Source organism: Schistocerca nitens, chromosome 8 (assembly GCF_023898315.1).
Source record: "Schistocerca nitens isolate TAMUIC-IGC-003100 chromosome 8, iqSchNite1.1, whole genome shotgun sequence".
Classification (NCBI taxonomy): Eukaryota; Metazoa; Arthropoda; class Insecta; order Orthoptera; family Acrididae; genus Schistocerca; species Schistocerca nitens.
The window spans coordinates 476118141-476262319 of NC_064621.1; positions in this window are offsets into that span (position 1 = coordinate 476118141).

Genomic DNA, 144179 nt, shown 5'->3' on the forward strand with positions numbered 1-144179 from the left:
TATGATGTATCTATCACTGCTCGGTTTTATCAATCTGAGTACAGAAATACATATTGCTGAAACTAGTAATCCACTAATTGTGCCAACATAGTGATCTTGGCAAATAAACTGGTTTTCAAAAGAGGACTACAGTGCAAAATTAGAGATTGCCTCCTGCACTGAATAATCAAGGCAGGTAACGGTAAATTGTCGGTTTGGCCCACGAGGTTTCTCAGTCAAACACTGCACTTAATCCACATTTTGCTATACTGTTGCTGTCGGCTGAAGACCATCGTTACTGTTTTCATCTGACGCGTGCACGGTATAGCAAAATTTCCAACTCCGTGCCTGGTGACTGTTACAGGGGAGCGCCACTGTTTGAATTAGAAAGTTGGAATCTTCCACTAGCACTGAATGGTCGTATACATTTCGATCTAGCAATGTCGACGGTCAGTCTCGTATTAAACCAGCATATTCTCACCACCTGGACGATATCTGCAGTTTGGAGTAGCAGCATGAGCTTCTCCGGGTAGCGCTTATACGGAGGGTGCATTTGTGTTTAAGTGGAAAGTGGTACAAAATCCAACTCGTTTTGGAGTGGAGTTCACTGAAATACGAAGAAAATGTGTTAGTTGAACAAATAGTGAATAAACATGTTTGGCAGAGGCGTGCAAATACCATTTATTTAACCGCTGCTAATGAGTGACTGTAATACTAGCCTTGATGTTGCTGTAGAATATCATACGCAGAACGTTACTTACACATTTACACATGGCAGTCAGCATTACGGTTCACTAGCGTAGTTAGAGTATTTATTATGCCTTTCCCAACTTAACTGCAATAATGTACTAATTCACTCTTGAATGAATTTTGTACTGTACTGGGTGACTGTGGACATAAAAAACTGGAAACTAAAACAAGAATATTATGAATGTTTGCGGAATTAAGTGCAGGACTTTTCCTAACAAAAAAGTCTTAAAGATTCTGTGAAAATTATTATTATTATTATTATTATTATTATTATTGTATCTCCAGCAATAGAGGTTTGCTGGAGGAAGAATTCTTCTGGATTTCGGCGATGTCGATCCCGGGACTCCACAGCTGCAGCGATCGACGATTTAGTACTGATGGCTCTGATCAATTTCAAAGAAAAACGGGAGGGGAATGAAAATGTCAGCACATCCTTAATCGTTGTAGCGAGAATAAATCCGCGTCAGGGCTATTGAATGTTAATTATGAGAAAAGGTGGCAATGTCGCTCGTCGCTGTTTTTGATCCGTGTTAATAGAAGTTCGATGCTGACTTGAAATTATTTTCGCCACAGGGTGAAAATCTTGCCAGTAAAACTTAATCATATATAATGTCCAATAAATTACCTTTTCCTGTTTTGTTGTCTTTGACGATGATTATATTCGCCGTTTATCAAGATGAGCTCTTTCGAATTACAATGGTCTTTTATCCTTCCACCTTTTCTGTATAGACGCCAAACATTAATGTCACAATTCTGATTGCAATGGCGGACTACCACTTTCATGCAACCACGTATATACCACTCTCTACTCCCACTAGGAAAACAACACAAGACAAAAAAAAAATTAGAAATTACCTCCAAGTCCTAACAAAGCCAGAGATACGTACGATGTACAACAGTCTCCTTTTAGTGTTGCTGCTGCCACTCGCAGCCTCTGTATCTTCGAGTGTCAATATTACCGACGTAGATTTTTATATAATATTCTATTGTATTAATTCCTTCATCTATCTAGATCGGACGTGTAAATTTAACAATATTTATCTTGAGAGCTCTGAAGAAAGTATCTAGCCACCTTCAGCAGTTAACAAAATTGCAACCACACAATCGCGCTGACACTCCCACCACTATCGCACACGCGTCGCAAGACAGAGAATACAATGAAATACCAAATTATCTCGACGTGATTCTACAAGTACCACTATCAATTCCCTGCGTTCCTGCTCCATTTACGATATAGTGCTCAGGAAGAACCAGTCATCAAGAGTTCGAATGAGCGAAGGTTTAGCTAACTTACTCGTCACGCTCTATTCGAGAGTTGCGCATTGGAATGTCCGTACTCGGCATTTTGAGATATCTCCCCACGGTCCACAACGTCTCTCAGCATCTACCACTGGAGTTTGGTGGGCTAATTAACTCCCTGTTAAACGCCTCATTTATCCTAGAATCGCTTCTATTAAATCCCACCTCTAGCAGGACAAGACAGATGGGAACTCAAGAATCGATCTAACGTGGGTTTGGTGGGCTACCTCTTTCATGGGAGAATTACGTTTCCTTAGAATTTCTTCGACAACTTTGATCTATCGTCTCATTTTCCAAAAACGTATTATATTTAGTCCTTTCACTTTAGATCATTTCATACGCACACTCCTTAATATTATACGATTCTATTTACAGTGATTAGTCACGAATAGTGTAACTGAATGAGAGTAAACATTTTACCTATGTTTGGCGGTACGTTAAATTTATTATGTTTCGTGTAGCAATTAGTTACATTCTCCCTTAATTTTGCTGTTATTCATACACGAATCGTGAAAAGTAGAGGTGCATAATGTGTCCTTTGCCTGCGTCTGAAGCTACTTTTATCTATGACGATTTCGCCCCATTGAACGAAATACGTTGCATTCTATCCGCTGGTAAATACCGAATCCAGGCCTACACGTCTTCCGATATTTTGCTCACACATTGGACTCGTAACCGAAAAGACAGCAGTTCAAACCTCTATCCTAGCAAATAGATTCAGATTTTCTGCGATTTCCCTAAATCATTTCCTCTTCCCTCATCCGCGCTCGTGCTGATCTAGTCGTCAATGGGACGTTTCAGCCTAAACTTACCTGTTCACTTCAGGAGGATGCGAAACTGTGTCGAGTGCCTTCCGCAAGTCACAGAAAACCGCTAACACTTTGAGAAAACAGTGATGTCCATCCTATAACATTACGGAGAGAAATGACATTTATTAGCGATTGTTAAAGCTTTCAGTGACTCAAAAAGGAATTCGAAACGCAGCATCAGAAATCTGTGAACATTTGATCCGATAATATGAAAATCTGACAGGTAGTGAAGCAAATTTTAAATCTAATTTAAAATCATCTCTCCTGGGCAACTCCCTCTACTCCACTGGCGAATTTCTGCCTAAGAACATGTATCCAAAAAAAATAAATAATCGTTCAAATAATCTATGGAGAATGAACTAATTAACTTACTAATTTGAATACGCTTATGTACTGCTGCCGGGACCTTCTGAGAGCACAGTCAACAGCATTTCATAAGGGCGCTGTGTGCGAAATCAATGCTAACTCTGCTGAATGGAACAGTCTCCAAAGGCTCATAATGTGTGTGCGCAGTAATTTTTTATTCTGTTATAGCAGACAGTCCATAATGCTACAGCCCAATAGTTATTTGCATCTTCCTGACGGCCGTTTATGGAGGAGAGGTTTACTTGAGCCGTTTCCTCAATTCCTTGGAATGTTTCGTTGTTCCTGTGTTCTGGTGCATACTGCTTCTAGAACGGGTGCAAGTTAATTTGCGTTGTTTATATACGGTTGTATATGACATCAAATCCAGTGTTCTTTCCTTTGACTTGTAGCCGAAGTTCTATTGTACGATCAATTGTCTCAGTGCCTGTCATTAAATCGTTCATATCAATAGGAAGAGGTACACATTATTAAGTTAGTCAGTTGCTTTCCCAGAATCAGTCTCACGCTGTGTGGTGCCCGTTCCATCGTAGCTACCTGATGAAATGAAACAACGAACTGAACGATAAAAGAAACCCTACTGGATCGCAGAAGTTGCAGCGTCCGAGTTGTCATGAAGAACTATGCGACAGGCACTGTGCCGATTACAGCCGTTATGAACTACATGAAATGTATTCGCCAGCGACTTTCAATTAACATGTCCTCCCCTGTAATGAGTGTACGAGTAAAAGCTGTGACGCAGGAAGGGTGTGCAAGTTTGGGACTGGCCGTGGATCATATCGTATAGCCAAAGCGTTTATGGTGACCGCTCGCGTAAATTAGGAAATGGGAAGGGTAGGTCTTCAGTTTATTGTACAGATGTTACGAAACGAATTCGCAAATTGCCAATACGGTTGACGTGTGATATACATTTTATTACTGACACATGGAAATTTGTACCTTTTTCTCTCTTATTGTGAGCCGTCGCCTTAACTGCTTCGGTTATTCGCGCACGCCTCCCACAGACCAGAACTTTCGTATGTCATACGAGGGTTGGTTGGAACTCTAATAGTGGTAACTATTTATTTACAGCTCGTACAAAATAGATACGTGTTTGATGGTTTTACTGACCGTCAAAGTAGTCACCAACATTGTGTTTAACCCGCTGCTAGCTATAGAAGACGTAGGATACTGTTAGCAGTGCCAGTCGTGTTGACAGTTCGAGCGGCACGGTCTGTTGCCCGACGAATTTGTAGCAGTTCTGAAGCCCATGCCGTGAAGTGTTTCCTTCAGTTTAGAAACAGTCCTCACTGTAGCGAGATAGATGTGCAACTCCACCAGACAATGCGACTTATCACAGGCTACATGGCTACCAGTTTTAAGTAACATCCAACATCCAGCTCAACGAAGTTCAGATGCTCTTCTGAAGGTCTGGAGAAACATTCAGAAGAACTCCCCGCTACCCGTACACAGCGATACATTAATAGCAGAAAATCAGTGTCTGAAGTGAAGAAAACCACTTTGGCGAACTGCACAACATCTTGAAGCCTCCGACTTTAACATCAACGAAGTATGGAGAAGTCAATGAGAAGAATCGTGAGTGTTTGACGGTAATTCTGGTTGAAAAACCTTCCATGTGAGTTCCAGGATTCACACTCCCCAGACGCCAGTGGAGAACCATCAACTGCATTCTAACAGGACAAGGGAACCCCGGATATCTAAAGCATAAATGGGGCTGAGGAACATCTCCAGATCGTGACTGTGGAGCTGCCCTGCAAACAATAAATCACATTGTTCGTGAATGCCCGAAGCGAGCCTTCGGAGGATCAATAAATGATATACACCATGCCTCACCTGAAAGGCTCAAGTGGATCAACAGATTGGACCTAGAAATCTAAGAACTTGTGTAATGTGTACATAATTTAATATAATACTTTGGACATTTGATTCTGTACCTGCACTTTTCTTGTCATTTCTCATACTGTACACTCTTAACATTATGTATTTGATCCAAGCTCTGTATCATCATACGATAAATAAATGGTTTAGAAATCGAGTTGAACACACGAGGCCTTAAAACAGAGGAATGCAGTAGGTGGTATAGCACTTAGCAGCCCCATCAGTCCAACAAATCAGTAACAGCTTCCACTGTAGGTGCTTGAGCATTGTCCTGTAAAATGATGGTCAGGTCCTGCAGAGAGTGTCATCACTTCTGTCTCTAAGCTGGCCGTAGGTTGGGTTCCAAAAGTGAACAGCATAGAGAAATAAGTGATGACACTTTCTGCAAGACCTGACCTCCACTTTGCAGGGCAAGCTCAAGCACGTACAGTGCAAGCTGTTACTGATTTGTTTGACTGATGGGGCTGCTAAGTGCTGCTATACTCCCCAGACTCAAGCCATCGTAAGTTCAACTCGATTTCTAAATTGAAGGAAACACTTCACGGTATTCGCTTCAGAACTGCTACAAATTCGCCGGGCAATAGACCGCACCGCTCGAACTGTCGACACAGCTGGCACTGCTAAGTGTATCCTACGACTTGCATATCGTTGGCAGTGAGTTATATACAGTGCTGGTGACTACTTTGAAGGTAGGTAAAACTTTGAAACACGTATCTACTTTGTACGAGCTGTAAATAAATAGCTACCACTATTTAAGTTCCAGCCCTCGTGTATTATCCTTATCCCCCCGATGCACACACTTGGTAATTCCCGTACAGAAAGGGACAGTCATAGCTTGTCGAGGAATATACGAGTATACCAATGATTTACACAATCTCTGTCTTTACACAGTGTCTGAAGGACCACGTAATGTATCATACACAAACTGTGTAAATACAGACATTGTGTAAATCATTGATCGTACAGCATCACACCTAACACGCTGAGGGAAGGCCCGTACAAGAATGTTACCGGCTTGCCGGACTGTATATCATGCAACTGTCAGCTGAGTGTAGTTTCGGGTCGTTTCCCATTTGAATCTGCTGTGGACCTTGTTTCCGATAGTAAACATTTAAAACCCGAAATCAAGAGTAATAAATTCTATACGTGAATGGCACATTAGTGGCAATAGCGACTTTTGTCTGACATCTTAAGGTATATGACGTTCTAACCATAAGGCGCTGAATGACGCAACAGAAATACGTCTTTGCTGAGTCTTGGTATGTGAGTGCGGATTATGAGTGGAGTGCCGAAAAGGATATCATCATCAGGAAGAGGAAGGCATACAGTTAACACTTGCCTGGAAATGATCAAAGTTCCACGTCTTCACTGAGTAATATGAAACTCATATTTGGAGAGGAGGTGGAAATGTTCGATGACGAGATAATACAAGGAATTGGAGTCAACATGGAAAAGATAGTGGATCCATTATTAGAATCAGAACTTAAAAGGTTCTGGAAAACTTGACATCATATGAGGCAGAAGGAATAGGTAACATTCCGCCGGAATCATCTAAAATCACATGTGGAAGTGGCAGCCAAACGAATATTCTATTTGATGTGTCAAATCTATGAGACAGGCGACATACCATAAGCCTTTCGATAAAATATCATCCACACCATTTCGGAGATAGCTAGACCATACACGTGCTCATGAATCGAACCTGCTGACCAGGATAACGTACAGCTCAATGGAAAAATTGAGGTCCCGTTAGATAACGATCAGTTTGGCTTTAGGGTAGATAAATCACCAGAGACGCTGTTCTGTAGCAGTTGATACTGGAAGTAAGACTGAAGAAAAATCAAGACACCATTCATAGGATTCGTCGATCCAGCAAAAGCGATCGACAATGCAAACTGGTGCAAGATGTTCGAAATTATGAGGAAAATACGAATAAGCTATAGGGAAATGTGGGTAATATACAACATGTACAAGAACCAAGAAAGAAAAATACGACTGGAATACCAAGAACGAAGAGCTCGGATTAGAAAAGGTGTAAGACAGGGATGCGGTCTTTGACCTCTACGTTCGATCTAGACATCGAAGATGCAACGATGGAATTAAAATAAATGTTCAAGAGTGGGATTAAAATTTCGGGTGAAAGGCTGTCAGTGATAAGATTCGTCGATGACATTGCATCGTAAGTGAAAGCGAAGATGAACTGCACGTCCTGCTGACGAGGATGAACAATCTAGGATTGAGAAAAGCCGGAAAAAGAATTAATTAATGAAGCAAAAATGAGAATAGCGAAAAACCGATCATTAAAAATTTGGAAATTAGTGGTGAGGACTCTGAGGTAATCGGTCCCTAGACTACGCACTACTTGATCTAACTTAAACTAACTAACGCTACGGCAACACACACATCCACGCCCGAGGGAGGACTCGAACCTCCGACAACCGTGACAAGTTGCCCTAGACCGCACGGCTACCCCACTGATCATTAAAGTTCATCACGAAGTAGACGAAGTTGAAAGCAGAATAACCCATGACGGACGAATCAAGAAATTAGCAACTGCATTTCGTCATGGTGGTAGAGGCATTCCAGGGTCAACTGTAGTCATCAACGTTTCGCTCTGGGATTAGTTACTATTTTTTACACAGGTCATGTGCTGCATTTAACGTATGGTTCATAACACATTTCCCCATTATAGCCTTTCTTCCAGGAGTCCCAGTCCGACAGGATATAAAGGAGAGCTTCTATGAAGCTTGGAAAATTTTTCAGAGGCATTGAAACAACCATAAGGTACGAGGGAAGTTCGTGAATCATGTCTGGATAACATGGCCAGGAAGAGTCTTGTCCGCATAGGGCAAGGGTCCAGATTTGAATCCGGCCTAGTACAAAGTTTTAAACTTTCAGGGAGTGGGGTGTACTACCATACCTGGGAAGCATGAGTGAGGTGTAGTGCTCAATAATCAGTCTATTCTACATTGCACAACACGATTACAGGGTCACTTTCTTGAAACCACATAGTTGTCTCCTATTGCGACAGAAAAGTTGAGTGCTGGGCGTCACTGTTCTGACCATCATCGCAGAGGCGTCAAAGAAGGAGTGAAAGGCGAGAAATAGGGGCAGTGAAAACCTGCGAATCGCGTAACACGTCCACGGTGGAGCTGGGCAAAACTGTGGTGGAATTTGGTACCAGTGAGTCACCAGTAATCCACCTTACGTCCCACATGAACTTATAAGATCTGGCCTTTCTTTTTCACGTCTTGCACCTAGTTATTAGCGTCACCGATCTCGAGGGTTACGTCGCAGGCGCCACGCGCTTGCACCGTTACGGGTGAAGGTTGGAGGCACTTTTGAGCCAAATTTATTTAGATTTCTGCGTTTCAGTGGGAGACCATTACTGGGTGTCAACAGCAACCTAATCAGGCAATATGTTATTCAAGGAACTGTGGAACATTTAAATACCATTAAAAGACGTATTTATCAACAGTAATGCCCTAGATTCTGATCTGTGCACACACACATGCTAATTACGCAGTCAACATTTCAAACATCCAAGAATAAATTTAGGTATCCATACATGATACGGAAGCTCAAATGGCTCTGAGCACTATGGGACTTCACTTCTGAGGTCATCAGTCCCCTAGAACTTAGAACTACTTAAACTTAAGTAACCTAAGGACGTCACACACACATCCATGTCCGAGGCAGGACTCGAACCTGAGACCGTAGCGGTCGCGCGGTTCCGGACTTAAGCGCATAGAACCGTTCGGCAACACCAGCCGGCGATACGGAAGCATCAGATCACTGTGTCATAACTGGTAAATTAAGCATTTTCACACTAATGTTGACGCAGATATGTATTCTTCCTTTTAAGGGAGTAATTTGATCATGAAGAATTGAACAAAATTTAGATAATTGTAGTACAAAAGTAAATGTGACTCCACGTGTATCAAAGACACTTTCCATACATCCATTTTATCCCTCTACACCTCCGTGGCTGGGAAGTAAAGTGCATGATTACGAATCCAAATGTCTCGTCTGCTATCCCCATTCAGTCCTAGGTACTTTCACCTATGGCAGTGTTTGGGTCTACATTATGCTGTGTGACCCTTCTAACCGGTTGGGGGATCCAGTTCGAAGGTCGGAGGTTTAAATGGTTCAAATGGCTCTAAACATTATGGGATTTGACATCTGAAGTCTACTAAACTTAGAACTACTTAAACCTAACTAACCGCCGGCCAGGGTGGCCAAGCGGTTCTAGGCGCTACAGTCGAATCGAGCGTCCACTACGGTCGCAGGTTCGAATCCTGCCTCGGGCATGGATATGCGTGAAGTCCTTAGGTTAGTTATGTTTAAGTAGTTCTAAGTTCTAGGGGACTGATGACCTCAGAAGTTAAGTCCCATACTGCTCAGAGCCATTTGAACCATTTTTGAACCTAACTAACCTAAGGATATCACACACATCCATGCCCGAGGCAGGATTCGAACCTGAGACCGTAGCAGCAGCGCGCTTCCGGACTGAAGCGCCTAGAGCCTCTCGGCCACAGCGGTCGGCGAATGTCGGAGGAAGGCTACAGCACGCCAATTGGACCACGCCTAGAAAAACAGTGCGGCATTCAGATCAATCATCGGGTTGATGATACCTTCATCTTTAAAACTGCGACAGGGGAGTAATGGGCCTGTCTTGGTTGCTGTAGTCGATTCCTAATGGTCCAGCGTTCCTTCGACAGCGCTGCGTCGTGCACCAGTACGTACGTCTTCAAGTAGATGAGGTCTCCTGCAGTATACGACCGCGGCCAGCGGCCGTCTCATGAATGGCAACTGCCACTCCGTGCCATGCATCTTGCAACTTCCATGCATTTCGGAGGACGACTCCGGCGGGTCTCACACGGCCTTCTCCCTCCATTGGAGTCTACGTTAATTCCTTGATGTGTCTATCTGTGGCGTACTGGTGAAAACAATTCCTTCCGCACTTTACTGAAACTGAGTAGTTTGTTTCCGGTACTAGCACAGCGATTCAGGACAGGTAAAACAAAAAAACATAATTTTTTTCAAAGCATTTATAGTCGGTATAAAAAGGATCTAAGAAGCGGAATCACAGCTAAGAAAATAAATACGGAGAATGCAATGCCGGTGGTTGAACAAGTGATAGTTGTTACAAGCGGCGTGGGAACAGTAAAGATATTGAGAATGGTGGTGCTTAACACGTCATCTGAATGGCTCACATTCTTCACGGCAAAAAACTGGCAGAAAATTGTGTATGTTATCTTTGTACCAGTGTTCAATTTATGCTTTTACCAGTGGGGGGGGGGGGGGGGGGATGTCTTAGGGGGTTAGTATAATTATACATGTTACTAGCTTGGACCGTGGCGTTACCCATGGTTAAACAGTTATTTATAAATAGATGTTAATGCCGAAACTCACTATTCACGCTTAAGCACTATCAGAAAAGCCATCCCTTGTTATATCTTTAAAAGTATGTTATAGGTAAAGCTTATTTAAAAAATCATCTACATATAGGTATACGAGGGGAATTCAAAAAGTAAAGGGATATTTGTGAAAAGCTGTACTTATTCTGATGATAGAAAACTGAAACATGCGTTATTTTTCTACGTAACCTCCCTGGACTTCAATGCAGTTTTCCCGACGTTTGACGAGTTTTTTTATTTCATCAGAAAATACGTTTATTGGTTGCACCGCACCGCACCGCAGCAATAACGTCTTCATCACTTCATCGCTTTCAAATCTTCTTCCCTGTAGTGCTTCCGTTAAGGGTCCAAACATGTGAAAATCGCTTGCAGCTAGGTCTGGACTGTATGGTGGATGTTCCAGCACCTCGAATCTCAACTCCTTTATTGCGTCGTCTGTCCGTTTGGCAGAATGTGGGCGAGCGTTATCTTGCTGTAGGATGACACCTCTTCACAGTTTTCCACGACGTTTGGATCTGATCGCAGGTTTCAGTTTCGTACGCAACACATCACATCCACCATACAATACAGACCTGACTCTAAAGCCTCGTTTACGCTGGGGCGACGTCTTGTTGTTTTGTTCTAAATGTTTTGAAATGCTTACCTACTTCATAACACTTTTTCAAAATTAATAAGCAAACATATTAATAGTATTAATAGTAAGACCGTATTAAAAACTTTCAGTGTTCGGCTCCACAAATTTAAATTATATGTAAAGTTTTACTCCAGTGCGTGGAAATAAACATCCCAGGTTGGGACGCATAAACTAAAACCAGAGGAGTGGATGGTCTGATGCAGAGGGGGGGAAATCCCCCCCATCCCTCCCTGCAAATCGCACACTGCTTTGTGCACAAGGTGAATGCTCACACATTCAGCGAATCGTATGATTCGATTTGCTGGCCCTTCAGCCGTTCATGATTTGTCTACCTTTAATCCTTCAGTACTCAAGCATTTTATCATATCTGATAAGTAGGCCATGTTTTTCTCTTCAGGCACCGAAATCAAGCTATGCCGAAAAGTGTTTGGCAAAGGAGCTGCGATACAAAAGTTCACCAGATCACCGAATGTTTATGGTATATTGATAAAATGTTTACTACAGATTGGACGAGTTTCGTAACTGGTTACCGCAGAGACTAGTAGTAATAAATCAGTGTCCAGGCGTGATATGGAACATTTTGCCGAACGAAATATGACGCTCGTATCAGCTTATCAACTAGCGGCACGTCTCCTTGCGTGACGGCTGTCCGTGACTAGACCGCAGACGAAGCAAAAGAGCACAACATGAAGCAATGTTTTTAAATGTCTCGTAAACATCGCGCTCATTAGATTGCTACCTGTGATTAATAAGGACCGGAAAGGAGCTATCCCTTAATTTTTTTAAAGGGTACCTGCATATTAGTCAGTTAGACTATGTGATCAAAAGTATCCTGACACCTGGCTGAAAATGACTTACAAGTTCGTAGACACCTCCATCGATAATGCAGCAATTCAGTATGGTGTTTCCCCACGCTTAGCCTTGACGACAGCTTCCACTCTCGCAGGCATACGTTCAGTCAGGTACTGGAAGGTTTCTTGAGGAATGGCAGCCCATTTTTCACGGAGTGCTGCGCTCGACGTCGGTAGGTGAGGCCACACACGAAGCCGGCGTTCCGAAACTTCCCAAAGGTGTTCTATATAATTCAAGTCAGGACTCTGTGCAGTCCAGTCCATTACAGGGATGTTATTGTCGTGTAACTATTCCGCCACAGGCCGTGTATTATGAACAGGTGCTCGATCGCGTTGAAAGATGCAATCGCCATCCCTGAATTTCTCTTCAACAGAGGGCAACAAGAAGGCGCTTAAAACGTGAATGCAGGCCTGTGCTGTAATAGCGCCATGCAAAACAACAGGAGGTGCAAGCTCTCTTCATGAAAAGCACGGCACACCATAACACCACCGCCTCCGATTTTACTGTTGGCACTACACACGCTGGCAGATGACGTTCACAGGGCATTCGCCATAGCCACACCCTACCATCTGATCGACACATTGCGTACCGTGATTCGTCACTCCAAACAACGTTTCCCCAGTGTTCAATCGTCCAATGTTTACGCTCCTTACACCAAGCGAGGCGTCGATTGGCATTTACCGGCGTGATGTGTGACTTATGAGCAGCCACTCGACCGTGAAATCCAAGTTTTCTCATCTCCCGCCTAGTTGTCATAGTAATTGCAGTGTATCCTGATGCAGTTTGTAATTCCTGTGTGATGGTCTGGATAGATGTCTGCCTATTACACATTACGATCCTCTTCAACGGTCGGCGGTCTATGTCAGTCAACAGAAGAGGTCGACCTGTACGCCTTTGTGCTGTACGTGTCCCTTCACGTGTCCACTTCAACATCACATCTGAGGCAGTAGACCTAGGGATGTTTAGGAGTGTGGAAATCTTGCGTACAAACGTATGACACAAGTGACACCCACTCACCTAACCACGTTCGAAGTTCGTGAGTTCCGCGGAGCGCCCCATTCTGCTCTCTCACGATGTCTAGTGAGGTCGCTTATATGGATTACCTGGCAGCAGGTGGCAGCACAATGCCCCTAATATGAAAAACGTATGTTTTTGGCGTGTCCGGATAGTTTTGATCACATAGTGTATATGTTCTGTTTAATATTTAAACAATTTTTAATCAAAATTTTTAGTAACGAGACAGTTTACAGGATACGTGCCTATGATTAGTGTGAGTGAATGGGTATACAACATCCTAAATGGCACACTGGACTAAATTTGACATTAATTAACATGACATCTATGTAAGTAGGACACCATACCAAGCCTCTGCAGACAGTGTTTTTAACTTTTTATGAAGATAGCCGAGAAACTATCGAAAGCTCAAGTGCTTTAAGTCACGCAGCTTGTAAACCGAGATAATTTTGGTAGAGTCATTCATGCTAGATCACTGCTTCGGCTCAGGAGCAGAATTTTTAGAAAATGTGAAATATAGGATCTGAAATAAGAACGTACAAAATATTCTCCTCCTAACCGTGCAAGCTCTCTTGTGCAGTAGATAAAGTAAAAAAAAAGGAAAGTATTTGCTTTAATATTGTGTTATAGGTTTTGTACTTTATATAAATGTGCGTGTGGATTCGTGTGTGTGTGTGTGTGTGTGTGTGTGTGTGTGTGTAGGCACGCTTGATTGTGCACACAGTCATAAACAATAGTTATAAAGAAATCACGTATCCCGGCGTTATTTGGGTGAATGTGACCGAATCAGGCAGTAACGTTGTCTGCGTCCTTGCATCTCATTGCCACATGCCTCTCAACGAAGCAAAATCCTGACTTTTCTTACTCAGTCTTTTGCGCTGCGGAATGCCGTGGAACATGAAATTCCCCGCTTTGGTGCCAAAAAAAAAGTGGACCAGCGCCTCGTCCACGAAGGTGTTCTCGTTCCGTGTGCGGACGATTTATGTTGTATCAGTACAATCTTTAAAACAGATTTAATATCCATCTTGACTGCACTAATTTTTAAATGACTGCTGTCCGTTCCATATGAACCATCTACAAATCTAACTCTATGGTTACAACTATTAGTAAATTTGATGGACAGCGCTGCAGTCGCAAATCATGATGATTAGCACGTTCCGTGTGATGCGCCTCATTGTTTCTAAGAATGCACCAACTAAACGATGTCTGCCATGGTTAACGTGAGATCCCCTGCGGTGCTACGTCATATAATGAAGACAGTTCATTATTTCACGAAGCTTGTAAATTTACTGAACTTTGGACGGATTACTCTTGTAACCGATAGACTGAGAACCGTGAAGTTTCAAATAGAGCCGAAATCGACGTTTAATAAATTAATGCAGTCAAGACGGATAATAAATATCTTTTAAAACCAGTGGATACAAATTTGTTTTCCAAGGACAGTATCTATATCTGTATTCACTACGGTGCGTGGTGGAGGGTACTTTGTGTTCCAGAGTCCCCAACTCCTCTTCCTGTTCCAGTCGGGAATGGTTCACGGGAAGGTAGATTGCTGGTAAGCCCCTTTGCGAGCTCGAATCTCTCTGCCTTTATATTCACGGTCTTTTTGCGAGATTTGTGCTAGGAAACAATATGTTAGACGAGTCTCCTAGGAACGTGCGCTCTCGGAAATTTAACAGTACAGCACATTCTGACGCAGATCACCTTTCTTGCAATGTTTGCCACTGGAGTTGACTGGGCAGCTCCGTGACGTTTCTGTGATTGCTAAATGAATCTGCAACACATGTGCTACCCTTCCTTGTATCATCTCTATTTCTTCTTCCAATCCTGTCTGATACGGTTCCAAGATCTGCCAGCAATATTCAACTATTGGGAGAACGTCTGTTTTGTAAGCTACTTCCTTTGCTGATGGACTGTTTCCCAAGGATTCTTCGATGAATCTCAGTGTAGCATCCGCGCCACCCGCAATAAATTTTATTTTTATGTTCCACTTCAACTCGCTCCACCCGCGTTCTCCGAGACACATTGTTTAAGTAACTGCTTTCAGTGAGAGTTCTCCAATCACGTTACCATACGGTAATATGTCTTTCTGTTTATGTATACGCAGTACGTTGCATTTTTTTTATTTTTTTTATTTTGAGGGTCATTTGCCACTCTCTGCAAAAGTATCGGTCCTCTGCGGGTCTTCCTGCATTTTGCTAAAATTGCTATTTACCAAGGAAAAACGCCAAAACAACCATTTTGAGAAGTTACTTTATTATGGACGCTCACTTTGGCACCTCAATAACGTCATCTTCTGGCCCCTATGCATTCTATATATAGACAGTCAGGTATATCGATACTTGCATAACTAGAGCCCTCCGTGTCTGGATTCCGTGAATTCGGTTTAGGTGTGCTTACTTCGAAGATTTGACATCAATTCCTGCCCGTCACTATAGACTACCTTTGGCCTCGAGGCATTCACACTGCAATACATGACTTGCTGCCCAGGGAAGAATAAACTTTAATGACTTACTTGTGCAATGTATACTTACCAACCCTAAAACATACGACTCATAGCAGCTACAAGTGTTAGTCTGCAGATGAAGTAAATACTGATGTAATTCTGTTCCATACAGCCCTCAGTCATCACTAGAAATATGTGCACATTTATCCTTAATTTTTGTCTAAAGCAAGAGTCCTACAACACATCCTTGGGTCACGCCCCCAGTTACTTTTACGTCTGAAGACTTCTCTCCGTTAACAACGACATGCTGTGTTCTATTAGCTAGAGACTCTTCAATCGAGTCACTCAGTTGGTTTGATATTCTTTATGGTCGTATTTTGCTCATTTGGAGACAGTCCACGATTCTATACAATGTCTTCCAAAACTCAAGGAATGTCGTACCAACCTGTTTTCTGGACGAAAGAGAGAGCGAGCTAGGCTTCAAGCGATGGTTGCCAGTATTTATAGAAAAACAACTTTTATTAGGTAGAATTTTAGGTTATACTTTACAATGTAAAGTAACTTAAGTGGAATATACCGAGTGGCAGCTATCGGTCTCAGATTTATGACATCAGCAGTAAGTTCAATAGAATTGCATCAAGCAGTTCAACCCATAGAATGAAATTACTGTATTTTATCTAAAACCTCTTCCCAACTCTTTTAATCGTTCACGAAAAAGGGCATTACAAATAATTGAAGAAATTTCATAGTTTTTCTGTAGCTATGTTATTTTACATATTGTAACAGGGCTTTCTACACTGATAGAAATAGCCAAAAAAATTTTCACAGATCACAAGTAGTCCATATGTGTATTACGCCCCCCCCCCCCCCCTTTCTCCACCTACTGATGCTGCAAATATCAAGACGAAAGTCAGTATCTTCCCATGCTTGTTGCAGTTTGTCCTTATCAATTTGTTCAAAAGCACTGTTAATGCGAGCTCGTAGTTTTTGTAAGTTTATTGGCAGAGGATGCGTAAATATTGAATCTATCGCCTTACTTGACACGAAAGAATCGTATGGGTTTTGATCGGGAGACCAATGAGTTCTCACCCCAACGATGCATAGGTTTCTCATTATCGTGTCTGAGAATTCCGGAACATCATGGTGGAGGTGGGGTGGTGATCTATCCTGTTGACAGGTGAAGTCCACGCTGTTGGTGTCCAGTTGTCCAGTTGTGGCATGTACAGATAATAGTGTCCTATAGTGGTCAAAGGGACCGTAAACATTGAACGGTCAGGCCACAAAGAACATATTATTTTTAGGCAAATCTCGAATGAGCTGTACGATAGCGCGGTGATTCACTGTCCAGCACATTCATCCAGTTCACTGTTCCATTCACGAAAAACGTCGCTTCATAACTGAAGATGAGTTACTCTCAAAACCACCCTGTTTCACAGACTGTGCAACTGAGCCTAAATTTCAAAGTGTCATCGGCAGTAGGTCTTGTGACACTTGCAAGAAGTAAGGTTTCAGCTTCAGTCGTCTCCTTAAAATCTTTGGAACGGTCAATTGCGGTGTGCTCAGCTCTCTGCTTCATCTGTTCGTCTTCTTGTGTGGGTAATTCGCCGACTTGTGTGGGCTACTTGCGAAACTCGCCCGCACGCGGTCAGCCGTTTCTTCGCTCTCGAAGGCAACACGGCCATAGTCTGATTTCTCAGCATCGTCGCTCAGTGGAAGAGGAGTCAACCTAAACGAGAACGTGTTTCAGCTCCCATAGTTACTCGACCGCTTCTGAGAAAATGACCCTCATTTAGATGTGATATGGATGTCTTTTAGTAGTTGATAAGTTCAGCTCAACTGGTAGCACAGTGGCTACCGTCGTAGCATCTCAGTTTTACGTCCTGTGTTCGAACCCCAATTACTGTTTATTTTATTTCATTTTGTTTCTTTCGTTTACCTACTCATGTCTGCAGAAGATTACTACACGAATGTTTGTTATCACGTCAGGTGATAAAAGAGCATTATATTAATGTCATACACTTATTACATAATATAAATGTGTGTAGTATTTACAGAGGTTAAAATCTTTTCAAATTCTCGGATTCTCGTATTCCAATCTTATAGCAATTCTAGATCCTTGTATTATATTCTTATGTTTATTGTTCAGGAATATTTTGTGCTTACCCTAGGATTATACCAGTTGCAGAAACTTTTGAAATGTAGAAATTCCGTACACATCGAGCTTCGTCCGAAGGCGGGTTTGCCACAGCGACTTTTCTTCCTATAAATGTCACACGTGAAAGAAACGTCGTCAACGTTGCTGAAGATTATGGAACCTGCCATGTTCTCCTCGTCAGTGCAGGCCGACCGGTTAATTTCCCTTTTCCGAGCCATCCTGAAGCTTTAAACGGCGCATACCATCGGCGAATGGTGTTGTCAAGGCGAATCTTTGTTGAACTTCGTTCTGAAGTGTCGTTATACCGTTACGGCAGACTGACGTGAATGCGTTTGAAGACAACATAAGCTTTCTCGGCGTCGGTCGCCATCTTGCCTAACTACTTACCGCTGCAGTCTCGTGGCTGAAATATGAACCGCAGCTGCACCAACACTGAACTTTTTTGTTTTCCCATACGAGCATTCAGTTTTGTGTCAATACATCAGTTGACGTAGCTACAGTGAATTTATAGCATAGCTTCACTTATTTATATAAGATTGGTGCATAAGTTCGTAGCGTTCGTTTTGCATGTTGGTAATCCCGTTTCTATGGGTTTACTTATCGACTGTCATTTTTCATTTCTAGTTCAGTGTTGTTGTTTGACTTTGCTTATTGTCATTTTGTCATTTAGAGGTAGTGAGTGGAGTGTGAAAGCTAGAAAATGGAGTGGCATGTGGAGAGATAGGAACATTTCTGTTGTTCAACAGAAAGGTGACAGCAGCGGAGGCAGCCAGAAATATTTGCTCCGTGTATGGGGATAACGCCACTGGACAGAGCAGGGCAAGAAAATGGTCTTTTCGTTTTAACGAGGATCGTTTTGATGTTAGGGATTCTCCGCATTTAGGAAGAACAACAGGCTTTGTTGAAGACCGTTTAAACGCATTAATGCACAATAATCCGCGTTAGTGAACTCTAGAACTGTCAAATGTGACGAACTGTGATCATTCCACCATTGCGCGACATTTTCGTGGAATGGGGAAAGTTCAAGAATCGAGTGTATAAGTACCGCATGCTCCAGGTCAAAATTAAAAAATCATCAGGTGACCATATTTTCATCTCTGCTGGTTGTCGTCAATTGGCTCGTGAAAAACCCGGACCATTCTCGTCCTGCATTGTTATGGGTTACGAGAAATGGCGTCTTTATATTATCGTAAGAAAAAGAGAAGAATGTTTGTGCCCAAACAAAGCAGCAGTTTCCCGTAAAAAGACCTGCGCGCATCCACAAAAAATGATATAATGCTTCTGGTGGAACAGCGAGGTATGGTGTACTACGTATTGCTTCCCCGAGGTGTAAGCATCACTGCTGTAATCTATCGTCAACAACTGAGACGTCCTGCAGATACAGTCCAAGACGAACTAACAGGAAGACTTCGTGAAGTGGTTCTGCCCTACGATAACGCACACCCGCATTCTGCTAGACTGACAATAAACACTGTACATGAGTCGGATAGGGAAGTCATTCCGCACCCACCTTACCAACCAGATCTTGCGCCCTAATATCTTCAGTTTTTTCTCTCTCTGTCGAACAACCTTCAAGGCACTTCCGTTCTGGATGAAAATACGCTCTGAACTTGGTTTGACGAGTTCCTCATCTCAAAAGTACTTGACTTCTACAGTTGTGAAAACGAAAATCTATCCCAGCATTGGCAGACTGTTGTGAATAGTGAAGGAGTATATATTATTTAAGAGTGCAGTATCTGTTGTTGAAACTGTTTCTTTTTTTTTTTTTTTTTCACTTGTGGATAAACGCTACGAACCTATGCACAAGCCCTGTAAAACTAATGTAGGCTACCGCAGACTACGATAAATGTAGCCATTGTTGTTTAATGAATTTCACAAAAATGCTTACTGAAGAGTCACTGTGAACGTGGAACTCATATCGTGTAACTATCCTGCCGCCTAGTGTGAAGTACACTTAAGTGAAAATGACACATGAGAGTGACACTTTACTAACGAAAGATGTTATATGGGAAGCATTATTAGAAGGCCTCGATCGTGAAAGAGACGTAAGTGACTTTCGAGACGAAAGTGATTCTGAAGTTGATGATCCTACAGCAGTTGTGGACGATGGGGAAATTGATCAGGCTGCCGAATTTCAGACAGCGATGATGAAAATACAGTCGCCTGCGGTAAGAATAGTCTTTATTGGAACACAGCTGCCCCTAACAAAAGAGACCAGCCTAGTTGCCTACAACACTGCAGTCCACACAGGTAGAGTGTGACGAGAATGAATAAATCGATTTAGTAATAACTGGGAACACTTCGAAATATTTGAGTAATATGTGTGGTTTTTAAATAAGTAGCTTCTTCATCTAATTAAACTGCATTTAGTATCATTAGTTCCAGATCACTTTCAAGTTTCGTTATTGAACAGCTTTCATGGCAGATTTACTTCGTTTAGGATTAGGGATGTATTAATACTAATATTGTTGGAAAAAGTACACGACAGAGGCGAAATAAAGTGCGTTTAGTATATGAGAGTCCAATTTCATTATAAAATATTCTATATTCAGGCACTTTCTTCAGCAAATAACAAATTGAGGGTCCCAGTGATCCTAGTGTCCAGTTCGAATGACAATTTCAGAGAAGGAAAGAGAACCACTTGTATGAATATCAAGTTCTAAGCAAAGGAGGGAAAGCGTAAATGTGGAAGGAGTATAGAAAGGGTCTATACAAGGGCGATGTACTTGAGGACAATTTTATGGAAATGGAAGAGGATGTAGATGAAGATTAAATGGGAGATAAGATACTGCGTGAAGAGTTTGACAGAGCACTGAAAGACCTGAGTCGAAACAAGGCACCGGGAGAAGAAAACATTCCATTAGAACTACTGATAGCCTTGGGAGAGCCATTCTTGACAAAACTCTACCATCTGCTTAGCAAGATGTATGAGACAGGCGAAATACCCTCAGACTTCAAGAAGAATATAGTAATTCCAATCAAAAGATAGGAGGTGTTGACAGATGTGAAAATTACTGAACTATCAGTTTAATAAGTCACGGCTGCAAAATACTAACGTGAATTCTTTACAGAAGAATGGAAAAACTAGTAGAAGCCGAACTCGGGGAAGATCGGTTTGGATTCCGTAGAAATATTGGAACACGTGAGGCAATACTTACCCTACGACTTATCTTAGAAGAAAGATTAAGGATAGGCAAACATACGTTCCTAGCATTTGTAGAGAAAGCTTTTGACTGAAATACACTCTTTCAAATTCTAAAGGTGGCAGGGGTAAAATACAGGGAGCAAAAGGCTATTTACAATTTTTACAGGAACCAGATGGCGGTTATAAGAGTAGAAGGATATGAAAGGGAAGCAGTGGTTGGGAAGGGAGTGAGACAGTGTTGTAGCCTCTCCCCGATGTTATTAAATTTGTATATTGAGCAAGCAGTAAAGGAAACTAAAGAAAAATTCGGAGTAGGTATTAAAATCCATGGAGAAGAAATAAAAACCTTGAGGTTCGCCGATGACAATGTAATTTTGTCAGAGACAGCAAATGACTTGGAAGATTAGTTGAACGAAATGGACAGTGTCTTTAAAAGGAGGATATAAGATGAGCACCAACAAAAGCAAAACTAGGATAATCGAATGTAGTCGAATTAAGTCGGGTGATGCTGACGGAATTAGATTAGGAAATGAGACACTTAAAGTAGTAAAGGAGTTTTGCTATTTGGGGAGCAAAATAGCTGATGATGGTCGAAGTAGAGAGGATATAAAATGTAGACAGGCAATGGCACTGAAAGCGATTCTGAAGAAGAGAAATTTGTTAACATCGAGTATAGATTTAGGTATCTGGAAGTCGTTTCAGAAACTATTTGTATGGAGTGTAGCCATGTATGGAAATGAAACATGGACGATAAATAGTTTGGACAAGAAGAGAGTAGAAGCTTTTGAAATGTGGCGCTAGAGAAGAATACTGAAGATTAGATGGGTAGATCACATAACTTATGAGGAATTATTGAATAGAATTGGGGAGAAGAGGAGTTTGTGGTAGAACTTGACAAGAACTAGGGATCGGTTGGTAGGACATGTTCTGAGGCATCAAGGGAGCACCAATTTAGTACTGGAGGGTAGCGTGGAGGGTAAAAATGGTAGAGGGAGACCAAGAGATTAATACACTAAGCAGATTCAGAATGATGTAGGTTGCAGTAGGTACTGGGAGATGAAGAAGATTGCACAGGAGAGAGTAGCGTGGAGAGCCGCATCAAACCAGTCCCAGGACTGAAGACCACAACAACAACAACTAGCTACGTTTCTGAATATATCTTTAGTCCTTGTTTCTGCTGAAGATATCCTATTAGATAAAGATATCTCTATTTCATCTATTTTTTATTTACATTGGTGATCGTCGCTTCACTTTTATTCTGACTCCTTATCAAAATTGTAATCTAACATTTTAAAGTTCTATTGTAATTCTTTAATAAATTTACTGTGATTTACTACGGCTACATCCCCAACGGTGACTTTTTTTCAAATTTTGTTTCACTGGCCACTGTTTCTTCATTATATTCTCAATTGATTCATCTACCACTTTGAAATTGTGGTTAGTATCCATTTAATAAGCTGTGTTCTTGTTAATTTCTTTCATAATTTCTGTCAAATGTTCTTTAGTGTCACTAGCACTCTCCTCTATTCTCTTATTAGTAGCTTCGAGTTTCTGACTATTTTCTTCTAGTTTCCGTAGCAGTTTCTTCTATTTTTTCCTTAGTCACTTCCAGTTTTTTATTTCCCTAGCATTTTCCTCTAGTTTACTCGTCATAGCTGAAAACATGGCTTGCATATTAAATTATGAATCCTGTCGTCATACTTGCATCAACCACTGTCTGAGTGTCCAACTCAGCAGTATTTTCTGTGGTATCTAAAGTATTTAATGGGACTTCCTGCCCCTCATTACCTGTAATATCATTGATCGTGACTACGAAGAAATACATCATGCGTCTCTGATGTCTCCTGAACCTTATTCCCGCTATTATTTAATTAGCTCATTTTACTTTTGGTTGTCCTGCAGCTTCTAAATAACATTAAATATATACAGCTTAGTTTGAAAACTGTATATTTTACAGGTTTCGGTAACGCTCCTCTGCCTCGCAGTCTGTCGAACTCCGGACCTCAGCTAGAGCGCACCCCTTCTCTGGTGACGAGCTGCGCTGACTTGCAATCCACGCGATGCCGTAGAAGCTTGCAGAGGATAGAGTAGCATGGAGAGCTGCATCAGATCAGTCTCAGGACTGAAGACCACAGCAACAACAAACATTACAAGAGCTAAGATCGTAACCGCGTTACCTCTAAGTTATGTGTGTTGCATACGTATTGGGCGTTACCTCATTTCGATCGCTAATGTAGTAAAGTTAATTTCTAAAATCGCTCCAGTCGTTTGTAATAACGCTGCACAAAGGACGGGACACTCAGGTGATTGGCCGTGTTTGTGCTGCTACTGTGACTTGGGTAGGGACGGACGGCGCCTCAGTGCTTTGCATAGCGGCGGCGGCGGCGGCGCGCGCTGTGTCAGCCCTGTGTACCCCGGGCTGTGCGCCGCGCTGTCCCTCTGTGCCAGCCACTTGACCTCGGCCCTTCCATTAGGCGCGCGCGCTGCCGGCTCTCCCACGCCAACACTCGAGCCGCGGCGCGGCGTACGCCCGGAAGCGGCCCGACCCAGCCGGCCTCCCCCGCCTATTGTTTGCGCTGCTGCTGCTGCTGCACTCCCCCTCCCCCACACCATCTCCTCCATCAACCCGCGCCACCATCCTTATCTCTGGCATTTCTTCAAGTGAGCGCTCGGAATACGTCAGTAATCTTGTTTTCCTTAACTTTCCCCCCACAGTGCTGCTGCGAAAGCAGATTTCATATTTCGATAAAGTTTCGCACTCCAGACGGCAGTCGTTAAGTGCTCCGTAGTAAATTTCCCTAGCAGACGTTTCCCAGGGCCTCATATGGAGCGCTTCACGAGCAAACGGAAAGCGTCGGCATCAGTGTTCTGCAAGTTTCCACACTTTGCGCAGCACTAGGGACATCTGGTACAATACCACTAGTCTAACTGCCATTTAACCAATACAACGTTCCTCCAAACTGTCCATTTCTTCTAGTCTCAAACTACTTGCAAAACCCGTTCGCATAGCAGCTTGCGTTGGCATGCCGCTTCCGGGATTTCGGCAACCCCAGATCGAATCCCCGCCATCGGGAAATTAAACACGAGGGCCCTTGTGTTTTCAGGTGGTTTCCCACATCGGACTAGGTGAACATCGGGTTACATCTCTCGTTCCGCCTCAGTTACACGATTTGCAGCTATTTAGGAAAGCCAGCCGCTGTGGCCGAGACGGTAGCTCAGCGTGTTCGGTCAGAGGATTAGCTGCCCTCTGTAATAAAAAAAAAACTGAGTTAATCGATCAACAACGAACTTAAACAGACGTCTTACGACGTCCGCTCCGAGCAGATGCAACGAACAAAAGTGAACAAAAAAGAGAAAAAAAGACAAAGTGAGATGAGGCAGTCAGAGGTTTATCTGCCGGCATGGTATCTCAGCGCGTTCGGTCAGAGAGATGGGAGATGGTTGGCCTCTGTAATAAAAAACCGAGTGAAAGGATCAACAAACGAACTTGAACAGATGTCAGGTGACGAGCCGGCACGGTAGCTCAGCGTGTTCGGTGAGAGAGGGTTTGCTGTCCTCTGAAAAAAAAAAAAAAAAAAAAAAAAAAAAAAAAAAAAAAAAAAAAACACCTGAGTTAATCGATCAACAACGAACTTAAACGGATGTCTTACGACGTCCGCCCCGAGCAGATGCAACGAACAAAAGCGAAAGAAATGAAATTTAAAAAAAAAGCGGTTCTAGGCACTTCAGTCCATAACCGCGCTGCTGCTACGGTCGAAGGTTCGAATCCTGCCTCGGGCACGGATGTGTGTAATGTCGTTAGCTTTAAGTAGCTCTAAGTATAGGGGACTGATGACCTCAGATATTAAGTCCCATAGTGCTTAGAGTAATTTGAACCATTATTTAGGGAAGTTTCAGACATTTTCACATGTATGACCCTAAACGCAGACAGATGGGGTAAACACGAGCGGCGTTCAATAAGTAATGCAACACAATTTTTTTCGCTAATTTCAGTTGAAAAAATGCGGAATTTGTTGTGTTACATCGTGGAACATGCCGTCTTCAACGTTTAGAGTTTCGTAATCACGACAGGTGGGGGAGCTATACGTAGCCTTCAAAATGGCGTCTCTAACGAAAGTGAATTCCCAGTAGAGAGCTGTCATTGAGTTATTGATTTTTTTTTTTTTTTTTTTTTGCCGAAAACCGGAGCATCGTAGATATGCATAGTCGCTTGCAGAATGTCTACAGAGACCTGGCAGCGAACAGAATCACAATGAGTGGTTACCAGACAGATGTGTCATCATCGGAATAAGGCTACTCAAACTTGTCCGATCTCCTGCGTGCTGACCGGCTGCACAAACCTGTGGCTGCAGCAACGTTGCAACGTGTGGACACACTCGTTCGAGGTGATGAACGGATCACAATCAAACACTTCTGAGCCGTAGTAAAATTTGCTGTTTTGAAGAGCGCGCCGTAGCGCGTTGTGTGAAGCAGTTGCCTTCCGTTTCTGGCGGTGGCGCCGGTGTGGCTATCGCAGCGTTGGTGTCTCCCTCTGGTGTGAAAGGGGAAAAGTTGCCTGTTCACGTGCATTTAAGAGGCGCTATGAGCTCGGCATTCGGGCCGTCAGTCAGTCTGAGTCAGTTAGTCTGAGAAGTGTCGGTCTGTCAGTCTCGACGAGTCTGGTTAGTTGGTCAGCCGGATCAGTGTGGGATAGTTAGTGTCTGTCTGTTGTCCGGAGTGCTAGTATGTGTTGGGCCGCCAACCTGCTCGAGTTGTTCAGGGCAATGGTCATTGGCGCTCGGATGACTTGTCCGTCTAGAGCGTCGGCGCATGTGAGGTCGCCATCAGTCCAGTGGGCCTCGCCGTATACCAAGGGGAGTGGCTTCGCGGCCGACACGAGAGCAACAGGGGTCAACCCACGACATCGGGCTGGCCGGGGCGAGCTGCGACGCCTTGAGACGGGAGATCGGCGCGCCTTCCTGCGTCCGTTGAAGCGGCCTGCAGCGGCCGGTTCGGGAGAGCGTTTTGGGAGTGCTGCGCCAGCTCTTCGCCAGAAATCGCAGTTATTAGAAGCTGAGTGATTAGTGATATGTTGTTTCAGTTACTTGTTAAATTTTACGTGTATTGTTTGTCAGTCTCTCGTCCCCAGCTTGCTCGTTTGTCTCTCGTCCGCATTTGTTGGGCAGTTAGTGTCGGCCTGTCTGTCTGTCGGTCTGCCATACGTTAATAGCAGCCTCTGTCATGTTTGTCGGATTCGGTGTTAACGAATTTATAGAATTGAGGAAGGGCCGAATTCCTGAAATATGTTTTTATCTTGCCTATCATCTTGCGAGGCGGTATATGTGTGATGTAGAGCATGTTGTACACTTTATGTAAGTTTCAATTTCATGGGTTTTATTTAATAGTAATTTTTATAAAGTTGCCACCCTCCCACCGCAAGAGCGCTTTTAAAAACAAATTGCACTTTGGTGGAAAATAAGTTCTTAGTGTGAGTGTTTGTATCATTTCCATCCCTCTTACGGGGTGCATAGTTAATGTGTTTGTCTGAGTTGTTAAAAATTTTAGTTTAAAGTAATCTGGTGTGTTGCAGATTGGCACCAGTGTAGTTTTTCAGAGGTCGTTGTGAGCGGCCGTGACTACGGCTGAGTGGAAAGGGGGCGGAAGCTTCTTAGACCGAAGGCTACTACTGTAACAAAAATTTCTTTTATTCTGCCTCTGAATAATTGTAACTTGCTATTTCTAGAGTGATTTTCTGCTTATAATTTTAAAACTGTTTTGAAAAAGCTTTTAGGAATAAAATTCACATTTGTTAAATAATAACTTGATATTTCGAGTGTGCTTTTCTGCTTATAAATTTTAGATCTGTTTTGAAAAGGCTTTGTGAATAAAATTTTCATTGGTCGAAATTTAATCTGTTTCCATCAGTTACTCCTTGGCAACTACTTCCACGCTCACATAGTGTGTTAATGTTCTTGATGAATCGCTAGTAAATAAAGTAATTTCTTTAAGAAAAGATTTTGAAATTTTAAATTCACGGTTCAAATTGGCTGCACAACCCGACATCTCTGTTGGTAGAGCTGACACACTCGTCCACTAGCTGGAGCACTCAAAGGTGTGCGCCGCCTAACAGAATACCAATAGAGCGGTACCGTGCAGGCATCCAGACACTCCCAGTAAGGTGGCGTAAGGATTTCGCACTGAACGGACATTATGTTGAAGAACGGGCTTTGCAGCAGAAGGAGTGGGGAATAAAATGGTGTGTTAGAATAATGAATAAAACCAACATCCTTTCAGAAAAACGTTTTGCATTATTTATTTAATGCCCCTTGTACATTCTGTAATGGGGGGGGGGCGGGGGGGGGGGGGGGGTAAGGACTAATGGGGTAAAGGGTTTGCGACAGCAAGGGCATCCGGCCACTATCTAATATTAACATCGCCCAATCTGAGAGTAACCATGACGACTCCCATGTAGGTGCGAGATAAAGGCAGAAGAAGCAGAAGAAGAAGACAAGCTACTTACCGTGATAGATGTTCAGAATAGCCTTTAAGAGTTAATTGGTCCGAAAACTTACAGGGTGTAGAAACATAGGGAGACTCAACATCAGGAGGATAAATTTAAACTTTAAGTAGGCATAGCAGTCAAAGTTTTAAAGTGATAGCGGTTATTTTTTCTCTATTAACAGATACACTGAAAGTCTTTCTTCACATTCTACTGAGTTTAGCCGTTATGGAAATTTGCAAATTGAGAGACGTGGTGTGATTTATAAATAAAATAGAGCGAAAATGTGGTGAAAATACAGAAAAGAATTCCCGAAAAAAGGATGGAGACATTGCTTTATTCGACATCTTAGACGCTTGACTGTTCGTATTAGCCACTTAACCATTAAGAGGCGATTAGCTTTCAATACTTGCAAAAGTCAAGACATCGTCATCAGCCCACTGAGCATACAGAGGGTTTACTTTCGTGGAAAACCAGCGCAGAATGTCAGGACTGCACGATAATTCGTGTTCCCATTATGCACTTCATAAAAATGGCGCCAACACTTCACAATAACTGGAAGCGAGAGCTCCAGGAGGTTCTAACGGATCTATCGTTTACCAATTCCGTCATCGTTACCAAAACAACTCGGCAGCATACCATAGAAGTTAATGTCCCGGTAGATAGGGTCAACCAGCAGCGTTTCGTCGAGAAGTCAAGGCAGTCTCGGCTTTTCCTCATCCTGGCACTTACCCACAAAATTCATCCGAGTACCAATAACTACGTTTAGTGGGTAACCAGATAGGCTAACTTTATATTCAGTATGTCATGAATGAAGGAGTTAAAGGAATTATAAGGAATCTAATGCATAAATCGTCCACTAAACAGCACGGAAGGATAAACCAGAAGCGTTCGATCGTCAACACAACCACTGTTTCGTCAGAAGAGCCCACAAGCATTCCACTGCCCGTCATCACATTAAGCGACGCATTTGTCCTCCCAGTCGTTTCTAAAACAATCCCCTCTAAACTGTACCAAGTTATATTTGGTCTCATCAATAACTCCGTGTGCAGTAAACTTTGGGTTGTCGCCGGTATCAGTGTCATAGGCTAATTTGCGGCAATTACGTGTTTCTACATTTACAAACATACTCGTTAGGCAACTGTATAACGCACGGCTGAGGGTACACAGTACCAATACTATCGATTTTCCTTACTATTCCATTAACGTATTGAGTGGTGGCAAGTGCTATTACGATAAGGCGGACATCCTATTCTTTAGTCGGCCGCGAGACACATCGTTTCTAGATCTGTACCGTGCAGGTTTAAAAATAATTATCCTGACTTTTAGCATTTAGGAGAATCAAAATAATTCCAAAAATGTGTGGCCGCAGGCAGTTTTGAAACGTCGTCCTCCCGAATGCAAATCCACTCACCATCGCGCCATCTCGCTCGGATACTTACATGACGTAAGCAGGATTTGTATGAAGCAGAATATTCGAATAATATACGACCTACCTTAACAAATAATGGAAATCTTAAGTAAGCAGCTTCTAGCTTACGAAATATAGCTGTTTAACTGAAAGACATCGATCAAGGTAATGTAACATTTATGTATGGAAGATGTCGATCTAGCAAGTTGCATGTTCATTCATACTGTGAGTTCTGCTTGCTAGTATGACTAGCCGAACCAAACTTGGACCAAAAGAAGCAATGGGGTCACTCTCTGTCCGTAACTATTGTGTTTTTATGTACTTAGTACGTTTGCAGTTTCATAACGGCAGTCTACAATACACTTGTCAGTTGAACATAGCCTAGTATTTTTGAGCTAATGGAGTTTTTCCAGTCTGGCGGACAGCTTTTAATCTCTCAGGAGGTTTCACTGCAGCGCACGCTCCGTGGCAGAATGCTAGTTTCATATGCTAGAGAAAGAGTTTTTCTCCAGCCAGTAGACAAGGGGAAAGAAACAAGTTGTTGAAACGCTAATTCCTCTAGAGACTGAAAGCTGAAGTGGTATTTTAAATGCATCTAAAAGACTAGAAACTACTGGTCGTAATTTTACGAGCTGTGTGTCTGAGAACAGAATAAACACAGAAGCGAAGGAAACAATGTCCATCATGTACCTAGGAAAACGACAAGAGAAATTAAATGCTATCACTGTGATGTTATTTGTTATAATTATATGTACACTTTATGCAGTACCGTATGGTCCTGACATGTGAACATAATTTAATGATAAAAATTACCTAATGTCTACACCGATACAATTATCATATGGCCGGTGATGGATTCGGTTAATGCACGTATGATTATAAGTACGGATTTTCATGTAAAAATAGATTTCAACTTCGTTAGAGCCTACGTTTCCGTAACGCTTTCTTTTTTTTCCCTTTGCGGAATGAGAAAAAGTATGAATACGTAACCTTGAATAGTTACTGCGTTCTTAATAGTTCAGAAGAGGGAGGAGACCCTAATTAATAAATCTGTTCTGATTGCGCATGTGTCTAATGACACTTTGGTCCATCCATTATTTAGAAATTTCAATAAGAAGCTAGTTCGGGTCAAGTATGTCATCTCCATTGGAGGACAGTTTCCCACCGCTAAGAAAACGCTTCTCTGCGTTATTGGAAACTATCATGTTGGCGCTGTTATAAAGACACAGTGAAGGGCGACGGTCGATCCACATTTTATATAATTTGGTGATTCTGTCAATTAGTGCAATGCCTTTTCTCTGCCTGTTTTCTTTTATTTTTTCCGTGTCAGGCTGGATCATCACGATGGAAACAGAAATTTTATGTATTTTACATTAACTTTTTATTAAATTTTATTATAGAGCATACCATGAATGTGTAACCATCACCCCCAAACACTGGCAGTCACTATACTGACTGAATGTATCTGTAATCGCAAACACATGCAATTATCTGCCCAGATTTTCATAATGGGCGACCTCGCGATTGGCTCTTTCAGGGTCACGCGCGAGAGACTCTTTCATTCAGATTTTACAGGTTGAAAAAATGGAAAATTTTGAGAAACAGTAAACAGGTGTCGTCCCACCTGTCTTTATGTTGGAGGATATACGAGGTACTCCTAAAAAACTGGTCTTGTCCATATGTCAGTTCGCCACGTCCAGATGTTTTCTGCGTCTGTGCATGGAGGCGATACAGATTGATTCTAAGTAGCCACGGAAGAGACAACTCGTACACGAGTCGCTGTGCTGCCGTATGGTGAGTATAATATGTCTTTTCTGTGCTTGATAAAGTGATGACTTTGGGGTGATAATTAGTCCAGATTTTATGAGTTAGTACCTTTCCGTAACTTTAAAGTCATTAGATGCAAGCGTATGGAGTTCTCCAGAGTGATAATATTGCTGTCATTTAGCTAAATTCAAGTGTGACCAAACTTGTTCACGCTTCATTTCATGCTTACCGCTGCGAGGCACCAGCCAGTTTTGTCTACTCAACTTCGTCTATAAAATGGTGAATATTAACTTCGGTAATTCTGCGAATGTACGGAACTTTGCATGTGAGTATGGTGCGTGCATGTTGCGCCCCTGACGTGACCTAATCCTCACTTAATAATAATAATTAGTACAGTTACACTTTTCGGAACCATAGTGTTAGGAATATACACGCGTTCTACGCTAATTGCTGTTCAGCAGTACTCTCTACCTTGTGAATAGACTTTCCCTCAGTTTCAGTTTAGTTCATTAAACTTTCACGATTGTGCATACCAGAACACCGTTGTTCCTTCTGTGATCACTGACCTCATGTACCCTGTAAGGGAAAGTTACTAGAAAACAGTTAGTAAAGTTCCATCCAAGATACGTCGATCTCAAGTCCAGTAGCTAGATTTCCGATGTGCGTTTTCTTTGTGACACCAACTAGGGCTAAGTTGAATTAGCTTTCCTAGGTCTTCAGACAACGAGGCATTCAGGGATAGGTAGAGAACGTTAAGCATTCTTTTGTTGAACAGTAATCTCGCAAATACGAAAAATGCCTGTTATGCGGCAAAGGATCATCCCACCAAACAATGTAATACTAATATTTAGACGTTGCGGATAATGGATAAACAGTGGGATTCTTTTAAGGGGTATTTGCATTTCGGAAGAAGGAGGTGGTATACAAACCTTTCCGGCCACTCAGCGTTAGATTTGCCTTGCTTTCCCTAAATCGTTTTGGGCAAATGCAGAGTTGGCTGTTCTGAAAACGAGATGGCCGATTTGCTTACCCTATTGTAATTTGTGCCCCATTTCTAATTATGTTGTCTTTCGCATACCTAACTTCCTTCCTTACCTTGTTTTCGGAGACAAGTAAAACTAGACAAGAGGATATTACTCGTATTATGTATAGAGGCTGGCGCAAGTATTAGCACAGCTTTTCCGCTCAGGACTGTTCGATTATGGTTCACAGGAAAAGAGAGAGAGAGAGAGAGAGAGAGAGAGAGAGAGGAAGATAGATGGACGTAGGAAGGGAGAGCGGGAGAAGGGGAGAGAGGGGAAGGGGAGCGATTACCTTTTCGTACTTTCTTCCATTTTCCACTAATATCACGGAGTATTCAGGAGAGCAATCTTATGACGTGTATGAAAAAGTAATCTAGCTTGAATTATGGGCAATACTGTTAACTCTTGTATAATCGAGGTACGGAACCAAGTATTTTTAAATGAAACTATGTACTTTTTAAAGAGTTCGAAAGCTTTTGAAAATACGAGTAAAGCGATATAATGTTTGTCCTCAGGAATAATGAATGTAGTAAGAACTGGAATACTGAAGTACTACGAAATGATGATGTTCGTCTGAAATCCTCAAATGCTACAGATACTGAGATGGCACATATCACAATAAGCAGTTCAGTTGAAGAGGAACAGACATCTCTAAAAGGGCAATGAAAGTCGGACAGACAAACACAGATATTTCTGATGCTTCAATTTTTAAGAAAACTCAAACCATGTTCATAGGGTTTTTCGACCTAGAAAAAGAGTTTCACAATATAAAATGGTACAATATGTCGAAATTCTGGGAAGAATACAAGTGAGCTATAAGGAAAGACAAATAATGTACAATATTTTCAAGAAACAAGAAGAAAAAATAAGAATGAAAGTACAAGACGAAGTGCTCGGATTAGAAACCTAAGACAAGGATGTAGCTTTTCGAGGCCTACTGTTCAGTTTCAATATCGGAGAAGCTGTGACGGAAATATCACGTTCTAGACGAAGGAAGAAAATTAAAAGCTTACTAACACCAATAATGAGAGCATTCCAGAAGGAAAGATGTCTATTAGTATCAAACATCAGCATTGTTTTGAGGAAGATAATCTGGTACTGTAAGATTGGAGCACAAATTTGTATGGAAGTGAATCGTGGTTTGTGGGAGGAACCGGAAAAGAAGAGAAATGAAGTGTTTGAGGTGTGGTGCTATAGAGGAATATGGAAGATTAGATATCTATTAGTATGAAACATCAGCATCGTTTTGAGGAAGATATGTCTGTTAGTATCAACCATCAGCATCGTTTTGAGGAAGATAATCTGGTACTGTAAAACTGGAGCACAGATTTGTATGGAAGTGAATCGTGGTTTGTGGGAGGAACCAGGAAGATTAGGTGGATGGACAAAATGAGGAAGTGGGTTCCCCGAAGAATCTGTGAGGAGAGAAACGTACGAAAAGAATTGACAAGAAGAGCGTATGCCATGTGTTCAGAAATCAAGGAATAACTTCTGTGGTACTTGAGAAGCAGCTGTAGACGCTAGAAACTTTAGGGTACTTCGGATGCGAGTGCTACTCTGAGATGAAGATGGTTGCACAGGGGACGAATTCGAGGCGGGCCGCATCTGGTCTCCCACCCTCCGCCCCTGCCAGACAGAAAAAAAAAAAGAAAGACGCAAGTAGGGCTCTCATGCCAGACGGCACCTTTGTTATCAAGCCTTACAGGTTTTTACTACAGCTGTTCACGTAAATACAAGTACAATCACTCCATCTGAAACAGTTTTCCTGCGACTTACCTCATACGCTAGACCTGTAGTTCAATTTACAAAAATGGCTAACGATCCTGTGTATGTGGTATAAACTTGGTTAAGAGGCAATATTTATTTATATTTTAGTAACGAAGGCGCAACATCGTTCTGCATGTTACTACGCTGTCTGGGTTGATCCCCGCCTTGCCTTTCAGCTTTAGCACATTTCTCGAATACCTTGACAAAAGTTCCTCATCAGCATGAAGGAGAGGTGCTTACGTGAGCTTACGAATATCAATCACAACACACATCGTTCTATTAAAAACTATCTGGGCTAATACAACAGCAAAGAGAACAATCAACTGAACAAAATTACGTCCCCTTTACGTGCCCCTTTGCCTATTATCAGTTGCCGAAACTGTCGTTGAGCCTTAGGGGACTTTAGTGTAAAAGTGATTTAATTACTTGAGGGTTTAGATTTCATACGGCGACCGATATAAGCTCATTTCTGAACGCTGTGAAGACAAATTGTTCTTCGAAAGAGAGGTTCTTCCTCAAACGTTTCATCGGAGTGAAAACAATACACCGTAGATAGTACATAGTTGGATTTTTCTTCTAATTTTCATCAACCGGCCGTTGTGGCCGAGCGATTCTAGGCGCTTGAGTCCGGAACCGTGCTGCTGCTGCGGTCGCAGGTGCGAATCCTGCCTCGGGCATGGATATGTGTAATTTCCTTACGTTAGTTAGGTTTAAGTAGTACTAAGTCTACGGGACTGACGATCTCAGATGTTAAGTCTTATAGTACTAACAGCCATTTGAACCATTTTTCTAATTTTCATAGCTAAACGAAGAATTGGGAACGGCCGAATGGAGTATCAAACTGACCAGCGTTAACTCTAGATTTGCAAAGAAAGATTTAATTCCTTGAAAGTGATATGATTAATTAAGAAAAACGTAATTAGTGATTTGAGGGTAATTTAAACATTTCACCTACAGGTGTTGCTCGCTGTGTAAATGAAGTGTCAAAAAATATCAAAATCTCAATTTGAACTGAAACTTGTCTGCTTTCTCTTGGTCTACAGACCCCACTCTTGATAATGATAATAATAATAATAATAATAATAATAATAATGGAAAACCGGTATATTTTTCTCATATTATGTATGTTTCTGAAAGTATTTGTATGGAGTGTAGCCATGTATGGAAGTGAAACATGGACGATAGTTCGGACAAGAAGAGAATAGAAGCGTTCGAAATGTGGTGCTACAGAAGAATGCTGAAAATTAGATGGATAGAACACATTACTAATGAGGAGGTATTGAATAGAATTGGAGGGAAGAGGAGTTTGTGGCACAACTTAACAAGAAGAAGGGACCGGTTGGTAGGACATGTTCAGAGGTATCAAGGGATCACAAATTTAGCATTGGAGGCCAGCGTGGATGGTAAAAATCGTAGAGGGAGACCAAGAGATGAGTACAGTAAGCAGAGTCAGAAGGATACAGGTTGCAGTATGTACTGGGAGATGAAGAATCTTGCACAGGTTAGAGTAGCATGGAGAGCTGCATCAAACCAGTCTCAGGACTGAAGACCACAACAACAACATGTATCATGACTTCTGAACAAAATGTGAGATTTAAAAATAACGATATAATGTTTCGTGAAATGATTTGTATGAAAAAAAAAAGAAATAAACTGGTTAGAGAAACATTTGAAGCGGCTTTGAATGATGATAGAAATCATGTGTAGCAGCTGAGATGCTCATACCGATTGACAATTTAAAGTTCAGTCACTACGAACTTAAAATTTGAAAAAGTGCTAGGGGATATATGCTGGAATTCCATTTAATAGTCTACTTACATCACTAATGTGCGAGCATAACATCAGCTTTACATGATTTCGAGTTTTCTTCAAAGATCCATGAAATGTTTCTCTAATCTATTTCATCTCTTACTTTTAGACAAATTATTTCACAAAATGTTGACCATTTTTCCCGAAAATTTATTTGTATGTGATTAAGCACTTGCGGTAAATTACACATGTGTTATGAGGCTAGATGCGAAACCAGCTCCTAAATCACTTTATTGAATACCCAGAGGATTCCTTCTTTATATCAGAGATAAATCTTCAGACGTAAAGCTACATTGGGGAGTACCCAAGGGTAGACAATAAACACAAATATACTAAAATTTTGTACATAGCCGTAGCAGCAACCGGGTGGTGGAAACTTCATGAAAACATAATAAATCAGATACAAAAAGGAAGGTTTATGTATACTCTTTGGCCATGGTTTCAACTTTGTTCAGAAGGGCTAGTATTCAGGTGTCCGTCGCTTATAACACCGTTCTTGGCCGGCGGCCTCGAGGTTCTTCATCGCTGGCGATGTTCAAAGTTGAAAGTATCATAGATAAAATTGTTCCAAAATAATTATTCAACAAACCTGCATCTGACTGCGTCTGCGAACTTGTTTCGTGCACTCCTCCATTTTGCCAGTAATGAAATATGTATTTGACTCAGCAGTCAAGTTTAAGAGAATAATGCCGTTTGTGCAATGGCATGAAGATGGTGCTGAAAAATTAACTTTTGGTTCTGATGTTTACTTAATGAAACTGTATCTTGGCTTGAATAATGCCAGTTGTACAATGGCATAAAATTAGTTATTTGAAATAACTTTGCTCTGATAACTTTAGTTATACCAAAATCGATTTCAAACCATGAACTGCACATATATATTTTATAGAGGCCTCATTTTCTTTACGTTCTTTCACTGGTGGGTATTTTTACTTTACTACTCATTTTCATATTCAATACAAGCTAAGGATGTGGATTATGACTCAGGCTGTTCGATTTAAACACAATGTTGATCTCAATATATATATTGTTAAAAATTTAGGTCATATAAAAAACTACAATTTCCAACATTTTTGTAGCACGAATCAATCTTACAAAAAATTTCACAAAACGCTTACTGCGTTAAGCCTTGGACATACAAATCCAAAATCTGAACATTATCTAACAAAACCCATTTTGAAATCCTTACATAGCTTCTCCCATTAATGTGCTAAAGTTTGCTCAGTGTGCAAACAAAAACTATTGCGTATCACGAATCCACCTTGAAGCTGTCACGACACGTCTGCTTCCTCCGGGCACCTAGCTGCGAATTTTTACTGCGCGCTCCCGGCTCTCTTAACCATCAAAGATCCTCCTACTCAAAGATATTATACTCATTCCACCTTGCGGTTGGCAACTATCGACTTTATTTCATGGATCTACCCTTATCAGATCTTAGCACATACCTTTCAAAGTGTCACTCGCGGCGCCCATCCGTAGGAATCTGCGAGGCACCTGCTCCGAAAGTATCGACAAGCTACGATGTTGCACTAAGACGTTGACTGCTTTAGCTGCAGTGTCACATTGGGCAGGAGGTTACTGGAGAAAGATGTAGGTAAATCCATTAACTGCATTCTAGACACCCTTTTGACCTCTGCGTGAGTGCGCTACTTTGCTTAGAGGGAGGGCGTGTCTTCCGGAGTACCTCGCTAATGACTGTGGTGTCGGTTCGCTTTGCCGGTTTTGGCGTGGCTCCGCAATGTTACCACTATTACTTTACTGTTTCTCGCGTTAAGACATAAAGGTAATGTGGTGCCACCGCCAGACACCACACTTGCTAGGTGGTAGCCTTTAAATCGGCCGCGGTCCGTTAGTATACGTTGGACCCGCGTGTCGCCACTGTCAGTGAATGCAGACCGAGCGCCGCCACACGGCAGATCTAGAGAGACTTCCTAGCACTCGCCCCAGTTGTACAGCCGACTTTGCTAGCGATGGATCACTGAGAAATTACGCTCTCATTTGCGAGACGATAGTTAGCATAGCCTTCAGCTACGTCATTTGCTACGACCTAGCAAGGCGCTATTACCATTTGCTATTTATCTTGTGATGCATGTACCGTCAGACCGATGTTCACCAATTATGGATTATAGTTAAGTATTCCAGAAGCTACGTACCTTTTTTACTAGACTCAACTCCTTTAACTGTTCCAGACCTCACGCCAGCCGGCGTGAGCTTAAACGTGTGCCTTTCGGCTTCCTCTCCTAGTGTCTTGGCTGTCTTGCCCAGTCACAACAGGTAAAACTAGATAAATACTACCCCAGATGAAGAGTTACAAACAATCACTGTTCCTGCGGACTATTCACAACTGGAACAGTAAATCGGAGAAAATGACAGTAACATAAAAAGTACTCTCTCCCAACCACTACCCGGTGTCTATCGCTGTGTATGTATACATGTAGATGAATCCATTAACTGCATCTAGCCCTATCCTTGACCCGTTTAGCTTTTTCTCTTTCTCTAGAGACCTCAGTTGCAAGTTGTCTGATTTCTACAGCTATGAAGATCTTGGGGTGAAATTTAACTTGCACCAGCCTCCTTTCCTAAAATCGATAGGCACGTTAAAGGCTTCTCCCTCATAGTAATCTGCCAAAAAACACTTTGCTGATGCACTACATCAGGTTTACTCCCCCAATAATTTCACAACATCTGAAGGCCCCTCTTCCCTTCCCACCCTTTCCCCGTTAGCTGTGCGAACATTACCCTTCAGCGGCAGTTGTTATTATTGCAATTTGTAGACGCGCCGCCTAATTACTGCTGTCTATTTTTTAATGCATTTTTATTCCGCGAGACAAATGTGCGGACAATTACTCGCAGTTAGGCCCGGAATAGCACCCTAAATCAAGCGGCCGCAGCTTGCGAGAAAAAGTGCGGCCGGACACCAGTTTGGGAGCGAGATTAGCTCGGCCGGCCCTCGGGAGCCATTCGCTGGCCGGCGGGTCCGCGCTGCGCTGGCGGCGGGCCATTCCTTTATGTTGGTTGGCTGGCTGGCTGGCGTCGCCTCCTGTATACAAACACCGCAGCGAGCTTTGTGATCCGCCTGCAAACACGAGGCGCCCGAAAATTCCGTCGGATTATCACGTCCGATCTCCAGCGCATCTAAACGTTTCTCGAGTAGCCGAGACTGACGTAAACACCAAAACTGTGCTAGCCATCAACAGGACACACTACACTTTTGTTATTCCCAAGCCTTAAGTAACACGAGTAGGGAAAATCTTTGTATTTTGGTGAAAGAGATTTAGTAGCTGGAGGATCCAATTCTCATCGTACGTAACAGGAAAGACGCGTTCTTTAATTTACGTACCAGTTGCAGCTGCTCACGGAAGTCCGGTATGAGTTGTAACTAGCGCAAGACAAGGACTTGGTGTATGTTGTAATGTGTTATTGCGGGACCAGTTTAGGCTGGAAAAATTTTTTATTCCAATTCCCGTCACTAGGTGCTAATTTGGCGCAGTGAATGCAATAAAGATGTATAGAAATACACTACTGGACATTAAAGTTACTACGCCAAGAAGAAATGCAGATGATAAATGGGTATTCATTGGACAAATATATTATACTAGAACTGACATGTGAGTACATTTTAATGCAATTTGGGTGCATAGATACTGAGAAATCAGTACCCAGAACAACCACCTCTGGCCGTAATAATGGCCTTAATACGCCTGGACATTGAGTCAAACAGAGATTGGATGGCGTGTACAGGTACAGCTGCCCATGCAGCTTCAACACGATAGCACAGTTCATCAAGAGTAGTGACTGGCGTACTGTGACGAGCCAGTTGCTCGGCCACCATTGACCAGACGTTCTCAATTGGTGAGAGATCTGGAGAATGGGCTGGCCAGGGCAGCAGTCGAACACTTTCTGTATCCAGAAAAGGTCCGTACAGGACCTGCAACATGTGGTCGTACATTATCCTGCTGAAATGGGGGGTTTCGCAGGGATCGAATGAAGGGTAGAGCCGCGGGTTCGTAACACATCTGAAATATAACGTCCACAGTTCAAAGTGCCGTCAATGCGAACAAGAGGTGACCGAGACGCGTAACCAGCGGCACCCCATTCCATCACGCCTGGTGATACGCCAGTATGGCGATGACGATTACACGCTTCCAGTGTGCGTTCACCGTGACGTCGCCAAACACGGATGCGACCATCATGATGCTGTAAACAGAACCTGGATACATCCGAAAAAATCACGTTTTGCCATTCGTGCAACCTGGTTCGTCGTTGAGTACCCCATCGCTGGCGCTCCTATCTGTGATGCAGCGTCAAGGGTAACCGCAGCCATGGTCTCCGAGCTGATAGTCCATGCTGCTGCAAACGTCGTCGAACTGTTCGTGCAGTTCGTTGTTGTCTTGCAAACGTCCCCACCTGTTGACACAGGGATCGAGACATGGCTGAGCGATCCGTTATAACCTGTCATCTCGACTGCTAGTGACACGAGGCCGTTGGGATCCAGCACGGCGTTCCGTATTACCCTCCTGAACCCACCGATTCCATATTCTGCTAGCAGTCATTGTATCTCGATACCATAAACCGCAATCTTGATAGGCCACAATCCGACCTTATCAAAGTCGCAAACGTGATGGTACGCATTTCTCCTCCTTACACGAAGCATCACAACAACGTTTCACCAGGCAACGCCGGTCAACTGCTGTTTGTGTATGAGAACTCGGTTGGAAATTTTCCTCATGTCAGCACGTTGTGTGTGTCGCCACCGGCGCCAACCTTGTGTGAATGCTCTGAAAAGCTAATCATTTCCATATCACAGTATCTTCTTCTTGTCGGTTAAATTTCGCTTCTGCATCACGTCATCTTCGTGGTGTAGCAATTTTAATGGCCAGTAGTGTACTTCCATATGTAACAGATAAGGAATGGAACGTACGTGGAAAAGCAAGTTGCTTTTATCGATCGTTACGTGGATGATACTTTCATCATCTGGCCTCATGGTCGTGGAAAACTGGGAGAATTCTTAGAACAGCTGAACAGCGTTCACGGCCACATCAAGTTTACGATGGAAGTCGAGACAGATGGTGCATTGCTCTCCCTTGACGTCCTCGTTCGACGAAAAACCAATGGGCACCTCAGCCACAATGTCTACAGGAAACCGACACACGCACTTCGGAATCTGCACGCTCTCAGCCATCACCATCCTACACAAAAACGTGCCGTTCTGAATACCCTCGTCCATCGTGCTAAAGTCATCCTAGACGCTGAAAGTTTGCCACTAGAACTGAGTCACCTCCGATAAGTATTCCGAGGAAACCGGTACAGCCACGGACAGGTATCTGAGGCTACATCTGATGTGACACGCAAGAAACACACCAACAGAGAAGAGAACACAACCGAAGAAGAAAGCAAGAAACATGTGATTTTGCCTTTCTGTGGGACAGTGTCGGGAAAGCTTAGCCGGCTCCTGAAGAGACGTAACATTTCATCGGTGTTCAGTCTCCCAGCAAAAGTTCGACAGCTCATGAGGCCTGTGAAGAACGATCTAGGGCTTAGAACGCCTAGAGTGTACAAGATACCATTCCAATGTGGCTGTTACTACGTTGGCCAAACGGTACGCACTGTGGAGCCACGCCGGACGGAACACGAGAGGTGCTTACGCCTACGCTATCCAGAAAAATCAGCCGTGGCACAACACACCTTAGAAAATGGAGACCGAATTCTATTCGACGAAACATCTGTCGTTATGAGGACGAAGGAATTTTGGAATTGCTTCAAAAAAGAAGCTATTGAAATAAAAACCTCTGAAAACACCATCAACAAGGACGGCTGTTCGCAGCTCAGCACAGCATGGGACACGGCCATCGCGAGGTTAAAACGGGCGCGACGGACGCGGGATGAAAACATTACCATACATGGCGAGGAAGAGAGCACTAGTGACGTCACAGCCAGCAGTGCGGCTATATAACGACGCGGCCACGACGACACAGCAATCATCGTACCACTTGACAATGACTGAGGAGAGCTCGGTCGAAAGCTCATGGGATTTTAGCCACCTGACGTGGCTGGAAGCCCGAGAAAATTTTACACTCCTGGAAATTGAAATAAGAAAACCGTGAATTCATTGTCCCAGGAAGGGGAAACTTTATTGACACATTCCTGGGGTCAGATACATCACATGATCACACTGACAGAACCACAGGCACATAGACACAGGCAACAGAGCATGCACAATGTCGGCACTAGTACAGTGTATATCCACCTTTCGCAGCAATGCAGGCTGCTATTCTCCCATGGAGACGATCGTAGAGATGCTGGATGTAGTCCTGTGGAACGGCTTGCCATGCCATTTCCACCTGGCGCCTCAGTTGGACCAGCGTTCGTGCTGGACGTGCAGACCGCGTGAGACGACGCTTCATCCAGTCCCAAACATGTTCAATGGGGGACAGATCCGGAGGTCTTGCTGGCCAGGGTAGTTGACTTACACCTTCTAGAGCACGTTGGGTGGCACGGGATACATGCGGACGTGCATTGTCCTGTTGGAACAGCAAGTTCCCTTGCCGGTCTAGGAATGGTAGAACGATGGGTTCGATGACGGTTTGGATGTACCGTGCACTATTCAGTGTCCCCTCGACGATCACCAGTGGTGTACGGCCAGTCTAGGCGATCGCTCCCCACACCATGATGCCGGGTGTTGGCCCTGTGTGCCTCGGTCGTATGCAGTCCTGATTGTGGCGCTCACCTGCACGGCGCCAAACACGCATACGACCATCATTGGCACCAAGGCAGAAGCGACTCTCATCGCTGAACACGACACGTCTCCATTCGTCCCTCCATTCACGCCTGTCGCGACACCACTGGAGGCGGGCTGCACGATGTTGGGGCGTGAGCGGAATACGGCCTAACGGTGTGCGGGACCGTAGCCCAGCTTCATGGAGACGGTTGCGAATGGTCCTCGCCGATACCCCAGGAGCAACAGTGTCCCTAATTTGCTGGGAAGTGGCGGTGCGGTCCCCTACGGCACTGCGTAGGATCCTACGGTCTTGGCGTGCATCCGTGCGTCGCTGCGGTCCGGTCCCAGGTCGACGGGCACGTGCACCTTCCGCCGACCACTGGCGACAACATCGATGTACTGTGGAGACCTCACGCCCCACGTGTTGAGCAATTCGGCGGTACGTCCACCCGGCCTCCCGCATGCCCACTATACGCCCTCGCTCAAAGTCCGTCAACTGCACATACGGTTCACGTCCACGCTGTCGCGGCATGCTACCAGTGTTAAAGACTGCGATGGAGCTCCGTATGCCACGGCAAACTGGCCGACACTGACGGCGGCGGTGCACAAATGCTGCGCAGCTAGCGCCATTCGACGGCCAACACCGCGGTTGCTGGTGTGTCCGCTGTGCCGTGCGTGTGATCATTGCTTGTACAGCCCTCTCGCAGTGTCCGGAGCAAGTATGGTGGGTTTGACACACCGGTGTCAATATGTTCTTTTTTTCATTTCCAGGAGTGTATTAATTCATATCGCCGCGAAACCATGCATTCATACACTGATTTTATTGTTAATTGCAACGTACACAGTTTGTTCAATATGAGCGCTGAAGACGTCAACGAGGTCACGCAGAGTGCCAGATTTTCACCTGGTGACCAGAATTAGAACTAATTTTTTCCAGAGTAAATCGGTTTCGCATTAACGCATTACAACGTCTACCAAGTTTCACTGTCATTCCGTAATTACCGCCCACACTGAAATTCCGTCAATAGCTGCTCTTTAATTGTAACCATCCGGTAGTTGTACTGCTTGACTTTACCTAGTAGAGAAACAACATACATACATGTCTTTCATTACAGTCAGTGCACGTCTGTAGCTGAGTCGTCGGCGCTCTTGTCTATCATTTGGAGAACCCAGGATCGACTGCCGGTACTGACACAGCTTTCCCTTGGTGGGAGGGATGGTATAGGACTTACTGAGGTACGCGAGGCCAATTAAGGCCAACCCAACTGTGGAACTACTTATATACACGGTGGTCCATTGATCGTGACCGGGACAAATATCTCACGAAATAAGCGCCAAACAAAACAACTACAAAGGACGAAACTTATCTAGCTTGAAGGGGCAAACCAGATGGCGCGATGGTTGGCCTGCTAGATGGCCATGCCATAGGTGAAACGGATATTAATTGCGTTTTTTTTAAATAGGAACCCCTATTTTTTATTACATATTCGTGTAGTACGTAAAGAAATATGAATGTTTTAGTTGGACCACTTTTTTCGCTTTGTGATAGATGGCGCTGTAATAGTCACAAACATGTGGCTCACAATTTTAGACGAACAGTTGGTAACAGGTTGATTTTTTAAATTAAAATACAGAACGTAGGTACGTTTGAACATTTAATTTTGGTTGTTCCAATGTGAACTTATCATTTCTGAGAATGCTTAATGTTACAGCGTGATTACCTGTAAATACCACATTAATGTAATAAATGCTCAAAATGATGTCAATCAACCTCAATGCGTTTGGCAATACGTGTAACGACATTCCTCTCAACAGTTAGTAGTTCGCCTATGGTAATGTTCGCACATGCATTGACAATGCGCTGACGTATGTTGTCGGTGGATCACGATAGCAAATATCCTTCAACTTTCCCCACAGAAAGAGATCCGGGGACGTCAGATCCGGTGAACGTGCGGGCCATGGTACGGTGCTTCGACGACCAATCCATCTGTCATGAAATATGCTATTCAATACCGCTTCAACCGCACGTGAGCTATGTGCCGGACATCCATCTTGTTGGAAGTACATCGCCATTGTGTCATGCCGTGAAACATCTTGTAGTAACTTCGGTAGAACATTACGTAGGAGATCAGCATACATTGCACCATTTAGATTGCCATCGATAAAATGGGGGCCAATTATCCTTCCTCCCATTATGCCGCACCACACATTAACCCACGAAGGTCGCTGGTGTTCCACTTGTCGCAACCATCGTGGATTTCCCGTTGCCCAATAGTGCATGTTATGCCGGTTTACGTTACCGCTGTTGGTGAAACCAACTATTCGTCTAAAATTGTGAGCCATATGTTTGTGACTATTACAGCGTCATCTTAACAAAGAGAAAAAAGTGGTCCAACTAAACCATTCATATGTCTTTCAGTACTACACGGATATGTAATAAAAAAGGGGGTTCCTATTTAAAAAAACGCAGTTGATATCCGTTTGGCCTATGGCAGCGCTATGTAGGTTCCCCCCTTCAAGCTAGACAAGTTTCGTTCTTTGTAGTTTTTTCGTTTGATATTTTGTGAGATATTTGGCCCGGTCACGATCAGTGGACCACCCTGTATAATTGGAAAAACATTACTGGATGTTTCGAAAAGATTGTTCGATTTCTGAAGTTACGAAGATCTTGGAGTGAATTATAACTTGCACAGAGGATTACAAAGTCTTAATGTTCAAGTGTTTATGTGGAAGAAAACGAGAGCCGAAATCAGAAGGAGTACCGATTCTTGAGAACAAACAGAAGGAACCCAAACACTCTTGATGACGTGTCACCAGGTACAAACATATACCTTGAACTTCCTGGCTGAGTCGCCGGGTCGGAGTGGCTGACGATACCTGTAACCTTAAACGATGGACCTCTGTAAGCCACGTTGGCATTTCCTGTGACAAAGTTGTGTGAGTCTTTCTGAAAGCACGTGGCTTCTAGCTTCCACACGTAGCACAACTGTCTTGGGAACTCGCAGCAAACGAATTTACCGGGGAGTTCACTACTCCGTCAAATAACAAGTGACAACAGTAAAGCCACTTAACGCCACAGAGGCGACAGACGATTCTGAGCGCCGGCCGGGGTGGCCGAGCGGTTCTAGGCGCTACAGTCTGGAACCGCGCGACTGCTACGAACGCAGGTTCGAATCCTGCCTCGGGCTTGGGTGTGCGTGATGTCCTTAGGTTAGTTAGGTTTAAGTAGTTCTAAGTTCTAGGGGACTGATGATCTTAGAAGTTAAGTCCCATAGTGCTCAGAGCCATTTGAACCATTTGATTCTGAGCACTATGGGACTTAAAATCTGACGTCATCAGTTCCCTAGAACTTAGAACTACTTAAACCTAACTAACCTAAGGACATCACAGACATCCATGCCCGAAGCAGGATTCGAACCTGCGACCGGAGCGGTTGCGCGGTTCCAGACTGAAGCGCCTAGAACCGCTCGGCCATACTGGCCGGCACAGGGGCGACACTGTTTAATATTATTCACACCAAAAATGTAATGAACTCTCCCTCTCATTGACACACGTGAAGTGAACAAATTTTTGGGAGGTGTAGAGGGTGGAGGGAGGGGGGCTAGCAGCTCTATCGGCATCAATTGATCTGTAGTTGCCCCGAAACTTGTGTCTGTCCGACGAATCGTTTGGAATTTTACATTTTCACATCTCGTTACTCTTAGCACTAAACTTCATGTAGGACATGAATTTGCGAACGCTGTACACCGCCTGCGCACGTCTTTCAGTTACTGATACTCATACAGAAAGTATGTAATAAGTGAACCTCAATGTTGCTTCCCTGGGATTTCCTTTTCTCAATAGATTTCCTCATTTAACCGAGTTCAGCCCATTTGTTCCTAGCATACGACACACAGCCACGTAAGCTTTCAGCGGTAACCTTGTAAAGATTACTGCCATCTTCGTTGTTATGACATAGTAAATGGTTCAAATGGCTCTAAGCACGATGGGACTTAACGTCTGAGGTCAACAGTCCCCTAGAACTACTTAAACCTAACTAACCTACATCCATACACGAGGCAGGATTCGACCCTGCGACCGCTGAAACAGCACGGTTCCTGACTGAAGCGCCTAGAACCGCTCGGCCAAAGCGGCTGGCAATGACGTAGTAATTCGTACGCAGTACTTATCAGTAGTTTCTAGAATTTTTCCAGATGAGCGCGCCTCTGGCAAGGGTGTTGTCTTACTATTTAAGGTCAATAATGTTCAATCGCTGTTGGTCAGGCGTGTATCCGCAGCTCGTGGTCTCGCAGTCGGGTTCCCGCTTCAATAGCACCGGGTCCCAGGTTTGATTCCCGTCGGGTCAGGGATTTTCTCCTGCCTCGAGATGACTGGGTGTTTGTGTTGCCCTCATCATTTCATCATCATTCCTGAAAAGTGGCAAGACTGGACTGAGCAAAGGCTGGGAATTTGCATGGGCGCTGATAACCGCGCAGTTGAGCGCACCGCAAACCAAAGATCATCGTCATCATCGTTTGTGAGTTACGCGCGGAGGATGCAGCAGCGTTGCACAGAAATATTCTGAAGTATTTTCTAGAAGCTATGATCATGAATTTGAAAATTTTACGTCCGTTCGTAAGGTAAAAGTATTATAGTGGTTCGGTTTATTCGCAGAAAGGGATGCGGGACTGATTACGAAAGTTATGGAAGAAAGAGCATCGTGGTTGTAGGTCAGTAATCTCCATTGGCTGAAAATCTGGTATTTGAGTAGATACGGAATGGCTCCCTTGAACAGTGATAACCTGTTAAATTAATGTGGAAATGCAAAGCAGAAGTTGCTACCTCAGCATGAGTGTGATATGAGCTTAACTCGTAATACTAAACCGGATGAGCCCAGGCACTCGTAGGGCGTGTGTAACGTGCATGAAGTATAATAAATCCAAGTGGTATATATTTGTACGATGGGCGTTCAATGAGTAAAGTAACACATTTTTTCACGGCCGGTTTCAACTGAAAATAACGTGTAAATTTTTTTGGAACATTCCTGCTTCAGCTCCTATAGTTTCATGAAATTCCGACAGGTGGAAGCGCTATACAGAGCTTTAAAAATGGCGTCTGTGACGTAAGTGCTTTCCAAGCACAGAGCTGTCATTGAGTTTCTTTTGGCGGGAAACCAGAGTGTCACAGAATGCGTTTGCAGAATGTCTACGGCGACCTGGAAGTGAACAAAAGGACGGTGAGTCGTTGGGCGAGGCGTCTGATCATCACAGCGAGGTCGCCCATACCTGTCCGAACTTCCGCTTGCCGGCTGGCCGCATACAGTTCTGACTCCTGCAATATTAGAACGTGCGGAGACTCTCATTCGAGTTATCGAAGGAATGCAATCAAGTACCTAGCTGCACAACTGCACATCACAGTCGGCAGTACTGAGAAGTCCGTTCACCAGCCGGAGAATTCAAAGATGTGTACCCGCTGGTTTCTTCGCCGCCTGAAGGAAATGCATAAAGAGCAACGAAGGACCAAGTGTGCCGAATTGCTTGCGTATTACGAGGATGATCCTGACAATTTTTGTCGAACATCTTCACAGACGATGAAACATGCGTTCATCACTTCGGACCGGAAACACAACAGCAATCCAGGGAGTCACGCCAAACCACCTCTCCTCAGAAGAAAAAGTTCAAAGCCGCAGCCTCAGCTTGTAAAGTCACGGCGACGGCTTTATGGAACTCTTAAGGGGTTAGTTGCTTGATGTCCTCCTTCGTGGTGCAACAATCAACTGTATAATGTTTTGTGACATTCTCGGGAATTAGAAGAAACAACTTCAGCGTGTTCGTCGCCACGAAAATGTGAACGACCTTCTCCTTGTCCATGACAACGCGAGGCATCACTCAGTTGTGCCCACACGGTAGGGGCTCACAAAACTTAATTGGACTTTTTTTCTTCATCCACCCTGCAAGCCAGATCTAGCACCTACCGACTTTCTTCTGTGTGGCTCAAGGGAGGATGCACTCCACGGAAAAAGCACTTGGGGAAGGTACTGTTGTAACAAGAAGTTGGAGCCGACGTCGACGAGTAGAGTGATACCATGCTGCCATTCAGGCCCTTCGAGTTAGGGGGCCTAAGGCCATTGCTCTGAATGGAAATTGTGTTGAAAAATAGGGTTTTGTAGCCAAAAGAGTGGGGATTAATACGGTGTATTGGGATCCTGAAAAAATAAACCTTCCCGCTTTGAGAAAGGAATGTGTTGCATTGCTTACTGGACGCTCCTCGTACGTTAGGGGAGCTTTACAACCTGTAGCTATTGACCGATCGCTACACTTCAGCACCTCCTGATTACGGAAACACCTGTCCAAATTTACAATGGTATATCTTGTACACTCATGCACGGATAAACTTTAGGTGCTTTTACAATTACGTTTGGGATCAAAGTTTTCATTTACGTTCCACTAAATTTCAATGTACTCTTCTCTGGATGGACACAAAAACTCAGGCGGCAGTTGAAGTCGTCCCATACTGAAGCGAGCGTGTCTCTAGATGCTGCATTCGCTGCTGTTATGCGGCTTCATCGTTCACTTAAAGCCGATAGAAGGGGAGGCTCATATTTCCCTCAATATAAAATCGCATGCCATGAGCTCAACGACATTCAGGCCAATGGTGCACATGCGAGATCAATACACCCCTTACAGCTAAGGTCAGCTTTGAGGCAGATGATTATTAAGAAATAGTCTTCCATGCAGGTCGCAGTGCTGTGGTGCTCCGTCCCGTTGAAAAACGGAATTTTCTGCATGTTCTGGAAACTGAGGAATGTTCAGACAATACTCTTTGTCCTACATTAAATGAATTCGCAATTGTGAATAAGGACAACTATCAGATGTAGAATGGAATAACGACAGTGAAATTTTTGCCCGGACCGGGACTCGAAGCAGGATTTCCCGCTAATCGCTTACCAGTTGGCTATCCGTGCACGACTCACAGCTTTTCCCAAACTTCCATATGTCGTCAACGATCTGTCTTCAAGAAAAGTAAGCACCCGTATTTCTGAAATATGTCAATTGGTAGCCATTGAAAAAATAATTTCAAAACTTAATTAACTGAGATAATTACACGATGTAAAGGTATAAATTAAAAATGTAGTGCTACGAATGAACTCATGTGCGAATTAGTTATATTCTAGCCTCTCGTACTACTTTTGTTGTTATTTGATTCCATATTACGATCAACACCTATTTACTACAGATCGAAACCTGTATTAACGGATACCGCTTATTTATATCCTGGGACTGTATCTATTTTTCTACTAAACTTCATTTATCGATGTTTGTGGCCACTTCAGCAGAAACAGCCTAGATCATCGTCTACCATCTCAACACTAAACATCTTCTTCGTGGATCTGTGGAATATCCTCACCTATCGATACTCACCGCCATCTATTTGCATATCGCACAGCTGCTACATCTCTAGAACGATGTCCATTATCTCCATAAAAACCAACAACATCGTAATTATTTTTCCAGTGTGCTCCCAGAGGGTGAACAATACACAACGAATGCGATGTTTACTTGTTTCGTTTTTAAAGTTCTTAATGTATTTATATGACAATAACTGCATTAACAAGCTGTTTTCTGTTTACTATAAAATTATTCCAAGTAATTTTGACGTTCTATTTACTAATAAATACATCTTTTTGTACATAATTCTCTCAATTTACACCTGTCTGGCAAACGGTGACATTGCGCTTTCAGCCGTAGACGGACTCTCTAGTATTTAAGAAATAGCTACACCGCTCTCGCCACTCTAAGATTCTTACTCCGTATACAGCCATTGTGCATCGATATGGATATATCTATGTTTTGTAATCTTATAGCTACTTTTGAGTTCTTTTTATGTGTGTCTCTAATTTGTGTCAATTATCACATTACAGTTTTGAAGATGTGAAGAAGATCATGTAATCATCAAAATCGGTCATTTTGTAATAAACGTGTCTTTGCGATCTACTCTTTTTTATAGTTAATTTCAAATATCGTATTTTGATCGCTGATTTTCTATAAAGCATAACATGTAGGGTGAATTATATTTACACAGAAAGAAGTGACAACTGACAACTTAAGGAAACGTTTGTGTATCGACTACAACACAGAGCACAACATCCACTGTCACAACATCCGCTGTCTCCTCCAAACCTTAAGGATGTATTTTAATAGGATTTTGAGTACCATTTAGTGCAGCTACCCCACAGCATTCAGCTGTTGTCTGTGAAAGAGGATTTCCGTTAGTGCATATACAGCAACGTTAACCATTGCACAGTGCGTGTTATTTTGTAATTGAATAATGGAGAATTTCATGCATTATTTTGGTATCTTGGGAAGCTTTAATTTTACGTACTTATTCGTTGTCTTTTTGTCAGCCGCAGTGTCTGTTGAGCAGTTCAACTTGACGCAGGGGTCAACCGGTTGCATTCGTTTAAAATAACACACAGTTCAGTTACTACAAGCCAGCCCTTCATTATAATGATAATCAAAAAGTTGCAGGGTGCTTCAAAAAGAGCCCTACATCTTCGGTGTGTTACAAGTCCCAAACTAATTAAGAGACACATATCATGACTGGCTTACGTGACAGGCTCTCCTGAGTGAAGTATAATGACAACGGTTCGCGTTGATGTGAAGCATCAGACTGTGTGTGACCAGGGGTTGCAAGACCGCTGGATTGGTAGTGATTTAAGGAACCGAATATTTATACTCACACACATATTGGCCATTAAAATTGCTACACCACGAAGATGACGTGCTACAGACGCAAAATTTAACCGACAGGAAGAAGATACTGTGATATGCAAATAATTAGCTTTTCAGAGCATTCACACAACGTTGGCGCCAGTAGCGACTCCTACAACGTGCTGAAATGAGGAAAGTTTCCAACCGATTTCTCATACAGAAACAACGGTTGACCGCCGTTGCCTGGTGAAACGTTGTTGTGATGCCTCGAATAAGGAGGAGAAGTGCGTACCACCACGTTTCCGACTTTGATAAAGGTCGGATTGTAGCCTATAGCGATTGCGGTTTATTGTATGGTGACATTGCTGCTCGCGTTGGTCGAGATCCAATGACTGTAAGAAGAATAGGAATCGGTGGGTTCAGGAGAGTAATATGGGACGCCGTGCTGGTTCCCAACGGCCTCGTATCACTAGCAGTCGATATGACAGGCATCTTATGCGCATGGCTGTAACGGATCATGCAGCCACGTCTCGATCCCTGAGTCAACCGATGGGGACGTTTGCAAGACAAAAACCATCTGCACGACGTTTGCAGCAGCATGGGCTATCAGCTCGGAGATCATGGCTGGCAAAACGTGATTTTTTCGGATGAATCCAGGTTCTGTTTACAGCATCATGATGGTCGCATCCGTGTTTGGCGTCGTCGCGGTGAACGCACATTGGAAGCGTGTATTCGTCATCGCCATACTGGCGTATCACCCGGCGTGATGGTATAGGGTGCCATTGGTTACAATTCTCGGTCACTTCTTCTTCACATTGACGGCACTATGAACAGTGGACGTTACATCTGAGATGTGTGGCTCTACCCTTCATTCGATCCCTGCAAAACCCTACATTTCAGTAGCATAATGCACGACCGCATGTAGTAGGTCCTGTACGCGCCTTTCTGGATGCAGAAAAAGGTTCGACCGCTGCCCTGGCCAGCACATTCTCCAGATCTCTCACCAATTGAAGACGTCTGGTCAATGGTGGCCGAGCAACTGGCTCGCCACAATACGCCAGTCACTACTCTTGATGAACTGTGGTATCTTGTTGAAGCTGCATGGGCAGCTGTACCTGTACGCTCCATCCAAGCTCTGTTTGACTCAATGCCCAGGCGTATCAAGGCCGTTATTACGGCCAGAGGAGGTTGTTCTGGGTACTGATTTCTCAGGATCTATGCACCGAAATTGCGTGAAAATTTAATCACATGTCAGTTCTAGCATAATAAATTTGTACAATGAAAACCCGTTTATCATCTGCATTTCTTCTTGGTGTAGCAATTTTAATGACCCGTGGTCTAGGGGTAGCGTCTTTGATTCATAATCAAAACGTCTTCGGTCCCGAGTTCGATCCCCGCCACTGCCTAAATTTTGAAAAATAATCAGCATTGGCGGCCGAAGACTTCCGGCATAAGAAGTCAGCCTCATTTTGCCAACGGCCTTGTCAAAGAGGGCGGAGGAGCGGATAGACGTTCAGGGCACTCTCTTGTCCTAGGGGTGGGAAATTGTCCCTAAAGGCGGAAGAATCAGCAATGATCAACGACATGAGGATGCAGAAGGCAATGGAAACCACTGCATTAAAGACACGTAACGTGTATCCACAGGACATGTGGCCTGTAATTGAAGAAGTGTCATGATGATCTCTCCATTGCCAAAGGATTCCGGAATAGTCCCCCATTCGGATCTCCGGGAGGGGACTGCCAAGGGGGAGGTTACCATGAGGAAAAGATTGAATAATCAACGAACGGATAACGTTCTACGAGTCGGGGTGTGGAATGTCAGAAGCTTGAACGTGGTAGGGAAACTGGAAAATCTGAAAAGGGAAATGCAAAGGTTCAATCTAGATATAGTAGGGGTCAGCGAAGTGAAGTGGAAGGAAGACAAGGATTTCTGGTCAGATGAGTATCGGGTAATAACAACAGCAGCAGAAAATGGTATAACAGGTGTAGGATTCGTTATGAATAGGGAGGTAGGGCAGAGGGTGTGTTACTGTGAACAGTTCAGTGACCGGGTTGTTCTAATCAGAATCGACAGCAGACCAACACCGGCAACGATAGTTCAGGTATACATGCCGACGTCGCAAGTTGAAGATGAACAAATAGAAAAAGTGTATGAGGATATTGAAAGGGTAATGCAGTATGTAAAGGGGGACGAAAATCTAATAGTCATGGGCGACTGGAATGCAGTTGTAGGGGAAGGAGTAGAAGAAAAGGTTACAGGAGAATATGGGCTTGGGACAAGTAATGAAAGAGGAGAAAGACTAATTGAGTTCTGTAACAAGTTTCAGCTAGTAATAGCTAATACCCTGTTCAAGAATCACAAGAGGAGGAGGCATACTTGGAAAAGGCCGGGAGATACGGAAAGATTTCAATTAGATTACATCATGGTCAGACAGAGATTCAGAAATCAGATACTGGACTGTAAGGCGTACCCAGGAGCAGATATAGACTCAGATCACAATATAGTAGTGATGAAGAGTAGGCTGAAGTTCAAGACATTAGTCAGGAAGAATCAATACGCAAAGAAGTGGGATAGAGGAGGACGACTAAGTACGTAAAATAAAAGCTTCCCAAGGTACCAAAATAATGTAAGGAAATCTCCAATATACAACTAGGAAATAACATTGCCCTATATACATTAACGAAAAACCACCCCGATAAAACAGAGCTGAGTGCTGTGGGGTAGCTGCACTGTATGGTATTCAAAATCCTATTGAAATACATCCATGTGGTTTGGAGGAGACAGTGGATATTCATGCATTCAGAGTATAGGTTTTTTGCTCTGTGTTGTAGTCAATACACAAACGTTTCCTTAAATTGTCAGTTCTATCATACTCCTTCGTGTGTAAACGTAATTCACTCTACATGCTCTGATTTTAAGTAATAGATTCAATGACACGTTTTTACTGAAGAACACATCTCAGATGTGCCTGCGCAGTGCGTCAGATACTCATTTAAAACGTGCTGTGTAAGATCCGATGTATCACGGCTTCTTGTACTGTAACTGGGTAATCGGAGTTGGGACCCGACAGCTCGCTCTTCACTTTTCCGACTACCTACAGCGAAATATTTGTAAGTCTCCACAAACATACAGAAACCATTTCTCGTATTTATTCTTACTATTGCGCCATCAGCTCCTACTGTTGCACGGTCATTTTGCATTCGATGTGTACTCCAGGATGGACTAATAATGTACGTAATATGAGACCCACACCAGCTTTGCGATTGTATTGAACAAAAGCAATCAAATAGAACAGATGTGTTATCCTCAACTGTGACGGATGTTCAGACGAGGTAGTAACATCCGGCGTACTCCAAGGGTGTGTTACTGTTCTCCAAAATAAACTTCAAAGTGGCCGTATGCGAATAATTTAATAAGAGTCGGGAGGTTACAACGCAAGAAAGCTGTAGGGAGACACAAGAAGAATTAAGAGCATCAATACTTGATGCAGGGATTGCAAAATCTCTCTGAACAAACTCAAATATAAAGAAATGTGCGTATAGGGTAAAAGCCATTACTGTTTGGTTACACGATTGCGTAGCAATCAGTGGAAGCAGTTACATGCTTTAGATATCTGGTGCTAATTAAAGTGCAGCAACTACTTCAAACCAACCACAATAACTCAAATGACAGTTGAGATTCACTGGAAGAAATATTAGGGAGTATGGTTCATCAGCATAAGATGCAGCTTACAAAAGCTTCGTTCAACCGATGCTTGAGTATCGCTGCTGAGTCAGGGACCCTTTCTAGTTAGGGTTGATATGGTAGTTCAGACATCACTGAAAGAACTTCAGTGCGTTTCGTCTAGGGTTCGTATGGTACGCGTGAGAACATCACTGAGATGCTCATCAAACTCCAGTGGCAGGCGCCACCCTACACGTCACAGTGTGGTTTACTGCGAAATTTTCGAGATTGTAGATACCTAGAAGAATCAAATAACATATCTCATTCACCCAAATTCACCTCGCGAAAAAAAAACAAGAATGTAAAATTAGAGAGATTAAGGTTCTTATGGGGTGTTAACAGTACTGTCACCAAGGTTGCTGAAAGGAGTACCTATTCCGACAGAAGTCGGAAGGCGGATGACTCTGAATCGACATTCACACGTTTCCCGTCGGTACCAACTTTGGCTTCAAAAAAATGGCTCTGAGCACTATGGGACTTAACATTTGAGGTCATCAGTCCCCTAGAACTTAGAACTGCTTAAACCTAACTAACCTAAGGACATCATACACATACATGCCCGAGGCAGGATTGGAACCTGCGACCGTAGCGGTCGCGCGGTTCCAGACTGAAGCGCCTAGAACCGCTCGGCCACAACGGCCGGCAACCTAGGTTTCCAACGGAGTATACAAAGAGCTTCTTCAGTAAAGATGCCAACAAATTTACACGGCCGGCAGCCGTGGCCAAGTGGTTCTAGGCGCTTAAGTCCGGAACCGCGCTGTTGCTACGGTGGCTAGTTTGAATCCTGCTTCGGTCATGGATGTTTGTGATGGCCTTAGGTTAGTTAGGTTTAAGAAGTTCTAAGTGTAGGGGACTGATGACCTCAGATGTTAAGTCCCATAGTGCTTGGAGCCATTTTTTGAAATTTACACGATTTTAAACTGCAGTTGAAGTTTGTAAAGTCACAACACCTGTTCCATTCCCCGCCCTCGCCTATTATCATGGTATAAATCATCTGAAGAAACAGGTATCCAGATTAAATAAATATTGTATTGACTACGTTGGCTGTACCAAGACAGTTGCCTGTAGAATCAATAGAATCTGCGGGAGCAGAAATGCTCCCCGCCCTTCCCCGACTCCCGTGTCCGTAAAACTATCTTTCTGCAGTCTTTCTAGAAAGCTTCAGAAACTTTCATAAATGCGAATTCTGTAAGAAAAGAACTGTGCGTGGGGCAGTTATGTGAATCAAACACAGTATTTCCATATAATTCCAGAAACTCAAATACATCTGTTCGAGAACAGTCGTTTCTTCATGGTACATCCGCCCTTGCTATCCTCCTGTACAAACGTAGCTGTCGTTGGGTTCTCTTCTACTTGACGAACGATGTCGTCTTCAAAGTAGTTAGTGCAGCGCATATGCGGAGCATCACAGTCAACTCCCGTAGTTAGTAACGCACCACTTTCAGGAAACTGTTGCAGTTCGACGAAAATGGTATGTGACGTCATAATTACAGCAGGGACTGACGACGGCAAACACTTCTAACGATATAGCGCCTCCTATCAGCCAGCCGGTCGTACAATGTTTCTTCCCAATCTCCACTCGCCACTGGAACAGTATAGGAAGGAAGAGATATTGGTACACAGAGTACCCTTCGTCACACATCATAATGTGACCTGCAGAACTGCACAGGTTTTTTACAGTTCCTGTTACAGGCTTCTAGTGGTTACAGAGGGGAATTAGCAGATAGCGTTGTAATAAGAAACTCATCTCCGGAAATATATGGCACAGTTTGGATCTAAAATAAATTTCAAGACAGAAACACTTTAAAATCTCTCACTTTACTGAATGCAAAAAATGGTGGTAATGAGACATGAGGCTGTGTCCTCTGTAGAAGCCTGTGCCACGGAAAATCTCAGCGGTGCATGCGCTAATAGCGATAACTTTCCTTGCGGAACGCCTTTGGGTTTCGTTACCTAACTACGGATACTCTGGCTGCTAGGTGGATGGCGCTCTTGTGGCGCCCCGAGCAGAATTTAGTGCGCGCGCAGCTCACAGTAGAGGCCTGTGTGCCGGGGGTGGACTCTCTGGGAGAAAGTCTCTCTGCATCACGACCTGAGCTTGTTAGCCGTGGAGGTCCGCTCGCCGCATTCGAATGGCGGATGTTTACTTTGAGAAGCGTGCCTGCGCCTACTGGAGTGCCGCCGCTTTCATCTGCTTGTGCGGTAGCAGAGCAATCCTGGTGTTCGACAATGCTTGCTTCCTGATCCCTTGGTTGGTGAACGTGGCCACATACGCCGTCCTTAACTCTCCTAGGAATGACGCATAAATGACGCTGAGCACCAACTCTTATGTGCGGTAAAGTGTCAGGCAAAGTTCGTGAAAATCCCTGTGCCTATGCTACTGAATTTCGTTTCATGTTTTCCCCATAAGCTGATATGGCTTGTACTGTGATAAGGCTCGTACCGCTAGCCGTTATTATGGCCGAAGCCCGTAACGGGTACCAGTTTCCCGGTAGTAAGGACGTGCTCGAGATAAACATGTATTGAATTGTAAGAGGGCTTTAGTTTAACCTTGTTCTGTCTACGAACAATCCTGCTGGACGAACATCTGCAACCGAGCATTATACTAGAGGTTGAAAATACCGCTTCAGTTGTAAATTTCCTTTTATTATCACGACCGGGTTCGATCTGTCTAGTCCTAGTACACATCCACCGCGGCGCTCAGGGGCCACAGCACGGTTGCGACACCTGAGGATGGGCTTATGAGAGCCTGAAACAGGTCGTGATAATAAAAGAAAATTTACAGCTGAAGCGGTATGTTCAACGTCTAGTTGTTTTGTCTGTTAAGCTCGATCTAGGAAGATCAGTCTTTAACTAGGCCCGCGCGGGATTAGCCCAGCGGTCTAGGACGCTGCAGTCATGGGCTGTGCGGCTGGTCCCGGCGGAGGTTCGAGTCCTCCTTCGGGCATTAGTGTGTGTGTTTGTCCTTAGGATACGTTAGGTTAAGTAGTGTGTAAGCTTAGGGACTGATGACCTTAGCAGTTAAGTCCCGTAAGATTTCACACACATCTGAACATTTCTGAACTTTAACTAGGCTACTGATTCCTGTGTTTCCTAGATTCAGGTATCTTTAAAAATTTTTATTGTTAGTTAATTCTGGCCCGGAAAGATTTCCGTTTACCTGCACTTATCATGTGTTTACTCTCCACGTTTAATTTCCTTTAACAAATTTCATTCTCATTTAAGATAAGAATAGCCACGTGCTATTTGCCATTTGGGTGTTATGTAAATTTAATGTGTTTTCTGTGTGTGTGTTTCACAATCTGTACTAAACTGAGCAACCATTCGGCACGTGGGACGAACACAAGCTGATTACCGTATCTTAACTAGTCCATTTGTTTCAGCCCCTATATTTGCTTTAGATTTGTGATGGGTTCCTCTTGGGAATAATTGCGTATGCTTATTGATTTGCTAATGCCCATCTTCTTAGGTTAAAACCTCTGTGGGCGTAACTCTTAATCTTGCGTATTCTGTTATCCTGGAAGTTTATTTTAACGATTAAGATTTCGGCACATCGTGTTCTTATTAATATCGAATTCCAAGTAGACGAAACTGTTACGAGGCCCACTAAGTGTCTGAGACGATTTTCTGGTGTAGCAGAATTCAAAGAGTTTGTTTGGTTTCCAGTTCTCTGAACTACACTAACGTGCCAAAGAAACTCGTATAGGCATGCGTTTGCAAATACAGAGGTGTGTAAACAGAACATGGCGCTGAGATCGGCAACGCCTATATAAGACACCAAGTGTCCGGCGCAGTTGTTAGATCTGTTAATGCTGTTTCAATGGCAGGTTATCATGATTTAAGTGAGTTTGAATGTAGTGCTATAGTCCGCGCACGAGCGGTGGGACACAGCATATCCGAAATACCGATGAAGTGGGGATTATTATTATTCTCGAATCAGTAACATACAAATTTACAGTAGCCATACACATCAATAAATATGTACATATATATACACAAATTGTATTTATATTACATGTGCCCAGTACTTTGCAACCTCCAAGGCGCTTGGAGTGGCTTGCAGGAGATCAATCTTCGTGTAGGATGTAAGGCACAAAAGGCACTGGAGCATGTGGCTTGTGGTTTGTTCTTGTCCACAATTACAGGACGTGTCTTCTGTTATGAAGCCCCATCTCTTCAGGTTGTCTCTGGGTCGTCCAACTCCTGATCGTAATCTGTTTAAAGATTTCCATACCAGCCAGCTCTCGTTGTGTCCAGGTGGTAGGTAGTTCTTCAGCTTCTGGCGTCTGCAGGTGAGGCGTCGACTTCTTCCATAACTCCAGCCTTGCGTTCTCTGGTGAAATGGTGAGCTTCTCGGATGTTCTCAGGAAGCTCTTTCGCGGTGTCAGCCGTTGCTGTGGTGGATTATGTCCGTGAAATGGATGGCGACTGTCCTGTTCCACTTTTAGTCTCTCCTTGTCGGCAGCCACTGTTCTGCGTATCCATGGTGGCGCTATTCCAGCCAGCCAGTAGGGCTTATCATTTGGGGTAGGTCTTAAGCAACCTGTCATCAACCTCCAGGTTTCGTTGAGATCAATGTCTACTTGTCTGGCATGAGATGACCTGTACCAGACTGGAGAAGCATATTCAGCAGTAGAAAAGCACAGTACCATTGCACAACAGCGAATAGTTTGTGGATGTGATCCCCACTGTGTCCCCGCTAGTTTGCGAATTAGATTGTTTCGAGCGGAGATTTTCATTTTGGTGTTCTTGCAGTGAGTTTTGAATGTCAGAGTTCTATCGAGAGTGACTCCCAAGTATTTAGGTATGTGATGATGCTGGAGTTGGATGCCTGACCATGCAATATGTAGCTCACGATTAGCTTCCCTGTTCCTTAAATGAAAGGCACACACTTGTCTCTTCGAAGGGTTTGGTCTGAGTTGGTTCCGATTGTAGTAGCTTGACAGAGTTCTAAGTGCTGTTGTCAGGTTTCTTTCCACTCTTTCAAAGCATGAGCTCTGCGTATCAAGGGCTAGGTCATCTGCATATAAGAATCCCCTTGTGCCTGGGGTCAATGGCTGGTCGTTGGCATAGATGTTGAAGAGAAGTGGAGCCAAGACGCTTCCATGAGGTAGACCATTCTTCTGCGCTCTCCAGCGACTACGTTGTTCTTGAAATTCAACAAAAAACCTGCGGTTTTGGAGGAGAGTGCTGAGTAGTCTAACGAGGTGGGCGTTGATGATCATATTGTATAGTTTTGCATGGAGTAACCGATGATGGACAGTATCATACGCTGCTGTGAGATCCACGAAGACCACGCCCGTTACTTGACGGGTTTCAAAACCATCCTCTATAAAGTGAGTGAGATTCAAAAGTTGCCCTGTGCAGCTTCTGTTTGGTCGAAATCCTGCTTATTCGGGTATGAAAAGAGGGTCTATTACTGGTAGGATTCTATTCAGAATCATACATTCGAACAGTTTATAAAGGTGACTCAAAAGGCTAACTGGTCTGAAATTCATGGGATGATTTGCTTCCTTTCCAGGTTTCAGAAGAGCTATCACCCTGCTCTTTCGCCAGATCTTTGATATTTTGTACTGGTTCATGCAGTTGTTGAAAAACTGCAGGATTCACTTTTTGGTTTCTGGGCCGAAATTCTTGATTTGCTCCATACGGATGTCATCTAGAGCGGATGCTTTACCAGTTTTGCTCTCCTTAATAGACTTGTTTAATTCAGATATCTCGAATGAGAGAGTCAGATCCCTCGTTTGTTCTTGGGCCTCTTGCTGTACTTTCGGAACTTTGATTCTATGGCTTCCTTTCTTGCAATCGGGCGTACACTGGGCGTCAGTTTTACCTGGCGGCTGATCCTTTCACACCAGAAACATCATCTTGGTCCTTTTCAGGACCACATTTGACCATCACATCGATGAATATAGAAGTGGTGATTATCCCGTATGACAATTTCACGAGCGTACCGCGAGTATCTGGAACCCGGTAAAACATGAAATCTCCGACATCTCTGGGGCCGAAAAGATCCTGCAATAACGGGACCAACGACGACTGAACGTGACAGAAATGCAACCCATCCGCAAATTGCCGCAGATTTCAATTCAAGGCCATCAACAAATGTCAGCGTGCGAACCATTCAAAGAAACGTCATCGATCTGGGCTTCCGGAGCCGAAGGCCCACTCGTGTACCCTTGATCACTGCACGATACAAAGCTTCACGCCTCGGGCGGGCCCGTCAACATCGACATTGGACTGTTGATGACTGGATACACGTTGGCTGGTCGGACGAGTCTAGTTTCAAATTTTATCGAGCGGATGGATGTGTACGGGTCTGGAGACAACCTCATGAGTCCATGGACACTGCATGTCAGCAGGGGACTATTCAAGCTGGTGGAGACTCTGCAATGGTTTGGGGCGTGTGTATTTGGAGTGATATGGGACACCTCTTACGTCTAGATACGACTCTGACAGGTGACACGAGCGTAAGCATCCTGTCTGATCACCTGCATCGATTCATGTCCATTGTATTGATTGGTTACACCTAGAGTCTAGCTCTCTGCCTCTTCACATTTGTCTTCAGGTTCTCTTCCACTTGACCAACGACGACCACGTCAAAGCCAGAGTGCGTCCTGTATTTGGAGCACGACAGTCAACCCTCCGATTTGAGACGTACCAGTTTCTCGCAGCTGTTGTTGTAGCCGGACGAAAATGTTATGTGATGTCCTAGTGAAACACGGGCTGACGACTGCACCATCTTCTCATTTTGTATGAGCACGACGTGTGATGTAATCAAGCCGTGTGTATATGGGGAACCGTCCGACACTGGTGGGTATATAAATCTATTTTTAAGCAAACGGTTTCCTTTGTGAACCACCTCTTTCATCTGGATATGAATAGAAAAATTTTCGAGTTAATTAACAAGAAAAGTAACTAAGCAATTTTTTTAAAGTTAGTTATGACAATATTTCCATTAAATGTGGTTATATTTACGTTAAAAATATGTGCAATTTCAGTTGAAATACTTTCATTGCAAGCTTTGTAAATGATTATATTCTTTGCTTTAATTGTAATCTCTCTGCTCTCTGTCGCTTGAGGAGAAGAGACGATGAAAGAGATATGTCTGCGCAATCGTAACGAGTAGATGGAATTTCGTAGATCATGCGAGGAGCTGACAATTATCTTACGGTGGAAGCTGAATGAATATTTTGAATCAGTTGCCTGAGTGTCGGAAAAACGCAGAAGGTAAAGTGAATGAACTTTAATTATTTAATAGCTGAAGTCGCCCAATGAGCTATTGCGATTTGGGCTAGTTCCAGATTTATTTGTATAGACAAATCTCAAGACTACAGTCGTAGGCGGCCATGGTGGCCGAGCGGTTCTAGGCACTACAGTCTGGAACCACGCGACCGCTACGGTCACAGGTTCGAATCCTGCCTCGGGCATGGATGTGTGTGATGTCTTTAGGTTAGTTAGGTTTATGTAGATCCAAGTTCTAGGGGACTGATGACCTCATAAGTTAAGTCCCATAGTGCTCAAAAGGGAACCTCCCCATCGCACCCCCCTCAGATTTAGTTATAAGTTGGCACAGTGGATAGGCCTTGAAAAACTGAACACAGATCAATCGAGAACACAGGAAGAAGTTGTATGGAACTACGAAAAAAATTAGTAAAATATACAAACTGAGTAGTCCATGCGAAGATATGCAACATCAAGGAGAACGCGAGTCAAGGAGTGCCGTGGTCCCGTGGTTAGCGAGAGCAGCTACGGAACTAGAGGTCCTAGGTTCAAGTCTTCCCTCGAGTGAAAAGTTTATTTTTTTATTTTCAGTTTATGTGACAAACTCTTATGTTTTCATCACTTTTTTGGGAGTGATTATCACATCCACAAGAAAACCCAAATCGGACAAGGTAGAAGAATCTTTTTACCCATTCGCTAAGTGTACAAGTTAGGTGGGTCGACAACATATTCCTGTCATGTGACGCACATGCCGTCACCAGTATCGTATAGAATATATCAGACGTGTTTTCCTGTGGAGGAATCGGTTGACCTATGACCTTGCGATCAAATGTTTTCGGTTCCCGTTGGAAGGCACGTCCTTTCGTCTACTAATCGCACGCTTTTGCGGTGCGGTCGCAAAACACAGACACTAAACTTATTACAGTGAACAGAGACATCAATGAAAGAACGGACAGATCATAACTTTGCAAAAATAAAGAAAGTAAAATTTTCAGTGGACGGAAGACTCGAACCAAGGACCTCTCGTTCCGCAGTTACTAACGCTAACCACGGGACCACGGCGCTCCAGAGCTAACATTCACCTTGATGTTGCTTATCTTCGCATGGACTACTCAGTTTGTATATTTTACTAATTTTTTTCATAGTTCCACACAACTTCTTCCTGTTTTCTCGATTGATCTGTGTTCAGTTTTTCAAGGCCTATCCACTGTGCCAACTTATAACTAAATCTGAGGGGGGTGCGATGGGGAGGTTCCCTTTTGAGCACTATGGGACTTAACTTATGAGGTCATCAGTCCCCTAGAACTTAGATCTACATAAACCTAACTAACCTAAAGACATCACACACATCCATGCCCGAGGCAGGATTCGAACCTGTGACCGTAGCGGTCGCGTGGTTCCAGACTGTAGTGCCTAGAACCGCCTATCCACTGTGCCGACTTATAACTAAATCTGAGGGGGGTGCGATGGGGAGGTTCCCTTGTCAGAGCGATTTGAACCATTTGAACTACAGTCGTACCCAGAAGAAAACAATGGCAATATACAGTCAGTTAAGTGTCACGATTATAATATAACAAAGTGGGTGTGACGACCTCTAATTTTATGAATAGTGCTGGGCATCTGTAGAGATGATACGTGTTTGAAAATGTACTCCGTTTTGACAGTGATCCGGCCTAGAAAGGTAGCTTATATCCAGTCAGTACATTTCCGGACGCTGCTTCCCTATCAAAACTTTGTCTCCTAAGTCTTCTCTACAACACCGAGAAGCTTGTACTACAACTTGTCAAACACCATGTGTATGTAGGCTAACGTGCTGCCTCGTTCGGTGGGCTACTAGCTCCGGTGTCCATAAAAGCGTATACCCCTTCTGAGAGAGTCCGCCGCGGAGTGGCCGTTCCGTCGCGCGGCCATAAACCGAGCGCCGCGCCGCGCCGCTCGCGGTCTGAACCTCCGCAACAACGCCGGCGGTGTCCACCGAGTGACGTCGGAATTGCAGCAGCGCCAGCGGCCGAGTTGTGTTTCCGCGGCAGCAGTTCCGGGGGCCGCCGCCGCCGGCCCAGTTGCGAGCTGTTTGCCGACGGCCGCTAATGGCTGCGTGTGACTAACTCGATTACCGCCGACCGCCGGCCCACTCAGCGCGCCACACCCCTCCATCTCCCGCCCCCCTCACACCCGCCAGTAGTCTCGTTCAGCCACAGCGCTGCGCGGCCCGTCCTACTGGAACCACCCCTCGCCGCACCACTCCCACGCAGCAAGTTTGTCCGCGACGATTCGCAGCTGCTGCGGTTCTCAAGCCGGGGACATCAGGCTTTCCCTCAGATACAGAGAACTGGAGCGCGCCGCGTCCTGATATCATGAAATAACATCTCCCCCAACTTGTCCTCCGCTGGTTGTGCTTCTTGTCGGCTGCAGAACCGCCGCGATATGGCAGACGTTCGTTCGCCCTGTCTCTTATTATACAGCCACCCTTCCTCCTTCCACTCCACCGCCACAACACTCCGGCAATTGACGAAGTGACGACTGCTGAATGAATTGATGGATGGATGGATGGGCTACATGATCATGGGTGCACGACATCAGGATCTTTAGTGCCTTTAGGAAATTATTGGAGACGACTCTGGATAAAATAACTCCATAACTCTTAACATTTTCTGGTGCAAAGATCATGACCATTATAGTTATCCGGGCTGTTATGCGGTGGTCGGTTGATGAATTCTGTGTTGTTTCCCAACGTTTCGTCCCCGTCTGCGGGAGACATCTTCAAGGGGGTCTGAAGCTCGAAGAGCTGTAGCTGGAAGAGCACAAGGGCAATTGTAGAAGAGGGGAAACGGAACGATCAGCTGTTGCGGAGCATGCTTTCCAACCAGGGAACCATCATATTCGTTTCGAGGAGACGCAAGTACTAGCGGGCACAAGCAGATATTATGAAAGGCTCTACAGGGAGGCAATCGAAATCGCTAAACACCATAATAATTTCAATCGAAAGGAGGAGGGCGTGAAATTAAACGGTATATGGATGACGGTGTTAAAGAAGATATGTACCGTCCACTACTGGGTGACGGCAACGGCGATCGACGGCGACGGACAGCGGAAATTTGCACTGACGTTTTCAAAACACGTGACGTCACGCCGTGGTGCGCGAGCGCACGGACAAGGAACTTAGCGGCAGTCAGTAGCGAGCCAGTTGGTGTGTTGGACCTTCTATCGAGCTCCAGACCCCCTTGAAGATGTCTCCCGCAGACGGGGACAATACGTTGGGAAACAACACAGAATTCATCAACCGACCACGGCATAACAGCCCGGATAACTATAAAGGACTTGATATTTCCGGCCGTGAAAGTCTACACTTTAGTATTAGAAAGATTATGTAAGAACAGTCGTGAGCATTGGCGTATCGTACATACATTTCAATAAATGTGGTTACAGATGTAAACTTGAGTCCACCTTACGCAGGTCAGGTCCTGCTGAAAATCTCATCACTTCTGTCTCTATGCTGTTCATTTTTGGTATACAACCTACGACCAGCTTAGAAGTGATGACACTTTCAGCAGGACATTACCACCATTTTGCAGGACAATGCTCAAGCACGTACAGTGCAAGCAGTTACTGATTTCAGAATGAGATTTCCACTCTGCAGCGGAGTGTGCCCTGATATGAAACTTCCTGGCAGATTAAAACTGTGTGCCGGACCGAGACTCGAAATCGGGACCTTTGCCTTTTGCGGGCAAGTGCTCTACCAACTGAGCTAACCAAGCACGACTCACGACCCGTCCTCACAGCTTTACTTCCGCCAGTAGCTCGTCTCCTACCTTCCAAACTTTACAGAAGTTCTCCTGCGAACCATGCAAGACTAGCTCTCCTGAAAGAAAGGATGTTACGGAGACATGGCTTAGCCACAGCCTAGTTCGCAGGAGAGCTTCTGTAAAGTTTGGAAGGAAGGAGACGAAGTACTGGCGGAAGTAAAGCTGTGAGGACGGGGCGTGAGGATCAGTGGACAAAGTTCAAAACCATCGTACAATATGTTTTAGATAAGTATCTACCAAGCAAGATCGTAAGAGATGGAAAAGAGCCACCGTGGTACAACAACCGAGTTAGGAAACTGCTGCGGAAGCAAAGGGAACTTCACAGCAAACATAAACATAGCCAAAGCCTTGCAGACAAACAAAAATTACGCGAAGCGAAATGTAGTCTGAGGAGGGCTATGCGAGAGGCGTTCAATGAATTCGAAAGTAAAGTTCTATGTACTGACTTGGCAGAAAATCCTAAGACATTTTGGTCTTATGTCTAAGCGGTAGGTGGATCAAAACAAACTGTCCAGACGCTCTGTGACCGAAATGGTACTGAAACAGAGGATGACAGACTAAAGGCCGAAATACTAAATGTCTTTTTCCAAAGCTGTTTCACAGAGGAAGACTGCACTGTAGTTTCTTCTCTAGATTGTCGCTCTGGTGACAAAATGGTAGATATCGAAATAGACGACAGAGGGATAGAGAAACAATTAAAATCGCTCAAAAGAGGAAAGGCCGCTGGATCTGATGGGCTACCAGTTCGATTTTTCACAGATTACGCGAAGGAACTTGCCCCCCTTCTTGCAGCGGTGTACCGTAGGTCTCTAGAAGAGCGTAGCGTTCCAAAAGATTGGAAAAGGGCACAGGTCATCTCCGTTTTCAAGAAGGGACGTCGAACAGATGTGCGGAACTATAGACCTATATCTCTAACGTCGATCAGTTGTAGAATTTTGGAACACGTATTATGTTCGATTATAATGAATTTTCTGGAGACTAGAAATCTACTCTGTAGGAATCAGCATGGGTTTCGTAAAAGACGGTCGCGTGAAACCTAGCTCGCGCTATTCGTCCACGAGACTCAGAGAGCCATAGACACGGGTTCACAGGTAGACCCCGTGTTTCTTCCGCAAGGCGTTCGATACAGTTCCCCACAGTCGTTTAATGAACAAAGTAAGAGCATATGGACTGTCAGACCAATTGTGTGATTGGGTTGAAGAGTTCCTAGGTAACAGAACGCAGCATGTCATTCTCAATGGAGAGAAGTCTTCCCAAGTAAGAGTGATTTCAGGTGTGCCGCAGGGGAGTGTCATAGGACCGTTGCTATTCTGAATATACATAAATGACCTTGTGGATGACATCGGAAGTTCACTGACGCTTTTTGCAGATGATGCTGTGGTGTATCGAGAGGTTGTAACAATGGAAAATTGTACTGAAATGCAGGAAGATCTGCAGCGAATTGACGCATGGTGCAGGGAATGGCAATTGAATCTCAATGTAGACAAGTGTAATGAGCTGCGAATACATAGAAAGATAGTTCCCTTATCATTTAGCTACAAAATAGCAGGTCAGCAACTGGAAGCAGTTAATTCCATAAATTATCTGGGAGTACGCATTAGAAGTGATTTAAAATGGAATGATCATATAAAGTTGATCGTCGGTAAAGCAGATGCCAGACTGAGATTCATTGGAAGAATCCTAAGGAAATGCAATCCGAAAACAAAGGACGTAGGTTACAGTACGCTTGTTCGCCCACTGCTTGAATACTGCTCGACAGTGTGGGATCCGCACCAGATAGGGTTGATAGAAGAGATCGAGAAGATCCAACGGAGAGCAGCACGCTTCGTTACAGGATCATTTATTAATCGCGAAAGCGTTACGGAGATGATAGATAAACTCCAGTGGAAGACTCTGCAGGAGAGACGCTCAGTAGCTCGGTACGGGCTTTTGTTAAAGTTTCGAGAACATAGCTTCACTGAAGAGTCAAGCAGTATATTGCTCCCTCCTACGTATATCTCGCGAAGAGAACATGAGGATAAAATCAGAGAGATTAGAGCCCACACTGAAGCATACCGACAATCCTTCTTTCCACGAACAATACAAGACTGGAATAGAAGGGAGAACCGATATAGGTACTCAGGGTACCCTCCGACACACACCGTCAGGTGGCTTGCGGAGTATGGATGTAGATGTAGATGTGCTTGGGTAGCTCAGTTGGTAGAGCACTTGACCGCGAAAGGCAAAGGTCCCGAGTTTGAGTCTCGGTCCGGCACACAGTTTTAATCTGCCAGGAAGTTTCATGTTACTGATATGTTTGACTGATGGGGCTGCTAAGTGCTGTACCACGTACTGCACTCCCCTGACCTAAGCTCTTGTGAGTTCAACTCGATTTCTAAAGTGAAGGAAACACTTCACGGCATTCGCTTCCCAACTGCTACAAATTCGTCGGACAATAGACCGCGCCACTCGAACTGTCTACACAACTGGCACTGCTAAGAGTATCCGACGACGTCCACACACAATGCTGATGACTACTTTGAAGGTCAGTAAAAGTTTGAAACTCTCTGTGTTTCAGTAGCTGTAATCAGTGCCGTGACTTCCTATATTTGGGTGAATGTTGTCAAATTGTGTAATGGTTACCTAAGCTTGCAAATTGTTAGTACATTTAATGGATGTTATTATAATCCATTTGGTTGGTTGGCTGTGAACATTATGGGACTTAACTTCTGAGGTCATCAGTCCCCTGGAGCTTAGAACTACTTAAACCTAACTAACCTACGGATATCACACACATCCATGCCCGAGGCAGGATTCGAACCTGCGACCGTAGCGGTCACGCAGTTCCAGACTGTATCGCGTAGAACCTCTCGGCCACAATCCATTTGGTTATAAAAATTGTTTGTGGAACCTGCTTGCAGCCACGCCCACTTGGTAAGATCTTTCTCTTATTTCTGGGAACTGTGTACTTACAATTTTCATGACCTGCTCTTGATGGTACAATTCTTAAAATTGACTCTGTTCAAGTTTTGTGAGAATTCTGACTCTCTTAATAAGTTTTTAAACTGTAATGGTAATATTGTTGTTAAGTAATACAGTGTGTTATATGAAACAACAAATGACGAAACATATGGGTCCACCTTTTATGTTTTCCTTAAAGATATCCCAGCCGTAGTCGTGAGGTGTCAATGTGTGATGCGAGGAGGGTTCAATAAGTAACTCATTCTTTTTTCTCAGCTAACTTCGGTTAAAAAAAGCGAGACGTGGCGTAATATGCCCGCTTCACCCCTATAGTTTCAAGAAGTTCCTACTGGTGGTGGCGCTATACGCAACCTTCAAAATGGCGTCTGCAACTGAGGTGCGTTTCAAGCAGAGAACGGTCACTGAGTTTCTTTTGACGGAAAACAGAGCATCGCAGATATCTATAGGCCCCTGCAGGATGTCTACGGAGACACAGCAGTGAACAAAAGCACGATGAGTCGTTGGGTGCGGCGTCTGTCATCAACGCAACAAGGTAGCGAAAACTTGCCCGATCTCCTGCGAGCCGGCCAGCCGCAACAGTTGTGTCTCCTGCAATGTTGGAACGTGCGGACACTCTCATTCGAGGTGATCGACGGATTAAAGCGAAAAGCCTCGCTGCTCAGCTGGATGTCTCGGTTGGTAGTGCTGACACTCTTGGTCTCCAATTGGAGCACTCAGAGTTGGGCGCCCGCTACTTTTCTCACCACCTAACAGAAGAAAATAAAGAGCAACGAAGAACCATCAGTCCGGAATTACTTGCGCGTTACGAGGCTGATCGTGTCAATTTTTTGTTGAATTTCGTCATTTCATTGGACTGTTCTTCCGTATCTAAGCTACTGTTGGGATCTCGCATCTTCCGACTTCCATCTCTTTGGCCCAATGAGGGATGATTTCCGCGGGAATTAGTACGTGGATGATGGATAGGCTATTGATGCAGCGAGGCGTTAACTCTGACGTCAGCCAGTAGAACATAACTACGCTAGCATACAGGCCCTCCCAGTAAAGCGGCGTATGGCCCTCACATTTTACTGAGATGATTTGAAAAATTGGGTTTTGTAGCCAAATGAGTGGGAAATAACGTGGTACGTTGAAACCCCGAAAGTAGAAAAGAAACTGATTTCCGAAAAAAATTCTGCATTACTTACTGAACGCCCGTCGTAGTAACCTGATTTTGAAAATTGACTGGCTATTTTAATTAGTCTCATTTTGGACTACGATACTAGCAAGAGATATTATTACAGTTATGTTTGAAACTAATATGGCTATGAGAAGTGACTACAGAATTTAATAAGCACTTCCTCACAATTCATACGAGCGAAAATAGAATTATGGTATCTTAAGTAGTTGTAGCAACAATCTTCTGGAACAGCCTGTTCGCCGGCCTTGTAAGAGAAGTGCTTCAGTCAATCGCTCTTAACATTTGTAACATGCTATAATATCTGTTATACTTGTCTATTGGATGATTAATCATTTCACTAGATTTTAATTGTATCATAATGTGAAAGTATAATGTAGTTCCGGAAAGGGAGAGTTTCTGCAACGCATTGTGAAACGAGTGGAGTGGTTTCCGAGGTTACCGCACACGTCACTAATGCTTTTACGGTATTAGCGTTAGTGGTTGTGACGGCAGGAGCAGTGGTTTCACCACAAATTGGACAATTCGGCATCAGGCTCGTTACTGACGTACCTCCCGCTAACAGGGTTTGAATCTGAACTATGCACTGTTCACACACCACCAGTTCTATCTCTGTGTCACCGACCTCTGCCCTTCCGAGGAGGACGAAGCAGAAAGGAGGCATTATACTGTGGCGGTTTAAAGAAGTGGAAGGGATGTTCCCAAACATACACAGAGATGCTTTCTGCATTTATTAACCCAATTATTAAACTGAAGTCATTCGACATATTCTAAAAGATGTACGACATTCAGAAAGCCGGCCGGAGTGGCCGTGCGGTTCTAGGCGCTACAGTCTTGAGCCGAGCGACCGCTACGGTCGCAGGTTCGAATCCTGCCTCCGGCATGGATGAGTGTGATGTCCTTAGGTTAGTTAGGTTTAATTTGTTCTAAGTTCTAGGCGACTGAGGACCTCAGGAGTTAAGTCGCATAGTGCACAGTCATTTGAACCATTTTGAACATTCAGAAATTCCTGGGTCTTAGTCGGTCAAGTTTGTTTATGAGTCGAGTACATATGATGCGGTAAGTCTAGGACTCCTAAATTACTTGTCAACGAACATCAGTAAACATTAAACAGAGATATTCTTTATACGGATTACACTTGAACATTCATGTTTGTTATCGTATGAAGTTGCTTTGATCTTTCAGTGGAGATTACTGCCTATTCCTTTTAGTGAAAATATAGGTAACTATTACATGTACTTGAATTTAAAGTGGTAGAAAAATGTGAAAGAATCTAACAAAGGGCACATACAAATATCCGTAGTCCCTCTTTCAGTGCGTTAATTATTTTACAGTATGCAAAGGTTCTGAAAGTAAAATTAGTCTACGAACAGCTCAAACCCAACAATCACACCTAACAAGTTCTATCCTTGAACGTAACAGTAACAAATTTTAATTTATCGTGTTGTGATAACTACGTTATGCCATTGATTTTATGATAATTCACAGGGTGTAGATAAAGATAGTGTGATGTACCAGAAATAGGGTTTAACAGACCACATTCTTCTTTGCCTTGTTGGCTTTCGGTCATTCACCTCTTCATGCACAGACGACAGCCTGTCAGGAAATAAAGTCTCTGACCATCCGCAACAGTTTATACCCACATTTAAAAATTGGATGCAGGCCTAGTAAGACAAAGAGTGCTACCTGTCATCCTCAGCTAATAGTTCTCGGTGTATTCCGCAGTGTCTCCAGTTCATTGTGGTAATCAAAACGATATTCCGACCAGATGGCAGTCTGATGGCTCTGAATCTGGGGTATACGTTGAACTAAGTCAGTTCTAAGTTTAACAGAGGTTTACACGCTTACATGTGGTCTTACAGTGGCATGAAAAAGCATCAGAGTTGTAATTGGGTGATTACATTAGGATATTCATTAGGATTCTTCAGAGTTCCGAGGTGTTTTACAAAGTTAAGTCGAAAATGTCCACCAAGGTGCCCCATACTTAATTTCTTCTTTGTGATCTATATGTGAAATAACTCCACTAACTTCAATTTCCAGTCAGATTCAATGAAATACACTCACGCCCATTCTTCCGTCATACTACTGTTAAGATAACTCGACGATCAGTTAGGAATACTAACGAATGTTCATAGCACGTAATGGTGATACTGTAAGGTTTTCAATACTTTTGTTGTAGTGTTTGACTAAACGTATTTTTACTCACTTCTTACGATGGATATACACTACTGGAAATGGAAAAAAGAACACATTGACACCGGTGTGTCAGACCCACCATACTTGCTCCGGACACTGCGAGAGGGCTGTACAAGCAATGATCACACGCACGGCACAGCGGACACACCAGGAACCGCGGTGTTGGCCGTCGAATAGCGCTAGCTGCGCAGCATTTGTGCACCGCCGCCGTCAGTGTCAGCCAGTTTGCCGTGGCATACGGAGCTCCATCGCAGTCTTTAACACTGGTAGCATGCCGCGACAGCGTGGACGTGAACCGTATGTGCAGTTGACGGACTTTGAGCGAGGGCGTATAGTGGGCATGCGGGAGGCCGGGTGGACGTACCGCCGAATTGCTCAACACGTGGGGCGTGAGGTCTCCACAGTACATCGATGTTGTCGCCAGTGGTCGGCGGAAGGTGCACGTGCCCGTCGACCTGGGACCGGACCGCAGCGACGCACGGATGCACGCCAAGACCGTAGGATCCTACGCAGTGCCGTAGGGGACCGCACCGCCACTTCCCAGCAAATTAGGAACACTGTTGCTCCTGGGGTATCGGCGAGGACCATTCGCAACCGTCTCCATGAAGCTGGGCTACGGTCCCGCACACCGTTAGGCCGTCTTCCGCTCACGCCCCAACATCGTGCAGCCCGCCTCCAGTTGTGTCGCGACAGGCGTGAATGGAGGGACGAATGGAGACGTGTCGTCTTCAGCGACGAGAGTCGCTTCTGCCTTGGTACCAATGTTGGTCGTATGCGTGTTTGGCGCCGTGCAGGTGAGCGCCACAATCAGGACTGCGTACGACCGAGGCACACAGGGCCAACACCCGGCATCATGGTGTGGGGAGCGATCTCCTACACTGGCCGTACGCCACTGGTGATCGTCGAGGGGACACTGAATAGTGCACGGTACATCCAAACCGTCATCGAACCCATCGTTCTACCATTCCTAGACCGGCAAGGGGACTTGCTGTTCCAACAGGACAATACACGTCCGCATGTATCCCGTGCCACCCAACGTGCTCTAGAAGGTGTAAGTCAACTACCCTGGCCAGCAAGATCTCCGGATCTGTCCCCCATTGAGCATGTTTGGGACTGGATGAAGCGTCGTCTCACGCGGTCTGCACGTCCAGCACGAACGCTGGTCCAACTGAGGCGCCAGGTGGAAATGGCATGGCAAGCCGTTCCACAGGACTACATCCAGCATCTCTACGATCGTCTCCATGGGAGAATAGCAGCCTGCATTGCTGCGAAAGGTGGATATATACTGTACTAGTGCCGACATTGTGCATGCTCTGTTGCCTGTGTCTATGTGCCTGTGGTTCTGTCAGTGTGATCATGTGATGTATCTGACCCCAGGAATGTGTCAATAAAGTTTCCCCTTCCTGGGACAATGGATTCACGGTGTTCTTATTTCAATTTCCAGGAGTGTAGTTATTGCCTGAAGGCACTATTAGGCAAAAAAAAACATAGACATTAAGCTGTGGGTTACAAAGTGTATGAATCGCCAGTGTCAACCATTTACCGTGGAATTTGTAAGAGTATTGTGAAAAAGTGATTTTTTTCGCTCATTCCATACCACTTTATTGAAAAATCTATAGTTTCATTTAAGTAAGTGTTTGTTCTTCATATTAAATTCTGGATATAAGTCTATTAAAGAGAGTACCAATAACAAAAAATAAAATTTCCGAAGATTTGTCATTAAAGAAATACGACAGGCAACTGAAACGTAAATGTAGCACCGTGCTGGTGCAATTAAATGAAATGAGAGGTCTTTACTGTTTTCGAAACGTAAGTAAATAAATTAGAGGTCTTACAAACATGAATGCACACAAAATATTCTTAGAGAGAATTACGGCTAATGTTAATAGCGGAATCTTTTGAGTAAGAAGTTAATTAACTTAAGTCGTTATGCTTAATGGCTTACGACGCCTTTTTACTGTGGTAATGGAGATATTAATAAAAATCTTCCTCTTTATCGGCGGAGTCCTTCTCTTTTTCGCTCGGACGTTTCATTTACGACTGCCGTGTCACCACTCAAGAGGCGCCTTCATTAATAGGGCCATCTAAAGAAATTTTATGTCAGCCGAGAAACTCGACGGGAAATGAGTGCTCAGTTCTACGTGGTACTACACTGGCGCCGAGTACACTAATTACATTTGCATTAAGTAGTTAGTGCTTCTACTACTGCAGTCTTACATTATTATATCACGCGGAGCTGCCTTCGCCCAGGAACTACAGGCAGCTAAAGATCATCTGGCCCGGGAAGTTCGTTAACACGATTACGTTTGACCGCAACGTGGAAGCAGTACCCATTTGGTAGAGGATATAGCAACTGATTTTACGGAAGCCGGAGAAGTCTCGTATACATTCCACGTTCTATATCATGTGAAACTGTGGCTCACATTGAAGGACTCATCATTAAAGCACCTGTCTACATTTTCCGGTGGGTTTCAACGAGTGAAAGCGAATAAATTGAGTCAGATTTTTCACGGTCTTTTACAGAATTTCGTGTGCCAATCACGATCAGACATCTTTTTATACCGAGCGAGGTGGCGCAGTGGTTAGACACTGGACTCGCATTCGGGAGGACGACGGTTCAATCCCGCGTCCGGCCATCCAGATTTAGGTTTTCCGTGATTTCCCTAAATCACTCCAGGCAAATGCCGGGATGGTTCCTCTGAAAGGGCACGGCCGACTTCCTTCCCCATCCTTCCCTAATCCGATGAGACCGATGACCACGCTGTCTGGTCTCCTTCCCCAAAACCAACCAACCAACCAACATCTTTTTATTCGTGTCTCTGTTTCTATGCAATCGTCTGTGGTTTCCTCTCCTACGCCGATCTCTTCATCTTACAGAACCATTTCCAGCCAATCTCTTCAATTTTTTGTAGGATATATTCCAATCTATGTGTTCCCCTACAATTTTTGCCTCTTACAAGTCCCTCTAGAATCATGGAAAATATTGTGAAATGTATAACCCGATGTACTTTCATCTTGACCCTTCTCCTACACAGCGTCACCGTTGTTTTCATCTCCTCGACGATACTAGAAACATGCTCATTAGTTGTCTTATCAGCACATAATTTTCAGAATCGTCTTGCAACAACAATTTAAAATATTTCCACTGTCTTATTTTCCGGTTTTCGCATAAGCCACATTTCAATTGCTGAAAACACTGTAATCAAGTCTTACATTGTCAGTAATCTTTATTAAATTACGGCCTATTTTTCTAATCAGTAGATTTATTCTGGTGGTTAATCTCTCTGCAGGGTCACAAAAACTACTGTTACATGACTGTCTCTTTGGCTGAGGTAAAGTTAAGGACTTCAGCTGGAGCAAGTCTGACATTATACTTGACAAGTTGGAAGTTGGACGCTTTAGGAAAAGACAGGTAATACACTATATGTATATGAACTGATATCGACTGAATGGAAGACGTAGAGGAAGTGCTCAGACTATAAAAGAATGTAAGGGAGATCTTTTTTCCTAAGCTTTCCCATCTGTACATGGTGGCGGGCTGGCCGGTTCTGGTTGTAGAGCTGCAAGAGTAGGAAGCTGTGTTGTGCTCTCCACCACCACAGTATGCGTGAAGCCATCCTCAAAAGATATATCATTCCGTGCACGACACTGAACGGTATCAATATGGGATTTTTCAGGAGGTCATCTCTCGGGTTCTATTGATCACAGAGATACCAGCTGCTTTAAATAGCTCATGGCCTAGCGACCAATTTGATACCTATCGGAAGAACGGGCATACTGTATCTATACTGTAGTAAAGGTAAAAAATTTTAACATTCCACACTTCCACCACCCCAGGCAAATTACGTAAATCGGTTAGTTCTTTTGTATTAAGTGTGTTGTAAGATGACCCTTTGATGGCGTATAAACGCACTATTTGTTCATGGGCGATTCGTGGAGTAAACGCCGTAAAACCGTATTTTTTGGACACCAAAAATACCAATTCTGGGGATGGCCATCTACGTGATTTCTATTCGTGGAGGATCGTCGAATTTTGTAACATATATTCATAGGATGATGTTTTCGGGGAACACTGAAATTTTTTTTGGATATCTTTATCCATAACTGAGATCCGGAGGTTCAATAGTACCTTACTTAAGCACGTAATATCACGTCTGAGGCGTAAACGTAGTTTTTACTGACGCAGTGAACACATGTCAAGGGTTCTGGGGTCATCGAAAAGTTTCTGAGGTCACCAAACTAGCTTTCTAGACGCAATTTTTTTTACCGACATTTTTGATGACTTAGCGCCTATAGAGACTGCAAATTATTCGATTGTGCCAGGTGGTGACGTAAGCACCTTACAAAAACCATATACGTACCTGAATGTGTTGAAGTATATAAATAAACGGTCAGAATCTCGATGACCTACATAATTCGTTGTATTCAAGCAGCATACCCTCTTGTAAGAGCGGAAAAAAGGGAGCCAGCTGAAAAATGTTTCTGTCAGAGAACAAAAAGGGCAATATACTCATTTTCAAAAGTCTCTGACAGAACAATGGCCATATAGTTGCCTCACTCCTCATTTCGCCGCTCATCACCAAAAATTTTGGTACGCGAACATATTCGCACTTTTGTGCTGAAAGACAGAAGCAAATGTACGTTGACGGTGGAGGAGAGAAGAGGCAGTGCCAGTGGAAGAGAAATAGAAAGGAAACAGAGATGGTGGGAGAGAAAATGTGATAGTGGAAGAGAAAGTGAGATGGATGAAGACCATACCAGCTGGAGCCAAGGAGAGTGAGAGAGTATTGGCCAGTCAGAGACAGTGGTAGTAAAAGAAAAAGAGACATGACTGGAAACAGTAGCGGTGGTAGTAAAAGTGACAGGAGAAAGCAGAATTGAGAAAGAGAGCCGGCGAAACTTAGCACGAAGAAATTTGCCAACTTTCCTCCACTCCTACACTCATGTGTTAAAGTTTCCTTGCATAGGCGTCAAAAGTCAGAGTAAACCATCACCAAGGACATGTGTGGACAGGAGATGATGGTGGCTCAACAAAAAGGCAGCACGGTGTGTGCAAGAAAGAAAGAAGCAATCTCAATGGGAGATAAGAGGAATGCGGCAAAGACAATTGCAGTGGGACAGAGAGACACTGAAAGTGGTGAAGAACGAGACGTAAGAAAGAGCCGGGGAAGAGATGGAGACAATGGGAAGAGATAGACAGAAGAAAGTGCCAGTCGGAGAAAAAGGCGACTTCTGCGGTTAGTAAGAGATGCTGAGTGTGGTGCAGTGCTGTCTGTGTTAGGTAAGAGAATGAATTTTGCACCCACTCCAAAAGCACCAATATTTTAAGTTTTACCAGTGGTGCTGAACAAGCCTTACGATGACTTAGTGTGGATATTGCAGAAGAAATAAAAAGGGAAAAATTCTCTCCACTTTTGAAAGCCGTTACTCCATACAGGATCTTAACCTCCGCAGAAAGGGCTGCACTATGAAATCTCCAATAGAATCCTGTAATAATGCTACTGGAAGTCGACAACTATGATGCAAACGGAGTGGCCGTGCGGTTCTAGGCGCTACAGTCTGGAGACGAGCGACCGCTACGGTCTCAGGTTCGAATCCTGCCTCGGGCATGGATGTGTGTGATGTCCTTAGGTTAGTTAGGTTTAATTAGTTCTAAGTTCTAGGCGACTGATGACCTCAGAAGTTGAGTCGCATAGTGCGCAGAGCCATTTAACCATTTTTTTTTTCTTTTATGATGCAAAACTGCTATTACCTCGCGGTGTGTATGTCGTTAAGAGGCATAGTCTATTAAGTGCCACGACCAATAGAAAGATTCATTATGACCCCATAGGACATGGTCAATGGAAATCTTCTGCACTTGTGAACTCTTACTCATTACCTCTTACAGAGCATCAAGTGATTGAGACCACATACTTGTTTAACACCCTGGCCGTACGGCTTTCCTAAATTGCGTCAAGAGACTGTGCTTCATAGCCAATAGTATGTAATATTGGTACTCCCAGATAAGACTTGCTTCCTTCCTGAGACCGTTAGTGGGAAAATGCTAATATCACATAAGTGGTTGGACTAAAGAATGGCTACTCTATAGGGCATTCAGTTATTTGTAAGACCACCTATACAGAATCATGTTTTGCGTGAATATATTTTTTTTTACACTGATTACCCTTAAACATTCTTTGTTTATAGGGTGGATATTTCTTTAAGTTTTTCTTAAGAATTTTAACTAAAAATTATGATTCCAATCGGCGAGTTTTCATTGCACATCACAGACTATGAAAGTGCTTCGATTGCACTCAGATTCTACATAGTCTCGGACCCAGATAGTCTACCTACGCTTGCCTACCTAGAGAAAGGGTTCGGAGAAAAGGAATATTCTAGCCAGCAGATCAACAGAGCACTGTCAGTCAAAAGCAAGTAGGCGAGGAGGAAATGTCCCTTGCTAAATCCCTAGCTTCCCTTTGTTGCCAACAATTCATTCGTATTAGAAATATGTCAAAGCGGTTTTCCATCCATTTCAAATGTCAGCCATCCTCGCATAAGTGAATACCGATTTGTTACTGCGGAGGCTGGTGTGTCTTATTCAGATCAGACGCTCATCGTAAGAAAACTTTACTACGAACATCAAACCTGATCTCTCCCCATGCAAACAACCAATTCTGCTATAGTTGGTCATTGTATCTTCACCCGGAACTCAGTGGAGCGTAGTAAGACAATAATGTAGGCTTCTGTAACTTCATTTGGTTTTGCATCTTCAAGGAATCCACGGACATGCGCATGGCCGGAAAGCGGCTACCAGTTGCAAAAAGCGGGGAACCCCATCATTTCCACGATTTGCTCTAAACTATGAATACGGAATACGCTGGTGGCCGCTGCTACTGACAACGCTGAGGACAGCATAGATTCAAAATTCCATCACAGATACCCGCTTAGTAGTGTTGCCAATCTGTCTCCACCATCTTAATGCAGGCGTAGAATACACACATCGCGCCCAGATTTTGTAATGGCTCACCTGAAGATGACTGACAGGTGCCCTATCGAAATCTTGTGGATTGTAGTTAACAATGACCGGCCCCAAGCGCGAAACTTCTTCGAATAAACATGTGATAGACAAATATCACAGAATAACTTCTGAAATCTTTTCAGTGAAGTTTGGGTTCAAACTATATATTGTGAACATCGGATTTTTGCATTCCCAAAGCAACATTCATGTACAGTAATTTCTCTCTGTTTTTCAAGAGTATTTGCTAGGAGTCCTTCCTTGTAAGAGCTGTGACGAACAGTCCAGAATAACTTTCAGGAAGCTTATATTGTGTTTTTCTACTTATCCGTGATTTGCGAGAGTGCTGGATAAAGTCGATTACACTCTGTTCCGAGGAAGACACCTCACCCCCTGGGCTCCGCCCAGTGGAACCCAGCCCAGCTAGATCCAGAGCCTGCGCTCCGGCGGTGCTCCGTCATCCTCCGAGGCAGGGACTGCTTAGGCCGCACGCCCCTCATTACAAACTTTAAACGAAATCTCGCCCGCGGCAATCACACTTTTCGCCGCCCTCTCGGCGCCAACACCTTTCCCTTTAACTTAAATTCTCACCCAGCCTTTACCCTCCGCTGAACGTCCCGCCTCATCTCTCAGAGCCGGAATTCGCTCAGAAGTCCCCACCACACCAAACTAAGGCAATCTAAGGAGGGGATGGGTTTCGTTTAAGCGAATGTCTCTTTGTTGTTTCTTAGAACCGTGAAGTTGAAACGGGGCGGAAAGTTAGCCTGCTACTGGCTGTATTTCGTCCTCTCAGTCAACGTTCGATGAGAACAACACGAAATATCGAGTTCAGTTTTGATAGCATTTTGTCAAAAGCGGCCATTTATTTTATTTGAAAAGCATCAACAACGGATATTTATGTTGAATTCTTCTTTTCAGCTTGTTTCACCCAACGCGAAAGTAATCCCACATGGTCACTAATTGGAGGCTCTAGTATAGTGGTTAGTTTCGGATGAAGATTAGAATAATTCGTGGTGTGTACTGAATTTCACTTTACACTGAAGAGCCAAAGGAGCTGCCTAACATCGTTTAGGGCCCCCGCGAGCACGCAGAAGTGCCGCAACACGACGTGGCACGGACTCAGCTAATGTCTGAAGCAGAGCTGGGAGGAACTGACACCATGAATCCTGCAGGGCTGTCCATAAATCCGTAAGAGTACGAAGGGGCGGAGATCTCTTCTGTACAGCGCGTTGCAAGGCATCCCAGATATGTTCAGTAATGTGAATGTCTGGGGAGAGGTGGACAGCGGAAGTGCTTAAACTCAGAAGAGTGTTCCTGGACCCACTCTGTAGCACTTCTGGACTTGTGGGATGTCGCACTGTCCTGCTGGAATTGCCCAAGTCCGGCAGAATGAACAGTGGACACGAATGGATGCAGGTGACCAGGCAGGATGCTTAGGTGCGTGTCACCTGTCAGAGTCGTATCTAGATGTAACAGGGGACCCATATCACTCCAACTGCACACGCCCCACATCATTACAGAGCCTCCACCATCCTAAACAGTCCTTCTGAGTCCTTCTGAGTCGTTATGCTAGCTGTCTGTCTTCCATGCCTGCTAATCCAGCCCATGACATTTTCTTCGACGCCTCCTTTGATGTAGGGTATGCAGGCCGCCCCTCCTCCCTACTACCTCCGGGAGTCCGCTTCCGTCAATTGCTCCATTCTCTTTCCTTCCGCTTTCCTAAAACCTTCTTGACAACTTGGGGTACAGCGCCGGCTTGGCTCCGTCCCCGGATCTGCCTGCTCCGTGACCTTTTTCGATTTTCCAAGGATGGTACCCCTTCACTTGTTTATCGTCGGGCATTTGCTGCTCTATGTGCACAAATGACGGAAGCCACATTTATTTACACCGATGGCTCGAAAACATCGTTAGGTGTGGGGAGTGCCTATATTGTTGGCGACACCCAAATCACTTTCGGCTTCCCGACCAGTGTTCGGTTTATACTGCGGAACTTTACGCTGTTCTCCAGGCTGTCCACTACATCCGCCGCCATCAGCGGATACAGAACGTTATCTGCTCAGATTCTCTCAGCTCTCTCCTCAGTCTCCAAGCTCTTTACCCTGTGCACCCTCTGGTCCACCGGATTCAGGACTGTCTGCGCTTGCTCCACCTGGGGGGCGTCTCGGTGGCGTTCCTCTGGCTCCCGGGACACGTTGGTATCTGTGGAAATGAGGCGGCCGATATAGCAGCCAAGGCTGCAGTCTCTCTTCTTCGGCCAGCTATTCAATCGATTCCCTTCGCCGATCTACGGAGTGTTTTATGTCGCCGTGTTGTTTTTTTATGGCACGCACATTGGTCGACACTTCCCCATTATAAATTGCGGGACGTGAAAGTTCTTCCTTGTGCTTGGACCTCTTCCTCCCGAACGCGTCGTCGGGAGGAGGTAATTTTAACTAGACTCCGGATAGGGCACTGTCTTTTTAGCCATCGACATCTTTTAAGCGGCGATCCTCCCCCACTCTGCAGCGGATAGACACTTGGTGCAGGGAGTGGCAACTGTCCCTTAACATAGACAAATGTAATGTATTGCGAATACATAGAAAGAAGGATCCTTTATTGTATGATTATATGATAGCGGAACAAACACTGGTAGCAGTTATTTCTGTAAAATATCTGGGAGTATGCGTGCGGAACGATTTGAAGTGGAATGATCACATAAAATTAATTGTTGGTAAGGCGGGTACCAGGTTGAGATTCATTGGGAGAGTGCTTAGAAAATGTAGTCCATCAACAAAGGAGGTGGCTTACAAAACACTCGTTCGACCTATACTTGAGTATTGCTCATCAGTGTGGGATCCGTACCAGATCGGGTTGACGGAGGAGATAGAGAAGAACCAAAGAAGAGCGGCGCGTTTCGTCACAGGGTTATTTGGTAACCGTGATAGCGTTACGGAGATGTTTAATAAACTCAAGTGGCAGACTCTGCAAGAGAGGCACTCTGCATCGCGGTGTAGCTTGCTCGCCAGGTTTCGAGAGGGTGCGTTTCTGGATGAGGTATCGAATATATTGCTTCCCCCTACTTATACCTCCCGAGGAGATCACGAATGTGAAATTAGAGAGATTAGAGCGCGCACGGAGGCTTTCAGACAGTCGTTCTTCCCGCGAACCATACGCGACTGGAACAGGAAAGGGAGGTAATGACAGTGGCACGTAAAGTGCCCTCCGCCACACACCGTTGGGTGGCTTGCGGAGTATAAATGTAGATGTAGATGTATTTGAATAAGGATGACTATACCAGACACAGGGTGTCCCAGAAATGTTGCGACAAATTATCCCGGGTTGTATATGGTGTCTTGAGGAACAAGTCGACGTTAAGAACTGGTGTTCGGACACGTCATCCACAGAGAGACGAAGTGAAGGCGCCGGCGACTGTCGCTAGGCTATCCCGTGGACAGCAGTAGAGAACTTGGAACGCTGGCGGACCGTAGGCGGAACGTCTCGCAAAGTTGTTTGTTAGTCGTCGATCCCAACTGATTGCCACGATCACCGGTGGGGAAGCTTCGTAGAAAAGCCTTGTCTCCTATGAATGCCATGCTCTGTTGGTGGATGACGGTTTCGGACACCGGTTTCCATCCGCAGTTTATTTTTCTCTTGGAACCCACTAAAATCTCGAATGCTTTTCGATTTACAAGAGAAAAATAAACTGCAGTTGGGAAGCGATATCCACCAAGGCAACATTGCATCGTGTTCGTAAGAGACTAGGCGTGTCATGCTGTAGCTAGCTTCATCTTCTCCACTGGCGATCGTAGCACTCAATCGCGATCACTGAAGAACAAGCAACATTGTCAGATGTTTCGTGTGTAGCGTGTGGCCCGTCAGCGTACAATGTCATGTTTGCTGCCGAAGGGGTGGATTAGTCTCAGGTGCTGGCGCCTACAACTTCGACGCTGTGTAGCGTCGTTGGATTATGTTCCGGACACGGGTTCCTAGCCTTAATGTCATCCTCAAGACCTTTCTACAACCTCACGAAATTTTCCGCACCATTACTGGGATTGACGGGAGACCCAATCAGACTTTCACTAATATGTTTTCTGAAACTGAAAATAATTCCGTTTTACACTTATCTGAGTAGCGACGATTATTTCATGGAAGTTTAGAGGATTTCCTTTAGCTTCATGCAACTCATTACTGGTAACATTCATAACTGTGATAGTGATGTCAAACGATACCATGCCAAAATTTTATGGAGAATTTCGAAGATATTACCTTGCAGAATGTGAAACTTAGTTGACAATTAAAGACTATATCAGCTATTTTGGTGACGTGCTTTGTTTATCCTGTGTTTAGAAAATTAGATACATTGCTACATCAATGGAACTACCAACAAAATAGAACTCGGTTCATTTTCTGAGGAAATTTTATTAACTTGGAAGGCAGACTCAACAAACAGCTCGTACTTATCCTTGGAAATATGAAAGAAACGCTCAAAGAATAACATGTTTCATGAAAGTTGAAAGTAATATCCAACCCAATTTCTGTGCGCTCCTTACTATGGTCGAACTACATTTCAGTTCCTACTGTCACTGAGAGCTTACAGTGATTCGTTTGATAAATTTACTACAGATTGTAAGACATGTATATTTCTATTGTCTATTGTCAAACCACAATTTATGAAAGATGTTTATATTTTATTAATAGGATTATTTAGGAATAATTAATATTTGTCTTTTTGGAAATAATTGTGGTAGCAGGGAATGTCTGCACCAAAGTATTGTTGGCAGGAGAGACTGCACATTGGTATAATTTTAAAAAGGGCGGAAGAAACCGCGTATGGATACATTTTAAGAAAAGAGCGGGAAAGACCGCGCATTGATACATTTTGTAGTGGTAGCAGGGATTGTTTGAACCAGAAAGCATTGTTAGCGGGAGAGACCGCACTTTAGCGTTCGTAGGAAGTCAGTAGTAAGCGAGAAGTAAATCGAGTCGGTAGCAGGTCTAAAGCGAGAGGTTGAGAGGAGCGGTGTGCCTGCCAGCCACCGGCTATGATTTACAAGAGATTATAAACAGATGTACAGAGACATCAGCTAACTATTATCACAAGAGGAACTAATATTATTAAATTATTATTTTGAGAATCTCAAGACCACTGAAGGTATGTTCGCACAATGCTAGTTGTAAGATTATTGTAAAAAGCAAGTCCCATTTGAACGTTTGTAAAATCATTTCATTCAGAATATAATTAATTTTCGCCACCATATTGCATTATTGAGTATAATCCATCCCAAAAACCATCAACGTAAAACTTTGCAAAATTTTATTATTGTCAAGAAAAAGTTTAACTATGAATTACGTAACTTCAGTCAGATTAATTAAAGAAAAACTTCATTAAATTGAAACTCGCCGAAGAAGACTCAGATTATGGCATCCAGGGGCACGGTGCAAAATCAACCATGCCAGGAATTTTATCAATAACAAGTTATTCTTTAGCTCTGGAGGGAGAAGCGTACCTACAAGACCGATATTGTCTCGGCAACTTGGTAGGAGCAAAATGAAGGATATTATCTGAAGCCAGTCACCGTAAGCCGTAAGAAAGACCAGTGGTGTTCGAGGTCGGAAAAGAACTCACTTCAAGTCGGGCAGTGTTAGAGTAGACGTATCGTACGAACGAGATGCGTCTGCCTCCGACGATGGACTCGGTGCTCCACAGAGCGTACGGTCAGATGACTAACTCACGCCGTAGCATGCTTACCAAAACCCTGTTGCAGTTGTTAGATTTCTCTCAACCTCAGAGGAATTTCGTGCGTATTTATAGTCGTAGCTTGAGCAATTGAATTCGTTAACTGTAAATGTAATTCTCTTCCTGGACTGCTGTGACAATTTTTTGGCATGACCAGACAAAGAAACAGTTTGCCATCTTTCAGCTTCGGGATCGATTCACGGTCAAAATTTTAGTGATTGTTTTCGAACCACAACAATTCTGTGAATACAACCTCGCTTAACGTGATAAATGTTACAGGGTAATTGTAATTAAAGCTCCAGTTTCAAAATGCTGTATAAAACGAATCACTGCTAAGAACGGAACATTATCGAAGAAAGGAGAAAGGTTATGGAAACAAAACAGAAATCACGAAAAATTTGCCACCAGGTGACACTGTTGGCGGCAGGATATGCAAAACAAAAGACGTGAGGCACACGGCTGTTCCTCAGTTTGCGTCTGAGACAGTCCGCATGACTGTCTCAATGCGGGATCGCGCGCTGCTGCCAAAGTTCTTTTGTATGAGCGGTAACTGTATGGCAGTAACTCTGCAGAAATTCCGGACCTCAAGTCTATGAAAGAGCCGTTGGTCTGATGTCTGCCAACGGGCTGGAGAAAATGATTACGAAATTCGAAAAGACAGGATTTTGTGAAGTGCAGTTTGGGAGGGAGAGGAAAACACTTGACGTCAGTACAAGATGTTGCCACAGCATTACAGGAAGGATCGAGTGGTGGTGTTTAGGCGTAGCGCCGTATACCGAACCTGCCTTGGAGGCGGTTAAGTGGGAGGTGTGTCTCAGAGCTGGATAGTGACAGATGGTGACGCGAGACTGGACGCGCACGTAGTTTATGTATCAGCCGATAGAGGACAATATTGGATAAGGGACTGATTTAGTTTCGATTGTGCCCACTAGAGTGGACCAAAGTTCAAAATGTTCAAATGTGTGTGAAATCTTATGGGACTTAACTCCTAAGGTCATCAGTCCCTAAGCTTACACACTACTTAACCTAAATTATCCTAAGGACGAACACACACACCCATGCCCGAGGGAGGACTCGAACCTCCGCCGGGACCAACCGCACAGTCCATGACTACAGCGCCCTAGACCGTTCGGCTAATCCCGCGCCTAGACCGTTCGGCTAATCCCGCGCGGCTGAACGAGAGTAATAGAATGTTTGTCATAAACTGTTCTAGTATTTTCATAAAGTGTTAATATGTCTTTTTGTGTATGTAAAATGTTATAAATGTGTTTTAGCAGTATGAATGATGCGTGAGTTTTGTTTAAGGTTAATAACTAGTTATGTAGTGGGATTTAGTGTGGGAACATTTCGAAAAAGTATGGATGTGGACATAGGGGATTTTTGTAGAATAGATTTGTAAAGTAAGTTTATGGTACAGGGAACGTAATTCAGGTATAAATAACAATAGTAAATAACTTTATGAATAAACAAAACTTCAGCATATTAGATAATTACGTCGGTAAAAGGTGCAGTCGTTAGGGTTACTATTTTGCGATTGGTTATTGAGGAAAAGCGCGGACTGACGCGCGAGAATGTTGTTTTGCTATTGGCTGTTGAGTAAACTGACCAGTGGTAAAGCAATATTCTTCGCGCGCCTTTCTCTGCTGGTAGAGAAAGAGTATTGAAGAGAAGAGTCGGAGCCTAGCCATGAAACAGTTCAAAATGGTTCAAATGGCTCTGAGCACTATGGGATTTAACTTCTGAGGTCATCAGTCCCCTAGAACCTAACTAACCTAAGGACATCACACACATCCATGCCCGAGGCAGGATTCGGACCTGCGGCCGTAGCGGGCGCGCGGTTCCAGACTGTAGCGCCTAGAACCGCTCGGCCACTCCGGCCTGCATGAAACAGTTCGGACGTGTGTAGTAGTAGTTCCGATGGAAATGATAAGTTGCCGGATCTAGCAGTGTTTCATACATCTAAAGTGCTGTAAAGTGACGGCATAATTATTCCGATGGGTGCACAGAAATTTCGGAATTTTTAAGTGACTTTTGTGACGAGAAAAGACATAAATTCCGCGTTGTGTATTGAGCAGGTCGGTGGCCAAAAACTGTGACTGCATTAGGTACCGACAGACTTAATATTTGGCGCGCATTCTCAATCAAAAACAATCCGTATTTTTGTTGCTATTACGTTTTCGGGAAATGCAACACCATAAACTTGCTAACGTGAGTGAAAGTGATTGTGAGTGACTGTGTTAAGAATAACACAGGCTTGGCAGTGATGTTTGTTCACCTAAGTTTCAGAATATATTAAGGACAAAATTTCCAACCTTTCATTTCGTGTGAAAATTTTCTTCCGAAACGTAGATTAGTGACTTTAATTGCAGCCTAGTTCACGTCGAAGTACAGTAGGTTTCGCTCGGCTTCCCTACTGATGATCTGCTGAGACAATGTCCACAGGTAGGTGCAGGTTCGTCGCAGTGTACAGACATGTAATGGACAGCAGAATGTCTGCAGTCTGAACCTCCCGACGAGCCTGTGTTTAGAATTCTATTAAAGATCCTGCTCTGCTAACCATACATAATCTGTCTTGTTCAGGAGTTGCTTCATGCTGACCTTCTACTAAGACAAATTTTTTCTCTAGAAAATCTTGCCAGCATGGAAGTGGACAATAGATTTCTCACTTCCATCTCACTACAGAGAGTTGCTGATTATGGGCAATGGAAAATCGGCTTGCACTTCAACTTGTTCCGTTATTTTCTGCAAAGGTGACCGTGTGTTGAGGTTGACGGCTTTGCTTATCGTTGGATCATATTTTTCCAAGGGGATGGGTCCTGGAGGCACTGTTACCTGTACTGTCACTGGTAAACGCTATGAAGGCCATTTGCGCACCAACGTCATTCCAACTCTTGATCAGCATGGATGTGTGTGTGTAGGGTTATTTTTAACCGAGATGGCGCGCCTCCACACATTGCACAGCCGGTGAAGCGGCTGCTACAGAGGCATTTAGGAAATGCTACAATTACCAGCAGTCGTTTCCCTACAGCCAAACCGTCCATATCACCTGACCTTAGCCCCACCGCGCGGGATTAGCCGAGCGGTCTTGGGCGCTGCAGTCATGGACTGTGTGGCTGATCCCGGCGGAGGTTCGACTCCTCCCTCGTGTATGGGTGTGTGTGTTTATCCTTAGGATAATTTAGGTTAAGTAGTGTGTAAGCTTAGGGACTGATGACCTTAGCAGTTAACTCCCATAAGATTTCACACACACTTTAGTCCCAGTTACTTCTGGTTGTGGGGCTATCTGAAAAATGCTATGTTCAGTGCTCCGATTCTAAAAGAAGCTGAATTAAGCACGCATTGCGCGAAGATGTGTTATGGAATATGCTGTTTCTCGATTTCAACTTGTGACAGAAAACGGTGGACAGTTAATTAAATATTTCCTGCATCAGACCCATTACAGCTGAAAACAAATGTCATTGTTTCATTTTATGCAGGTTTTTCGCCTCAGGAAGAAAATAAACACAGATTTTTCCCATACAACGTGGTACGACATTGCCGTGGTTGATGGGATTGCGTAGGTAACAGTGACACAGCTTTTGAATGCAAAACTTGAGCGGTCATGCACACTGCACAGTGCGGTTGGCTTATTGTGCAAATCACATCATAGCTGTCGTACTGCGAGTCATCTGCCATCTGTAATCGACGGATTTGATTGATGACGCTTACCACCACTATCTATTGGGAAAGTTTTCATTAATTTTTTTTGTTTGTTTTCGTCTTCTTCGATAATATTCCGTTTAAATTTGACGTAGTTCTGAGCAGCGATTCTTTTCTACCGTGTTTTTAAACTAAAACTTTAATTATAATTACCCATTATTTCGGAGTAATCGTCGAATAACCTTAAACTGGTAACCGTATTTTCTTCAATTATTTCAACATAACCACAGTTGGTCTGTTAAATTATCTCAGACAGAGAAAGACGGTAAGGTAATCTATTAAATTATTTTATCTATTCGCTATCATGTACCTGGTTTGCTACCTGCGAACAAAATAAAATCATACAATTGCTGTTACTGTCATGAAAGTCAAAATAAGACAAGAAGAAATGCGTTAATTACATAACGGTCAAAACTAAATACCTTACTAAAGCCTCAAACTATTTATATATTAAAACTTTTATTTAATGCTGGTATCAGCCCACAGTATATTCGTTTTACCAAAGCATAGTATCATTTTGTCCATTATAATTATCCGGGCTGTTATGTCGTGGTCGGTTGATGAATTCCGTGGTGATTCCAAACGTTTCGTCTCCGACTGCGGGAGACATCTTCAAGGGGGTCCGTAGCTTGATGGAAGGTCCAGCAAGCTACGGACCCCCTTGAAGATGTCTCCCGCAGTCGGAGACGAAACGTTGGGAATCACCACGGAATTCATCAACCGACCACGGCATAACAGCCCGGATAATTATAATGGACATGATATTTCCGGCCGTGAAAGTTTACATTTTAGTATAGTATCATTTTATGGTTCTCCGCGACACATGTTGCTTGTTCCCAGACGTGGTATCTGTCATAATATGTCACATGTTCTTGCTCCCTAATGCTAATTTCGTTGTATTTATTTATAGTGGTTCGATATATGTCGCAATGCTAGTCTTGAAAAATATGTGGACTAATAGCCTTAGTATCAGACAATGCGTTGCGTCCACCAAGAGGTACCGTGACAGCGCTGCTCCTACAACATCACTTTTTACCATTTACGTCCGAAGCAGGCTGGGAATGGTTGACTGGAGTGATATGCAAAGGGTTCTTCGTTTACCCGCTTCCATATGTGCTGCGAGTGTTATGCTACCTGTTGCAAATTGTTACTTAAATCTTATATAGTAACGTCAATCAACGATGGAGATATTATTAAGTGCCATGTGCTTCTTATTACCTACAATTAATATACAGGGTGATTCAAAAAGAATACCACAACTTTAAAAATGTGTATTTAATGAAAGAAAACATAATATAACCTTCTGTTATACATCATTACAAAGAGTATTTAAAAAGGTTTTTTTTTACTCAAAAACAAGTTCAGAGATGTTCAATATGGCCCCCTCCAGACACACGAGCAATATCAACCCGATACTCCAACTCGTTCCACACTCTCTGTAGCATATTAGGCGTAACAGTTTGGATAGCTGCTGTTATTTCTCGTTTCAAATCATCAATGGTGGCTGGGAGAGGTGGCCGAAACACCATATCCTTAACATACCCCCATAAGAAAAAATCGCAGGGGGTAAGATCAGGGCTTCTTGGAGGCCAGTGATGAAGTGCTCTGTCACGGGCTGGCTGGCGGCCGATCCATCGCCTCGGGTAGTTCACGTTCAGGTTTCATAACTAACCTTTCTCGTAGGACTCTCCATACAGTTGATTGTGGAATTTGCAGCTCTCTGCTAGCTCTGCGAGTCGATTTTCCTGGACTGCGAACAAATGCTTGCTGGATGCGTGCTACATTTTCATCACTCGTTCTCGGCCGTCCAGAACTTTTCCCTTTGCACAAACACCCATTCTCTCTAAACTGTTTATACCAACGTTTAATACACCACCTATCAGGAGGTTTAACACCATACTTCGTTCGAAATGCACGCTGAACAACTGTCGTCGATTCACTTCTGCCGTACTCAATAACACAAAAAGCTTTCTGTTGAGCGGTCGCCATCTTAGCATCAACTGACGCTGACACCTAGTCAACAGCGCCTCAAGCGAACAAATGTACAACTAAATGAAACTTTATAGCTCCCTTAATTCGCCGACAGATAGTGCTTAGCTCTGCCTTTGTCGTTGCAGAGTTTTAAATTCCTAAAGTTGTGGTATTCTTTTTGAATCAACCTGTAGTGTATTGGATTAAAAGTCAGGTATTAAACAGACTATTTCTCTACAATAGAATGTTTAGCTCGTTATTGCGCGATGTTCATCTATTCCTCAACTCATGAAGTGTAGCTTACAAACAATATCTACGATTATAGATATTCGATTCTTGCAGCTCCTTTTGGACAATTTATTCCCGCAACATACAGAATCATTCCGTCACATGCGCTGTACCAGGGTCTCACAAAATAGTGGCTCAGATTCGAGTCCAAAACGACTAGACACAGATGGATTAGCTGGACAACGTAACGGTTACGTTAGGGTTTCGAAACTAGCTGCATATGGGGACGGGAAATTTCATAGGAGAAGTTAGAAACCAAATATTCCGTAAACACAGCAAAGTACATCAACAGCAGTTTCGAAACCGTCCAAACAAGATACAATCTGAAGTGGTTTTGTTCCGCTGGGTTAGTGCAGCACGTTACCAACAGCTTCACGTAGCGGAGTGATGCCTCCTTAGCACATTGCGCGGAATTCAAGATTGCCTGACGCCAGAAGGTAATAGTCCAGTGCAGTAGGTTCCTGCATTACCCACTAGCGCTGCGCCCGGTCTATTTCGGGCCTCTTATCTATATTCTCACCTGGGTGTCGATCAGACGCCTCTGCCTCTCCCTCGCTGCTACCAGAGCTACTGCTTGGTAGTGGCACAACTGCCAAAATTGTGATCGTAAATAATTAAACTTATTAGGTGGCCTGGTGAAACTTTTGGTCATATGTAAAGCATTAGGGATTATACACCCACGTAAGTCTTACAGCAGATGTCGCTGATTGTAGATAGTATGCAGCACAAACATTTGTGAGGGGCTTCAGCAGAGAATTTGGTGGGGAAAGCGGGCGGCAGAAGGACGTAAGTACGCTATCTTATCGAAATTGTCCGGAAACCACTGTGTATGTGTGTAGTTGACCACAAGAGGTCACGAGAGGCGGACGTACCAGTATAAGTGAAGGCGGGGAGTATTTTGTCGATAGTGATACAGTAATAACAGAATAGATCGGACAGCAGGGCTCAGTGACTGGAACGTGGGCTAGTTAATAGTTGTCACCTGGGTAACAGATGCATTAGAGACATTTCAGTCCTTCTAAAGCTGCCCATGTCGGCTGTTGGTGATGTGACTGTAAAGTGTAAACGAAAAAAAAGAAAAAAAACATGGAAACTAACAAAGACCTGCAAAACTTTATGTCCTGATGGACATGGACTGTCTAACATTGCGAAGGGTGGTCGTAAAAAATCACACGAGAGTTCCACAAAGTCCTGCCAGGAGTCCAACTATCACAATGTGCGTAGGTAGCTAAAAGGAATGGGGTACAATGAGCAAGCAGCTTCTCAAAAGCCACACATGTCTTTCTTGAATGCTGGGGATGGGGAAAACTGACCGGTTAAAACCGATGCCGGTACTTTAGTTCTCAGTATTTATTTGGCTTCTGTTATAACAGAAATGTTTATCTTTTTACTAATAACTGTGTAAAAAAAAGCCGGAATTTCAATTAGCCTTAGCAGCAGCGCTTATTTTTTATTTACAAAATAACTTTTTTTCAAAAAATTAGTAATTTGTAATGATAAAATTTCCATTGCTTTTAAATATTTCGTTATAGTAGAAAATGGGTAAAGCTGTCAGTGCTGTTTGATTGATACTGCCGATAGAAACCAGAAACAAACATAAGAATTGATACAACGTTGCTGAGACAATATTGTAGCTGTTACCATGTGTCGTCATCTATTAGATGCAACTCTTGCACATGCAGTGTGCAAAACGTGTCGTGTCTGGCCTATATGATACGTTCCCACTGTCGCCGTCTTACATAAGCTGTATGACACCATCCGTAGACTGGAAAATGCTTTACGAAGTGTGCTATCATGAAGTGAAATGCTTCATTTGCTTTAAAAGATGAAAAACGGGAGTAGCCTGAACAAACATGCGATATCATATCAGGAGCAAACTTAAAAATTCATTCATAGTGTACTATGAAAACAGAAAGCAGGTGGTCTGCTGCCTGTGTCTAGATAATATGCCTTTATGTACTGTAGCTGTTGAAAATGGACAAATTAACACGAAAAATAGAGATCTTCAGCCTTAGTTTTCACGCTTTACCATTGACTGTCCGTAATGTCCAAATAGTGGTATGACCTTTTTCGAGCAGAGTTTCAAAAAATCAGAATCGATGGGACAATATTGGCGATTTTTTGTAGTATTCCACTACTTACCGCTTACCAATTTTCGAGAAAAGTAGCAAACGGTGGATAGACGAAGTTTTCTTTTATTTGCCTATTTAATTTAATCTTCTGATACTGTTTATCTTGAAAGTGTGGCAGTTAAAATATTTCAGTCTTTGTTCGAGTTCTACGTTTGTTACAGGAAATAATAGTGTAAGTAGCCTTTTTGTATGTTGTCAGCGCTATAGGCTGTGTTAATATCGTTGACAGCGCCTTGAGTACTTTACAAGAGATTCTGTGGTTGGACGGACTAGCAGCTAGCGATTGGATAGAGAAGTGTATGTACCTGTTTTTCTAAGTGGAGACTGTGTTGGTAGGAGTTGCATTCTCAAGTAAGACGCAAGAAAATTTAGGATGACAGAAGTTGCTGATAAATTTTGGGCAGTGGAATTATTGACAACTATTTTTTTTTTTGGAACTGGATGTCACTTGAGTAAGGTAAATATTTGTAAATCTTCAACAAATCTTTCTTTTGCTAACCATATGCCTCCTAATAGTTTGAGTCTTGCAATACAGGGCCATTCTTTATGGTTAATTATTGGAAGTTGTTATTGTATAACAGTCAGGCAGCGTTGGGATAGTGTATTGTGGGTAGCAGCGCGGGATAAGCCGAGCAGTCTCAGGCGCTGCAGTCATGGACTATGCGGCTGGTTCCGGAGGAGGTTCGAGTCCTCCCTCGGGCATGGGTGTGTGTGTTTGTCCTTAGGATGATTTAGGTTAAGTAGTGTGTAAGCTTAGGGACTGATGACCTTAGCAATTAAGTCCCATAAGATTTCACACGCATTTGAACATTTTTTATTGTGGGTAATAAATAAATAGGCAAAGTTTGAGTTGTCTATGTCAATGAAAATTCTGTAGATCAGTGATTCAATGGTGGAAATAATTAAAGGCTTAGTTTCAATAGGAATAAAAAACAAAGTCGATTATTTTAGAAATCGATTATTTTGAGGAGTTTTAACTGTAAGGTTAAACTAGCGTTGAAAATATAATATAACCGAATACCGGTTGTTTCCTCGATAACCTGGATCCGTAGCGAATGCTAAGCGACGATTGAGGTGGTGCACAGACAGTGGGCGACTGGAAGCGGGTGATAGCAGTGAATCATAGCTTGTGGCAATCCGATGGAAGGGTTTAGGTCTGTCGAATGCCTGAAGAACGTTACCTGACATCGTGTGAGGTACCGACAGTGAAGTAAAGAAGAGATGGTCTTACCGGATGTTGGTGATATTCCTGGTTAGGGTGTGACCCCCATATAGTGCTTAAGAATAAACTAAACGTACAAGGTTATGAATATATTTGTCCAGCATTTTGTACTGCATGCAGTGTAGGAACAGATCGTAGGCGATGAACGTATCACCTAGACAATGTACTCCGACATAGAGCAGCAAGGGTGAGTCGATAGTTTGTGGACAACAACAGCACCTTTTCTGGTCTCGGCTCTTGAGGAAGGAAGGGCTGCCATTTCTCCACAGACGTTCAGAGACCTCATTGAAAGCGTCCCGAGCTGAGTTCAAGTCGCGATAAAAGCGATGGGTCGACATATTTCGTATTAATGTCCACTAATGGATATACGGATACTTTTGATCAGATAATGAATACGTAGAGGTGGCCGTCACGCGAGGAGGCCGTCGCGTGAATCAGGCCTGCGGCTGTAACATGGGGCGGCGCCACGGGTTTAGGGGCGGCGGGGTCGGGATACCTGGAAGCTCGCAGGCGGTGCGGCGTGAATCACCGACCTACGCTGCCGCCGCCGCCGCCGCCTTCGCCGCCGCCACCTGCGCTGATTCATGCCCCTGAATCATAGGGGGCGGCACGACAGGACGGCGAGGCGAGCAGACCAGGACAGATGTCGCCGTCGCGCACGCTCCGCCCATTTCCGCTCATTTCCGCGCATATGGGCCCTGAAGCGCGGCCATATGCGCTCCTGCCCACGCCCATTGTTTTTTGCGCGAATACAAGCCTACCAGGCGAAATCAGCCGTGGGCGGTCAACTAATAGCTTTTCTTTTCCGTTTGCAAAGCTTCGGGGGGGGGTGGGGGGGGGGGGGGGGTGGGGGGGTTCATACCCCTCGTCGTCATTTCACTATACTCGCAGCCTTCTGTAGTGTGATTACAAATACGTGTTAGGTGAGCTTTGCAAGAACGCCCCACTAGCACTAAAGCTCCAAAAGTGTCTCAGTTTAGCCGGTGCGTCGGTAGATGCTGGTATAAGGGGCGTACATTATAAATTGCCACGCTTTCCTGCCCCAAGTTTTGCGATAACTGAGCCAGTCCGTTCTCGAATTGACTTACTGAGCCGCAGAGCAGGAATTCCTCCTACCTGTTACGTGAAACTGCTCTCAGTTTTATGTCCCCTTGTAGAGCCGTAGCAGCGCCATCGGATTCTAGAAGCGCTATACTACTGACTGTTTTACGCAATGAAGCGGGAAGAAGTCCTTTTTGTGCAAATTATTTTGACACGGGACGCCATTACGGCGGGTTTGTTTAAAAAACACTATAAAATTAACTAGTTCACGCTGTTTATAAACTACCTATTAACGGTACGAAAGGATGGTCTGCCGCATGACTAGATCTAAAGGCATCTTAGTGACTACTGCCGACTATGGCGCACAGTCTGTAACCTGAGCGTACAGTCGCTATATTTCGTATAAGATTGTATATCTTCTGTTATGTCAAAGTTATTGGCTTATATCGACGTTTCCTGCCATTCTAAAATTACTTTAAGATAGTATTTATGCCCCGTAGACTCTTACTAATCTCTAACAAAAGGCAATTTTTTTCAACAAATATTTATTAATAAAAATTACATGCTTCGCGAAAGAAAAATAGTGCTTTCCACACATACCCCTTTGCTGACTTCTACATCTACATCTACATCCATACTCCGCAAGCCACCTGACGGTGTGTGGCGGAGGGTACCCTGAGCACCTCTATCGGTTCTCCCTTCTATTCCAGTCTCGTATTGTTCGTGGAAAGAAGGATTGTCGGTATGCTTCTGTGTGGGCTCTAATCTCTCTGATTTTATCCTCATGGTCTCTTCGCGAAATATACGTAGGAGGGAGCAATATACTGCTTGACTCTTCAGTGAAGCTATGTTCTCGAAATTTTAACAAAAGCCCGCACCGAGCTACTGAGCGTCTGTCCTGCAGAGTCTTCCACTGGAGTTTATATATCATCTCCGTAACGCTTTCGCGATTACTAAATGATCCTGTAACGAAGCGCGCTGCTCTCCGTTAGATCTTCTCTATCTTTTCTATCAACCCTATCTGGTACGGATCCCAAACTGCTGAGCAGTATTCAAGCAGTGGGCGAACAAGCGTACTGTAACCTACTTCCTTTGTTTTCGGATTGCATTCCCTTAGGATTCTTCCAATGAATCTCAGTCTGGCATCTGCTTTACCGACGATCAACTTTATATGATCATTCCATTTTAAATCACTACTAATGCGTACTCCCAGATAATTTATGGAATTAACTGCTTCCAGTTGCTGACCTGCTATTTTGTAGCTAAATGATAAGGGATCTATCTTTCTACGTATTCGCAGCACTTTACACTTGTCTACATTGAGATTGGATTGCCATTCCCTGCACCATGCGTCAATTCGCTGCAGATCCTCCTGCATTTCAGTACAATTTTCCATTGTTACAACCTCTCGATACACCACAGCATCATCTGCAAAAAGCCTCAGTGAACTTCCGATGTCATCCACAAGGTCATTTATGTATATTGTGAATAGCAACGGTCCTATGACACTCCCCTGCGGCACACCTGAAAACACTCTAACTTCGGCAGACTTCTCTCCATTGAGGATGACATGCTGCGTTCTGTTATCGAGGAACTCTTCACTAGCGGTTTCTGCGTTGGCACCTCATCCCACTGCCCGTGAAAGCGATATGCGACCAACCGTCTCTGCTAGCCAGTTTGGGAACCCACCGCTCGCTCCTAACTCTGTACACACTGCAGCGCTGATAAATTCACTTCACGTATGTGAAACAGCAAAACCGGAAATAAAGTAAAATGCGTGCTCATCTGCGACTAAGGGGTACCTTACTGCCATCACGTGTTGGGGCTGAGTTCCTCCCACCAGAGCACCCAACGTCACTCTCGGACTGTTCGCTGTTGCCAAATTACCGCCAACAGATAATCAATTGACTTTCACTTCCTTGTCCGGCTACCTTTCTTGGCGCTTTTGGATCGCGAATCTCGAGTTTTGGTAATTTAATTCGCATTTAATCATATATGATAACTGAACCGAACACAACCTGCAGGCCGGCTCCGGTGTCCGAGCGGTTCTAGGCGCTTTAGTCCGGAACCGCACGACTGCTACGGTCGCAGGTTCGAATTCTGCCTCGGGCATGGATGTGTGTGATGTCCTTTGGTTAGTTAGGTTTAAGTAGTTCTAAGTTCTAGGGGACTGATGACCTCAGACGTTAAGTCCCATAGGGCTCAGAGCCATTTGAACCATTTTTTTTGAGGATAGTTTCGGGTAACGAATGAAACTGAGAAATTACAATTTGCTGTTAGTGCTGAAATTGAAATTCCTCTATACTCGGTTATATGGAGAATACCAGCTGCTTAAACACTCGTTGGAATTCGTGGTGAAAACCTTCATCTATTTTTTTTTTATTTTGCACGGTTCTGTTAGTTTCGGTCATAGACCATTTCCCAGCTTACGCCTGCTAAGATTGAAAATCGTCCATGACAGAAACTAGCAGCAGTGTGCAAAATAAACGATAGCTGAAGGTCTATACCATTAATTTTTCTGTCTCGAGCTTGTTCGTAGATGTCACATTTAATCTTCAGGAACAAAGCAACCGCGATTGACAGTTGTGTCGCAGGTTGTTGACAGCCGTTTTCTCGAATGCATTACACATAAAGAGGTTGTGGTTAAGTTAGGACATGAGTGTGAATTCTGGGCTCGTCTGCCGCAGTTCAGTCACTGACGACTTTTAAAATCAATTGTGGACAGAGTATCTCGCGTTCCCGTAATACCTGACGGCAGCAGTTTCCAACATTGCTCCGAGTTACATGTAACTCCCTCTTCAGCACTTGGGAAGTAACCAGCTATGTTTGCGTGTCAACTTTAGCTGAGCGATAGCCGATGTGCCGACACTACAGCACCAAGGGATGGACGTTAAAAAACAAGTAATTTTAATCGAACTTTAAGTAAACACTTGGAACAATATGATTTTTGGTATCTACTTTCTTTATATTTTTTGTCCTAGATGACCATACAATTACGTGGACAAAACTTCAGGGCGTTTTGTTTTCAATCGGTTTTCCACATGGCACATGGTGAAGACCGGTCTGGTACCCTTCTCCCGTCTCAGATACACATTACGCAAACATTTAGAACATTCTCACACTTGCACACAGAACTGACTACAGACGCAGCCAGATGGGGCACACATATTCCGTTCTGGGGGTGAATCATAGACTGATAACCTTAGCTGTTTGGTCTGTTCAAAACCAAGCAGCAGCAGAGATCATTCAGTTTTAATTATCACCTCTAGAAAGAAAAGTTTGTTTACAGGTCTGGAGACAGGGTACATATTGAAATCCCCATGCCACCCTACTGTAGTAGATTTACAGACGAGACAAAACGAAATGCCGCAGCCCACTGATAGAGTGGAGAATCGTGAGGGAATTCGTTACCTACTAGGGTCGTTCAATAACTAACGTACACATTTTTTTTAGAAAGCAGGTTGGTTTTATTTAGTATTCATATACACCACATTATTCCCCACTATTGTGGCTACAGAACCCTATTTTCAACATAGTCTCGGGTCAAAAATTCAAATGGCTCCAAGCACTATGGGACTTAACATCAGCGGTCATCACTCAAAAAAAGACTTACAAGAGAACCTCCCCATCGCATCCCCCTCAGATTTAGTTATAAGTTGGCACAGTGGATAGGCTTTGAAAAACTGAACACAGATCAATGGAGAAAACAGGAAGAAGTTGTGTGGAACTAGGAAAAAAATAAGCATAATATACAAATTGAGTAGTCCATGCGCAACATAGGCAGCATCAAGGATAGTGTGAGCTCGGGAGCGCCGTGGTCCCGTGGTTAGCGTGAGCAGCTGCGGAACAAGAAGTCCTTGGTTCAAGTCTTCCCTAGTGTTAAAATTTTAATTTTTTTATTTTCAGACAATTATCAAAGTTCAGGCACTCACATAAAATCTACTTCACTCTCCAAAATTACAGGACATGTTCAGATTTGCTTGGACATATGCAGGATTTGACGGTCTACACACGGAAAAATTTGAAAACGTTGAAAACATATTTTTTGACAGAGCACAGGGAAAACTGAGCGACTGTGGAACAGTTGCATTCATTTGTTGCAGTTTATGTGACAAACTCTTGTGTTTTCATCACTTTTTTGGGAGTGATTATGACATCCACAAGAAAACCTAAATCGGGCAAGGTAGAAGAATCCCATTCGCCATGTGTACAAGTTAGGTGGGTCGACAACATATTCCTGTCAAGTGACGCACATGCCGTCACCAGCGTCGTATAGAATATATCAGACGTGTTTTCCTGTGGAGGAATCGGTTGACCTATGACCTTGCGGTCAAATGTTTTCGGTTCCCATTGGAGAGGCACGTCCTTTCGTCTACTAATCGCACGGTTTTGCGGTGAGGTCGCAAAACACAGACTCTAAACTTATTACAGTGAACAGAGACGTCAATGAACGAACGGACAGATCATAACTTTACGAAAATAAAGAAAGTAAACTTTTCACTCGAGGGAAGACTTGAACCGAGGACCTTTTATTCCGCAGCTACGCACGCTAACCACGGGACCATGGCGTTCCTGCGGTTACACTTTCCTTGATGTTGCTTATTTTGCGCATGGACTACTGAGTTTGTATATTTTGCTTACTTTTTTCATAGTTCCACACAACTTCTTCCTGTTTTCTCGATTGATCTGTGTTCAATTTTTCAAGGCCTATCCACTGTGCCAACTTATAACTAAATCTGAGGGGGATGCGATGGGGAGGTTCCCTTGTTAGAACTACTTAAACCTAACTAACCTAAGGTCGTCACACACATCCACGCCCGAGGCAGGATTCGAATCTGACCGTAGCAGCAGCGCGGTTCCGAACTGAACCGCCTAGAACCGCTCGTCCACAGCGGTCGGCAATCCCGGGTCAGTGTGAAGTTCTTACACCCCCTTACTTGGCGGGCCTGTGTGCACGCATGGTTCCATTCTTCAGATCGACGTCGGAGTCAACGCCTTTCTACATCAATAAGCTCCGTATGAACCACGTTCTACTTTTCGTGAAATGTATCCTTCATTGGGCCAAATAGATGGAAGTCGGAAGATGCGAGACCTGCGCTATAGGGTGGATGACGGAGAACAGTCAAATTAAGTTTTGTGAGCTCCTCTCGGCTGCTCAGACTTGTGTGAGGCCTGCGTTGTCATCGAGAAGTTTGTTTGCATATTTGTGGCGAGGAACACTGTGAAGTTGAAGTTGTTTCTTAAATTTTCTGAGGGTAGCACAGTAAAATTCATATTAATCGTTGCACCATGAAGGGGGACATCAAACAGAATATCCCTTCAGAATCACAGAAGACAGCCGCCATGGGTTGCTGGCTGAGTGTGCGACTTTGAACTTTTTCTTCGGAGGAGAGGTGATGTGCCGCCATATTGTTTCCAGTTGGAAGTGATGAACCCACGCTTCATCGCCTGTGACGGTGTTCGAGAAAAAATTGTGACAACTAGCCTCGTAACACGCAAGTAATTCCTCTCAGATGGTCCTTCGTTCCTCTTAATGGTCTTGTGTTTGGCAGTGCATGTCCGAAGGAGCAGGCACTGCGGCGACTACAGCCGTTATGAAATACATGAAATGTTTTCGCTGATGCCAATAAGGACTACCACCAGCTGTTTCTGACCAACCTGTTGACGTAAATGATGATAACGGCAATCACTTAGCCCTTTCATCCATGAGTTCAGCTCGTAAACTAGTAATAACAGTAAGATCCAACATATTAAGAATACAGTTTTAATTCGTAGATATGATGAAAACGATGTTTATCTAGACGATACGATCCTCGGATATCTTTTAAACTCGGTATAATTTGATTTATGTTTGTCAATAAGTCACTACACAAGTAAAATTTGAGTGAATTACTGAGTGAAATTCAGAATCACTCGCGTTTTCGTAGTTGTACCCAAATATTACCCTAAATACTGGTTATAGGAGACGTAAGTTGTAAGTTTGCTGGATCGCAGTAGCCCAATGGACGTTGTTAAACAGTTGCACGTAGTCCAACTCATCCCACAATTTCCTTCCAACGGCATTTTCTCATTCAGACTGATTTCATGTCACTCTCCGAGACATACTCTCCTTCAGTAACTCCTCTTCTCAGAGTAGCACTTGCATCTAACGTCTGTCTTTATTTTTTTGGAAATACTTCCAACGCTAAGAAATTGTATCGAATGTCGCAAAACGGATCTTCTAGCCGCAAAGACGAATAGATTATCTCTGCCTAAAGCTGGCGCTGAGAGACATATGGATGAAAGGGCGCTGATAACCGTTGATCACACTACCTCACGAAGATTTGGACGTGGTGGCCCAACGCTGGCGCGCACTCTCTGGAGCAATTGCCAGTGAAGTACGAGCGCGGTGAAAAGGAAATTATTCAGATCGATTTAACGCCTAAAATCCCTTCTAGATACTCCAAACATTTCGGAACAACAAGGGAGGTCGAGGTGACTGCTGTGTAAAAAAAGGGAAAAAGGAAAGTCTGGCACGAAAGCGTAATTGTTAAGGAGCCTCAAGCTACTTTTACAGCCTGTAAATATCTCCATGAAACGGTAGGTTCGGTGTATTCTGGCGTACCCAAGAAAGACCAAAAGCTTTCGGAGCGAACTGTTCCCATCTTATGTAAATACCTGAAAATCAGACGATAGCCGTACAGTAACGCACAAACCAATTCTCCAGCATGTCGGAAGCCTACTGGAATGATTAGTCGGCTTTCATATCTTTGAAATGCTACGAAAGAAGGCTATCAATTTATACTAATTATTAATTAGATACTTAATCAAAATTTTCGAGCACTTCATTGCTTCTGTATTCCTCATTCACTTGTTGCAATCGTCCATTTCCATTCATGTACATATACATCCATATGATTAATCCGCGATTCACAGTTAAGTGCCTGGAAGAGATTTCATCGAACCACCTTCGAGCTGTTTCTCTATCGTTTCATTCTCGAACAGCGTGTGGGAAAACCAAACGCTTCAGTCTTTCTGTGCGGGCTCAGATTTCTCTTATTTTATTATGATCATTTGTCCCTGTGTAAGTGGGTGCCAACAAAACATTTTCGCCTTAGGAGGAGAAAGTTGATGACTGAAATGTCTTGAGAAGATTCTGCCGCAACGAACAACGCTTTTATTTTAGAGACTTCCACCCCAAATTTTGAGTCACATCCGTAACACTCTCCATCCTGCTTCGCGATAATACAAAATAAGATGCCCTTCTTTGAACTTTTTCGATATATTAAGTCAATGCTATTTTATGCGGATCCCAACTGCGCTCCAGTAGTCCAGAAAAGGACGGAAAAGTGTGGTGTAATCAGTCTTCTTAGTAGACCTGTTGCTATTGCTTCTTCTAAGTGTTCTACCAATAACTTGCAGTCTTTAGTTCGCCTTCACCACGATATTACCTATGTGATCGAAGTTGCGTTATCCATAATTCTAATCTCTAAGTATTTAGTTGAATTCACAGCCTTTACATTTGTGTGATTTATAATGTAACGAAGTTGTAAAGGAATAATTTTAGTACTCATGTGAATGACTTCACACCTTTCATCACTTTTTGCGCCAGAGGTCTAAAGCATTTTACAATTGGTCGTGATCGTCCGATGACTTTACAGGGCAGTAAATGACAGTATCATCTCCAGCCAATCTAAGAGTGGTTCTAAGCACTTCAGTTCGGAACCGCGCGACTGCTACGGTCGCAGGTTCGAATCCTGCCTCGGGCATGGATGTGTGTGATGTCTTTAGGTTTAAGTAGTTCTAAGTCTAGGGGACTGATGACCTTAGATGTTAAGTCCCATAGTGCTCAGAACCATTTGAACCATTTTTTGAACCAATCTAAGAGTGCAGCTCTAATTGTCTCCTTAATCGTTTATGTAGATCAGGGAGATCAGACGGCCTATAGCACTTCTTGGAGAATGCCATAAATCAAATTCTGCGTTACTCAATACCTTCCCGTCTGTTACTACGAACTATCACCTTTCTCACGGGATACCACGAATCCAGCAGTACATCTGATATGATAATGCACTTGCAATCAATTTGATTATAATTCGTTTGTGAGGAACGGTGTCAAAAGCCTTCTGGAAATGCTTCGTCCTCTTCATTTATGGCATAAACTCCATTAGTAACCCAATCGTTTTGTAAGGAAATTCTGATGACGCATTGACTTCAGTCATGCGCAAATAGAGGACAAGAGAAAACTTTGCTCTATCATGTATCAAATAGTGATATTCCTCATTACCCGAGAAATAATTACGTATTCTAATGAACACTGCCATGAATTTAATTTTCAGTACTCTGCTTCTATTTAGCAAACCAATAATTCTTACAGCGTTATAAATACTAATGTATATGTTCAGACTGAATGGACGGATGTAAATTTGTACCAAGGCTGTGATACGAACCCTAGGCTTGGTACAAATTTTCATTTGTCGCTTCAGTTTGCATAGAGACGTCACAACAATCTATGACTTGAAAAGTTCTCTGGAACCATATAGTTTCATTTGACTATACGTTAATGTCAGACTGTGAAATGTACTTCTTTCGCATCAACGGAAAGGCCTGTGAAGTTTTTCATGTATGTCGTCTAACGTCTGAATATATTTAACATGCAAAAGGTCCGTTCTGGATGACGCGGACTACATATACACTACACCAGCATCAGTCTCAGAAAATTGCTGATTTCAAATTTAATACATTGGTTGTACGATTTTGCAGGAAAAGTTCAAAGCTAAAAATGAATGCTTTTAGGACGTTTTTGTGCGAGAAACATGCAATTACGAAATGATGTTATTTTCCGTTATTTTTCTGATGATGTTCCCTCTTCATTTTACCAGTGTTGCTTGTGAGTGGAGTTGGAAATTATTCTAAAGGATAAATACTGCTGACCTGGCGCTACTTGCTTAAGAAGGTGATTCACTCGGAAAAAAAGGAGTAAGCAGCCAAAAGTAGGCGAGGCATTGCCATGGCTACCGGAAATGAATGCTCTGGAACTTTCTTGCTGCACATATGGCGGGAATAAGAAACAGCCGTGGCATACTTCAGCGGCCTCTCCCGTGCTTGAAAATTAAGTTACGGAGTTTCTTCGCGTTCCTAGTTTCCCCTCGCCTCCCCTACCCCTCTCCCTCCTACAACTTCGAGGCCGCACGAAAGTCTCGGGAAGTATCTACATAATTGACCAAATTATCACCCTCAAGTCATACTTCACAACGCAAATTTTGCCGGCGTAATTTCGAAAATACGACAATACTGCACGTATCCAGCGGAACATTTCCAGACCATTACGCAGTCCCGACGCTTTCCAGCTCGCAATATCGCAGTTTCAACTTTAAATGTGAATACTGAATCGATCATGAGTAGTATGAGGTCGGTTATAACAGGTGGCGAAATGTTTCGAGTAGGTTCGCGCAATCGCTTGTGAGAAACGACAGACTGCAACGCTGATAGTAAATAAGGAAGTTAAATTAAAGCTTAGTCGTCCGTTGGCAACAAGGTCATTATAGACGGAGCGTATCACGAAAAGGGGCCTACTGGATGACAGAAGGAAAAGCGGTATTACATCTGCCACAGAGAGAACAAAGGAAACAGAAAAAGTCACGAATCGTCGAGTCATTTAATGACGGCTACCTACGTTGAGTTCGACAAACTGGGACTCTCATTGAAGCCATACGGGTGGAACGAGTGATATATATGGCTGTGATGGCGAGCGCAGTCATCTGTAGAACTTTGTTTATCAGCGAAGTGGAAGATGTATTTGGACTGTGTAGTGGAGACTGGCTATGGCAAGTGAACGATCGGTGTTTCTGTGAAAAAAGTGAATATAACATGGACTTCCTTAAGCAATATTTAGAACTTTTTAATTACTTGTGACATCATAGTACGAGATTTACGGAAGGTGGAGTTTGAATAAATGTGCATACTGCGTCCGAAATATATACTGTATGATAAATCGAGTGTTCAGTGTTGCCGTAAACAGTTCTTTTTACTGTTATCTAAATCCCATCACGAATTTTTCCTGGAGTTATTATAACAATGTTACTATTTATGTTTACCGGGTGGTTTCCAGAAGTTGAGTTTTGGAGAAAATATTTTCAGACGATTCATTAGAATCGAAAAGGAGCCACCGCCATTTGAGACCCATCTCAGCTCAGCAACGACGAGCAGGTCCAGTGATATAGTACCAGCAGCGACTGTCTTCAGCTTCAGGTACAACTTCTCAGAAAAACATCTTTGATGGTAGCCAAAACAGTAACAAGCATATATTTACGATTTCGAATAACGCTGCAAGCACGATTAAATCAGTGTAGTTCAGTTAATTAATTACACAATAAAACATTCTTCAGCAATGAGTAGTCAATAAAGATTAAATTTGCATGTACAACCAGTTAAATTAACGTAGTTGATCATTAATATTCGATGACATTTAGTTGATACTCGCACACAGTTCCTTTCAGACAGAGGCCTTTAATGTTTCGTGATTCCACTTTGACGGAAATACAAACACTGATCAGTAATGTAGCATATACTCCATCACCTAATCAGTTAGTAATTAGCACTGTAAATCACTATTCTATGGTTGTGTGTCTTTTTATGGCATGAGTGTGTGAGACTGTGTATACATATTGGAGATGTCTATATAAAGAGGTGGTTATCGATTTCATGGACTTGGCTGTAGTGGTAGCTTCCTTTGATGGGTGTTCAGATGAGTAACCACGCGTATTTGAAACATGTTCAGTAACAGAGTATGAAGAGAACGAGCAGAGCCTTGTGCAAGGTGGTCAGAAATAATCTGAAAAGGTTGTGAGGATGTTGCAGCATAAGCTGTGATGAAAAATAATTGTTAAGAATAAAGATATGTTGCGCTGTTCCGAGTTGATTAGCACTCAAGTGAGCCAATCAAGCCGTTGCATGCGCAGATTCAAGCGGCCCGCCAGATATAATTAATGTCAGTTGCTGCACAGCCTTTGGCTCGGGTTCGGGTCTTACTACCATCTCTTCCCTAATTTTTCCCAATTTCCGTATCACTCTCTTGTTCGGTTTTAGGAAACCAAACGAAACACACGTTTGACGACACCGTCTCTGGCAGGCCGCTTGAATTTACGAGCTCAATGGTCTGATTGGTTAATCTGAATGCTAATTAACTCAGAAACGGAGCAACGAATCGAATTTTTTTCTCAGTAGTTATTTTTCAGCACAACCGACCCTGCAACACCCTAAAATATTTTCAGATTGTTTCTGCCCACCCTATATAAGATAAGAGGCTGATCACAGGCGTTCATCACATTTTGAGCGATCTACTCTAATTGTCCTGCACGCAGCGATAAAAGAAACACTTTCATGGACTTAATTATTTGCGTGTAACCTCACGATTGACTACGAGATTCGTGGTGGATGAATTGATTTACCTATTTCTGGAATTATGGACTCCTAACTATGTTCGTCTGTCTTAATACTGCTGAAAAATAGACAGGGCCTTTCCCTTGAGGATGATACGGTGATCGTCTCTTAAACAAGTGTCTTATGTTGCATGTTTTCAGCACCGGGTCAAACAAAATATATCATTACCGATTTCGTCTTCCTAAAAACTCATCAGCAGGTCGTTTATTTAAAAAGAAAGGGAACAACAAAGTACCAATAAACTAAATTACCAAATCAACTGCTATATACAACTATGTGCACTGTAATATGAGAAACCCATACAAATTCGAACTTCACTAACTCGAAATTCATGATAATTCGGATTAGACATTTTTTATCGCATGAAACGACACCGTACTGTAATGGAAATTATTCACACCAAGCTCATTTATTGTAAGATGAGAAATTCCAGATATCACTTCACTTTCGCTCTATGACATCTGATCAATTATTACGAACTGTAGCCACGCGGGGTAGCCATGCGGTCTCAAGCGCCGTGCCACGGTTCACGCGGCTGCCGCCGTCTGAGGTTCGACTCCTCCCTAGGGCATGAGTGTGTGTGTTGTCTTTAACATAAGTTAGTTTAAGTTAGATTAAGTAGTGTGTAAGCCTAGAGACCGATGACCTCAGCAGTTTGCTCCCATAGACCTAACCACACATTTCCATTTCCATTACGAACTGTAACATCACAGAATGAAAATCATCAATCCAGTCGTACGATTGAGTTGATACTCCACAGGTTCCCAATTTTATTATATGCCACTTGTGAAGAACGTTGTTAAATTCATACTACAAATCTATGTCAGTGATGTGGACCTGTAATTCGCCGCATTGTTTCTGGTTCCTTTCCTGCGTATTGTTGAACCTGTGCAATTTTTCCGTTTTCTGGTGCGAATATACTTTTGCTGTTATAGCCATTACTTGATATGCACTTAGTGAGTTGATTTCAGGTACTGGTTGCTGTAGGGCGAAGCATTTCCCCGAAATCGACAACCGAAATGGACGCCCGCGTAAAACCGCACGGCACCGCAAGACGACGAGAAAAAGACGCGAGGAAACAAGGATGGGATGTTCTATCGAGCGCAGTAAATCTCCGTAACTTTGTTCAAATCCAGAGCAAGTGCAGGGGATAGCGGCGGGCAGCCGATGCCGCAGAAACAGGACCTCTGAGCGAGGACTGCTGATGCCGCGGGAAGAAAGTTGGCTTGTTCCGCGGGTTCGCCTTATAACTGAGACGTGAGCGGCGAGCCGAATGCATTCACCGGACGCAGCGCTTGCTGACAACTAACTTAGGCTGACGCCGAAGCCAACTCCCAACCTGCTACGTTGTTCTTTAGGAAACCTTCGTTAATTAAGAAAGAGACAGGGAATCCTAACGTCAGTAACAGAAGACACACTTCTGCACCAGTTTGTGCAACGAAGAAGAGTTAGAATATGACGTTTGTAGCCATTTCACCTCTGGTTATTCTTTTTCGTATAAAACTGTTGTTGGGCCTCTTTTTGATAACCACACAGCTCCTCAAAAGTATCCAGTCACTTACACGACTTGTCAAAAGTTTTCGATCACGTGTCACAAATGCGGATTTTTGGTTCAAAGGTATTTCGATCTAAATATTTTCTCATATCCCTTCCTGATAATAAAATAAAGATATATAGACTGAGCGTCTCTGTTGTTTGCACAGAGGGGCTTTGGTGAGTATCCACGAGACCTGTGACATGCCTTTACCTAAAACAATTCCATTCGAATAGACCTCACTCCTTCAAATGGCTGTGTATCAATCAGTTCGCGCTACTTTACAGTACAATGTATGTACTTAGAGGAGTGTTAACATACGTGATCAGATTCATATCATGTTATAGTTACAGGGTGAAATCAGGAATTTGAAACGAGCTATAGTTGTCGCTCTGCACCAGCAAGGCTATTCTAGTAGGGCAATAACGTGAGTATTTGTGCTCTCCACGGCTATTCTGCCGGATATGAACGTCTTCACTACTCGCTATTTCAGCGATCCATCTACCTGCCATCTTCAGGTACGATCGCAGAGTACTCAATCACGCTGTGACTGAATTAACATAAAAAACTGCGGCTCCTTTCTATTTTGCGTACAGGCTTCTACGACTGCGTGAGGAGCGGAAGAGCTGCCCAATGCGAAGCGAATAATTGCAGCGCCGCCGGCGGTAGAAACTGGCGGAAGTGATAAATCGCTAATTAAGATGTAGCGGGTCGAAAACCAGACCGTTGTTTTGTATCAGATAAAATAGGGTTCCATATCTTGCTTAGAGGAACACCTGTATCTCTATTAATAATGTCATCAGATAACGTATTTCGATGGAGTCCTTGAGCACACAATCCCAGTAACGAGAAGCCGGAGCAATAATTTTCGTCTCTTAAAACGACATGTTACGCCCTTCATTGAGACCATGTTCGGCGACGGCAGATTTTTCAGGCTGGAGCAAACGTATGTGACGCTTATGTTTCACACATCGGTCATGAACAATGCGAATAGTGCGTCTAATACAGGCTTTTCCACAATGACAGGGCATTTTATAAACTCCAGGCTTTCTCAATCCCAAATCATCTTTAACGGATCCAAACAAAGCTCTAGTCTTTGCCAAAGGCAAAAGAACACTTTCAATATCATATTTCCTGAGAATTTTAGAAATTTTTGAAGAAATATTTTCAGCAAAGGGTATAAAAGCAAATAATTTACCGCTGTCCGGCTCTGGTTCAGTTCATGGCCCAAACTGAAAAGTACGATTGATTTGGTGATCGGTATATCCGTTGAGCTAGAATGAAGATAGCGGCCCGTATGCATGGATTTATGGTATACGCCATGTTCTAAGGTACCATTTTCTTTTTTGTGTACTAGAATATCTAAAAAAGGTCATTTATATCTTTTTCAATTTCTATCGAAAATTTGATGCGTGGATGAAGATAGTTAAAATGATCTAGAAACCGATTAAGAGCTCCCATTCCATGGGCCAAACAATTAAAATATCATCCAAGAATCTCCAAAAACATGAAAAGAAGAAGTCCTGAGTTCGATATCTTCAAAATCTTCCATAAAAAGATTGGCGACGATAGGGGAAAGAGGACTCCCTACAGCCACACCGTCAGTTTGTTAAAAAAATACGTCATTAAATAAAAAATATGTGGATCTCAACACATGGGGACAAAGCTCAGTAGTTTTATCATACAAAAGTTGACCTGATGGTCATTCAGTTCCATCGTGATTGTGTACTCAGCGATCGCACCTGAAGATGGCGGCCAGATGGATCGCCGAAGTATCGTGTAGTGAAGCCAGTCATATCCGGCAGCATGCCCGTGAAGAACATAAACATGTAAGACGCCGGGGAAATCTGCGGAGTCACAATAAAAACAGTAGTTTGCGTAGCCCAATCTACAGTGGTGTATACGTTGTAGCGTTTGGAAGCAAACTGGTCCCAATGCAAGTGTTTCGGGATCTGGAAGACTCCGAGTAATATCATACAGGGAAGATCAATTGATACCGAGTAAACGTCAGTTGACCCGTACTGCACCCGAAATTCGCGAGGCAGTAAACAGTATGGGAGCATCTCAAATCTCAGTCTCCATAATGCAACGCCATCTTCGTGAAGAAGGTTTAAAGAGTGCAGAGCTGCTGCGGAGAAATCTGTACCATGAAAAGAAAGGCTAAAAAAAAAAAAGCAGCAAAGGGTGTACCAACATAGAAGCTGAAGCGTGATGCAATCGTCCAAGGTATTATTCAAAGACGAATCCAAGTTTCAAGTATCTGGAAGCCACCGTCGAATGTTTGTTCGTCAACTTCGCGGAGAACGTATGAGGAGTCAGTGTGTCATGAGAACGATGAAGCGTACTGAAGAGTCGATCATGGTGTGAAGATGTTTTGTGTCTGATGAAGTAGGGGATCTAGTGAGAATTAATGGAATATTACGGAAGGAATATCACGTGATACTGATCAACATTGAAGTTCTATCTTGCAAGAAACTTACTGGTCGTGCGTTTGTTATGCTGCAGAACAATGATTCGAGACATACTGTACATTGTACAGAGGGTACGTCCATAGACACGAGAAATACAAGGAACAGAAGGATATGATTTGGCCAAGTCAGTTATGTGACTTAAATCCCATTGAACTCTTATGACATGAACTTAACAGGGAGGTCAAAAAATGATATCATCTAATACTGAAGTTCTATGCAGTGATTTAGAGACATTTTGGACTGCATTATCTGCAAATACTTTACAAAATCTTATCTCCAGAATGCTAACAGTTTGTGCAGCTATTCTGAGGGCAAAGGGTGGATACTTTGAAGAGGCTAATATTTAAAACATATTATACTGAAGTTAGCGTTAGAAAGAGAAAACTTTTATTTGGTGGGCTATTTAGTTTGTACGATGTGCTTGTCCATTAAAATGAAGTACGTAGTCTTTATCATGGGCGATAGAAAATTTTTGACCAGTGGTGTATTTGTGGGTAATTATATGGAGTGAGTTCGGCCTTCACCTCAATGGAAGACACTTTCAGTGAGGGATATCTTTGGAGCAATGACATCCCATTCTTCCTCAAGAGGCAAACCCAGAGAAGGTAGCGATGTTGGATGTTTGGGTACGTCGGCGTTCTAACTCAACCCAAAAGTGTCCCGTTGGGTTCACGTCAAGTCTCTGTGCAGATCAAAACATTTCAGGAGCATTATCGTCCACAAACCATTGCCTCACAGATGCTGCTTTATGACAGGGTGCATTGTCACGCTGATAATAATCGTCACCGAACTGTTCTCTTGCTGTTCGCAGTAAAATGCATTCATATACTTCCGCATTTAGCATATTCTTAAGCGCAAAAAGGGAACCAACCCCTAACTACGAAAAACATCCTCATGCAGCAAGAACACCTCCTCTGTACTTTGCTGTAGGCACTACACGTAATGGTAGAACGGCAAATTACGTTCTCCAGACCAAAAACTTCCCTTTGGATTCCTAAACAGTATAGCACGATTTACCCCTGAAAGTCACTCGTTTCCAGTAACCCACTGTCCAGTCTTGCCGCTTTAGAGACCACCCTAGGCGTCCCTTAGCACTTGCTACAGAAACGCGTGGTTCACGACAAGCTACTTGACCATTGTACCTGATTGTTTCCTACTCCCTAAGCGCATCATCCTTGTTGGACTTTTGGTTGCACTTTTGAACTCACGAGTGATCCCTTCCACTGATTTCATGCGATTTTTTGCAACCACCCTCCTGAGAGATCTACTGCCCAAGTCCGTCAGTACATGAGATCTGGCACGTCTTGGTTTATCCCTTCTCCTTTCCACTATAGAACCATGTCACCAAAAATAGGGCAGCTCTAGAGGAGCTGAAAGTCCTTGTAGGATTTTTTACTTTCGTAACATACAACACCAACACCACGTTCAAAGTCACTGGGCACTCCTGGCTGACCCATTCTGCTCTTAGTGCTTCTGTAATGACAATACATCAAATGTTCAAATGTGTGAAATCCTATGGGACCAAACTGCTGAGGTCATCGGTCTCTAGTCTTACAGACTACTTAAACTAACTTATGCTAAAAACAACACATATACCCATGCCCGAGGGAGGACTCGAACCTCCGGCGGGAGGGCCCACGCAGTCCGTGACATGGAGCCTCAAACCGCTCGGCCACTCCGAGCGGTGTCAATAGATCATTCTTCACCTTCTTTTGTACTGGGTGGTCCGCTCCCGTAACATCTTTTGGTCAATTCTGCATTACGTGGGGGTGGGTCTACGGATACTTTTGATCAAATAATGTATGTCAAGAGTACCAAAGCACTCCGTTTTCAGGCCACAAGTGGCCCATCGGGATCATCCGACCGCCGTGTCAGCCTCAGCTGAGGATGCGGATAGGAGGGGCGTGTGGTCAGCACACCGCACTCCAGGTCGTTATGACCGGAGCCACTACTGTTCGGTCGAGTAGCTCCTCAGTTGGCATCACGAGTCTGAGTGCACCCCGAAAAATGGCAACAGCGCATGGCGGCCTGGATGGTCACCCATCCAAGTGTCGGCCACGCCCGACAGCGCTTAACTTCGGTTATCTGACGGGAACCAGGGTATCCACTGCGGTAAGGCCGTTGCCCTGAAGAGTACCAGAGATCGATTAATTGCTGAATTTGTGATTTGCAGACCGCTACACAGAGAATTTTGTGGGTGAGGCGATCCAAAGACTGTCGAAACTAAGCTTGTCCATTCCTTCTTGAGTGGTTCTGGGAGGAGGCGGTTTGCGATATCCTCACCAAGGTGGACATCACAAAAGTTCCAAGAAGGCAGTTTGTCTGTCATTATTGTAAAATAGTGGTGGGGATATCACAGCTATGAAACATGGTTTGGGAAAGGAATTATTAAAACACGTCGTTCGCGCTTAGAGATCTTTTCACGAAATTTCAGTTACTAGCTTTCTCCTCAGAATGCTAAAGCAATTTTTTGTCTCCCATATACGTAAGGAGAAATAAGAACTGTCAAGGAAGTATTTGCGTTTTCATTTTTGCTCATGCCTTTCTGGAGTGGAACAGTCGAGAGAAATTCTGGAAGTGCTCTATGAGCCCTCTCTCAAACACTGAAGGGTGAACAAGAGACTAGTCATGTTGATGTAGATGTAGACGCAGTAAATAAAAGAGCAGCATCGCCAGCAGCCTCAAATTTCCGTCCAGGCAACCTGATTTAGATTTTCCGTTGCCTGTCTATTAAGACAAATGACAATGACATATTCAGTTACCGTCCTCATCCTTCACTATTTCACCCTGGGGTCAATCTCTATTCACCATATTGCCGATGGGTCGTAGACCCTTGTGTTGACGTCATGGAGTCAATTACTGCTCGACAGAAAGTACGTAATTCGGTTTGGTATTTGTAATGGGAATAAAAGTATATGCGACCCCCTTTTTTGTCGCTTATAATGTTTGCTTAGGTCCTCCGAGCGGTCATACTATTTATTTCAACAGTATAACATGTGCACCACTACTACCAACTAAACGTTTTTATGTATCCTTCTCGCAGATTACAACTGCATGCCGAACTGTGACTAGGAACAGGAACACGGCCTTCCACGCACAGTGCTCTTACCGACTGGGCCACGCACGCAGTACCCACGTCCGGGCTCACAGAATATGTCCACCAGCACCTTTCACCTGTCTCCCAAACTATTCAGATGTTTGTTCTCCTGCATGTCGTACGGGACTAACTCTATTGAAAGAAACAGTGTACGGGAGAAATGGCATAGCCCATCTCCCAGGCTGCGATTGTGTCTCCGCAATATCCTTTCATCCAGGAGTACTAGTCTCACATGGCTAGCAGGATGATTTTGGTTAAGTTTTATAAGGAGAGGGTAGTAAAGCATTGAGAGAGGGTCGTGATGATTTTTTATCCCCATTGGCAGTCTCCTGGCGGTGAGCCGAATGATGAACTCATCCGAAATATTTAGCCAGTGAAGAGGGTAACATGACACTTTAGAAATATATTCAACTTTTCCTGTTCGTCACCATTATGTATATTTAATACATTAGTTTCTAATGCCTTCTGAATCATCATCAGTAGATCACTGCTAAATCCTGTGCTTTTATAGGAGGTTTCCCTGCCTAAGGGCAAGAAAGTCCTCTTTGATTAGGCTTTGAAGGAACGAGGGTGATTCCCTACACCAGCCATCATTACTGCTGATTTTTATTCAGATTTAGAGCAGTTTAGGATAGATCCAAGATGTTTCCATTTGTATTCAGAAATGCTGCTCCTAGATCATGGTGATAATAGAAAAGAGTATTCTTATATGAGCATATCACGTGCATAGTTATTCTATGTAAATGACTTACTTCTAAGGTGATATTTACTTTATGACATCACAATTAACGCTGTCGTGCTTTGGTAGCTAAGTCATAATGTTTCATAGCTGGTAATTAAGCAGCTTAGAATACCACGACAAAGAGTTTATGGAAAGGGGGCTGCGGGTAATGTGTCTCTAAAGTATGCACCTCTGAGTAGTGCATTAAACGACCCTCACTGCAACTGTCGTGGAACTAAAAGACATAAAGCGCATCAACAGTGTGAGTAAAACGAGGAAGAATAGAGTGTTAAGAGAATTTTATATTTTCACGTAACTGACAACGAACAATGCTTGAAAGGTTATAATGCTCTTTAGTACGCTATGGCTCTTATTGCTTTTCTGGCTACTTTAGATTCATCTTGCTCGCTTTTGCATAATTAATTGCCACGTTGGGAGATAATGGCATGATATTATTTTTCTTGCGTGCAGCATATTAAAGGAAGAAACTGTTTCTGCGCCGTCGAAACTTTTCAGACCGCTGTCTCTTACGCGAACGTGTTATGCTATTAATTCAAAGTTTTTACGTTCTCGGTCCCTTCTGCACCTTCTACCTGCACTTTCCTAACTACTGAAAATATTCATTAAACTCTCTCACTTTTTACTATGACTGGTAAAATTATAACTGAAGTACGCAAGTGCGGACGATTCGTTTCCATTTGAGGCGACTATCCTTTTATTGTCGAGTAAGAAATCCTTTCCTGCTTTCCAGGATATAACCATTTTCAGACTGCTATATGATTTACAGGAATATTCTCTACGAACAATAGTGTTGGATTAGTATACTATACATTTAAAAGTTATTCATAAAATAATGTAATTTTTAGCGAGATTGTACAATTGTAGCCCAGAAAAATTTTATTTCGGTCATTGGTGTTTATTCATTTCATTCCATCAACGATCTATCTTATACACCCATACACAGGGTGAACATTAATAAAACCGGCAAACTGCAGGGACGGATTCCTGTCTCAAAATGAAGGGAGAGAGGTTTTATGAGCGTGTGTCTGGAAATGCATCGTTGCCACGGTAGATGGCACTGATGAATCTAAGTACCTCTGACCACGTGCTGTGGTTGCACGCTGTGTGATTTACGCAGCGCACTGTTAGCAGCAGAATGGTTCGGTATCTATGTCGGGAACAAGCCGAGATGGTGTTGGCCAAGAAGGTAGAAACGGTTGAAAGGCAGTACGGCTCTTTCGACACAAGTACTCGCTCATAGGGAAACCCGTTGCTTGTGATCCTTGCACTTGTTGGAGGTGATAAGGCTAGTAGTGGCTGTCATGCATGTCTTTGTGGTAGTTTACGTCCTCCGAGCGGTCACCTTCGTCTGTCTGAAAGGACCCACGATCACAAAAACAACTAAAACGGGCTTGAAATGGTGTGTGATGTGGTTGGTGTCTGTGAGGGTACTTGTTTCGGTGTGCTGCCTCTCCATCGTTTCCATCTGTTAGGCCGTAGATAAACACCATCTCCGCTTGTTCCTGACATGAGTAGCGGACAATTCTGTGCTTACTGCATACTGCGTCATTCGCACAGCCTACAACACACAAGGAACACATGACACGTGGTCACAGGAATTTCCACTCGTCAGGGCCATCTACTGTGGCAACGGTGCATTTCTAGACACATTTTCATAAGACCTTTTTTTGCCATTTCCAGTATGAAATCCGTCCTAGTAGTTAGTCGGTTTTATTAATGTTTACCTTGTACATGTAATCTCTTACAGTTATTGCGAGTGCCCTGCAGCACTGCTTCGGCTACTATTGTTAGCGCCGGCCGCTGTGGCCGAGCGGTTCTAGGCGCTTCAGTCCGGAACCGCACTGCTGCTATGCTCGCAGGTTCGAATCCTGCCTTGGGCATGGCTGTGTGTGATGTCCTTAGGTTAGTTAGGTTTCAGTAGTTCTAGGTTCTAGGGGACTGATGGCCTCAGATGTTAAGTCCCATAGTGCTCAGAGCCATTTGAAAAATTTTACTATTGTTAGCCTCGACTAAGCCATTATATCTCTCTACATTAATCATTTTTTACTAACTGTGCTTTATCTCTCAAAGTATAAAAGCATTGAAAGAAATCGTGGAATTCTTGTACATCTTTCTCTGAGCTTGTAGTTACTGTGCCATTTGCCTGCTAAAAGAATGAAATGTAAAGTCTATCAAACTTAAATTTCATTTTTGTTTTCTCCATAATTTTACTGCTTTCAGGTACTTCGCTTACTAAATCCTTATTTTAGTTTCTTTAATATTGATTAACTTAGTGCAATTCCGTACTAATTAGGACAAACAAGAAACAAGGGCGTAATCAAAGATGGAAGGTACAAATGGTTACAGCATTGTGTGCCGAATAAGGGATTCTCATGAAAATTGTGGAAAAAGTGAACTGGCAGACACTTTAAGATAGACGCAAGGATTCCCATGAAAACCTATTTACAAAATGTCAAGAACAAGCTGTGAATGAGGAATCCAGAAATGTGTTAGATCCCTATGGATTAAAGAGATTATCGTTCGTCATGGCGTATCGGAAAATGAAAATGTTAATATAATCTTAATGAGTATCTATGGGAAGGTCACAGATCTACTGTCTCCTATGAACGGTGCAATATTCACGTATTAGAGGAGAGTTTTGTACCTTCATGCCTATACAGATATTCACCCCTAGCCATCCCTGTTTATATGTGTAATACATTTTCCATTCCTATTTTTAAATGTTGGGATCACTTCTAATGTGCTGCAGTAGTTTTCTAAAATTACAAAAATCATTCCGGAAAAATTAAGGTTCTGTCAAATGTGAAAGCATGTTCCAAGGTACAATAAGTTCTTGTACCTAGGAAAAAAATATTCGATTGAAATTTATAATCGATGGAATAGAGAAAATCTTGTCAATTATGTATTGAAATGATTCCATATTATCCCCTTCATAATATGTAAATAAAATTTAACGTCATTTTACCTGTCTATTAGCACCTTATACTTCCGATGCATTCAGTAAACGTGCCAGAATAAATAATGAGCAGCTGAGGGTGCTCCAGTCAGCCACAGTTGCATACATTCGCTGAATTCTTATTTGTTCCGTATCTATTTGACAGCCATGCATTGATTTATTACGCATCTCTACTTCCTCACAATTAATTACAGTGTTTTTGTTTGTACCGCTATCCATCTTTCCCATTCCTGTTATCTTGGAATGAAAGAGTGAGTGAGTGCGTATGTATATTGAGTTTTTATAACGTCTTGTGGTGGTAAAGTTTCTTTTCTGCTATTGTGGCAGTTGAGCCAACTTTGGTTTTGTTAGGTTCTAACCGGCCGGAGTAGCCGAGCGGTTCTAGGCGCTACAGTTCGAATCCTGCCTCGGGCTTGGATGTTTGTGATGTCCTTAGGTTAGTTAGGATTAAGTAGTTCTAAGTTCTAGGGGACTGATGACCTCAGAAGTTAAGTCCCATGGTGTTCAGAGCCATTTGAACCATTTGTTAGCTTCTAGTCGAAGAGCTGTTCTGCTTAAGTTGGTAAGGTTTGGTAAGATTCTTTTGTGACAACTTCGTCTGCCTGTGTGTGGGGACCTCGATTGGGTCTGGGTGCAGAACACTTGATCCTGCGATTCTGGAAATAGAGGTTGCTCGTGGCAGCTTGTTAGCAATAATGAATATGGTAACTTGGTCTGTGTAAGTTTCAGCCTAGTCGAAGTTTTTATCTATCTCTTTTCTAGCTTCAAAACCTTTACAATGATGCAGAACATTCCACCAGAATGGGAAGTGGTACGGTGTTTTGTGATTGTTAGATTTTTCTAGTATTTACTTGGCTCAACCATATCTTAGAAATAAGGGAGCGTGGCATGCGAATTCTGCTTAGTCTCAATCATAATTTGTGTTTCCCATGCGAATGTGCGTGTGTTTGTGTTTCTAATATTATCACTTTTCTGTTTCGTTAGTTTCGTCGCTATCCCGTAATTTCCAGCCGTAAGTGTGCGTGCCTTTGTTTGCACAATCGCTTGTGTTCGTCGTTGTTTTGGGGAACCTTCGGTTTTCGGAATCTGTTTCATCTTCAGTTATTCCGCTAAAACTTACTTATATTGGTAGTTCAATTGACTTTTCTGATTTTTTATACTTTTTCTCGGTCTGTCTTTGTGCGGCTAGAGCCACGTGTATGAAAAATCTTCAGCTCCTCGGTTTTCGTTCCTATTCTATACTAGCAAGGCTTACATTACATTTCCTTCACGAGTGTGCTGTGTTTTACAGGCATTCAAGATCTGATCTGCATTTCGGATGGTAATTCTCGTTCAGTACCACGACTTCAGTTTTCCATATTTAGCGTTAGACCGCTGTACCAAACCTTTTGCCAATGCTGCGTGTTTGTGGTGCATGGTGTAATTCTTCTAATTCATTTTCTATCTGTTGAGTGGTGTTAGTATCAATGTGAAAAGCGCGTGAGGTTCCTTACTACTAAGTGATTACTATTTTATGAGACTCTAATGATATACAAGCCCATCAGGCAAGGTACCTGATTATTTGTTTTGCTCACGTGGTTGTTTAAAGCACTACACAAATATGTAGTGCTTTTCCAATTTGATTACGTGAAATAAACGTTAAAACTAGTTTAAATTGAATTTCACTGTTAGTTTTTTATCCCACATATCCCAATCTCTGTTTCATAGGATCAATCCTGCAGCGTTTTTCATATCTACAGTTCATGCAGGCCTATTTATTCATTTGCTGCCTAAGTGACATTTCAGTTTCATAGAGTACATTCTCTATGAACAGATAGACTGCCTGACTGAGAACGGGGTACATACTCGCCTTTGACGAGAGAGCCTTAGCTTTCTTGTGGTAAATGGGAATCATTTATTGTTCGCGAAATTTTAATAGATACAGTTCGTGATTTCCTCAAGTATCTTTCGTATGGCGACCCTAAACCCTTCGTAAGATACCTTATGGTTTGTAGTAGCCTTTCAGGTACACTGTTACTCTCCTACACACCAATAACCAGTAAGCGAAATCAGTATAAGCATAAGTATTATCAAAGATCCGTTATAAGTTAGGTACATTTTGACATATAAGATACTGGAAACTAAAAAAGAGAAAAATCCATTTGCAGGAAAGCTAAATTGTTAAGACAAATATCACATGTTCCGTGGTAAAAGACCTTCTGTGTCAAGGTGCAAAATGGTGCACGACCGACAAAATACACTCCCGGAAATGGAAAAAAGAACACATTGACACCGGTGTGTCAGACCCAGCATACTTGCTCCGGACACTGCGAGAGGGCTGTACAAGCAATGATCACACGCACGGCACAGCGGACACACCGGGAACCGCGGTGTTGGCCGTCGAATGGCGCTAGCTGCGCAGCATTTGTGCACCGCCGCCGTCAGTGTCAGCCAGTTTGCCGTGGCATACGGAGCTCCATCGCAGTCTTTAACACTGGTAGCATGCCGCGACAGCGTGGACGTGAACCGTATGTGCAGTTGACGGACTTTGAGCGAGGGCGTATAGTGGGCATGCGGGAGGCCGGGTGGACGTACCGCCGAATTGCTCAACACGTGGGGCGTGAGGTCTCCACAGTACATCGATGTTGTCGCCAGTGGTCGGCGGAAGGTGCACGTGCCCGTCGACCTGGGACCGGACCGCAGCGACGCACGGATGCACGCCAAGACCGTAGGATCCTACGCAGTGCCGTAGGGGACCGCACCGCCACTTCCCAGCAAATTAGGGACACTGTTGCTCCTGGGGTATCGGCGAGGACCATTCGCAACCGTCTCCATGAAGCTGGGCTACGGTCCCGCACACCGTTAAGCCGTCTTCCGCTCACGCCCCAACATCGTGCAGCCCGCCTCCAGTGGTGTCGCGACAGGCGTGAATGGAGGGACGAATGGAGACGTGTCGTCTTCAGCGATGAGAGTCGCTTCTGCCTTGGTGCCAATGATGGTCGTATGCGTGTTTGGCGCCGTGCAGGTGAGCGCCACAATCAGGACTGCATACGACCGAGGCACACAGGGCCAACACCCGGCATCATGGTGTGGGGAGCGATCTCCTACACTGGCCGTACACCACTGGTGATCGTCGAGGGGACACTGAATAGTGCACGGTACATCCAAACCGTCATCGAACCCATCGTTCTACCATTCCTAGACCGGCAAGGGAACTTGCTGTTCCAACAGGACAATGCACGTCCGCATGTATCCCGTGCCACCCAACGTGCTCTAGAAGGTGTAAGTCAACTACCCTGGCCAGCAAGATCTCCGGATCTGTCCCCCATTGAGCATGTTTGGGACTGGATGAAGCGTCGTCTCACGCGGTCTGCACGTCCATACGAACGCTGGTCCAACTGAGGCGCCAGGTGGAAATGGCATGGCAAGCCGTTCCACAGGACTACATCCAGCATCTCTACGATCGTCTCCATGGGAGAATAGCAGCCTGCATTGCTGCGAAAGGTGGATATACACTGTACTAGTGCCGACATTGTGCATGCTCTGTTGCCTGTGTCTATGTGCCTGTGGTTCTGTCAGTGTGATCATGTGATGTATCTGACCCCAGGAATGTGTCAATAAAGTTTCCCCTTCCTGGGACAATGAATTCACGGTGTTCTTATTTCAATTTCCAGGAGTGTAATACGTAATTTTCCACATATAATGTAAACAGTTATAATAATATCTAGCACTTCACTCACCACAAAATTCTGGGTACCTGACGAATGAAAAATACATTCCAAATAACTTTAATGCATTACACAGAATTTAATAGTGTAGAACGTGAAATATTCGCAAATTCTGCGCAAAATACGAAATTAAGTCTAACAACAAAAATGTTAAAAATGGCGGATAATGCTTATGGCGGTCTTTAGCGCGCGCCGCTTCATGTGATTTTATATTGAAGTATCGACCAAAAAATGTGTGTTCCTTGTACATTTTTCTCTAGACGCAAAGCCAGATGTTAATAGCAGTGATAGCAGTGATAAAAATGGCGGATAATGCTTATGGCGGTCTTTAGCGCGCGCCGCTTCATGTGATTTTATATTGAAGTATCGACCAAAAAATGTGTGTTCCTTGTACATTTTTCTCTAGACGCAAAGCCAGATGTTAATAGCAGTGATATGTGTGTTCCTTGTACATTTTTCTCTAGACGCAAAGCCAGATGTTAATAGCAGTGATAGCAGTGATAAAAATGGCGGATAATGCTTATGGCGGTCTTTAGCGCGCGCCGCTTCATGTGATTTTATATTGAAGTATCGACCAAAAAATGTGTGTTCCTTGTACATTTTTCTCTAGACGCAAAGCCAGATGTTAATAGCTCCGTTTGGAATGTATATCGCAAAGATAGATTGAGCGCCAGTGGTGGAGATAAAATGAAACGACGACATAAAGCCAATCGCAATGAAGGGAAGTGTCAGAGTGAGATTCATTGGAAGAATTCTAAGTAAATGAAGTCATCCTCAAAGGAGGCAGCTTACGAAACGTTGCGATATTAACTAGTGAATTATTACAGATTCCGAATCTTTTGGGTGAAGATGAGGAGTGCGGAACATTATCATCGGATGTTTTATATACCCCAGCCTCAAGAGCAGTAGTTGAGGAACATTTGAGGGAGAACTTGGAGAAGTTTCAATGTAAATACTCTGATCATCTTGTAATATTAGATGGAGACATCAGCTTACCAGCTAAAGGCTGGGAGACTGAAGTGGTTAGGGTGAATATTATGGCAAGGAAATCATGTGAAATTGTTCTAGATGCTTCATCCGAAAATTACCTTCATCAGATAATCAAACAATTGTTCCTGAAGCAACGTATTATATTTTTGGGTCACTAAGTTGGCCCGAACTTCTCGAATTAGCCTAGAACAGGGAATCTGTGATCATATGGTCGCTATAGCATCACTGAATATGGTTGCAGATAGGAAAGAAAGCTAAAAAAGGAGGATATTTCTGCTTGTCAAGTGGGACAACACATATTACAGACTACTTGAACGGTCAATGTTGAAAGTTCATCCCCAGGACCGAAAATGTTGAGCATCTTTAAATACTGTACAATATGCCTCCAACAGATATGTGTCGAACAGAGTTGTGAGGGACCCATCGAAATTTCGACGGCCGTGCCGGAAAGCTGTCACGAAAGCGTGACTGCTAATATTAATCAGGCCAGAACCGCATGGATGAAAACTGAACGAAACCAAAATTAGCTTAAGAGAGCCATGCGTAAAATGCTCAACAAATTCGAAAGTAATCTACCTACCGACTTGACAGAGAATCAGTAAATGGATGAAGGCCATTCGCGCAGACTCTTCGTGATCATAATAGGATCGAAATGAAGGATTGCAGAGAAAAGGCCGAAGTACTGAACGTCTTCACTGAGGAACATCGTACTATAGTTCACCCCATAAGTCATCACACGAACGTCAGACTGACAGCTATCAGAAAAGCTGACGGCTAGATAGGAAAACAAGGCCACTGAACCTGATAGGTTACTAATCTAATAGGATTGTACAAAGATCATGAGCTAGAAGTAACTCCTCTTTTATCAGCAGTGTACCGTTGGTTGCTGAAGGAGCGAAGATTTTCTAGCGACTGGAAATGAGCGCAGGCCATTCATTTCTCCAAGAAGGGTTGCAGAAAGGACACACTAAAACTTTAAGCCTGTATCTCTGAAGTCGGTCGGATGTAGAATTTAGGAACATGTTTTATGCTCGCGTATTGTGACATTTCTAGAGACCGGTAATCTCATCTATAGAAACCAACACATATTCCGTAAACAACGACTGTTTGAAACTCATCTCTCCCTCTTGGTCTACTAGATACAGAAAGCAGCAGATACCGGCGCCCAGGGCGAAAGGCGTTCGATACCGTTCCGCACTGTGTCCTCATGAACGAAATACAAGCGTACGGAGTACGAAACCTAGTGTGTTTCCTGAATGAAAATTTCTAACAAATATAACAGCACGTCATTCTCAACGGACAGAAATCTTCAGACGTAAAGTAAATTTGAAACTTCGTTCGTACTCGAAGGGAATGTTATAGGACAATTATTTTTCACGATATAAATCGTTATTGGTTAACACTGGACGTTCCGTACAGCTATTGGCAGACGATTCTGTTTTATACAGAGAAATCGCTACGTCGGTAAATTTTGCTGGAATTCAGAAAGACCTGCTTAGGTACGACGTTTCACATAGGGATTGGCAATCGACCTTCAACATGAATGTATGTTTACGTATTGCACAGAAATAGGCTGAAAGACCCAGTATTTCATGATCCTTACATATGTGGGAGTATGCCTACGGACCGATTTAAAATAGAACGACGACATAAAACTAATAGCAGTTAAGGCAAATGCCAGAATGAGATCCGTTGCACGAATCCTCAGGGAGGATGTACGTTCACAAACGAGATGGCTTACAAAACTATCGTTCGGCCACTACTGGAGTATTGCCCATCTGTCAGGGATCCATACCAAACAGGTTGTATATAGGAAACAGAGAAGATCCAAAGAAGAGCACCCAGTTTTGTTACAGGCACGTTTAAGAAGCGCCAAAGCGTCAAGGAGAGGTTGAGTGGAAGTGGCAGACGCTGCACGATTTTACAACTTTGGAATTATATAGTAATTTATTGAGGTAACTTACAGAATCGGTAAGTGTGCCATTTTGTAGCAAAAATCCTCAAGTCTCACATAAAAGTGTCACGTGTCATTCTGATTCGATGTGACTACCATTTGTGATGCTGAGAACATCCCACCGGCAATTAATTTCTTCCCAGACTCGTTGCAGCTAAGGCGGCTAAATTGTAGGTCTGCTTGGAGGTTCTTTAGCGTATTCGGTGCGAAATGTACGCCGAACAGTTGTTGCAAGTTCGTTTCAAGGAACCAAAATCCTCAGCGAGCACGCTCTGTACCGGAGAAAGTAGCCACTTACGCTTTGCACTACGCCGGCGCCCCTGGTGCCGGTATGGAGTGCTGATGCACTGACTAAGACAAACTTGAGGTTGTTTTCTACAAAATGACAAATCTACCGATTCTGGAAATTATGCAAATAAATTTCTGTATCATTCCAAAGTTGCAAAACTCTTTTTGACTCACCCTGTATTTTGCGGTGCAGTCTACTGCCGAAATTCCGAGAGTCAACCAGTGCAGGCTTCGTCCCGTGTGTATCCGCACAAAACGTCACGATGGTAAAATGCGAGAGATACGAGCACATACGGTGGCTTGTCAACAATCATTCTTCACAAGAGCCAGTCGCCACTGCAACAGGGTGAAGGGTGGGGAGGCTTGCAACGTGTGGTTCCTTACTCATCATTTCCTAAATTTTCCTATAGAAAAAGTTGCCTATGAAGCTAGGTAACAGCTTTAGTGGAACATATGTGAGACGTGCTGTGACTCGCGTTGGTGTCGTTTGTAGGTTTCTGCCCTCTGTTGGAGAACAGACGGTATCGTTTAGCTGGCTTGGTTACGGTTGTTTATCTTCTCGTGTTGATTAGCGCCACTCGGTTTTGCAAGCGTTGCCTGTCCGCTAGTGGCAGCAGCGGAGGTTATCGATATGTAGTAACTGTTGCCCTATCTTTGGGGCGACGTCGTTGTTTTCCCAGGTCGTGTGAGTGGGCAAGTTCAGTTGGGGACCCAGGAGGAGCCAGGTCTGCACAGTGCGAGAAGACAACGGGACCGCTGGCGACACACATGGATTGCCGGAGGGAAGGGCTGTGGTTGCGAGGGTGCACGACCTCGTCGTAAACCGGATCCAGCAAGCTTTAAGATGAGTGTATTTCAATCCAAATAGAGAAACCACTATTGTGATATCTCGCGATTCTCCAGTGACTTGGGTTCGTGTTGCTGCTCATAGTGTCGCCGAGGAGAAGAGCAGCGAGTGGAGAGCTTGGGGAAGGCGGATCTGATTAGCTTTCCTCGACTTCTTATTACTATTTACCGCTTTCAAATTGTTACAATTTGTTAAGGTCAGCCCGCTGTAATTTTTCTTGCCCGGTGGCCGCTAACTCCCCCGTTACCTGCCACGGGTGTTAGTGTATGTAGCGTCAGTGTACGTTTCCTCGCCTTGCCGTAGCTGTCCGGTAAAGCATGTAGTTTTGACCGCTTTCTTGATTGTAGGCCGGTTGGTGATTCTTCTACTCTGGTAGTAGTGATTCCTTTCTAGTTACGGGTGCTCTAAACACAGTATTCTGGGGATGTAGTGCAGACCCCCAGTTCAGGTTTGGCGTGGTGTTCCATCGTTGCATTTGGTTTATCGGACGTCAGGTAGCTGCAGCAACATTATCATTAGTCATTCGTTAAACTGCCACTAGTATGAGTCACCATCTTGTGAAGTGAATGCAACTCTTGGCTGCCTATCTCATCGCTCGCGAAAGTGTTTGTTGCCGGACCTTCTCAGAGTTCGATTTCTGGAGCACCCTCTCTGGACCCCTGGTTCTTATAAAACGTTTGTTCTAAAAGGAAGTCTAATGGTCAATAGTTTAGTACAACGCTACCTCAGCCCGCGCCTTCTACGAGTATAATATGCCTCAGTACCCTTTAAGTAACTTGTGTACCGGTTCTTGTGCTTCATTGTTGTATTATTTATTAGAATACCTTGTAATGCCTACATTAAAGGTTCTATATGTCTAGTTAATAGTTCTGACCGCCTTCTGGAATAAATCTAGCAGTGTAGTGTTCAGTGGATGTAAAGGGTTGTGTTACAAAGTTCGCTATCAACTTATTTCACCCGTTTGGTGATCAGTTGTTTGTTACTTAATTAACCTTTGCTAAAGTATTTGCTGAATTATAGAAGGTTTCTAAATTTTTTACATTATTGCCGTTCCTGGAGTGTGAGGCCTACAGCCATAATTGTGGCCATTTGCCTTAAAATACTAATTAGGTATTTGCATTTTAGCAGTGGGCCTTTCAAACTTATTTGCGGCCATTCCTGGCGTCTGATGCCTTCTGCTGTGTTTGTGGCGACTTACCTTTAATATTTGAATACCTGTAAGTTGTAAATTACAGCGAGTATCAAACAATTCTTAATTTATTGCCATTCCTGGGGTGTAAGGCCTTCTGTCCAGATCACAGTGGCTTGCTTTTAAAACATTATCTACTTTATATATATTTAATGGTGACATGCTAAATTGTAACTAACTGAAAACACTGTTATTTACACAGATGTTTATTCCTTCATTAATAACGTGTGGTATTTATATTCATTGTTGAGTCTGCAATTACTGGTTTAAAATAAATTGTGGGTAACTGTAAAAGGGAACCAAATGTAAGTGATTACGGCCCAGTCCACAATCGTAACCGAATCTGGCCTTCCCTTAACTAACATGTTTCAATATGGATTACAACGCATCAAACAAACAGTTGAGGAAGTTGGGTGTAAACACTAGTCTGAAACGAGGATTTTGGTATTTGGTGTAGCAGAGGAAGTTGTAACGTAGTAATGCAACTTCTAAGCAATTAGAAGACTGATTACAGCAAACAGGAAAGAGACAAAATGGTTCAAATGGCTCTGAACACTATGGGACTTAACTTCTGAGGTCATCAGTCCCCTAGAACGTAGAACTACTTAAACCTAACTAACCTAAGGACATCAAACACATCCATGCCCGAGGCAGGATTCGAACCTGCAACCGTAGCGGTCGCGCGGTTTCAGACTGTAGTGCCTAGAACCGCTTGGCCACTCCGGCCGGCGGAAAGAGAATTAAAGAGAAAACATGGGACTGTATGGTGCCTGAAACGAACTGTTTTGGTCAAGTCCATCGAGAAGAGCAAAGATTAGATTTGTGTTCGTGGTGGTTCAAATGGCTGTGATCACTATGGGACTTAACTTCTGAGGTCATCAGTCCCCTAGAACTTAGAACTACTTAAACCTAACTAACCTAAGGACATCACACATTCGTGCCCGATGCAGGATTCGAACCTGCGACCGTAGCAGCAGTGCTGTTCCGGACTGAAGCGGCTAGAACCACTCGGCCACAGCAGCCGGTGTTTTTGTGGTGTATGAAGTGCAGCGACTCACCAAGGCAGCCGCCATGCGCGTTGCGCACTATGCCACTGAACTTCGAACCAGTCTCTTTGTTACCCATTAGTTTCCTTCTTTCTCATTCACAACAGTTGCACGGTTTTTCCATTAAAAAAAAAAAAAAAAAGAAAGACAGAAAAGGAGCGCTGCAGGAACTTTTTTAATTCTGGCGTTCACTCCATTTAGCGGCGCTACCGCAGTGTGTTTGTTTATTTGTGTGTGTGTGTCTGTGTGTGTGCCGGAGCGCACGCAGCCAGCGTGCGACCTCACAACTGGCGCCGGCCGCAACACGTCGCAGCGCCGGAAAGCACCAGACTGCTGGTCCCACTGTAGTCCCCCTAGTGTGGTCCACACTCGCCCACCATTGTGAGGCGGGAGCTCCGTCAACACGGCGCTCCGTCAACACCGTCTCGTTAGAGTCGTCCCACCTCCCTCCGCAGGGCCTGCACGTTCACTGACTGCAAAGGGGTAGCGTGCCCGGAAACTTTCATCGCACCTCTCCCCAGAGACGACCTCAGCTTATCTGTCGCCAAGCGCGGGTCGGGTGTGGGTGGGTGGGTGGGGGGGGGTGGGGAGTTGGGGGGGGGGGGGAGAGCATGGGCGACCCACTCAGCTGATGTTGAAATTAGGTATTTGCTATTCAAGCTCTACTATTTAAAAATTTCTGGTATTAATATTGTATTACAGTTGAGACAAAAACACATCTTCATTTCCTATTACTAACAAAGAGATCATACTGCCATCGCATATTTGGAATTTATTTCATGTTTATGGTACATGAAGTTCAGAACTCAGATATTAATCGTTAAAGCAGGTCCTTGCAACTCTCAAAAATTTTCGAGAAAATTGACTTTAAAGTTTTAGAGAATCTTCAATATGTGACACTCATGTATTATTGACAGGCAGGGCGATTGGGGGATAAAGTGTTAGCCTACCGCATGCGCGGTCCTGGTTCAGTTCTCGACTGCGGTAAATTTTTGAGCACATATGCTTGTTCTACGAGGAACTCTGTGAACCGTGAAATACAGAAAGCTGAAAATAATTTGTAATTGTTTAAATGGAAAATCCTTTTAAAAGATTGGTAACTGAGAATTTATATCTGCAATGAAAACTGGATTTTTGTGGGAGATATATAATTAAAGAGACGGTCAATGTGGAGATGATCATGAGGAAAAGCTGAATAACCAACGAAAAGATAACGTTCTGCGACTTGGGGCGTGGAATGTCAGAAGCTTGAACGAGGGAGGGAAGCTAGAAAATCTGAAAACGGAAATGGAAAGGCTCACTATTGATGTAGTAGGGGTCAGTGAAGTGAAATGGAAAGAAGGCAAGGATTTCTTGTCAGATCAATATACGGCAATATCAACAGCAGCAGAAAATTGTATAACAAGATTAGGATTCGTTATGAACAGGAAGGTGAGGCAGAGAGTTTGTTACTGTGAGAGTTTAGTCATACGGTGGTTCTTATCAGAATCGACAGAAATTAAACACCGACAGCGATGGTTTCGGTATACACTCCAACGTCGCAAGCTGAAGATGAAGAGAAAAAGAACGTAGTCATGGGGGACAGGAATGCTGTTGTAGGGGAAGGAGTACAAGAAAGGGTTTATGCGAGAATATGGACTCAGTTCTAGGAATGAGAGAGGAAAAGCACTAATTAAGTTCTGCTATAAATTTCAGATCGTAAAGGTGAATACTCTGTTCAAGAACCTCAGGAGGAGGAGGGTTACTTGAAAAAGGCTCGAAGATACAGCAAGATCTCAGTTACATTACATCATGGTCAGACAGTGATTCCGAAATCGGATACTGCATGGTAAGGCGAAGCGAGAAGCAGATATTGACTCAGATCACAACTTACTATTGATGAGGAGTAAGCTGAAGTTTAAGAGATTGTGCAGGAAGAATCAATCCGCGAAGAAGTTGGATACAGAAATATTATCAAGTGAAACTCCCCAACGCAGCCCTCTCAGACTCAGTGGTTAAACGGCCCAGTGACTAGCCCCTCAAAAACTGAACACAGGATTCTTCCTCAACTGAGAAAAAACAGACAAAGTAGAAACAATGAACGGTCCAAACTGAAAGCGTGCAACATCCAGTGAACTGCAAGAAGCACTGTGTGGTGGTTGTGTGGTCACTGTGTTGGACTCTAAAGCGGGAGATCTCTGTTCAAACTACCGTCTCCCTTTATCAGCGGTGCAGCTCGGACATGTGTACGTCCCAACTGCGAAGTGCTCGACGTAGGGGCAATGTTTACAACAGGGGTACTCGCGTAGGTTACTTGTTGAAACAATAGCAATGACATTTTTTTTTCATCAGTCTACTGACTGCTTTGATGCGGCCCGCCACGAATTTCTTTCCTGTGCTAACCTCTTCATCTCGGAGTAGCACTTGCAACCTACGTCCTTTATTATTTGCTTGACGTATTCCAATCTCTGTCTTCCTCTACAGTATTTGCCCTCTACAGCTCCCTCTAGTACCATGGAAGTCATTCCCTCATGTCTTAGCAGATGTCCTATCATCCTGTCCCTTCTCCTTATCAGTGTTTTCCACATATTCCTTTCCCCTCCGATTCTGCGTAGGACCTCCTCATTCCTTACCTTATCAGTCCACCTAATTTTCAACATTCGTCTATAGCACCGCATCTCAAACGCTTCGATTCTCTTCTCGAAATGCCTTTTTTGCCATAGCAAGTCTGCTTCTGATGTCCTCCTTGCTCCGTCCCTCATTGGTTATTTTACTGCCTAGGTAGCAGAATTCCTTAACTTCATTGACTTCGTGACCATCAATCCTGATGTTAAGTTTCTCGCTGTTCTCATTTCTACTACTTCTCATTATCTTCGTCTTTCTCCGATTTACTCTCAAACCATACTGTGTACTGTGTATTCACATACGTTTCGAAAAACTACTGTACAGTTTACGATCTGTAATGAATACGCAAGACCGGAAGCAATCGAAGTTGAACTTTTTTGAGTGGTAAGGTGCATATGAACTACACGGAGATCTTTTAATCTTGGGCAGCGCTGTTTATATCGCGGTGGTTGACGATGAAGAGTGTGAAACGATTATAGAAGCTCACAATCGGCACACTGATGGTCATATTAGCGACGTGTTAATGGCTTACGCGGGCTTCGGTTTGCGCACGATTCGAATCTTCGAGCTGCCCTTAGAAGAACATGAACCAGTGATAATTTAATAACTGCAGCCGGACTGCAGAGTATTTAGTCAAAGAGCCAATTGTTTCAGCACGAATGCAGCGCTCAGCAGTGTTCGTCAGGTGAGAATTTCCCTCACAAAGCATGTGCCTTTCTATTTAAACATAGGCAGGTGTAGAGACATTATTATCTACGACGCACAACCCCCAACGAGTTCTGGACGTGGTGGTAAAGGACATCTTTGATCTGAGAGCACTAAAACGAGACTCGTGAAACTACCCAGCGGGAACTTACCGACGCAGGCCGCCCTATGTCACTACCACTGACATACGGTGCCGGCGCACCGTGAGGAAGTAATGCCGAGGTCGGAGCGTTTATTCGAAACAACACCGGAGATGACGGAGGGGAAATCTGGCAGCAATGATGCGAGATGGATCTTACTCTTCCCCAGCCCCAAACATTGAAGGTGATAGATCAAGCAGACAACAACACAAGAAAAAGCATGGAAATTTATGTGGAGGGGTCCGCTGAAGCTGTTGGTTGATGCAACAGGGGTCGCAGGATTCAAGAGGGTGTAAACAACTCTCCCCGAAGAGTCGCAAGAAGCCCCTCCCTGATTCTGGAGATTCGTCTCCTTCTCATATTGGACTCCTGATGACTCTGGCAATATGGACCTATCCGACGTGGACCAACAGCCACCGGTTGTTGCTGAACAAGGGCATTCGGACAGTGAGAGGATGTCGTGTCGTTTCGACCAGCCGTCCCTCCGGCGTCCATCTACCCTACAGCAGCGGATGATGGTGCTGCGCAAATTTCATGAACACTGCATACCACTACAGCCCCCAGCGTGGTAAAGACCGACTGGTCTCAGCGGGACGACGACATCACCGATGTGACTCCTCCCCTTGGTGGAGACTCGCATCTCTCTTCCACAACTCGGCGCAAGTAATACTAAGGGAGGACATCGGACGGGAAACCTTCTGAGGACGTTTAATGAGACCACTTTGTAGATTTTCTCCAGTTCAGCATTTTGTGCAGCAGATGGATACGCAGACCCAGGCATAGAAAATACCGACAGTTAACGTTTATACTACCAGACTGTCTGTGGAACAACAGCTTTTTGCAGAACACGCTGTATGCCTCAGAAGTGAATATATTGGTGGTGCAGTATATCTGTACTACTGCGTTCCAGGAAGTGCACGGCTACATTTACTCTACAGCGCCTCATTCAGACTTCGTTCAAATGGCTCTGAGCACTATGGGACATAACTTATAAGGTCATCAGTCCCTTATAACTTAGAACTACTTAAACCTAACTAACCTAAGGACGTCACACACATCCATGCCCGAGGCAGGATTCGAACCTGCGAACGTAGCGGTCGCGCGGTTCCAGACAGAAGCACCTAGAACCGCTCGGCCACCCCGGCCGGCTCATTCAGACTTGACAGTGAAACAGCTGTACTGGTGCGAGAGGGGATCCCAATTCGCTACCTTGCTTATATACCGTCGCATGCCAGCCTTGTATAGGGCAGTAAAACGGATAAACCTTTCAAAGTGCCAGAGCGAAATTATCACGCTACATTACGGAAATGTCGACACGAGGCGGCCACAGTGAAAACATTACGCCACCGAGACTGGGTCAGGGCAAAGTACAACATCGGCAGACTTCAAGAGAACGTAATGGGCCAGAGTAGCCAAACAGGGTCACGTCGCCTTCGTTAAGTGACGAAAGGAAGTCTAAGGAGAATGCAGCAAACGGAGCTAAGAGCTTGTACAAATCCATTCTATACTATAACAAACTCGTTAATGAAGCACAGCAGAAGGGAAACCGCTGATACAGCAAGCCGTAGGCGGTCATGACGAATGGCATCGGGTAAACAACAGCCACTACTTCGCTCCCTAAAACCCCATCACTTTTTAGCTGGTAAGGAAGTTGGTCGGATGGATCGACGGCGTACATGACGCTTGAACTCGATTATCTGATTTCAGCGAAGTGAGGTCTTGTACAAGTTTCTTGTAGATTTCCTGCACGCTAGGGACAACAGCCGCTACTGGGATAGATGGCTACCTTACCATAATCACCAGCCGCTGAGTCCAACACCACAGTCTGCAGCTCTCGGAGATGGGAGGACCTGGACGTCTTTTCGTCCCATCAGGATCAGGACACCAGCGTTCCAGACTTCCTGGTCGACTGAATAGGATCTACCTGGACGGCAGGCCAATACCGTCCAACGCCACGCCAGAGCAATTGTCATAGTGGTAGGACAGATAGTGAAGAAGGGTGGCGAGAGGGAGGGACAGAGCAGCTCCCAAGTCGGCGTGTGTGAATACACACACCACCCTCACTTACTGCCGTGGCGTCGTGGTACAGCCAGAGCTGCTGGAACGATGTGTGAGGTGTCAGCTGCAGTGAGCGGGCTGAAGACCGTTCACGACGCGACTCCTCAGTGGTCATTGACAGACGATGCCAAGCACGAGTCAAGATTCCGCCTGTATTTTTATGAAAATAAATAATTCTGACACTTCTTTCACTGCGCCTAGCGGCGACCAGAGGTCACTACCATCCTACCGGAGAAAAATGCCAAGAAACGAACTGGGAGAGTGCCTCCTCTACGCATTCCCAATAATCACCTCTTGCAGCATGGGGGCTGGCTATAACAGTTCATGGGATCAGTACCGTCAACGTTTATTCACCATCCGGTTCAGAAAACAGACGAGCACCTGCGAAATATTATTTGCAAGAGATTGTGCCCTTGTTTATCAGTAGTTTCAATCATTTACTGATGGGTGGAGACTTCAATTACGCCTTGGCGCCAAAGGATCAAACTCCACATTACAATATCTATCGTGAACTACAAGCTATAGCCCGGGAAACGGACTTGTCCGACACATGCGACAGAATCCATGAGAATCGAGAGGGATACACGTTTTTCTCTAGTCACCCGACAAGCCGACTTGATCGAGTATGTGTTTCGGTTGGCCAACATGATAAGGTTGTCGATGCTGAGCGATGGCTCACTGCCTTTATCCACTCTCTAGTTTATCTGTGTACCATTTCGCTTCCTCAAGAACATGCGCTGTGTATCCACGGCACATGCAGCTAATTTCTTCACTGTTGGTGGACACCGAATGTCGTCAGCGAGTCGTAGATCTTCGAGCTGTGTTTCATTGGTGGTAAGATGGGCTAAACTAATGATACGTAGAGCTCTTACATAATACGGTCGGGATAAGACGAGGTGGATAAGGGACACTTCTGATTATTAATTTTACACGATACTTCGTTAGTTGTCATTTCGGGATCCGTCTCGAGAACATCATGCAGAAGTTCATGCAGCCTATCGATTACGCGACGTCGACTGGGAGGCATCAAGATCCGGTCAAGTTGTCTCGACAACATCGCTGGAAGCGCACTTCGATGCATCATGTGTCACGTGAACGCAAACGTTAACGCCGATCTTTAGTCACAGTGCTCCATGATTCAGAGGAACATCAACTGATGTTGCTCTGAAAGGACCCTGCGGCTGGATTTTTGGAGCATTTCCGCCACGTCTTTGCCGTTGCATCGACAGACCACCGGGAGGAGGAGGACATATTGCAAACAGTTGCGAACAAGACTGACTTAATAAGTTTCCTTTAATTTACGTCTATGGTCACAAACTTTTTGTTATCAGATTACCGGTTTCGGTCTTTAATGACCATCGTCAGATCTGTTGCATAACGATGTCGCAGCTTGTAAGACTAACTTAGATGGATAAGGCAGCACTAATGGAGCCACTCACAGAAGAGGAAATATTGGGAGCACACGAGAAATGAGCGGCACATAAGTCCTCATGCGGATGGAATTTTAATCGGGAATTCGTGGAAAAGATGATGCCACAAGAGGTGTCAATGCACAATGAGCTGACGCGCCCTGACCTGAGCGTGCCGCCGGATCCAGTGACAGATATTATTCCTCTTATTCCAATGTTGCAGGGTAGTCACAGTGCGAACTAATATTTGCGCTCACCATGCTAAACGATGACTACGTCATCTTTAGCATGACTACTAGATACTGGTCTTAAATTGGCAATGTCTACGGCTATATCTCCTGATCAGGCTTGCCTAGGGTTACGAAGCAACATTCAGCTTTAAGTGAAGTAATAGCCCTTGCAGAATCGTGTCGAATGCGACCAGCTCTAAATCAATAGACTACGATCGTGCATTCAACATGGTAAATCATGATCTTTTATCTTCAGTTACAAGCTGAAAGGCTGTTCCACCGCTCTTCATCTCCATATTTACGAGACTGATCCGAGGAACAACATCAAAGGTGAAATGACGGAAGCGGGCTCAATTCACATTAACAGCTCGGTCCCTCGGTCCGAGAAGGTAGCCCGCTCTCAGTAGTGCTTTTTGTGTTGGCACAAGAGCAGCTGATTCATGTTATGCGATGGTCGCTCATTGGAATAACGCTACATGAGACCTCAGTCATCCGTCGTGCATATGCGGACCTCCTGATACTGATTTGATGCGGCTCGCCACGAATTCCTCTCCAGTGCTAAACTCTTTATCTCAGTGTAGATCTTGCAACCTACGTCCTCAATTATTTCCTGGATGTATTCCAATCTTCTCTACAGTTTTTTCCCTCTACAGCTCCCTCTAGTACCGTGGAAGTCATTCTCTGATGTCTTAACAGATGTCCTATCATCCTATCCCTTCTCCTTATCAGTGTTTCCCACATATTCCTTTCCTCTCCGTTTCTGCGCAGAACCTCTTCATTCCTTACCTTATCAGTAAACCAAATTTTCAACATTCGTCTGTAGCACCACATCTCAATTGCTTCGATTCTCTTCTGCTCCGGTTTTCTCACAGTCCATGTTTCATTACCATACAATGATGTATTCGAAACGTACATTCTCAGAAATTTTTTCCTCAGATTACTGCCAATATTTGATATTAGTAGATTTTTCTTGGCCAGGAATGCCCTTTTTTCCATTGCTAGTCCGCTTTTGATGTCGTACTAGCTCCGTGCGTCGTTGGTTGTTTTACTACCTAGTAAGCAGAATTCCTTAACTTCATGGACTTCATGACCATCAATCCTGATGTTAAGTTTCTCGCTGTCCTCATTTCTACTACTTCTCATTACCTTCGTCTTTCTTTGATTTACTCTCAGTCCACAATCGGTACTTATTATAGTGTTCATTCCGTTCAGCAGATCATGTAATTCTTCTTCAGTGTCACTCAGGATAGCAATGTCATCAGCGAACCGTATCATTGATATCCTTTCACCTTGAATTTTACTTCCACTACTTAACTTATATTCATCATTGCTTCCTCTATGTGTAGATTGAACAGTAGGGGTGAAATGATACATCCTTGTCCTACACCCTTTTTAATAAGAGCACTTCGTTCTTGGTCGTCCTTTCTTATTATTCCCTCTTGGCTGTTGTGCATACTGTACATGACCCCTCTCTCCCTATAGCTTACCCCTACCTACTCCTACTTTTTTTCAGAATTTCGAAGATCTTGCACCATTAAACATTGTTGAATGCTTTTTCCACGTCGACAAATCCTACGAGCTTGTCTTGATGTTTCCTTAGTCTTGCTTCCATTATTGAGCGTCTCTCTCGTGCTTTTAGCTTTTCTAAAGCCAAACTGATCGTCATCTAGCCCATCCTCAATTTTCTTTTCCATTTTTCTGTATGTTATTCATGTGAGCAACTTGGATGCATGAGCTGTTAAGCTGATTGTGTCATAATTCTCGCACTTGTCAGCTCTTGCCGTCCTCGAAATTGTGTAGACGATGCTTTTCCGAAAGTCAGATGGTATGTTGACAGACCCATACATTCTACACACCAACTTGAATGTTCGTTTTGTGGCACTTCCCCCAATGATTTTAGAAATTCTAATGGAATGTTATCTAACCCCTTCTGCATTTTTTGATATTAAGTCCTCCAAAGCTCTTTTCAATTCTGATTCTAATACTGGATCCCCTACCTATTCTAAATCGAGTAATGTTTCTTCTTCTATCACAATCATATAAATCATCCCCATCATAGACTTTCAATGTATTCTTTCCATCTATCCACTCTCTCCTCTGCATTTAGCAGTAGAATTCCCGTTGCACTGTTAATGTTATCACCCTTTATTTTCAATTCACAGGAGGTTGTTTTGACTTTAATGTATGCTGAGTCTGTCTTTCCGCCAATGATTTCTTTTTCGATGTCTCCACATCTTTCCTGCAGCCATTTCGTCTTAGCTTCCCTACACTTCTTATTTATTTCACTCCTCTGCGACTTTTATTTCCCTATTCCTGATTTTCCCGGAACATTTTTATACTTCCTCCTTTCATCGATCAATTGAAGTATGTCGTTTGTTACCCATGGTTTCTTCGCAATTACCTTCTTTGTACCTACGTTTTTCTTCCCAACTTCTGTGATGACCCTTTTTAAAGATGTCCGTTCCTCTTCGACTGTACTGCCTGCTGAGCTATTCCTTATTGCTGTATCTATAGCATTAGAGAACTTCAACCGTATCTCGTCATTCCTTAGTACTTCCGTATCCCAATTCTTTGCGTAGCCATTCTTTGTGACTAATGTCTTCAGCCTACTCTTCATCACTACTATATTGTGCTCTGAGTCTATATCTGCTCCTGGGGGCGCCTTACAATCCAGTAACTGATTTCGGAATCTCTGTCTGACCGTGATGTAATCTAACTTTAATCTTCCCGTGCCACCAGGCCTTTTCCAAGTATACCTCCTCCTCTTGTGATTCTTGAACATTCACTATTACTAGCTGAAACTTGTTACAGAACTCAATTACACTTTATCCTCCCTCATTCCTTGTCCCAAGCCAATATTCTCCTGTAACTTTTTCTTCTACTCATTCCCCTACAACCCCATGACTATTAGATTTTCTTCCCCCTTTACATACTGTATTACCCTTTCAATATCCTCATAGACTTTCTCTATCTCTTCATCTTCAGTTTGCGACATCGGCATGTGTACCTGAACTATCGTTTTCGGTGTTGTTTTGCAGTCGATTCTGATAAGAACAACCCTGTCACTGAACTGTTCACAGTAACACACTCTCTGCCATTCCTTTCTATTCATAACGAATCCTACACAATTTATACGATTTTCTGCTGCTGTTGATATTACCCTATACTCATCTGACCAGAAATCCTTGACATGTTTCCAATTCAGTTCACTGACCCCTACTATATCTTGATGGAGCCTTTGCATTTCCCTTTTCAGATTTTCTAGTTTCCATATCAGTTCAAGCTTCTGACATTCCACACACCGACTTGTAGAACGCTATCCTTTCGTTGATTATTCAGTCTTTTTCTCAAGGTAACCTCCCTCTTGGCAGTCCCCTCCCGGAGATCCGATTAGGGGACTATACCGGAATCTTTATTCAATGGAGAGATCATCATGATACTTCTTCAGCTACAGTCCGCATGTCCTGTGGATACACGTTACGTGTCTTTAATGCGGTGGTTTCCATTGCCTTCCGCATCCTCATGCCGTTGATCATTGCTGATTCTTCCGCCTTTAGGAGCAATTTCCCACCTCCAGGACAAGAGAGTGCCCTGAACCTGTATCAGCTCCTCCGCCCCCTTTGACAAGGCCGTTGGCAGAATGAGGGTGACTTCTTATGCCGGAAGTCTTCGGCCGCCAATGCTATTATCAAAATTTAAGCTGCGGCGGGAGTGAACCGGGGACAGAAGACGTTTTCATTACGAGTCAAAGACGATTACCCCCCCCTTTTTTTTTGTCCGTTGTTGATCGTTGTGTTTGGTCGTTTCGGACGTCATATTACATCCGTTCAAGTTCGTTTGTTGATCCTTAAACTCAGTTTTTTATTGCAGAGGCCAACCAGCTCTCTGACTGAACACGCTGAGGTACCGTGCCGGCTAGACCACAGGTACAGATTGAGGTAGTGAACCATCTCAATACTTAAGGGATGTCGGCAGGTACTGTGGTTAATATGACGAAGTCCACACAATGTCTGGAAGACGTGCAAGGATTATTTCAGACCATGGACGCGCTGCTGTGCTTAGGAATAATATTTATTCGTTCTTTGCGAAAGTTGGCGGCGGCGATTTATCTGCGGCTGCTTTAGAACGTTCGAATGTCCATATATAATAATTCGTTGAAGGCCTTCGACATGGTCCTACGAGTAGCGTGCACCAACGTTCACCTCGCGTCACGACTGTCACAGTTACACCAGCTCTGGTAACTGAACTTCTTCCGTCGTCGTCTTAACCTACGATAATGGTGGGCAACATGTCACCTACACTTGCACATGTAGCCTCATTGTTTATAATTACGTTCGTCCGGAAGTACCGGAAATATCCTCCATGAGAACACCCACGAATCAGGAGATCTATCGCTACTTAATGAGTCACCACGGCAGCAACGTCGCGGAAATCAAATATCCAACCAGAGGTTTGTGTAATGGACACGGAAGAACATAGCTTAGTGTACGGCGCAGCGAGGGACTTTCGGATACTGACGCGTTTCCTTTTCTTTTTGCTGGAAGCAACATTCTGTCCCAAACATAAGACACATGCGGTCAACTGAATCGTGGACACGCGACGCAACATGTGTTTTCGCGAGATGTATTGTCTCTGAAGGACTGCTGGATATAACTTGGCTCAAATGGTTCAAATGGCTCTGAGCACTATGCGGCTTAACTTCTGAGGTCATCAGTCGCCTAGAACTTAGAACTAATTAAACCTAGCTAACCTAAGGACATCACACAAATCCATGCCCGAGGCAGGATTCGAACCTGCGACCGTAGCGGTCACGCGGTTCCAGACTGAAGCGCCTTTAACCGCACGGCCATACTGGCCGGCTGGATATAACTACAAGGACAATATGAGCTCGTACGTTTTCATACGAAACACAAAACTTACTTGCCAGCTATCTAGGAACCGTGTTTCACAATCCGCCCGATCGTGTGTGTGCCCAGGAATGAGACGACTTGTGGGGGAGAACGTTTGAAGACTATAAGGTACACGCTTTATGTATGTTGTACATTGAGAAAACAATTGGTCAACTGCTATTGTTGCCATATGTGATTGGATAATGTTTACTAGTCCTACGAGTGATGGTACACGGTTACAACTGCACACATAATGTTCCGACAAATGGTCAGCAGCCAAAACAGGGGTGTCGCCCCAGTGACGGTGATAGTTAAATTTATTCGGCTGGACGCAAGATTTAATGATGCATGACGGCGTGCTGATGGAAATGTGGTGCAGATGATTGTTTTCTTTTGACCCCCTGACGGGGATTGTCACTTCTCTTTCCTTTTTACTGTATTAAAAAATTCAAATAAAGCAGTATAAGGAGTACAAATAAAACGGGAAACTTAAACTTCCTTCTTTTGTTAAGTCGGTAGTAGAAATGAGAAAAACAAAACCTCCAGCGAGTTCTTTTTTTTTTCACACAATTATGAACTTTCCGTCCGGTCAGTGATTGTCTGTTCTCCTTCTGTAGTCTTGGCAAATGTGATACTGTACGTTTGTTATAGAATATGTGGTGAGAATATATTACGGTCGGAAGTAAATGTGGTGAATAGTGAAAGCAGGTGAGATGACGCATAGACCTCTCACACAAATGAAAACAACAATGAAACGAGTGTCAACTATGTTACAACAAAGGAATTCAAGAGTCAAAACTTCCAAAACCGAAATTAAGAGTCATAACAAGTGGTGCCTGCGTACGTCTGAAGGTCCCTTTATACAGCTCGCTGTTTCAGCCGGACATTACACGACAACATGGATACAAACTTGAATACAGTCCACAGACAAAAAAAAAAAAAAAAAAAAAAAATATGGGCCACGGGGGAGATTTGAACACAAACCTCCCCTTCGCAGTCCAAACAACCACGACAGTATGACCATTCAAATTAGCTCTATGCGGCACATCTTGAGCTTGGACCGTTCACTGTCTATATTTTGCTTCTTTTTTCACAGTTCAGTACACTTTCTTTCTGTTTCTATGCTTGACCATTGTTCAATTTTTGACGACTTATTCACTGCCATCTCACCACCGAATCTCAGCGTGGTGCGTGTCATGACGACTGACGATCGAAGTTCTCTAAGGCTTTAGATACTGCAATAACGAATAGCTCAGTAAGCAATTCAGTTGAAGAAAATGAATATCTCTAAAATTAGCAATCACAGAATCTAGAAAGAAAAACATAGGTACAAAGACGGTAACTATACAGAAATCGGAGGGCATCATAAGAAATGATTCAACTGATCGATGAAAGAAGAAAGCACAAAAATGTTCAGGGAAATTTAGGAATACACAAATACAAGTCGCTGAGTAATGAAATAAATAGGACGTGCCGGGAAGCTAAGACGAAATGGCTGCATGAAAAATGTGGAAAAAATTGAAAAAGAAATGATTTTAGAAGGACTGAAAAAGGATATAAAAAAGTCAGGAAGCTTACCATGAAATTAAAAGCTAGGGTGGTAACATTAAGAGTGCAATGGGAATCCCATTGTTACATGCAGAGGATATATATATATATATATATATATATATATATATATATATATATATATATATATATAGATATAGATATATATATAAATATATATATATATATATATATATATATATATATATTCAACGGTAAAACATCAGAAGCATTCCCTGTTAATAGCGGTGTGAAACAGGGGTAACAGGGGTGTGTGTTAGCTCCTACATTATTTGGGATTTTCTTCTCCCTTCTGCTCAGATTTGCCTTTGAATGTGAGGAGGGAGTGTATCTACATACGAGGTCTGATGGAAATCTTTTCAACATTGCTCGCCTCATGGCCAAGACCAAAGTAAATACAGTTGTTATCCGTGAGTTGTTATATGCGGACGATGCAGCTCTAGTAGCGAACACAGAAGATGCAGTATATAATCAACAAATTATCAAATGCCTGTGAAAAGTTTGGTCCACTCATCAGCCTTCAAAAGACTAAGATCATGGCGCAGAGCACTACCAACCTTCCATCCATTAGCATTGATGGCAATCCTCTCCAGATAGTTGATGACTTTACCTACTTGGGATCCATAATATGTAGCAACTTGTCCATGGACACTGAACGTACTAATAGAATCGCAAAGGCATCATCTGTCATGGATAGATTGAAAAACACAGTATGGAACAACGGACTGCTTACCACAGAAACTAAATTAAAAGTCTATAACGCTTGTGTTATAAGCACCCTTCTCTATAGCTGTGAGACATGGACAACTCTTTCTAGGCATGAATCTCGACTCAACAGCTTCCATCTCCGCTGTCTCCGGAAGATCCTTCAGATCTCTTGGAGAGATAGAGTACCCAACACTGAAGTCTTTCATCGTGCAAGCACAACCAGCATCTTTGCACTCCTGAGTCATCGACGTCTAAGATGTTGGGACATGTCAAGCGCATGGATTCTGAACGGATAACGAAACAGCTGCTGTACGGCGAACTTCAGGAAGGTGTGAGTCCAGTGGGACGACCGCATCTTCGTTTCAAGGATATCTGCAAGACAGACCTGACCAGGACCAGAATCAATCCAAGTCGCTGGGAAAGCATTGCAGATGACCGTGTCAAGTGGCGAGTAACTGTGCGCAACGGCGTCAAGCTCTCAGAGGACGAACGCACACAGGAACAAATCAGGAAGAGGACAAAGCGAAGAGACAGAGCGGCTTCTGTTCGAAGTCCCTCAAATTTCACATGTCCAAACTGCAGAAGGGACTGCCACTCTCGAGTGGGACTTTTTAGCCACCGCAGAGACGCTGCAGACTCTAAACCAAGCATGCTACACCATCATCCCTCAAGGATGGACAGATGCCATTATATATATATATATATATATATATATATATATATATATATATATAGAGAGAGAGAGAGAGAGAGCAGATATTTGGAAGGAGTACGTTGAAGGTCTCTATGAGGGGGGAGATTTGTCTCATGTGATAGAGGAAGAAGCAAGATCGATGTAGAAGTGATAGAGAAACCAGTATCAGAACTAGAATTTGACAGTGATTTGGAAGGGTTAAGATTGAAGAAGGTGGAAGTGATATATACAATTCCATCAGAATATCTAAAAGCATTGGGGAAATTTGCAACAAAACGACTGTTCACGTAGGTGTGTCGAACGTGTGGGTCTGACGATGTACCACCTAATTTTCGGAAGAGTTATTGCACTGTCTGCTTAAAAGCTTATTCATCCATGTTATTGACAAAGTAATATGCAGGAGAATGGAAATGAAAATTGAGGATGTGTTAGATGATTATCTGTTTAGGCTTTAGGAAAGGGAAATGCGCCAGAGAAGCGATTCTGATGTTTCAGTTGATAATAGAAGCAGGAGTACTGAAAAATCAAGAAACGTTCGTACGATATTTCTACCTTGAAAAAGCGTTCGACAATGTCAAATGGTGCAAGATGTTCGAAATTCTGAGGAACATAGGGTTAAACTTCAGGGAGAGACAATTAATACACAGAATGTACAAGAGCCAAGAGGGAATAATAAGATATGAAGATCAAGAAATAAGAGCTAGGATTAAAAAGGATGTGAGACAGGCACGTAGTCCTTATCCCTGCTCTTCAATCTATACGTCGGAGATGCAACAACGGAAGTAAAAGAAACGTTCGAGAGTGGTATTTCAGTACAAGGTGAATGGATATTAATGATAAGATTCTCTTATGACATTGCTGTCCTCAGTGGACAGGTCCTGCGAAATGGAATGAACAGTCTAATTGGTATAGAATAATGGACTGAAAGTAAATTTAAGAAAGACGAAAGTAGTAAGAAGTAGTAGAAATGAGAACAGCGAGAAACTTAATTGCAGGATTGTTAGTCGCGAAGTAGATGAAGTTAAGAAATTCTGTTACCTGGGCAGCAAATAACCAATGACGGAAGGAGCAAGGAGGAGATCGAAAGCAGAATTGCGTCACCGGAAAGCCGTAGTCTACTAGTATCAATCATATGCCGTAATTCGGAGAAGGAATTTCTGAGAATGTACATTTGGAGCACAGAATTGTATAGTAGTTGTGGGAAATCCAGAAAATAAGAGAGTCGATGCATCTGGGATTTGGTGTTACAAAAGAATACTGAAAATTAGGTGCACTGTTAAGGTACGGAATGAGGAGAGGAATAGAATATATGGGAAACACTGACAACAAGAAGGGTCGGGACGATAGGACATCTGTTAACGTATCAGAGAATAAATTCCATGGTAGCCGAAGAAGCTGTAGAGGAAGACGAGACTGGAATACATCCAGGAAACTGTTGAGGACATAGGTTGCAAATGCTACTCTGAGAGGGCACAGGAGAGGAACTCGTGTCGCGTCGCATCAAACCGATAGGAAGTTGATGAGACGTGTATTTTTCAAAAAAATGACGAGTGGATATATGTTTATTAACATATACCCCTTAGTTACAGTTAAATTACATCTATTCACAAAGGTTCAGTGTGGTATTGCTTCGATATTCTAATGTGTTAATGTGAACTGAATTACGCAAGAAAAGAATTTGTTCCAATTATGGCCACCAGATGGAGACCTACGGCTGTGAATGCAAGAAAGACACGTAGAAATGTTTCCATACGTAATGGATTAGGACCGAAACTTGGGAAGAAAAGGTTAAACAAATGGGAAAGGCATAATATTGATTTTAGTATTAACAGCTACTTACACAGATTGTTCAATATGAGCACTGGATACGTCTACGAAATGCTGTACAGCACCAGATATGCACCTGGTGGCCAAAATTGGAACTATTCTCTTTTCCAGCGTAAATCGGTTCAGTATTAAGGCATTAGCATATCCAGCGAGTTTCGTTGCCTTATGATAATTACAGCCCAACTGTACCTCAGTGAGTAGCTGCACTTCATTGATAACCACCCAGTAATTGTTACATTTTATATTTAAATGAGGAAAAGAACAAAGAGAATAATGTCCGAAACGAGGAGGAAGTGGAGCGATTACTAGTCGAGAGCGCTGCTGATGTTTATGTATTTTACACATTACGCAAATGCTCGTACAATATGTGCTTCTGTTTCAAAATTTGAAGTTTCTAGCAATGGAACACAGACACGGCACATAGCAAGCAAGCACTCTACATCAGGGCCACCCTGCTTGTAGAAAAAGCGACATTATTTTAATTTATTAAAGATGTTCGCATAACTGAAAAGTCGATAGTATTTAAGAATTACATCGAACTGCTTTCGGT